This window comes from Perissodus microlepis, chromosome 13, assembly GCF_051167445.1.
Source record: "Perissodus microlepis isolate ML-2025 ecotype Zambia chromosome 13, ASM5116744v1, whole genome shotgun sequence".
Taxonomy (NCBI): domain Eukaryota; kingdom Metazoa; phylum Chordata; class Actinopteri; order Cichliformes; family Cichlidae; genus Perissodus; species Perissodus microlepis.
In genome coordinates, this window is record NC_140473.1 from 26,239,346 (window position 1) to 26,383,524 (window position 144,179).

A 144,179-nucleotide genomic window follows, 5' to 3' on the forward strand; every position below is an offset into this window, starting at 1 on the left:
CACGTCACTTCCGTTGATTCTCTCCCGACCTCATCTTCCCCTACCGCCACAAAAAAAAAAAAAAAAAAAAAAAAAAAAAAAAAAATCATCGGTCCTTCGCTTATCCTCCAACACAGACAAATATTCACACCTTTAATGTTTGAAGTTTTTTATTATTATTATTTTCTCATCTATTTTTATCAAAACATTTCCACATATAAAATTATTACAGGAATACACTTTTTTTTCAAAAGTAACGAAAAAATAACGGCGAAGATGCTTGCTATAAAGAAGGAATAAAATATGCTTCTAATTAGTACAAATTAAACATAAGTACTGGCGTAGACTATGATAGATATCGATAGCATATTAAACTGGAATCAAAGAGAGAACATACCTATTTATATGCAACATCATGGTATTTCACAGAGGGCTAGTTTAATCCTCTCGGTGCGAAATCAAACATTTTTTTTTCAGAAAAAAAAAAGATATCTTTGTAAAACCCTGTAACCCTGAGAAAAGAAGTTGGATTTACAGTCAGGTGTGTGCGTTAAAAAATTGTGCCATCATTTTGGCTCTTTTTTTTAAAAAAAAATTTATAAATGTTGGAAATAAAATCCAAGAAAAAAAATATGGCTAATTTCCTTCCAAATATGAATTCTTTTTGGATGCTTCTCTGCACAAAATCAAAAGCTAAAACATAATTTGTGCAGTCACTCAACACGCAATTTGGTGTTTTTGCTCTTCTACCTACCCTCTAAGAGCCAGTTTATGTAACATTTTGGTAACGTGCATATTCATAAATTAGTATTTTTCTGCTTTTAGGTAGCTGTTCTATAACCCTGTATTGTGTTTACCCTGTGGAGAAAAGAAAACCCTGATTCATCCTGGTTCCACGCAGTCACGAGTATTTTGGCACCGCAACAAACGAGCACTATGTTTTTGCGTCTTCATCGGATGTCTAAATATGAAGCAATTCCCTGTCTGCACCAGAGAGATGTCGGGGCCTCCGTGAACTTAAAATATATTCATTCATTCATTAATTATGAGATTCAATATGGATGGAACCTCAAAAAAGGAAAAAAATTAAAATGCTCCAAAGTTGAAGTTAAAAACAAGGCAAAAATCATGGAATTTATAAACTTGTGTTCGTCAAAGCCGTAACTTTAAAGCAGGTGAGAATTGTTTGAGGACTGCAGTCACTCTGGATAAATTAAGCAACATCAGCTTTGGAGAATGAAGGTGCTACCATGGCTGCTTCGACTGCCACACTCTGCGCTCCTGTGTGTTTAGACAGTTATCGCCGTCTTCATGCTGTCGCTGCTGCTGCTGCTGTTGTTGTTGTTGTTGTTGTTGTCGGTCGCTTTCTTGTTTTTGCTCTTTCCTTTGGTGTTGGGCAGCTTGTTGTCTTTCTTCCAGCGCATGCGCCGGTTCTGGAACCACACCTTCACCTGCCGTTCGGACAAGCAGAGCGCGTGGGCCACCTCGACTCGGCGGCGGCGCGTAAGATAGCGGCTGAAGTGAAACTCCTTCTCGAGCTCCAGGACCTGCTGTCGCGTGTAGGCCGTCCGCAACCTCTTTGGCTCCGGGCCCACATGATTTGGATTAACTGTAAAAACAAAGAACAGAGGTTTACAGACCGCTTTAAATTTATTTTATTTATTTTACAGCTTTTATTTTGTTTTGTGTTCCGTAATGATGAGGATGGGCCTGGGTGAAGCCCCATATTAAGAATATGTTTAAAATAAAAATGAGTTGATCTTTTAAAATTCTCATTCCAGATATAATCACGTAGCATTTTCTGTCGTAATCTTCATTCGTGGTGGTCTGGGAAGATTCCCAAGAAACGATTTTGACTTTTATCTTTAAAGGTTTGTTCCGCCGCAAGCGTTACACATCAGATACACACACACACACATACACACAAACAAGCTGTAGCAGGGCAGGGTCATAAAACTTTATAGGGGCTGTAATTCTCGCTGACTCTCACTAAGATCGTAAATAACTCGACAACAAAAAGCGATGCTCACAAATGGACAAAACACTATACAAAGAAAGAAAGAAAGAAAGAAAGAAAGAAAGGCCAGACAGATAAAAACATTAACATGAGTAATACACCAATGTTGTGGAGAAATGAAATGGGGAGTGAAGATCAACTGATTAAAACGTTCAGGCTACCCTACCATGAGCGATGTGCACTTTCTTCATCCACGGGTAGACAACAATGGGCGGCTTGTCTTTGCCCTGGCAGGCCGTTTTCCTCTGCACCTGAGCGGGCTTTGCGCAGGTCATCCAGGCCTGGCACTGCAGGTCACCCACGGGAAACCTCTCCTTCACGGGCCCGTCCGTTTCTCTGTAGACCGGGTAGGTTGCATCTTGATGCTGCGAGGGGTCCTCTCCATCTTGCCGGCGATGCCCCTGCAAAGAGTGTTGATAACCGGTTTGTTGTTGTGTATAGGGAGGCGGAGGGGGCTGCATGGACATATAGCCCCCTCCATAACTGCCACTGTCCTCGGGGTTGTTGTAATACCCCCCTTGTTCATTAAAATTACTGTAATCTTCTTCACATGGCGGGAACTGCGGCTCAGCATATTTACAGCTCACCACGTAGGACTCCATGATTGATTTATAGTGAGGCTGGTAGGAGAATACTAATTTTTCTTTCTCTCCCCTCTCTCTGTCTCTTTTCCCCCCTCTGGCATGAAGCCATCCTGCGGCTGTCAAATAGACGGACGGCCGCTCGGGCCACGTGACCCTGCGGCCAGCCAATGAGAGGCGACACTTTTGGTTGTTTATGTCAGACGTAATGGGATAATTTGGAGGAAAAAAATGTTCATTATAGAACTAATGAAGATTTGCTGGCCGGGTAAGTTGCTACGGTTTGATGTTTGTGGACACTGAAAAATAATCCTGACAATTTAAAGTGTTAATATGAGTAATATCTATCTATCTATCTATCTATCTATCTATCTATCTATCACCCTCTGCCACACAGCCCCTATTGAAGACGCACTGACTGTAGATTTATGACTTTTAGCTGACTGACTTTTACCCCCACAGATGGCCGAAGCTGAAAAATTAATCTGGCCCATATTGAGGGACGGCGGGGCCATATTTGGCCTTGTGGCCAGTCAAAGGACGGACAACAAAACGTGGCCGGTCAGAAAGGCCTCAAATAAAAGAATGGGATAAAAGGTTCCCAGACAGTGACTAGTAGTTGGCTTTGTTCGGCCGAGGTCAGGCCGAGGTGTCCCGCTCACCAGCACGGCTTTTAAAGGAGGGGGAGAAAAATGCATTGCTTTAAAAAATGATGCTAAATCAAGCCGAACGAGAGAAAAATGCGACGGCTTAAAAAATGAAGCTTAATGCAAAATTAGTGGAAAAAAGGGTGAAAGAGATAAGTGGGAATATGCTAAATGTGTGCCCTCACACGAAGAAAGAGAGACATAATGAGCGTCATTGCGCAAGGAATTTTGCTCTTTTGCTAAAGTGATCCCTTTAAAAATGGTAAATCGCAAATGTCAAGGTCTTAATAGATCATCTTTACACCCAGCAATCGACCATTAATCCGTATGAAATCCTTCAAGATTTCACGAGGATTTCTTTGGCTGCAGCTGCTCTCCGAGGATTTGGCAAGACTGATGCGCAGCTAAAACCCCAGTTTTACTACATGAACTACTTTTACTCCTTCCTATAATACTCCTGTAAAAAGCATTAAAGAGTTCATATGGAGGATGTAATGCGTTTGAAGTCTTTGCCATGGCTGACAAAATACAACTGGACTTATGCATCTTTGGGCTTAATGGCTCTGATCTAATGAGCCATTTAGACAAAGCAGCCCTTAAAGAGTGACTGATAAGCAACCAAATAGGTAATAGAGTGTCAGAATATTTTTTTTTCTGTGTCACGGTCTAGTGCCATTTAAATAGGCAGCTCTTCCATTGTTGTTACAATGGATATTTTTCAGCTGAAGCGTTTGTAGCTTCAGTTTCTATCAGACAGTTTTTGTTCCAGCTGAGATAAAGGGAAGGTGTGAACAGATTTTCACTGAAGAGTTACAGATTTACTACATTTGTGAATGGTCTGCAGAGGTGGTGTACTCAGGGCAGCAAACAGAGTTGCATTTTTTTTTTCATAAGCCAGGGCTTTATCAGCTCTACACCCCAGAACAAGATACTGTGCTGTGGTTCTTGTTGAGATGCTGCACTTAATATTGATTTTATGATTTGTCACTGAGCAAACCTTTACGCTACCATGCAGGAAATTAGATCCAGCGGCATGATCACAATTCATGCCGTGAAACTCAGTATGAGCAAACCATCCTGCCCGATTTGCCAATCCATTTGTATGCAGCAAAGCACAGCATCACTTCACGGACACTTTTCTGTGCTTGACACCACACAAATGTCAAACAATCCTTCTAATCTATGAAAGTGTGGAACTGTAGGGCTGAAGAAGGACACGTTCCTTTAGCAAAGCTAGAGCACAGTAAAGAGTCATCCCTTTTTCCTCCCCTGTCGTGGATTTTGATGGATGGTTAGTCATCGCCCATAGACTCCCCAAGAACCCAATCTGTGACTGAAGCAGCTCCACACACATTCGGTTCTACAGGGTATATATAGGCGAAGGTTCACTTCATGGCTGGCTGCTGATGACTTCTTTTTGTTGTTGACAGAGATTTACACTCCTGTGCCCTCATTCTGACTTTTTTCATAGAGGCCATTGTGTTGACTAATGCTCTGCGTAAGAGTAATTACAATGCCCAAAATCACTATTCAGCCAGTCCCTTCTTTGTAAAGATGTGCGTGTACCTGTTGTTAAGTGTCATTGTATAATTTATTGAAACCATTAATGGTGCTTCAGCATGTACCTTCTGACATCAATAATTCGTTATAAGGCATACCACATTAATTCTGATACATGTGTGCAATTACTGTAAACTGGTGAGGCCATCATCCAGAAGACTATAGCTCAACAAGAACATCCTGAGACTTCAGACTTCTCCTCGGGTTAAATAATCATAATGCTCTCCACATAAGCACGAATTGATTCCCTGGATCCACAAGGTTATCTAGAGCTGGATTAGTTTATGATATTTTCTTGAAAACTGCAAGGCAGTGTCTTCTAATTATTCGTATATCATTTTAATGTGTACATTTTAAAGATATGCTGCAAAATGTTTCATTTTGTCCTACCTAATATTGGTAAATGTCCTTGAAGTTAATTACTTCTAAATTGGCTCTACAGTTTAACATAAAACCATAAATTCTAGGCAGGTCAGCAATAATTGGCACAAGGTGAATTTCAGGTTTATGAAATTGGTCTTGCTGCATGAAAGAGGGCAAACAGTTGCCCATGAGGTAACTGCAGCAGAGTATAGTTAATGTGAAATTGAGATGGTCACCTTGTCCTAGCCACATTCTCATTTGTTAATTATTATACAAAGTGTCAGAGTTACTCTGATATCAATTTTATTGTTTGAACACAATTCACTGAAGTTCTGCAAGTGTGACTGTGAGTCTGACCCTGCTTTCTCTTCCATGTCTTTACTGAGGCATACTATTTTGGCTTTCTGAGGTAAAAGCTAGCTTATCAGAAAGACTTTGTTACAGTAGAGAAGTTTGTTACCGATGACCTCACTTTGTTAAACAAGTATGCAGCATTTCTTTACTTTAAACATTAGAAATCAACGAGGAGGCGATCTGTTCTGTTGCCCACCAGCAGTTAAAAGTTGCATGTCTTTCATAGTTTAGCTGGCCAAGCTTTGATTGTAGTGTAACTGCCAAATTGCAGTTGGTCTCCTGCCAAGTTTGCTGGTAAACAAACTACCAGCTGCAGTGAAACTAATCCACATTAAAATAGTGGCTGGGGGTAATTTCCAAACTTGGCCTCGACCTCAGATTTATTGGACTGAACTGAAAATTGCAGCGCTTCAGAGAACTTGGCCCTGAAACTGAATCTAAATTTCTCATTAGTTCCTGCTGAAATACATTTATGGTGGTCCACAGCGCCTCTAAATGTTTACAGCTGAACATCTGCCGTCAGCTGCCAGTGAACGCACCACAGTTTATACCCAACTATATTTGAATTCAAGTTGTGCACTTGCAATTGACAGCATCAGTCATCATGTTGACTCTTTTTGCTTGTATATTAAATTTTTGGGTAAGATGTATGTGTTACATATGTATTGATTTGCCTCACGTGTCAATGCTCATGCTCCACTGAAGGCAACATTATCCACGCCTTTTTTTTTCCATTCCCACACACTTCACCTCTTTATACAGTAATGTATCATTATGAATATTGCTGACGTCTGCATTGTTTTTCGACTTGTATTGCAAATTTGGTCAAGATGCCACATAGAGTTTCTGTTTCCATTTCTTCCCCTAGGCGATTTTCTGTGCTCTGTCAGACGCTCATTCCTTGTGTTTACATGTTCTAAATTCCCATGGCTGGTTGAATGAGTGCTTGATGACAACTCCGGTCAGAACCATTTGTTGCGAAAGCAAAAAGCTCGCGTTGCATGGAGTGAGAAGAACAGCAAAACTTTATGTAGAGCATGATTGCTTTCACGTTAAACAGTGGGAAAGCTAAACAAAAAAAGAGCGAAACAAACACTGATCCATAACAATTCTGATTGATTTTGGGTGAAAAATGAAACTGCAGAGTTTAGGGCACCTTTCTGCTGATGTGGAAAATACAAATGGTCAAAAAAAGAGAGTTCATTCACGTTGAACTATTAATCCCGAGTTTTTTGTTTTGTTTTTTGACTTTCATTTTTCACAATTATTCTTGCCCTCGGACACTGGCGTCATTAGCTTACACCTTTGAATGGTGTTCCCTAGCTCTGAACTTTGGTGGATTTCTTTTACAGACAACAACAACGGAGCGATGCTTCGGTTTCTCAAAGAGCATTCTTCTTTAAGAATGTAGCCTAGCTGCCGTCAGGTCGCCAGAGGGTCAATCAGAATCGTTGACCGCTGGTTCACCGTTTCATTAGTCCCCACGCTGGACAGGCCAACGCAGGGGCTCGAGGTGGGGACCACGCAGAGTTCACGCGGCCTGCGGGAGTCGCGAGCCTATTGTTCCGTGGGTTTCTCCCTCCCTCTCTCTCTCTCTCTCGCTCGCTCGCTCGCTCGTTGGATAGTCTCCTCCGATATTAGGGGTTAAAGTGGGAGGATGCGTGCGTGACCGTTATTTGAATATGATCCACTGATCTAAAAAGGGATTCTCTACCACATGTATGACTTATTGCTACTTTGGCAGCGGTTTAATCAACCTTCTCGTATCGTTTTTCCATTATAGGTTGATTATTGATTAACGCTGTAAATCTGGTAGTATAATTAGACGTCTTTAATGTCCCTCTTCACTCCGGTTGTAGATTTAATTCAGTCCAAGATGATCGCCTTGGATACTCTCGCTGCAGACTTTGTGTTCATGTGATACTCCGAGTACGTAATTTTTCACCAGGCTGTCTTTGCAGATCTGAATCCAACACTCGGGTCTGCAGATGATATAACCACAAGCAGCAGTAACATAAGCACTTATCCGTATAAACAGCCTATTGCCTTTTAGAAGATCGCATAAATAAATTTTCCTCTCATCCCGAGTTTGACATGAAGCCATTCAGTTGTGGCTTTTCTTTCTGGGGTCGTTTCACTTTTTCATCTTAGACAGGCTGACCGCGGGCTCACCCCTCCACCCCCGGCCCTGTGCCGGGTCAAAGCCGAGCTGAGAGCTGCTTTAACCCGGTTTAGACATTAACTGCGAACTCCAGCCCCGCATGGGAACCCGGGCACCGTCTCGAACTGACCAGTGCGATCGAGCAAAACCCGGAAAATCTGGCTGTAAATTAGTAAAACTAACTGTAAAATTAAATGCTGAGGGCAGTTTAAATGAGCAAGCACTTATGGCAAGACTGCAAAAAAAAATTTTGGAATTAATTTATTATCTATAACGATCGTTTTACATTTAACAAGATACACTTTATTAACTGTGAGACTAAAATGATTTACTTTAAAATTGTTTCAAATATGGTCATTTTTCACTAAGAGGGAATAAATCAACTTTCAGTACAAAAACAACAATATTGACCTCATAATTCTAATAAAAAAAATTATAAGCTTCTTCTGTAATTGATTTTTTAAGTTTGTAGTTTCCATAAACGCATGCGTAAAACTACAATTATATCAAACTACATCAAAATAAGACACCCCTAGTTTTAAATCCTCAAAAATCACACGGGTTCCCGCAACAAATGAAAATAGCTCCCATAAATATCTGTGAACTGAAAAGTTCTCGATGTAAAGACGCTGCACTAGTTCGAAATGGTTGCCGGTATCTAAACAATTAAATTCTTTAATTTTACGGAAAAAATAAAATGACATATTAAAAAATATATACAGTTAAGCCAAAATAAGAATAAGTAACACACACACACACACACACACACACACACACACACACACACACACACAAACACACTGCTTTTGTTTCCAACTATCCGTCTTCAGAAGACTGAACTCACTTTTAAGTTAAAATATGAAAAAGATGCCTCAATTGCAAAATTTGTTGTTGCAGCTTAGTGAGGCTCCCCTCTCCGCAGTCGTAACCATTATTTAGTTATTTAAAAGATTAATGTCCCTGCTGCCATGTATTTTTTAAATTGTCATGCCTCTCTGGAACGGAGTGCCCAGCTGTGAGTATAATCAAAATTTTCCCCTTGCCATAAACCGCTGGGTTAGAGTTCTCTTCTGGCTTCTGTTTATAGCCTATAGGGAGCGGGGCTTGGCGTTAGAGAGATAGCTGTAAAATTTAACATCTCAACAAAGACGCCATAACTCCTGTTATCTGATTGCGTTTACATATCCATACAAACATGAGCCGAGCAACGACAATAGTAAAGTCATTTTGAATGCGCCAAACAGAAGTGTAGTTCCCAAGCAAGCGACTGGTTAGTTTTGCATTATTGCACTTCTCCAGCCTGATTAAATTATTCCACAGGATATTCATATTAATATTATTATGATTTGTTTTATTGTTGATAATAATAATCTAAATGGGAGGTTATATTTTCGAAATGTACACAAGCAAGATAATCCTCAACATATGGAATAAAGCCACCTCAGAAAGGATGCAGGCTACTGTTTTCCGATTTAGGAACACACACATATGCCACATGGAAATCGTAAACCCACACACACACACACGCGAGCACGGATATAGAGTTTCAAATTCTGACTACTGTTATCTTTCTTCCAGAATCAGAGGAACAGCTTTTCGGCATCAATCATTTTTCCGCAATGAGCTGAATGCAGACAGCAACATTAAACCTGTGATCCTAAACAGTCCCCCACTGAAAGAGGATTTTTTCTCCTTGAAAGAGGTGTAAGTGGATCATTTTATTTTTGAAAAAAATAATAATAATAAATAAATATATATATATATATATATATATATATATATATATATATATATATATATATATATATATATATATATATATATATATATATATATATATATATAATATATGCAACTACCGATATATACTGTGTACTGGAGTATATACCGGCAGTTTCAATATTAGATCTGAGACACTCAATATAAAGCAAACAAATATTTCTTCAGATTTCTTTCTACTAAAACACGCCTTAAATCGAACTAAATGGGAAAGTCAACATTTTTCTCACAAATTCGATGTAAGTTTACTTTCAGTCCAAACGTATTTATTGCTTCAGTTAATTCGATTATATATTGGACTACAGGTGGCTCTCTGATCCGCTCTCTCACTCTACCAAGGGCCCTCGGGGGTCTCCCGACCACCGCTTTCATTCGGAGATCACTTCCCCCACCCATGTTCTTCCTGCCCCCCTTGCCCCATAGTCATAACTTCATATCTGCGCCAAATATGAAAAACGAAACACACTTACTTGCTCTGTCCTGCTCTCGCGTTAAAACGCGATCGTTCGTTAGTGTAGTGTAAAATCCCGTTAGAGCGGATCGAAGCTGAGTGTAGAGACCGTCTCCGTTGTTTCTCTCAGCAATACAAAGCGCATTCTGTTGATTTCGGACAAATATCGGCTACCAATCCCATCTGGCCGCCTGTCGGCTATTCCCTCTGAGTTATATTTTGGGGCTTGTCAAAGCTCCGGCAATAAAACACACTTTATTACCGTCACGTGCTCAGCTTTTTTTTCTTGCAACTCCCACAAGGGTTCATAAATTATTAGGCCCTGCACCAGAACCACTTTATTCGATAATGGCGCCAAAGGAAAAAAAGGGGAGCTTTAATCTCTGGGGGTTGTGCTGTTGGAGATTTAAAAATTAACCGTTTTGTGGTCTTTTTTTAAAATAAAAAAAAAAAAAAAATATATATATATATATATATATATATATATATATATATAATTTTTTTTTTTTATTTATATATAGGCATTTCTATGCATTTTTATATATATATATATATATATATATATATATATATATATATATATATATATATATATATATATATATATAAAAATGCATAGAAATGCCTTCTCACTTAAATGTTCTTTGAATACAGGTTTCTCAATTTATTGAAGCTTCAAATCCCTTTTATCTTTCATTTCTAAAATATATTGATTTTTTTCGCCCATTTTCAATCTAACTCCTTTTTTTACCATTAAAATTTTCTTTTAACAGATACATTTTCGTGCATAAAATACTTTGTGTGCGTAAAATGGGGAGTCTGCATGCTGTCACTCCCATGAGACTCATGTGGTTTGCACTGCAGTGCTTTCCTCTAAAACAAGCAGAGACTGAACGCCTTTTGCATTTTCCGGATGTGTCTGGAATGCTGTTTGGAGCATTTGTTTCCTGCTTTGATTTCCGTAAATGGGGAGCAATAAAACCATAAAAGTTGCTCTGTGAAAACAGACTGGACACCGGTATGCTTGCTTTAGCAGCTTTGCGGCTGCTGGGCACAAACAAGACATTTAACCAAATGTTACACAAGAATCTCTCTAATGAAGTAGCAATACTTCAAAAACTTAATAACCGAACTTACTGCTACTAATAATAAGAAGGAAAAATATGAATAACAAAAACAATGGTAACACATAATTGAGCCTAATTCAACCACACAGGCTACTGGTGCGTACAAGCCAATAACACTTCAATAAAACGCATTTCATCGGTTCTTTTAAACATATCGTTATTCATTGTATGGCAGATTTTATTGATTTTAGTTTTGGCTTATTCCTCCATTGAAAAGATGATGCACAATACACTCAAATATTCAACATTTGGCTAATTAATAATTATGAATCATATTAAGCCAAACTTTCACTGATTAACGGCGTTCGTACGCGTTTTGTATAAATCTTTCCATCACTGAAGCTTTAGTGGCGCTTTTAAAACCACAAGCCACTTGACTCCCTGATTTATAGCACCTTGGCTTGGCGTCTTGCCTAATGACTCCCCCTAGCAGCTGTAACATAAAATCCCATCCAGACCAAACAAAATGATCCCGGGACACTAAGCGGGAGAAAATCCCCCTGCTCCAGGTGCATTCAATGTAAGTGGGAGAAAAGAACGTCATAACGGGGCTGGACCGTGAGGAGGATGAAGATAGTGTTGCTACCCCAGTCTGAACAGCGACTGTTAAAAATCCATAGAGCTTCAATTTGTGCAGCTAGCTGAGGCCATTGTTTAAAAATGTCATCCTTGGGTCTCTAGCGCCATCTAGAGGTCAAACGACACCGAATAGCGCCAGCTCACATGTATTGGAAGTCTGAAAAGGATACAGCCTTTTCTTATGTTAGTAGTTATATATATATATATATATATATATTTTAATGTGCTACAAATTTGATAATGCTCTTGGGCTTTGTGTTACTGGCTTTTAAAAGCCGTTCTCTTTTCTGTCTTGAATGAAGTGGGATTAAACTGTCTCCTCTATGTGTGTGTGTTAGCACAGTGATAAAAGTCCATAAAGGTGGATGGATATTTTGCAGTATCTGCAGTGTGCGCTGCAGTGTGCATTGCCGATTTCCTGGCAAATAGCACCCCCTGCTGGTTAATAACATTAGCACTCCAGGCCTAGCAGTTCCCCCAAATTGGTCTATGTTTTTGTATCATCAGTTTTTGTCTAAGTTAAGAAAGTTAGATGACAGGATCAATAAGGCAATCACTGCTTGTAAATAAGTATTTGCCTTCAGTGATAATGGCCAATTTAGCCGAGCTGTGTGAGTGCTGGGAAATAAGGACATTTTATAAAGAAACACATTGTTATTTAAATGCTCAAGCATCAGCTGAATTTGTAGAACTGTGCCAAACACAAAAGACGAGCCATGACAGAAGGACTATTGAAACAGAAATAAACACCAGCCTGCATGATCAAGCCTGAAATCTGATAGTGTTTAAACAACTTAAACCTCGACGTCTGCCGAGGAAAACTGTGAAATGAAGCCCTCTGGACAAACCTGCAGTCTGTTTTTGTCTTCAAAAACATCCAGTTGAAACTTGGGTTTTTGCACCGCACTGCAAAGAGAGAGAAACGGGCATGTTTTATACCTCACACACACAAACTCATCTCACACATCTTTGTCATTCTTTCTCAGGCTTTCTTTCTGTCTGTCACAGGCTTTAATTTAATGTCTGCCTCGTTCTCTGCGTCACTATCTTCCCTATCTCCTTTTGTCTCTTTGTTTCTGTCTTATACGCATTGACACACACACACACACACACACACACACACACACACACACACACACACACAGAGTCTTTGCCGCATTGCAGTAGGTTGTAAATACTCAGTGCCAGCTGAGCTTGAGTGAGCAGCACCAGTGAAATACTGTCTTTGTTTCTCTGTATCTCTCACACCCCGCCTGCTGCCCTTGTGGGGAAAAAAAATGTAAAATTCAAAAAAGGGAGAAAACACTGTCTTTCTGTCTCTTTGTCTCTCTGACACTTGCCCTCATAAAAAGGGACATCAGCGAAAACAAAAACATGGGGGAAAGCATTCCTTCTGTCTGATTCTGCCCATCTGATTAAGTACACTTACAGGGGAAAGAAGGAGAAATTGAATTTCTGACATAAAGACCTTGAAAGGTATCAGCACTGAGACAGATAGCAGAACAAGCACTAAAGATAACGTGCAAGAAGATGATATTTTGTGATAATACTGCCAGATAATCCCCTGAGAATGAAAAAAAAAATTTTCTTTCTGGGGCTATTTTTGCAGTTTGCCTCAAAAGAGCCACCAGGTGTCCTGTTAGCGTTGCACCCCAATGGTTCATGGAGCCATTTACAGATAAACATTGCATTGATGGCTGAAACAGACAAATATGTATGAACATTGGGCTAGCATATTTATATGCATGTGCACATTGTCATGTGATCTTAAAGAGGTATGTTAAAGACTCAGAGGATCAGGCCTTATATCACCGTCATGTACATCATGTATATTTACAATTATATTATTGTTTTACAATATAAATTTTAAATGTATAGTATTTATATAGATTCAAATGATGCATTTTTCATATTTGATTTAAGGGAATTAACCCAATTCAGTTATATGCAAATATGAAGGATGCTGCTTCTCTCTTTTTCCCTTATTTTTTATTTTTTTATTTTTTTTTACAATAGTATTAATATTTGGTTTCATCATTTGGATAAAAAGAGTTGAAGAGGAGTTTGTTTCAGTCTGTTTCTTGTGTGTACAGACAGACCCTGAAGCATAAATACCATCATTACAAATTCAGTTATTTAGTAAGGGTGCACGGTTTTGCACACAGTGCACAAAGTTAAAAATTTCTGCAGCATAACATGAGCGCTTATTGAACCTTGGATATTAGTCGGCCGAAAAACATAACTACTGTGAGGACTCAATTACATTGCTGAATTACATTCTGGATAGTTCTAGATAGTAAAGAATTAGTTAGAAGTAGTACCTGACATGATCAGTCTACTGGACTCCATTTTCTTCCGCAGCATTCTGAAATAAGCAGGAAAAGAAAAAGGAGAAAAAGAAAGGATGATTAAATCAGTCAGAAATCAGCGCAAATAGCACGAGGCTTGTAATAGGCCTACACACAATGAAAAGAGTCTAAAAATACGTCTCATTTTCAGCACTGCTTTCTTGACAGCCTGTTGGTTAGAAACTTGTCTTATATGTGTAAACAAGTAAACCGTATATATGACGTCTTAACGTTCAAACGAAAAATGTAACGAGTTATTTAAAAAATAAGACCTTAGGGTGAGAACAGTAGAGAGACAAAAATAAAAAGTGAGAAATTGTTTACCGTCCATGGAGGCGCGCGGATGCCGAGAAACACTTCTGTGGTGTCGAGAGCGCGCGAGGCAAAGTCTGCACACTGCACGCGCACACATGACAGTGAGCGGCCAATGGCGAACAGGGTCAGGTCGTAAAACGCTTTTACGACCTGTGAGTTGTGCAAAGAGAAAATTGGAATTTGTGGCAGCTGGGTGCAAAAGAGAGCCGCATTTCCAAACAAACAAACACGCGCAGGCAGGGCTCCAGAGAAATCTAAGAAGCAGTTTTAAGAAGGTTTAATCATTATTTATTTAGACCACCGTCATCCGATGACCACCTCTGATACTAGCTGTTATTTAACCCTTAAAAATATAAATGTTGTAAGAAAAAACGAGTCAGCTCCTTTAGGCTACATTACACTTACAGAACAAAACGGAAGGCCCCAGAACCTTCAAATATAGGTATCTTGTAACTAGAATTTTAGCTATGACGACAACAACCTGTCTGGATACACAGTTTATAGTTATGTATTGATGTCGGGTTCGCCGCAACAGGAATATCAGTGTATTTTATTGGAAGATTGGAGTAATTAATAACTACCACAATTTCGGCCCACATGTTAAACTAATGCAGCCCAAACGTCGTAATATTAATAATAATAATTTTGCCTTAATTAAATTTGTTGATTAAATCATTCGTGAAGCGTTTTAAACTGGAATTTTTTTTTTACCCTTCTTCGAAGACGACTACACAAGTGTCTATATATTAGTATTACTGCCCTTCAAAATACTTTGAACTCTGGCTGGACTTCAACCTAATAAATAAAAATAGTTTTAATAGCAACTATAAACTTTTTTGGCGTCAGTTTAGACGTGTGAAGACAGCTTAACTTCTCTACTGAAATATTCATATTCCTGGCTGATATTAAATAGCCCCAAAATATGAGTGGTGCACTAACTTTAAGTAATTGTAATAACAGAGCTGCTGAAAGCATCACGTGTACTTTTGTATTTTTATTTTTTTGTTAAACAACACTAATTTTATTTTTTTAACAAGACAAAACAAACAAAAGTAAAACACTAATTACATTCATGGGAGATCTCCAGACCTCCTTGTGTTGCTGAAAAGTACAATATTAATAGTGTAACATTAATAGTTTAGGCTAATATTGATAGTATAATAGTAATATTATAGCCTACAACGCTTTGTTGCAGAACAGCTCTCATATTTACCCTGATTTTCTGGTTATTTCCTGAAATAAAATAAAGTACATTTTATTAAAAAGTTTATATTGGTATCTATAGCAAATTTAGGCTGGCCTTATGCTATGGATGGATACATTTTATATTTGGTTAATGTGATAAATACTGAATTATTACAGCCTAATTATTCATAAAGTTCAGCGACATCCTCTGTCTGTCCACAGAGAGCTTATAGCAAGGGATAGAAAACATCCAGTCACATTAATCTAGTCATAACGCTCTAGTACATTCATTTTTGGTATGAAATAGTTAGTATTTTACAGAGTGAAGAAACATAGCTTGTACAGTGCGTTTTATTTCTATTTTATTACACTGGAAGTCATCATGGCTAGCACCTGTATATTTGGTGTTTGTGTGTGTGTGTGTGCGCGCGCACCCCCCCCCCCCCACACACACACACACACACTAATAAACTTAATAAATTCTGATTTTAGATTCCACAATTTCTCCTTTTTTTATCTTAAACCTCACACATTCATCTCTTGATTCAGAATTCTGTACATGCGCCTTTATTTCAAATTTTATGTCTAAAACTGGTTGTAATGGTTTTAGACATAAGGTGGACAAAGCTGAACACTGCCTGTTGTTAAGCAGTAATGTCGATATTTCTTTTCTAAATGTGTATTTTGTAGGCATTTTGTTTTCCCTCTCATTTTCTTTCTCATGCTTTAAAATAAATAGCGTCAGATCATTTGGAGCACGTTTCAGCAAAGATAACCCGTTTTTTATTCTATGGACTTTAAGGCTGTGATCATAAACTGCAGGTCGAAATGACTACAGAGGCTTCAATTATTGCGTCACCTTTTATTTTGAAGAGGAAACAGAGCGGAAGTAGCGTTACTATCCCCTTTGACTATTAAATAAGAAACATAACAGGATTAGAAGAGGATTAATTTATTTAATAGGGTGGATGAAATTGATTAGAAACTCGGATCACGGAGAAGCTGTTTGAATATTACTGAGCTGCTTTTTCCTTCATTGTCTTCCTCCCAAATGAAATGTTCCATTACTATTATTATTATTATTATAAATTCTTTCACAGGTCGAGAAAAGGTTATTGCCTGAACAGTTACAGCTTTTAACATGTCACCAGTTGAATACTACAGGTTGGATGTTTACAGCTAGTTTCCCAGACATGGATTAAGTTGTCTCAGACTAAAAGGAAATTTCAGTGACGATGTCCTCTGAAAAAAAGGTTCTTTGTCTAAGACTTAACTCATGTCAGGGAAACTACACGTTAATGTAGTAAAATACTGTGGGGCAAGCATCTGAATGAGATTTTGCCTGTGAAGAAAGCTGACGTCAGAATCTGAGATTTGGACTCAGGTCCACAGTAATAAATATCACACCATAGAATTGCTGCTCGAGTGCAAATAGCTCATGAAAGACAACACCTCCGCCCAGTGGACATAATGAGTAATTACACATGAAGAAGCAGCCCTGTTTTTTGATTTTTTTTGTGTTTATGAGGAATTTAAATCAGCTCGTGTCTTGAAGTTACCTAATTCAGAAATGTTACTTTAACTTATCGAGACCACCTTGATTAATAAAACTTATTTTTTTAATTTATCTATGTTAGTATAAAACAGAATATTCATGTCAGGCCGCAGTAGGCTTACGTGCTTTACCGTCTATATTTTTTTCTTCGTAACATAATAAATGCAAGCACACATCACTTTTCTACATCAATCGTTTGCATGCAGCTCAGCTGGTGAGGCCCTGGACTCTGTTAATGGATCATTTTGAATCTATTTTTACCATACTGAAGAAATGTGATGGGGAGCATGCAGCACTTAGACAGTTGTAATGATTTTAACGTTTCTACGTGCAATCCTATCATCCTAATACATCCGAATTTCTGCAGCACTTTAAATATTATTCTTTTGGAGGCTAATTACATGTAAATGCAGATGGAAGAGTTTCGTTTGTGATAGTTTTATTAAAAGTGCACATTAAATCAGAACTTTGGAGGCATTTACTTAAAAATGTTTTCAGGTTATTAGTATTATTATTATCTTTTTTATATATGTTATCTACATTCAGTGCTGTTTTCGGCTACAGTAATTCTGATGCATTTGTCCGTGTGCTCTGAGTGAAGTTTTGAGATTTAAATGGTTATAATACTTTTTATTCTTGTCCATCAGCTATTAAAATGGATGCATATATTCTTTCTTTTGTCACTCGTCTGTGCTCCAATGCAGGACCAAATTATTTTAATACTAGTCCATAGAAACCAATACCTGTGCCCAGTCAGCACAAAAGGCCTGAATGGTGTTTGCAACTCAGACGGCCATTTCTCAACTTTAAAAATAAGAAGAAGGTTCTGCTCTAGCTGAATAAAATTAAACTACTGCTGATGTTAAAGCTTCCTGTTTTTACCAGTACCGCTACACCGAAGTTGTAGATAACCTAGCCTAAATTAAACGATTACTTCTGAAACAGGAAAAATACACCTCATCAAGACTCACATGCTTTTTGGCAAATCCGTTTTAATTCCCTCCATAATGAAATTTCCCGTGTTTTGTGCTCTCGCTGTCTGTAAAAGACGTGACTGGAGCTGTCTAGTCTCATCTGCAGACAATGACTTTAACATTTAGAAGGACAGTTGAGGCTCTAAGGCAGGAAAGGGTGTCCAATAAAACCATATAGTCACGATGACTGTCTGGGCGAAATTACTTTATGGCACCTCTCTCTGCGTGTCTCTCTGTCTTGAGTTGGGGCGGAAAGTCACGTTTATTCTCCAAATGCATGCTGTTGGTTTATGACCCTGCAGTAGGATGAGCCCTGAGAAGATTATATAGCCGCAATAAATGAAGGAAGCTACGAGGCGCTGCACTGACTTTGACAAAACAAGGAGGCAGAAATGTCTCTCCGTGGGCTGAAACTCCGAACACATACCTGAGAGCAGTGAAACACCTTGACGGTGGAATATAATCATAATGACAAACATAATAAATCGAGTTATTGGCCTATAATCCTGTTTAATGTCAACCATGAATTACTGCCTTTGTTTCCCCCCCTGTAGAATCAGCCGCAGGATAATAATATAGGATAATGCTGTATGTAAGCCTTTTTATTGGGTTGTATTGCGCTATTTAATAAACGACAGCGCAATTTTAACCTTTATGAGTTTTGGGCTACATTGATCAGGGGCTACAAAATATTTTTGCAGTAGTTCTATAGCAGGATATTTTTTAAGTCTACAATGTTGCCATGTGATGCTATAAATATTATTAATATGCCTTTAATATCAAGTTAAAAACAAACAAAAAGAAAAAAAACTGATTTGTGCGGACTAATCCGTGCGTAAAATTACCAAGTCGGCAAAAAGAAGGCGCAAATGAACACCGACGCTGTAATCCATCTTTTATTTTATTTAGAAAAATCACCATGAGCAGCATATTGAACCTATAACCTAAATGACAGGATGAAGGCCTTATTTGATCACACTTCGTCTCACAGTACAGCACAGGCCTGTCGCTGTAGGCTAACATAGCCTGTTGTTCTTCCTCTTCTCTCAAGGAGAATGTGGACAAAAACGGAAAGCACCAAAATACCTTTAAAATCCACACAATGTTCCCGTTGCCGCGGATGTTATACCAGCTTACATTGGAAAATGGAAATCGATTGTGCGTTGTTGTAAAACGTCTTAAGAGGACAGTAGCTGTTTACTGGGAGGAAACAGCGAAACAGAAAATCTAACAATCAAACTGCAGTCACACCATAGCTTAGCCATGACTGGTGTGTGTGTGTGTGTGTGTGTGTGTGTGTGTGTGTGTGTGTGTGTGTGTGTGTGTGTGTGTGTGTGTGTAGGCATGACCATATCTGCATTTCAAACCCACAGTAACAACAAATATACACAGCAACAATGACAACAACAGCAAGGACAACAATACCAACAAATATGCCCCTATAAGGCTACATGCAGAGTTTATAAAAACAAAACAAAGAAGCTTTATTCTGTCTTCAGGAGCAAATTCCTTAAAAGCTCCTTTCTGATTAATAAGGGAGACCAGGATTGGTTGTAACACAGAGAACTTCTCCACTAAGAGCAAAGTGAAACACGTTTCTGTACAGACCTGTCAGGCACCTGAAATACAGCGAGAAGAAGAAGTGGTGTTTTTCTTCCTTTTTTATGTTGCTTATTGTAAATATATAAAATCTCGTAAATTTAGCAAATGCACTGTGGTTACAAGTGTATGACATGTAAAAGGTTGTGATTATACAAAACCTACATCAGTATTTTTAACTATTATGACCCACGCATTTGTGCAGAAACTTCAATGGAGGACCAGGAAAAGACAAGAGCGCCTTTTAAACCCAAACAAGAGGTGGTCCTATTTAAAATGCAGTAGACTCATTTTATTTACAGCCAATAAACCAAAGCCTCAAGTCACAGATAATGTGTTAGACAGAAAATATTCATCTTTAGTCGCTTATTAGCCAGTTAGACAAAGTACAGCTGACCCCGGTCTGAAAAAGCCACTGAAGTGGGACAGATGTGAAAGTATCACATTTAAAACACATTATTACTTTAGCATGATCAATTCACCTTTTAAGTACTTGCGATTTTTAGATTATTCACATGTGTTATCTTGGTGTTTTCAAAGATACATTTGGTTTTGGTTTGTTTTCTAAGGGTAATTGCATTGTTAAAAGAGCATAAAGAGAATAACTCCAGCCTTAGCGAATGTGTCTTTTATCTTTTGGTAATGCCAACCCAACAGTATTAACATGTTTCACGTAAATATGTTAATACTTACATGCATCAGATACAGTCCATTAGCCCGAATCCTGTTTGCTCCCAAAAATATTTCATTTTAATCCCATACAAATATTCTGCAGCTATTTTTCAGGCTATAACAAGCAGGTATTCAGCCATGAGATTACTCATGGCCTTTATCTTTGATAGTTTTCCCTTGTACTTTAGTGCGAGCTTGCACATTAAACATAGTTTTCATGAGGACGATAGTTTTAGCCTTAAATCATAAAACACCATTCCCATTTTTTGTTGAGAGCACAGACAGTTTAAGTATTACGTCTGGAATGTTTCAAGCATTGCCATTTCTGAACATGAGAGATGTGCATCCATATTAAAAACAGATGTGTTTTAAAATGAGTAGTCTTTGATATGAGCTGGTATGTTTGTGATCGGGTTTATTGACCTCCCTGTAAATGTTAACACATCATTATTTACAACTACCCCGGGTTTCAGATGAGCTGTTTTCTTTTTAAAACATGCAAATGGAAGAATTATGCGCCAAAGTACAGATTACCTAACTTTTTTTTTTAAGACATTAATGTGTGTGTTACAGCACATCCCGGTCTCCCCTGCAGAGTTTATCACTGCAGTTTTCAAAAGCAGCCATGTTAGCTCTACAATCCTTTGCTTAGTCACAGCTGATCTTGCCAGTTCATGTTAGAGATGTTGGCCATCTCTGAGCACTGTGTTTCTTTTATCACCACCACCTCTTCACCTATCACAGGAAGAAAACAAAAGCCCCAGCCTCTAAATCCATCATTCATTCATACTCCTCCTCTCCCGAATCATCAGCTTCTTCATCTTCATCCGTCTGTTTTGGAACCAGATTTTGACCTGTCTCTCTGTCAGATTTAAGAGTCCTGCCACCTCCAGGCGCCGATCTCTGGTCAGATACATGTTGTAGAGGAATTCCTTCTCCAGCTCCAGGGTCTGGTGTTTGGTGTAAGGACATCTCTTTTTCCGGGTCGATTTGGCATGGATCCAGCTAGCTGATGGATTTTCTGCAGGAAAAGAGATGAGAGTTGCATAGGTTTTTACTCACACCAAACACCATGTATATTTACTTTCCTCTGGTTTTAAGCATGTCTTTCTGTGTGTGTTGTGAGGAGTTCAAAGGCTGGCATAAGATTCAAAGAAAACATTTTGTGGAGCAAATTTTATGAGCCCACAGTTTTTGGCTCATTAGAAAAAGAAACACTTCTACACCTTTTTTCACATACTCCTCCTGTAATTTACGACAAACCCGTAATTTAACATAATGTGACATAATTTAAAATGTGGCCACATTTGAGGTTTCTGTCCTTTTCGATTTGGAAGGACAGTGAGCTGCTATAAATACAGCAAAGTATACCCAATAAAGATGAGCCAAAACCTCAGTATGAGAGGAGACAGGGCTGAAAAACAACCACAGCCACATTCATGCTCATTTTTTCTGTTTTTTTAAACAGCTGAGTAAGGATATTTTTTAAACATTTAATAGTTTGATAGTCATGCTCTCATAATGCTATTTTGCATTAAAAAAAATTAAAGCACTTAGGATTCTTACATCATTAAATTAACTTTAGATTAGCTAAAATCTCTCATTTTACAAAAAGTAGATCTTTTAATGAAACCCAGATAATTGTTTTGTTTATCCCAAGATAAAATATATTAATGTATCTCTACTACTAATAATAATAATAATAATAAAGCTATGAGTCTGCACTCTGGAGTAAGGGTCCAATAATGTGTTTTAAATGGGATGGCATGCTTTTAGAGCATAGCATGACTATACTGACTATTTTAGGCAAAACTAGCTTGGAGTAGTATTTGCAAAAACGGGCTCGCTAACTCTCCTACTATCAGAAAAACCTTCATGTGCAAGTCAACCTGGGTTTTCATATAGCTATTGACAAATTGTTAAATAACAATATCACCTTAATTATTTTAATGGACAATAAGGTTTTATATTTTACAGTTTACAAGACATTTATAGGCCCATAAAAGTCACACACTCACTTCCACAGTCCTCCCCTCTCTAACACACTCACACTCACACACACACACACACACACACACACACACACCTGTGTATCGCCACTTCTTAAAGCTAATAAACATTCCTGAGTTTAGTGTATCTGTGTTTACCCGGGTCAAGCTGCTGCTGCTGCTGTGGTTTTCTGTCGTCGTCCTCTTTCTTTGGCTCAGGCTTCCTCCCCAGCTCCTCTACAGTCCCAAGCCGCTCCAGGACCACCTCCGCCGGACTGGCGAAGCTGGAATCTTCAGGACTGTCGTGTGACGGGGGTGAACTCTCGGGCTTAATTGTCTCATACCTCGGGCTCGGATTGGAGAGGTCACTCTGTGCTGGGAGACACGCGGGGAAAGTGGCCGAAACCTGCGACAGAGCGGTCTCCGAGGTGGGGCTCGCCCCTTCCCAGCAGCGTACAAACCTGCTGTCCGACGCGGATGCAAGGTGTTCGGCGTGTGTCTGAGTCTGCGGGCCGTAGTAGGGGTGGTGGCTCAGAAGGTGATGTGGATGAAAAAGGCCGGGGATGGACGCACCGGGGGCGGATTGCCGCTGCGGAGAAGAAGACGTAGAAGAAGTGGAAGTGTTTGTCCAAGGAGAAAAGCCATTTAAACTCGACTGTTTGTTGGAAAAATGAGAGAAATCCGGGATGTGTGAGCCGGGGGTCCCCTCCTCCTCCTCTGCTCCCCGGCCTGGCTTTGCGCAGCCAGCCGTCGAACCCTGCAAGCCTCCCGGGATGAAATGTGCACCGTAAGGCTCCTCGGTCTGGAGACCCATCATGGAATAATAATTCGTTAGCGACATGTTTATTTTATTATTTCAATAAAAAGACACTTAAATGCGACTGTAAAACGTTAGATGGGCTGGTATAGTGGCTTACATCCTCCCCTAAAATGGTAGTAATTTTTTCCTGCCCTTACTTTCTCCTCGGCTGCCCATTGGTTACTCTGCGGATCACATGGTTAGACTGTATTTAGCCAGTATAGAAGATAAATCAATTCATTCTTTTGTTTTCAGAAATGTGATAGCACGCCTACTGCAGATGGACCTGAATGTAACAAATATATTTAAAAAACAAAAAACAAAAAAAACTTGGACTCTTTTTAGAGGCTGAATAAAAAGTAGTATTGGGCCGTTCGTATGCCCGTTTGAAGAGAGTGTAGGTGCTTCTGCCTTTTGCACTTATTTAATGCAAAATATGACTTACACTTTATTAGTAATTATGTCATCACAGCCTCAGATTGTAACAGGACTGATTAAAACGGGAGGGGATGGGCTTCGGCTTTCCTTTGTGTGAATCGTGACTCATTTCGAGCTTAGAGTGATTCTCCCTTGAAGTTCATGTTGAATTGCGTGCAGCTTTATTTTGCTGGAACTATTACCCAAGATCAGAAATGGATTTGTATCAGTTCACAAGTTCTGTGCTCAAATTAGTTACTTTTTTCTAATTTTAAAGTGTCGAGTGTTTTATTGTTGCTGTGCTTTTGTTGTTCTCTTACTAAATAAACCAAATCTAAGAAGACCATTTGATTTATCCGTCATTTTAAGCAGTGGAAGGAAAACAGTGTCATAATCTATATATATAGCAGTTCTTGTGCATAAAAGTGAAATTCCAAGTGCCTTTCTTTGTGGCTCTTATATGCTAGGTTAGGCCAGGAACGTTAAACAGTAAGGATTCATTTTGGCCCACTGACGTTTGAGTTCGGAAAAAGTGTGAAAAGCGTGAAAACTGCAAGAACATTTTTTAATATATTGCACTGCTATTTCCAGGGTAATAGTGGTGGCGTTACACAGGAGTGAAAATAGATGGTAATGTAAAATTATCTCTAGATTTAGTCAAGTTGTTGGAATAATAAATAATAATAGTAAATAATACTGTTGGTTAAATACAAAAACTGTACATGTAAAGGTTTGTGTCTTTATAAATCCACAGTGATCAGCAAATGTTATTGTGCATCTAATGACTGCAGGCTCAAGGAATATAAGTAAAAGTTCCTGTTGTCTGGCAGATTTTGTGGGGGAGGGGTTGTGGTATCTTAATTGTTTCAGCTTTTCAAAAATCATAAGGGCCACGTTTTCATCGTGATATTTTAGTTTTATTCATTAATTTTTAAATAAAGGCTGTTTTGTAAAGGTTTTACTTTCTCGCCCTACTTCAGATCTAACTGGTCTTTATGTGGCCCATTCACTAAAATGAGTTTGACACCCTTGGGCTACACCTTGATCGTGCACAGCTAGCGCCATCTTCTGGCTGAATGAGCCAAATCTGATTGAAAGCACTGCAAGGACTCCAAACTTTGCAATTAAAGAAGGTCCAAAGGCTTTCACTAAATTCATTAATTACTACAGCTAATAATATTCAGATAAAATGAGGTTATATGCTTGGAATATAACGTCTTGAAAATAAATAGACACTTTGAGAGTCACTTCCAGCAGGATGAAGAGAGGTATGTGAGAAAAACAGTCCTCCATGTTATACAAAATATCCCAGCAATCATTTATAAATCACTGCAGAAGTGATTTTAAGACCTGAAAATCTTGTTTCTTAAGTGGTTTTATGAAAATACTGACATGGAGAAACACATGAATCAGAATTTATGATTTAATGACTTCAAACCTCATTCGGACCAGAGAGACTTCTCAATGCCTGAATGAAATTCAGGGTATCTTACTCTAGGTGGCAGTGTAATAACGGCTCCTCTGCTAATGGGCGGGGGTAGGGGGGGGGGGTCTGAGGATGCTGTAAAACAATGGAGAGTGTTTGCTGTGTAAAAATTAAAAGTCACTCAAGCTGCTCTTTAAATTTATATGACAGATTGTAAGATGTGATGGGACAATGTTGGCACCGTTTCCCACGATGCATTTCCCTAAACTGATGCCAAGACGTTTTAGAGATGAGTATTAAGAAAAACAATTAGTGAAGTGTTGTTATTACTATCAGGCCATATTTTACATGATTACTGCCCTGGTTTGTCATTCATCATCTTTTTATTTACTTGTGTTCCCCATATTGGTAACACTTTGCTTGTGCTTCTGCAAACAACTATATGTTGTGTCTTATAAACATTATAATGGACACTAAATGCAAAATACCTCATTCAAGTGTCTCTGTTAGTAGATTCGGAGTAATTGCTAATATATTTCTACACACACTCTTTGTATTATCATGGTTTTAATTCTTTGAATAAAGCAGAATTGTACATTTTAGTCAGTGTTAGAATATTACTATATTAAAAATAATTTGACACAGGACAACTAACTAAAAGATGAGCCTGGTACCAAAATGTATCTTCATATGATCTTTCATATGCTATAACTTGTTTCACCAGCCATATATCTCAAATGCATCTTTTCAAGTTTCCTCCATCAGATAAAACATCCTAGGCACCAATACCTATTTCTATATCTTGCTCATAGACATTAAATTTTTTATTTTTCCTGTTGGAGCTATGATATAGTCTATGATAATGATGCTCAAAATTGCTTAAAAATAGAAAAAAATGAAATTTTGGCTTTTGATTCGGACACTTGGTGAGTAGGTTAAACTGACTTCATTGTACTTAGGGACAGAGTTTAAATGTTTTTCTTTATCTTTTTCTGTTAATCTATGAAAAATTCCTGTATTGAAATTTTGAAGGCTCCAAAATGTTGGAAAAATAAGACAAAAAAAAGTGCCAAATTTCAACCATATGTACTTTGAGGTCCTGTGGAAAATCTTCCTTATTTAAAGGTAATATACTGCATGGGTTGATTAAATACGCACCAACTTCATTCCACATTTAAAAAAAAATTGAAATGTTGATTTTGAAGGTTTCCAGTAGGAACTTTTTTCAGAATTGTTTGATTTTTTCTTTAATGAAATGACTGACTATTAAAGCCCCTGCAAGTCTACTTCTGCACTCCTTTCATTTTCAATATTATGTAACTAAAAGTTTGCAACAACTACTAGTACGACAGCATCAAGTTCTTGCAAAGGTAAAACACCCCCAAAAATAGTTTTATTGGGGGTAGCTAGCTTTAATGTCTTTATTTCCAGCCAGAAACGCAATCTCTCCTTTGTCTTTCTTTAGACATCACTCACAAATACACACCCGTTTGCAGTCCCACTCACACACAGATGAGGTGAATGTTTGAGACAAACAAAGCGAGAGGCAGCAGACTGTCTGTATTGCCCCAATAAAAGTCACGAGTTGAGGAAATGGTGGTTTGTGGCTGTGTGGTTTGTTGGGATTTGTTTGCGGTTCAAGGTTCATTAGCAGCCTTGGACTCACTGGGTGTTTCTGCTGTCTGGTCCCATGTTGTTCAGACTCAGCACGCCAAGGTGTAACAGAACAAAGAACAGAAGTCTGAGAAGTTCTTCTTTGCAGATTTTCTTTAATGCAGTACTTCTTCTCTTTGCTGTCGAATGTTAAATTTTATAGTATTTTAGACTGCCTTACATTTCAGTTACAACAGGCGTTTTTAAAATTCAATTAAATCCATTGTCCAGTATGGTTGTTGAGCTCCTTTTTCTGAGTACAGGGTTTTTTCAGAGCTTGATAGAACATCATCCTCTTCTATTACTCCTTAGCCATAGAATAACCTTCAGGAAATACTAACACTAAATAATTTTGGTTTCTCTGGAGTTCAAATCTCAAACTTCTGTGACTGAACAATGACATTTGCATTCCTAAGTTAGATGTTGTGTTACTTGCCTTGATGTTATTTATTTCTGTTCACTGCTTTTGTTATACACTGAAAAATTCAATTTTTAATGAAGTAATTTTCTGTAATATTTTTAACCAGTGATTCTTTTAATTTGAACATTTACAGAATATTTAAATATACTTAACACTGTTTTACACATTTTGTGACCTTGTAATATTGTTCATCCTTGGCCAGGTCTCCCATAAACAACAGATGTTGGAAACTTTAAAGCTATAAAATTAAGTCATTAAACTGTCACAAATCAACATCTAGGTTGTCACAACTCCCACTAAACCCATTTCAAAAGAAACAAGTCTGTGTTACTGTAAACAGTCCTGTCACAAGGGTATTTAATAATATTTCATTACATTTTACATTTAAGAATATATACGCGACATTAAACGAGGAATTAGACATTAGACAATGTGTCAGTGGTAATGATATTCTTTTTAATGTTTAATCAACAACAGTTTCCTCATAGTCCTCATATTCATCATCCTTAAACGAGTACATAAAGGAAAACCGGGAATATAACTGCACTTCTGTTGATTTTGCTGATTAGAGGAGAAATAGCAAAGAGGCAAACATCAAACGTTATGCAAAGATGATTGTTTAGACTCATATTCATTTGGTTTTATATTCAGCTTCAGTATACTGAGGTACTGACTACCATTTTGCCTAAACTGAAGTTATCAGCATTAAGCAGGACATTTTTTATGAATGCATACACATTAACATCATGATAAACACCAACTTAAAGAAAATAACATCAAAATCCAATATACATATTTTTAAAAAGATATTAACAGAAAACTCAAAACATATATTTTGTTTTGTTTTGCTTGTTTCAAATGAAAATGGATAAAACTTCATGCTTGCTCACATGGCCTCGTGTTCAAAGGACATGGCCTGAGGCAGAGAGAGCATTAATGGCTTTGCAGTGAAACCACATGAGTTGAAGCTGGAGTTAAGAGAAGCATTCCAAAAGGTTTTCTCAATGGCAAACATAATAAAATCTGTGTTGGTACAAGAGAAACCCACCATGAACTCTGGGTCTTCCTTTAGCTGCTTATAGGTGTCCAAAGGTTGCAGATGATTGTCTTTTAGTTCTTCTTCCTCACCAGTTCAGAACAGGTAGCCACAGTCTCCTGATTCTTCTCTTCATTCTGCTGTTCTTTAACCAGATGTTCACCTGAAAACAAAAAGATAGCACACTGTTTCGTTGTTTTAAAATGATGTTTTCTTCGCAATGTACTGAAATAGAATTAATTTAAAAACATGAGCATACTGAGACATATTTCAATATGTCACCATTCTACACACACACACATCTAACAAAGGTTCCCTATTTTATCTGCACTATTTTCATTGCTTTTGTCCTTTTAATTCCTGGAATATCAATACATGTCAAATATATATATTGATTTGGCTAATTTCAACTCTGGATATATTGGTTATCATTAGTTTCTCATTGTGAAGGCTACAAAATATTCCCTGCAGCTGAACATTTAATAGTAACAGGACAGCCCATTATTGGTAATCATGAAGTCACACAGCTTTTTGCACTTTGCAAAGTTGGTAATTACAAGATCAACAATTAGAATAGGTGTCTTTTTGTTTTCATTTAGTACATTAACTGATTAATCATCATATTGGATAATATTCCATTGTATTTGACATATACTGATATGAGTCTTAATAACATCCAGATCGTATGGTTAATAAAGGTCAGTCTTTTTGCAGGTACTCCGCAGATTTAAAATCTATCTTTAAAAGATAAAAACAGTAATAAAAAATATTATAAGTTTATAGTGATAATTGAATCTGTAGCGCTTTACTCGTGCGCGTCACGTATAGTTGTGTTTTGTTTGTATCTAACAGAATCCTGAACACAAAATAAAAGTAAAAAATTCCAGGTTGAATTTCACAAGTTGAACAAAACCTCATGGGTGGAGAGCATTCATCATCACGCCACTCTTAACACAAATCTTTGCCAAGATGTGTGTTAATTACATGCAGCTGCACAGCACATACGAGTCCTTCAGCCAGAACAGTGTCCAGAAAAGACTTCACAATAACGAAGCAATACACATCATATAGTAGCTACTCGAATTTCACTTAAACGTAAGTTGCAGTCCAGTAAGCTGCTGACAAAGATGGCATATTTGCGCCTAAAGTCATTCTTGGAATTTTTTTTAATTTTGCAGTGAAAATTGGGAAAAGTGAAGAGTAGAAATGCTATTAAATTGCATTGAAATAAACTATCAAATCCAGTCATGTGACCGTTAATCTAGAAACCCTTGTCTGATGTGGAGATCGTTTTATACATTCTCTTACTATAATTACGCCATGACTTCAACTTCCTCTTACAGTGACTGCCGTTTACACTGTGGCCTTCTCTCCGGTGCAGTCTCCCGGCCCTCTGATATGGCTCTGACCCCGCCCTCCTCTCGTATCTCCCATGCAGTGACAACTCCTGCACTCGGGCTGTTTCATTTCTTTCTCGTGTTGGTTCCCAGGTGTAAATTTAGTTCTAGGAATCAGTCATCGATGTGCCTACATCCGTCTGATCGAAACCATCTTCTGTTGGATTAGCGAGGAAAAATTTCGGAACATCATGTGTCCTTTGGAGAAATCCTTGGATCTAACGTCTTTGCTTAAAAATGGGTTTGACGCGGGCACTGTAAACCAAGATACTCGTGATAAGCAGCTTCCCCGGCAGCTTGAAGAGAGGATGGGAACAGATCCTCCTCCAGCCCAATTTGATGTAGAGTGAGCTGGATCAGTAAATGCTTAATACTGTACTGGAGACAATACACTTGTTTTGCACTAAAAAGTTGAACAAAGAGGTCCAAAGAAAGACATTCCATACCGCACTCCCTTGAAAAAATCATGTCACGGAGCACGTTTTTGTAAGCAAAAACAATATTATTTTACCTCTTTATCAGCAAAAATATAGAAATAGAAGGCATAATTTTGGAAATTCACCTATTAGGCCAAAATGGACAAATGGCGCCTGCTCCCAGTGTTTGACACCTTTGCAGTTGTTTCTTACACAGGAGTTACAATTAAAATGAACTTGTAGTTTGAGTCTCTCTACACTGAAAAAAATGCAATAGGGTGGTTGTTGAATTTGCATAGAATTACTTCATATATCCAGCATGACTAATTTAAATTTCACATCTAAACATATTTTTGTCTTTTAATTTTCACATATTCTTTAAGAATATTCATTCTTTTAGAACAAATCATGTTGAAAAGAAACAAGTTAGTCGTGTTTTATCCTCAAGCTCCGCCCCCTGGAAAGGAAAAATCGGCTGCACTGTCCGCCATTTTTGTCTCTCGCTTTGGGAAATCTACTACCATCTGGAGTTTTACACTTGAAGGTAAATAAGATTTTAAAGCTAACACACCAGTGAGAAAGAGTGTAGACCCTTTATATATGTGGACTTTTACTGGGGTGTTGTTATTTTACAGGTATGTGGGCTGTTTATCGAAAACCATGAAAGGCTAATGTTAGGCTCCAGTTAGCTAATGGTAACCGAAATTATGCAATAAGCAAATTAGTAATTAACATATATAATGTGAGTTAATATTGTTTGTATATTCTTTCAGTCTAAATTATCAGACTATTACAAACTTGCATCGGTGTCTGTAGTAAGTGGTGGTACCTGCAGTGTCTTAACCATTAAACAAGCTAATGTAGGGCCGGGATATGACTAGTTTGTTGAAACATGTCTGCTGCCAATGTGACTGCTCACACACGGTAACATTACCAGCACATAGCCACAGCCGCTATAAACATGCTGAAAGGTCAATCTAGCTTCTGTAGTCAGCAGCTGGAAGACTCAACACAGACCCAAGATTCAGTGTAACGGTTATCTAAATGTTGTGTGTCCTGTTTGTAAGCCCAGAAAAAGAAATTAAATAAAATGACGACCTTGAGCTTCAAGCTAATGTAAGCGTAATGCTATAGCATAAAGCGACTAATGCAATGATGAGGTTGTTAAATTAGTAAAAATACAGTAAATATATCCAACATGAATCATTTATATTTTTGGTCTAAACATAATTAAGTCTCACGCCTTTCACTTGTTTTAGAAGGATGTTCAGTCTTTTAAAACCAGTCATATCAAAATAGCAGAAAATAGTTATGTTTTCTGTTGAAACTCCACCCCCCAGGGTGTGTTCTGCGAGGGAAAATTCACTGTGGCGGTCCGCCATTTTTTGTCTTCGCTTAGTTTACGTTTGGTGCTGAGCTTTACTTTGTCGAGGTAAACTGAAAACTACATGTTTGAGAGGAAACGAAGAGAACATCCATTAGATGGGGAAGTTTTTCTCATGAATTGCTGTTGAGCAACATAATGGAAAAAACAAGTCATTCCTTAAATTAACTAACGATAATGCTAGCTTAAGCTGCGGGACAATATTATGTGCATTAGCTTTTTTTCAGTGTGTGCCCAGTCACATTCGCTTGTTTTTTCTCAGTGAATACAGACTAACAAACTTGTGTCCATTTAGTTAACTGGTTGTACCTAAAATGTTTTAGTTAAACAGTTAAATAAGCTAGTTTGCCATGGGGTGGGCTCTGTGTGTGTGTGTTCGGGGGGAGGGGGGGTGTCTTCACTAAAGTCGGTTTATTTAGGGCATGACACCTATGCAGTACTCATTAGGAGAGGAAGTGCATGACGTGGGGCTTTATTTCATGTTCTGGGGCAGTGAATGTAATGTACTGATAACATGTTAAAGACACACAAAAACCCAACAAATTATTTTAACTGATTTATAGAGAGACTGAGAGGAGGGCTTAAAGAGATAAAAATAATGACGATAGAAATATGTTAAATTTATTTTTTCTGTATCGATATATGGTGCTTATCCCTGCTGAAGGGCAGATTGGTGTTGCTTCAGAACAATTCTCTAGCGCTGTTACGTAGAGGTGTTACAGTTAAGGTTTTAATAACATTATTTTATTTACTAGTGAAGATTTGCATATGTTATCTCACATTCTGTAAGGTAAATTTTCTGGAAAGGTCAAATTAACTAATTTAACTAAGTATTAATGAAAGACCTTGATGTGTATATGACAATAATAGATGTAGTTTCTGGGTCATTTGGCAGAACTGCAAAATGGCCAGAAGGAGGCAACTGCTGTGGTTGCAAACAGGCTTTGGGTGGTATGGAAGTAAGGGCAACTATGGAACTGCTCAGCAACATGGGACCCATAGCTAATAAATAGTAATATGACAAAAAATAACAACTTTGTGTGGATGTAACCTTGTGAGATTTGAGATTTTGACAGCATTTTTATGTGACAACTTCTCTTTTTAGATAAATGCAGAGTTTAAGCGCATTACCACCATGCCACTGCAGTCCAGATTACTCTCGCAGATAGATGTGCTATCTGACAAACTAATAAAGGTCTTCAAAAGGCGAGGAGGACAAATAGGAAGAAGACTTCAGAACATTCTGGAGCCCACGGCCCAGGTAAGAAAAAAATTAACTTGTGTATACACTTTAGGGAAAATAATAATTTTAACAAAATGCTGCTTGTCACTCTATGCCAGGAGTATGTTGAAAATCACCTGGGATTTTCACAATTTACCATGGGTGCGTTTTTTTTTTTCTTCTTTTACCTGCATTAGAACTATGTGTGGAGTTCATAGTTGAACACCTCTCTATGCTCTGACAGTATTCTGCTTCTTTGCGTGGAGATTTCACTTCAGAAATGCATTACATTTTTGAGCATTCTGAGGACTCAAATCACATGCTGTAATGAATCCATTTTTGTTCACCTAATGTGTTAATGTTAACATTTTTTGGAATAGTGACACAGATTAAAATAAGATTTGGTATAATGTTCTTTGACCAGTGTTCTGTTTAATTAAATTTTGGAATTCTGCATTTTCTAGGCCACAGATGAAGCCATTATCCAACGATCTAATAAGGAAACAACCATGGGAATTTACATCATAAAGTCAAGAGATGCCAATGGCAGCCCTGAGGACATCGGGATAGTCCTTGAAGGCCAGAGAGTATGGCAGGATTTGGATAACTATACCCTAGCAGCTGCAATGCTGTTTGGACTAATGTACACTTTGAACCTCACCTACCCACTGGAAAAGTATACCTTCGAGGTATTATAGAAACTGGTTATGGAGCTCAAAAGGAACAGCCTTTCAAAGAAGGCCCAGGTTTTCAGGACCAGACTGTACGATTGAACAGTTTTCCAGTTATGATGTGGGAACAACATGTTTACCTCTTCGAATATGTACCATCCTTTCTTTTAAGCCAGCACTGGTAAAGTTGCAGTACATAGTGAAACTTATTTTTCTGGCACTTTTCAACTTGGGGCCTTTATTACTGCAGTTTTCACTTTTCAAGCCATGGCTCTTTTAAAAAAAATTCAAACTTTGAATGTCCATTTTTCTCAATGGAAATGGTGCCTTGCACCCATTTCACCAGTTTGCAATTTTTTTCCCAAGGTGCACCACTACAAACAGATTGCATCGTCTAGTATTAGTGATTGTGATGTTTAGTGATAGAAGCAAGCCAATACTAATCAGTTTAGGTCTCTTGGTTTTGTGCCTGTGGGTTATAATGTTATTTTAAGTCTCTTCTTTGTGTCATTTTAATAATTACACCCCTGTTGCCATATTACCTTATGGCTCTTACATTTAAAAAACTATTTTTTACATAAGCGCGATGTCATAAGGCCCCACAATGTTGAATTCAGCTTACAGAAGATAACTTTGAGGAATGTTGTGGAATGTTTTTCAAGAGATGCATTGTACAAATATGACTCATGTATATTTTGGAAGCCTGAATTGAAAGTCCATTGTTACAACTGTGTAGTATTTTCAAAAATACAGGTCATTGTTCAAAAATGTTTTGCTTATTTCTTTGATTGAAGAGAAAGTGTACAGTACATACAGTAAGATCAGCATTAATTTAGTTTTATTTATTGAACACTCAATTATATATTAGATTATATATTATATATTAGAAATTTGTTATAAAATAAAATAAGCTTACCATAAAATAATCTTGTCAATATAACACATAGTAGTCCAATACAATTAACACAAAGTTCATGTCTGATAAACGTGGTTTCTATAAATATTTGACCGGAATGAAAAACATAACGACAACATAACAAAGTCATGTTCATGTTACCAGAAAAATGTGTGCAGGTATAACATAAAAAAACTAAGGTTAACCAAACATAACTTAATTTCGTGCAACCGATTACAATAATTTTTTTACGTTTATCCCACTGATTATTTTTTTCAGTGTAGGATGTTAAAACACCTTCAAAGATAAAACTATGAAATAAAACAGAATAAAAACATTGTATTTGCATGTGCTCATTACCCTCAAGACCACAGTCAATGGCCCTCAGAAAGGAAAAGCTAGCGTTTGACCTTGAGTCTCTTTAAACTTGGTCTTCTGAGTATAATTAAGTAATCCTACAGGATGGGCTGGATGTTTTTACACTGAAGCCACATCAAATAAGGCCTAATAAACACCATGTAAGTGAATGTCATAAGAAAAATAAGGAATTCTAAACTTTTAATTCCACACCTGATGTCCAAAACAAATTTGAATTTTCCGTGGAAAAGAACTAAATAACAAATCTTACTAACACAGATGAGAATATATAGTGGAAAAAACACCTGACTGTAGGTCTTTGATCTACCTGCAATAAGTTCCAGCCCTCTTTTGGACCCTAAAAGAACAATCAAGAATGGTTTATTAGATTGTTTTTAATGGATGAAAAATTATCAATTACCAATAATCAGTAGTAGTAATAATATTAGCAGTAGGAGCAGTCTCACAGTATAGTCACACAGTGGAAGTAGCAACTTATGAAATATGCTTTTTTTTTTCCAACTGATGGATGTCTTTTTAAATAGTGAGGAGTAAGTTCAACCCATTCTGCCTATTGTAAAAACAGTATGAGGTGACAAGTTATTGCCTAATAAATATACAGAATGTGTCTAATCACTTTCATTGAGCATTCACTTATTATGAGAACATCTCACTATGTGCCTTCAGTGAAAACATGACCAGATTTTTCTTTTTAATGGTCTCACTGTAGTAACTGCTTAAAATGTATATAATTTTGACATTTAGATTAGCTGACGGGCATTGATTAGAAAAGCCTTGTTTATGGAAAGTGACAATAATACATGGTTCACATCTTCAAAATACTTTACATTGTGAGCATTTGTGTTGCTTCCACATGATAAAAGTATAGCAAATATCCCTTATATTTCCTGAATACTTTCCTAACTAAAGCATACACTGTCAAAAAATGTAGATCTGTAAGTCATTTTGCAAAAGCATACATATTCATATCAAAATAAGCAACTTATGATGCCTCCACTTCATTGCCTCAAACAATATTGAAATTCACAAGGACAAAAGCTGGTCCTTCTGTAGAAGCATGGAAAAATCCCTGGACTAAACAACTGCCAAATCATGAAAGTATCGCACAAACAAATCCACCACCACTCTCTTGTTTCTAACCTTGGCCTGCTGCCTTAATCAGCTGAGGTTCAATACATCTGCAGCTGTTGTAGGAGAAGACAGAAGGCATTATAGACAGCAAGTGAGGAAACTGCACCAGAGGTGTTGTTTACTGATTGGCTGATCTTTTTGTGAAGGCTGCTCTTCAAAAGGCCTCTTATATGAGGCATAAATTGTGACTAGCTTTGCAATGCAATAGTACAGTCCGGAGAAATAGCTATATTATAAATATAAGATGTGTAAATGTAGTTACTATTATGTTGACAGGCCTGCTTTGAAAAAACTTTTCTGATCAGTTTTGGATGGTTTGTGATTATGATGTGTACAGATCAGTTACTTTGCTGGTGAATTGACCGGGTTCAGTGGTAACCAAACTAAATTAGCATGAAGTACTTTTGTGCAAAACAAATGTAGAGCAAGCTGATGCAAGTCTTTAAATGAGGCAAAAACATCCTTGATGACACAAACCACAAAGGACTGGTGCATTTTAATTTAATTTATCAAATAAATATATCCAGTGAAAATGATGCCCACTGCTCACCATTTAACCATATGGAACACAATATGCTTTGACATTTTTCACTTTGTACAATGTGCGTATATTAAACGGTAGTTACTGTAGCCCCTGTGGACGTCTAGGACACACGTGATAATGTCTGGCATGCAGAATAGGCTTCTTTAACACCTTCTCATCGCAGAGTGCCAAATACCAATGTTGGTTCTAAATGGCAGCTTACAGTGGTCATGGTCGTTACCTTTGGTAGTGCGTATGTTTTAGTAAAATTAATATAAGGCTGTGTATTTTTAGTAATCTTGTTCGAAAAATGTAGTTACTCTAAACTGCGGTAAGAGAGAAAAAAATAGAAAAAAATTATGTTAGGGTGTGAAACGGCAGTTGTAAAAACAAACAAACAAAAACACCACAGAGAATGAATGAAACTTATAGTTCACTAAAAACATGTGTTGTTTGTCCTCCATCGATTAACTAACCAGATTTTCATGTAGAATCCACCCACGCCAGGAAAATAATATCTTGTAAATTCTGTATCTCCTAAATATCCGTAAATGTATTATTATTAGTAGTAGCAGTAGTATTGTGAAATATCGCGCAATTAATATGTTGTAATATGTGTATATGTGTTTAGGACAGTGTGTTTAGGACAGTGTATTTAATATTTTGTGTTTTGATATATTGCGACATAAAGCACGGAACATTTTGGCCTCGCACTTCATTCAGCGAAACAGATGCCCAAAGCTAAAGCAATACATAAATAAACATAGGCTATATTAAAATAAAATAAAAATGATGCGGGTAGATACATTATTAAGGCAGTTTAGTGAGGGTCAAACAGTCGAAACACTAAATGTAAATAAAACCAGAAAAAGTATAAGAGACGAAATTAATCAACATGTTGCCTAATGCCCTAATCAGTAAAGTATGAAATCCTACAGTTAGAAAGGTAGGCGGAGTGGCGTCATCCAGAACAAATATACGGGCTCTGCGTTGGACATTGTCCGTAAAGCAGGTCTTTATGTTTTTTAGTTACACACACTGACTACCGAGTCCAAAAAACGATCTATCCCCACCACACTCGCTTCGAAATATTCGCCTTCTTCTTGTCACGTTTCGCTAATTGAGGGGAAAACAAACGTGCAGGGGGCCCCTCATCCTACCTGACGTGCACCCGAATCAACGTCGCCTGTTCAAAGTCGATTGTAGCGCAGCTTTTAATGCAAATAAGGACTTTAAATGAATGAAGTTGGAGAGGAAAGATCTGATAATAACATTTAAAAAATTTCTCGTTTTCGTAAATTGTTTTTGTCGAGTTTTACTTTTTTGTTACATTGTTTTTGTATTTTTAGATGCATACGCAGAATCTGACGTTATCAACAATTACCCAGGCGATGAAATAACTGTTAAAAAAGCTGTTTCACACATTTTTTTCTAATTCTCTTTAACATAAAAACATCTCTTCTCTACCTTCATCTAAATAGAGGACAGAAAGATTAGTCTAATTAAAAACTCAATTAAATGCGCGTTTTATTGTACTTTGTCTAAAATTGTCAAACACGAGTGATTATTGTTTGGTGACATCCAGCTGTCCCGCGTAAATTAGCGTGTGTGTACTCTATGCAAGTAGGGCACTGGAGAGTTGGAAAAGTCCCTGTTGCTCATTTTCATTCAGTGTTTAATTTATTACAGGTTAATGAAACGGAAATAATATCAGCATCAGGATTACTCATCAGCTATAATATATACAGCACAGGCCTATCTTTGTGTGTGTGTGTGTGTGTGTGTGTGTGTAGGAGTGATTGTGTGTGTGTGTGTGTAGGAGTGATTGTGTGTGTGTGTGTAGGAGTGATTGTGTGTGAGAGAGAAAAGAGGCAGAATTTTATTAGGCCCATAACTCTTAAGACTCCAGAGGAAGCTGGAAGCATAAAAGATGAAGGCCAAATCTCTGCACACTGCAGCCAAATCTGAAACAGCTCGGCTGAAAGCTGAGAAATAAATATTGGTGAGATATCACAACTTCACATTTCCTGCGATGGGATAACAGTGAGACACCACGGGAACTTGTGATTAAGATGCTGAGCTGGAACCCAAATGGTTTCTTCTTTTTTCTTTCTTTCTTTCAAGCCACTTTCATTTACTAAAGGTTTATATTAAAAAGAAGGGAAAAAAACATAATTTAGACCTATAATGGAGGCTAAATGTACACATATGCGATTTGTTCAGTTGTTTAGTTTAACACCTAGGCGTATACATATTCTCAGTCCTACTGGTGGGTTTAAAGTCCACATCATACAGTAAAACTGCGACATCTAATGGCAAGAGTTGGAATTACAATTTAAAGTTAGCCTGCAGCTTTGTCGGCCTTCAAGGTACAGATGCTGACAACAAACTGGGGAACTACAAGAAAAAGGCTTGACTGGCACTGAGTTGAATGTTTTACACCTGTAGTGTTGTTATGGAAGAAAGTAATGTCTTATTACACAGCTGAAATAACTGTTCAGTTTTATGCTTTTGGAAACATGGCATGATGCAAGAATTTCAAAAGAAAATACTCTCCAGTGCTTTAGTATTATTATTTTTTAGCTTAGATGGTTCTCCTAACTTGACAAAGACGAGAGAAAAGGCTATTAGAGCTGAAGCTGTTATTTAAAAATGGAGACAAAGCACCAAATACAACTCCAGTTTTTTTCTGACGTTCTTGGTTACACTACTAAATTGACCTCCAAGTTACAGCAGTAAAGATGCCCCAAGGGGCCCATGTATATGTCATCCTCTCATAAGCAGCCAGCTGAGCCACTGTTTTAGCCCATTCATCCTATTTCTCCAGCGAGTAGTATCCGTAAAAGCCCAAACAATCCATCTTCTTTCAAAGAAGAAATCAAAGTCCAAAAGAAAAAAAAGAGCGAGCTTTGTAGAAATCTGAAACCTCTTTTTGAAGACTCCAAACATAATCTTTCAGGTACCATTAGACCAACATCTGAGTGTGTACAATACATTCCCCTGGTTCTGGTTCCCATTATAAAATTGTGTAGTCCATCTCCTTATATTATGATTATTACCTCTCAAAATAATTTACACATATGCATATATTTGTATCGTACTATATGTTGATGATACCCACATAAAGGCAACCTGCAGATATTTGTGCTGGTCCTATAAGTCCTCTGGTTTTTCCGCTGAGTTATCAGTTAGTTAACAGAGCAGACTTCTAAAGCGAGAATGGCTCCTTTGATTCACATTGATTTATTTATTTATTCACCTATTCATTCATTTGTTTTGCAGTAGCATCAAATTAATTGATAGATATGTATGTTTTTCTCTGACAAACCACATTATATGTTAACCTTGAAATGCACAAGTGGGTCAGAAAAAACCCCGCAGCCTTACCATAGTTGCATATGTCAGAAAGAAAGCTGCTGTACATCTGAGCGCAATGTATCACAACAAAATGGTGGATGAAAATACCAGAAAGGTGAAAAAACACAATTAATCACATTCTACAACAAGACCAAAGGAGGTGTAGATACTATGGACCAGATGGCTGGAAGCTACACCTGCAGGTATGGAAATGGTCTGGAAGGAAAGCCAGTGTTAAGTGAAAAGCAATAGATGCTACTTTGAAACACTAGCAGCTCAGAAAACTATCAAGAAAGTGTTCACATCCATGACTTCATGAAAGTACACCAGCATATCCTATACAAGCCATATACATGTTAAACTTGTGTTTTTAATGTAATTTTCAATTATTGTGGACCAATCTGCCTTTCTTGTTTTCATTAGTCCTGTTTTTTTTTTAAAAAAAATTTAAAAGATTGTTTAATAACGTTAGATAAAAAATAAATTTCACAAAATGAAACGAAAAAGACTACACCGCACAGGACTCTGGGAAATGGGTCAGCCCAGCCACGTCACATACGTTCCGTTACGTCTCAACACCGCGCCAAACTCTCTTTCTGGTTGGCAGTTGAAATGTCAGTTTAGGTAGCATTAGCAGACAAGATGTGCTTGTTTCTGCGTGAACTTTACTGAATGGTCAGTGAACAGAAACACCCAGACATCGAGTAAATGTAAGTTTCCTCTGCGAATACGTATTAATTTGAAAAGACCACGTAAAGATGAATATTATTATCACAGCGTGCCTGCTGCTGATGTCGGCACCAGTATGTTGTTATTATAGAAGCTAGCTTAGTACATCAGTTTACGTACTTTCTTGATCAGAGTTCTGTATATGCCCCAAAAACTAGAGGTCATGCTAAAGCTTAGTTTTCTAAGGCTCTTCTTTCTTCTGAGTATTTAGGTTACCGTGGCTGATTTGCAGCAGTGAAAATGAGCAGCTAATACTAGCCATAACTACCTTACGTTAGCAGGAATACAGCAAGTTATATCATTGTTTGCTGCTGCTGTTAATAGGAAATATCTTCTTTAAATAGCTAGGAAATACCAGTTATAAATCTCTGCAGCATCATTAGCGGTTATGTCTTGTGACCGCCCAGGGACTTGACTCCCAACTCTTAAAGCTAGGTCAGCTAGCAAGCTAGGTACTCAGCGGAAATACAGCACAGTTGGAGCTTTATGCATGTTGCTGCGCATTTTTGGAAACTACAAACTGTTTCCAGTTTCAGAAATATTTGTAGCTGGAATAACAGCGGTGACATTAGCCGTGGCTAGACTCATCTCATGATAGGGTCTGGCCATTTTAAAGTGAAGAGGATGGAACTTTAATCAACTGCTATGCATTACATTTAACCAGTGAAATTCTGAAAATTGAAATAAGAAAGTGAAAAGTGATATATTTAGCCACCTTGTTGCATGTATAAGGAGCCATAGGGAGAGATTATGTTCGTAGATCCATTGCAACAAGAGTTGCCATTGTGTGTGATTTTGTAGGCAGCTTCCTAAATCCTGTTATGATGTAAGTGCATAAATGTCTAGGTCAGGCTCAAACGTGGAGTTTAACATCAAAAGTTGTGTAACTGTTGCAGCAAAGACCGTGTGCTTTGTTTACCTGTAACGTGTTGTTTGTGTGTTTCTTAGTGAACCAAAGAAATCAAAGCAAAGACTTGTGTAGTTTCAAAAACATGGGGGCCCTAATATCTCGATGGAAGGTAAGTGAGTGATAGAAAACATGTTTGAATACAAGAAAATGAAACAGAGAAAAACTCAAAACCAGATTTTGAATAAAAATATGATGAGAAATTTTCTTGGTTATGATAAATCATAGAGTGACTGGTATTTAAAAAGTTGATTGTATTGGATTGAATCCAAGTGATTATTTTGAAGCTAAGTTCACTGAAATGAACCACATGCACTGAATTTCCAGGCAAATGCCTAACCTCAATCCATAAAACCCCCAAAAATCACTAGTCATACTCCAACTATGCATGCACAGCGTTTTAAGTGACTTGTTGTCAACCTTACATTCAAAATAACTTAACTGACTCATTTCTAAATACATATATATATATATATATATATATATATATATATATATATATATATATATATATATATATGTGTATGTATTTTAATATTTGCCAATCTCGTTATTTTTACTTCACAAGCCTTGAATAATTAAATAAAATGCTAATTCTGGATGCTGATTCTCAGTAAAGTTTTGCCTTGTGTGACTCTACTGTGAGACAGTTTGATAACTATGAACAGATTGAGCTTAGCACCCAAGCTAGGTGAATTCATACACTATATTTAGACATACTAACCAAGTCAAAGGGAAAGAAAGAGGAGCAGGCAGGCAGCATGAGAGACTTGGCAACAGTGAAGGTATTGATTGTTGTTCTCACTCAGAAAATCAAACATCCCATTTGCTTTAAGTTTCCTTTGACTAAAATATTTAGTTAATCAGAAGGGTATACTATGAAGGAAGTTTAGCAAAGCCAGGATTTCTTTGCTGGCTTGACAAAACCTAAAACCACAGTCAAAGGTAAGGGATATCACAATGGGACTTATCAACTTTTTAAGTGGGCTTTCTGGGTTCTGCTTTACATATAAACCATATTACCCAAGCAGAAAATCTACATTGCTCTTAAAACATGTTGTTCTAGTCATAACCTATAACCTGGCTCCAGTCAGGTTATGTGTTAAGCATAAGTTACTACAGTGATTTAGCGAAACAAGAGACACTTTTGTGAGACAGAAAACTCAAAGCTCAAAATAGCATGATAAAACCATTAATCTCGCTTTTTTTCAGACCCCTCTGGAGATGAACTCTTGATAAATCAAAATCGAGTCTTTATTGGCAAATCAGTTGATTACGCTAATGGTGATTTTCTGACTTTTATCCGCAATCCAGGTAAAGCTAACAACAGTTGAGCAGCTGGAGAACCTGGACAAGGTACTGACTGTGTATATTTTTTACCTGATTTTATGGATTTGCACAATGTTTCAATTCCATTTTAGGTTTACTAAAAATATGATGTAGTATGCCACCTGGAAACACCAACCTACAACAAATACAACTACAAACCTGAGTACATTCCATGGTAGTAGTTTTTTCTTTTAGTGTATACATAACCTTTACCATGTTTCTCTTGTAGGAGATTAAAGAGCTGGAAGAGTTTAAAACTAAAAACCAGCGTCTGCAAAAGGTAATGTCAGCAAAACATTAAAGACCTATAGTTGTATTCTTGAGCTGTCCTTTCTTTTTCTCGTTGATATATTTGTATGTATCTGTCTGCAGCTATGGGTTGGCCGTTTGCTACTTTACTCATCTGCCCTTTACCTGTTGACCTCCCTGATCGTCTACTGTCTTTACCTCCCCGAGCATTGGTTGCAGAGAATAGCCATGGCCCTGCCTTTCTTCATATACCCTGTGCTGTGAGTGCCAGTGTTGCTTTTCACAATAATTCACAGCTTTGTCTTTGTTTTTATCTGGTACAGATAACTTTCAATGTGTCAAAGTAAAAAATACATTTCATATTAGGTCTTATTATTTTCCATAAGTTGTGAGGAGAGAAAAGGGTTTCTGAATGTGACGAAGATGATGAAGACAATTTTCTTCTCTCTGCATTTCTTTCTGGCTCTTCAACAGGGTGTGGTTCATCAGAAAGTTATTGATTTTTCTCTTCTCCAAACGCACTGAGAGAAACAGTAAGTGATCTATCAGTCTTCCTTTGCTTGTCTGTCCATTAAACTCAAAAGCACATATATTATTTTCAGGCTTCTGTTAAGCTAGAAGTTGTCTCTCATAAGATGCAATTGGGTTGGATCAAATCTGTCTACCTACTGCTCGCGCTGTGCCTCCTTCTATAATTAATTAGGTCATACTCGTAGTTGAGCACAGGGAGGCTCAGGCAAAATGGCCTGCTGAGCAGTGGCCTATTGAAAAATGGCTTGAGGAGTAATGGTTGTTGACTATATGATTTGAAGCATTTCATTTTGATTGTCCTTGCTTACAAATGTGCTTTCTTACAACCTCCTAACTTTGCGACTTGAGTCACACTCTTATTGTTGACAGTACATACTGCTTAGGCTACAAAGACAAAGTAGCATAATTTGATCCTGAGATATGTTAAGATACTAGCAGAATCACAAATTGAGCATATAAGAATTTAAACTGTGTTTTATTTCCAGAGCACAGGTTGATGGAAAAAGGAGCTTATTGGAAATGATGCCAGTTGACTAAAGTTATTCATTCTTCTTTTTAGGTGAAAAACTCGAAGATTTAAAGGCTGCCAAAAAAAAGATTGTAAGTATTCAGTCTTTCACTGTAAAGGCCATTACACACTGAATGCACTGCAAAATAACAGTTTGAAATTACAAACTTTTCACATCTGAACTTGTCGTGTAACACATATGAATGCATTGCGTTTTTGCTGGAAATTCGTCCTCAAAATATGCACTGTGAAAAAAATACAGTCAGTATTAAGCGATGAGGTTACATTCGATGAGCTGGTCCTGATGCTTCTAAAGAAGAAAAGGAAGAAACAGATTTTGGGTTCAACTCTCAATTCTCATGAGAAGGCAGCAGCAGAGGGAATTTCATTTTTTAATCCAGGAGTTGAAGCTGTATCACAGTCGCTTTCGCGGCCTGTTTTTGTTGATGGCAGAGTTAGGACTGAAGAGGCAGAGAGATAATTTGAGAGAGCCGATGGACCTGAAGCAGCTTTTAGCTGTGTGTCTTAGATAAAATAGTTATTTTATAATTTGTATATTCATTACAGGTGTGTATTTTGAGCTACAGTCTGGTTATTGCCAAATACAGTGGTCTGATTGGTCAGATCTGTTTATTTGGATCTGAAAAATTGGGTGTTACACGTCCAGTTTTATTATTTTATTTAACTGTGATTGAAAAATTGTAAGGTTTCCCCCAGTTTTGTCTGTTTGTTTTTTTAGTTATTTTTTTATTTCTCTTCAGGATTGCAGTGGTATGTCAGATTAACATTTCCACTCAATCTCCGAACCCTCTGTGGTATCAGAGCTGGGTCTGTTCTTTTATTTTGTATGTTATTTAGTTTCACGCCTTGAGAAGCAGAAAGCATCTTCAAGAAGAAAATCATTCTGGCCTTTTTGTTTTACCCCTAAGGCTTAATATGTGTATCTGCTAAAATCTCAGATGAATTTGAATCTCAGTGACCTCAGCCTCATGCTCAAGTTTTCTGAAAATCTTGTGAATGCAATAACTCGAGAACAAAGCAACATAGTGTTTTGAAATTGATACCATAAGTGTATTTACTAGGAGGCCGAGGAGTATCACTGGCCCCATCAGTATTTTTTTTTATTCCTCAAGCTACTTCAACATTTCTTATCCTGTTGAGCCTGGATGTTATAGCTTAGATTTCCCTTTTTTTGTCTTTCCAGCTTGAGGAGGTGATGGAGACAGAAACGTACAAAAATGCCAAGCTCATCCTGGAACGTTTTGATCCTGAGGCTAAGAAGAAAGCTGTGAGAGCTTTTCACTTGATGTTTATTTTATCTGTTTATTTTTGTATTGTATTTTTATTTTGTTTCACATTGCTCCGCTTTGTTTTGCTGCAGGAACTTGAGTCAACTCCAGTGCGTTCTCCAATGACTCCCAGGCCAGGACAAGGTACCCCATAATTCTGTACAGAGTGTTACTTAATTTTACTTGGAAAGTTTCTGATCAGAAGAATGGAGCTCTTCAAAAGAGAGAGAGAGATTTCTGTGATGGCATAAACAAATCCTATGTTTGGAAAGGACCAAATGCTTCAATGAATTTCTTCCCCCTGGGCAGAGATTCGGCAGAGAGGGGTGGTAATGAGACCGATGCCAATGGGCACCCCGCATGCAATGGTCATGACTCCTCCACCGGGAACACGTCCCTTGCTGGGACCAGCAGGCACACCTGTGGGTAAGCAGACAAAATGAGACACATTAAGTATAATAAACGATCCTAATATTTCTTAAATCTCATGCCATGCCCATTTGTGATGCATGTAAAAAGAATATTCAGCATCAAAATCTATATGAAGTTTGAGGTCAAAGGCACAGAACTAAGTCAAAGGCAGCTGTAGTAAACAGCAATGCCAGCTGCCTTTGACTTAGTTCTCTTAGATGCCAGTTTGTGTCCATCTCTTGTGTCGCTCTTCCAACAGAACGTGTTCCTCTCTCAGCTCCAGGAGGTCCACCAGACAGATCTGCTCTGTCTGCTTCGGTCCTACAGGGCGCAGTACCGAGGACTCCCTCCTCCCCAATGCTAGGTAATGTCTCTAAGAGCATCTTAGCTTGAAATCATGCATCTATGCATGGCAAACAAGAACTTCTGCAGTGCCTGATTTCTCCTAGCATTTCAAGGTAGTAATTTGGACATCACCACTCGTGTTTATACCGTTTATACTGTTTTGAGGCTGGCAAAAAGCCCACAATCTTTTTTTTTTTTTTTTTTTTTTTTTTTTTTTTTAAAAACCCAATCTGTTTTTTTAAACTTAGTGTATTTGTAATGTGAGTCTGTATTAATTTCCAAGTGTGGACTTATTTACAGGTATGCACCCTCCAGGTCCTCCGTTAGCTAGACCCATCTTGCCCAAAGACAGGGGAGCTCTGGACAGAGTCATTGAGTATCTGGTAGGGGATGGACCACAGAACAGGTGAGGATCCTTTTTTGAATTTACAGCCCTTTGTAGAATTGTCTTATTTCAAACTGATGGATTAGGCTCTACAGGAAGTTTTGGGCAGTCAATGTCAGCCCAACACTGCCATGTATTGAACTGTACTATAATATAGAATCAAAATAAATGCATTCACTCATGGTAAAGGCAACATTACTTTATTCCTTGAGCTCTGCAGCTTGTACCTGAATGATCTGCATGGAAATGAACACCATAGCAAAAAATTACACAAGGGTGAAAAGCTAGGCTGCTCATTTTATCTATTATTTGTATGGTAAATGTGTTTAAAAAATCTAGTTACAACATAAACTGTAAAACACAAATAAAACCAGGTGGTGCATGCCAGGTTAGCTGCTTCTCCAGATAGATTGCTGTGGGAAGTTATCCCGCCTGAAATAGTTTATAATGAACTCACACGTGTTTGCTCTTCGACTGCACTTATAGTATTCACTATGTTTGTCTGTTGGAGTTATACCATTTGGAGAAAAAACATCATGGGAAATCATGAACTGAAAAAGATGAGGCAGGTTTTTGAGGTGTATGTTTTTTTTATTGAATAGCTCTTGGAATGCAGCGATCGTTATTCTCTTTGCCTCTATATTTTTCTCTGTCCTGTCTTGTTTCTTATAGATACGCGCTGATCTGCCAGCAGTGTTTTTCTCATAATGGCATGGCTCTGAAAGAAGAGTTTGAATATCTAGGTAAGTTCAGAAATGCACTACTGCATTTTTGAAGATGTTTTTCAGGTAAGACAGAAGTGATTGGAAGGTTAGAGATATAAAAAAATAAAACTGTCTTGACTTCTCAACAGCTCACTGAAAGCTCAGATTCCTGGATAAAGTGTTTCCATGATGAATAGATTTTCATGGTTCTGAAACCATCTTTATATGTTCAACACGTAAATGGTACAGTCCACAAATTGATGAAAACCTGGACATTCACGGATATGTGTACAGAACTTAAGCAATCTAATCGCCAATTCTTTTTTGTGTGTTTTGCTCTCTGTCCTCCTCCCTGCAGCATTTCGTTGCGCGTATTGCTACTTTATGAATCCAGCCAGGAAGACTCGTCCTCAGGCCCCCCGACTTCCAGAGTTCAACTTTGAAAAGAGGCTGCGGGCTGAGTCACGTTCACCTGGGCCATCACCACGTTCTGGGACAGATACAGAGGAGAGCGCGCCACCTTCTGGAGGTAGCGGAACACTCATCACACAAATGACACAGTTGTGTCACTCTCACCTAACATGCTAAACTCTAACCAAGCAAGAACTAAATGTTATGACCAGTGCCAAGACTGTTCTAGTTCACTTATCAGAACAGAAATCATTGTTTGTTTGTTTTTAATGAATACCTAAGTTTAAAAAAAGAAAAGAAAATTAAGTCTGAATGTAACCAAAGATAATATGTTGGTTTGTATTTAAATCTAAGAGAATGGGCACACAGTTATGAGGTTCCATTTATGCCAAAAGTGTGTTTAGCTGTGAATGTTGTTGAACTGTAGTTGGTGACAACATGATTTTGACAACCACACATTTGTGTTATAGTTTGGATTTGTTGCATTTTCTTTGAAAATTGACACTGAATTGTAATTTGTGATCCTGACCTCAAATTTCAATGAGGCTTTTTTTTTCTAGAGCATTGAACAAAGTCAGTGGCAGATTTTTAACCATTTAAAATTTTAATACAAGGCCACAGTCCAACTGAACAAGACTTAATCGAACTTTTTAGCAAAAGTATAGATAGGAGATGTTCCACCTTTGCTGGTGGGGCAATGAATGACATGAGAGAGAGAACACACACTCCTAACCACATAGTGTCAATAATTTTGGTACAAATGGCACCCCGTATGCAGTCTTACACTTAGACTCTCCTGTACATCTTGGCTATTTCTTCCATGTCCTAACACCTGTTTTAAATGCTTCGCTGCAATGTGCCGGTTGACCTTCTTTATTTATTTATCTTTGATTTTTTTCAACGTTAATCCTTTTTAAAGCCTTTTAGTGAGCAACAAGTCAGATGAGGCAGCACACGGGCACACTTCGATTGTCACCACTTTTTATTTAAGGGGAATACACTGTGATTGTAAAATCAAGAAATATAATTCCAATGAGCAAGATGGAATGAGTTTCCTGTAACCGCTTTCTTGCTCAGTGCTCATGAAACTGCACAGTCGAACTAATTGAACAGAATTTCTAGGCTACATGTTTTGCAGTTTCTGTTCATGAGGTAGTTGGGCAAGAAACTTCTCTGCACCAAGTAGAAGCAGAAGCAGTTCAGCATGTATTTCAGTCAACAGTTGATCAAAAGCTGCATTCGTGCAAGTTTCACAGTACATTTCCTGTGACCGGTGGGTTTAATGGTATGATTTTGCTTCTAGCAAAAGCTCCAGCTCCGTGGAATTTGGTCCACAGTTTCCAGATCCAACAGAGACCAGAGACTCGACCTCTGCGGAGTCCAGGTTTCCCTGCCCCTTCTCTCCCTGCGCTGTGCGAGCTGGCATAATTTGAGCTGATTTGATTATCGCCAGATGGATCCATCTTTCTTTGCTGTAGAATTCATAACACTGTAGAATGCAGCCAATCCCAAACTGCTACCAGTAATCAGACTAAAGCAATGATGAGTGTTAGCTGGTGATGGATGTCACCAGACCTGGGTCCGATAAGAGTCATAAATGGATTTTATCCTGCCTTAAAGAAATTTTAAAGCCAGACTGCAAAACAAAATAAATAGATAAATAAAAAATATAATTTGACATTTTTATGCTTCTGCTGATCCACTGATCCTGTATTTCTTGAGCTGAAATTATCCTTATAGGTTATACATTTAAACAACATGACTTTGATCGGACTTATTTGACCCAGGTTTGGTGTGTAAAATATTTAGACCTTCTTCTTAACTAAGTAATTTTTGCTTTGGAGTCCATGTAGAAACGTGAAAATGATAAAAAAAACCATGCCATTGTTCCTGATTTAATTCCCATTCAGCTCAAATAACATTAATATACATTTTTTGGTTCAATTTTAAATTGATTAAATATCCAAGGACTGGTAGGTGTTTTCAGTCACCCCATTGGAAAATTTGACCTAAATTTATTTACTCTACACTAGAGCAGGGCGATATGACCAAAAATATTTATCACGACATACATTTGAAAATTTGCGATAACGATATAACTGACGATATAATTGACACTAGACAAAATATTTTACAACTCCACAACTTTATTAGTGCAAAAAACCCCATCAATGTATTTTCACTTAAACAAGCAGCTGTTTTTTATGTGCATTAAAGTTATATAAAAATGTAACAGTGCAAATTCCTCGCTAACAGTTTAACCAAAAGGCATTTCCAGTGGAAATTGGCCGACATATCCTCAGCATAACCATGTATAATATCCACAAAACTTAAAAAGAGGTTATACACACACAATACGGTGTAATAGCCGTAATGCTCTGACAATCCATCAAGCGGTGCGGGTTCATAGCTTAACAAAGTCGTACTAAAACATTTGACAGATTTTCGAGCACCGTGTACCACATAAAATCGTTTCGAGGTCAGTAAACACAACCAGAGTTCATACATACGGCACACGGGATTATAAGGGGCACTGTCGATTTTCAGAAAAATCAAAGGATTGATTTTAAGTGTGCCGTATAATAACGGTAATAACGACGGCCCGCTAGCATGCTCTACCAAAAATAGTGCTTTGTTGTGTATCTGACGGTCGAAAGCTAAACCAGTTCCACACCACTGAAGCTGCAGCATTTTTACAAACCAATTCTGGTTCATCCGTTTCATTCAACGATCCACTTTCGCCCTTCTCATTCTGCGTCGCCGCCATGTGCGTATGTAAACAAAGGCACTGCGCATGCGCGTTTTACCCATATTCTATTGCGATATTTCATTTTCCTATCGTTGCCCAAAATTACACCGGTATTACCGTGAACGGTATGATATAGCCCAGCCCTACTCTGCACTTATGTCAGGAGATGTGCTGTGTCATGTAATCATTGCCAATCTCCACCTGAACTATAAATCCTCCACAAACAGGAATCAAATCTTCCTTTTGCCACAGTCTAGTTCTACAATACATTTCTGTGTAATTGACAGAATTTACACCATCAGATTTCTTTCTTCTTCTTCTTTTTTTCTAGAACTTAAGTGGGTTTGCCCATCACTAAATGAATCATTATACATCACAGCGTTTTTCATTTTCATTCCTAAAATGTAATAACATGTACTTGAGATGTAGATTCGTATGCCATAGCCTCTGATGTTGATCTTCCTGGCCCTTTAATTGATGGAAGAGGAGAGGTTTCTGGGTGTGTTAGTAAAGCTCCTTACATTGCTTGCTCCTTCCAAAATCTGTTTGTAGAACTCTTGTAAACTCTTGTAAGCTTACAGAATGTTAACCTTAAGAACAGGAATGCTGCTAATTTCCTTTACCACTTGATCCAAGAATCATTTGTTGTACTGCAAACTCTTCACGTTACCCCAAAGCTTGCTCTTTCTCACGCCTCCCTTCTGTTACCTTTTTGCTTCGTGGTTATATACCTTTCTTCCTTGCATGTTTTCTCCTCAGATGAGAAGGAGATGGGAGATTGCGAAGGAATCACTAAAGAAGTAGACAGCGAGCGCCCATTAGAGGAGCAGGATCAGCTGCAGCAGAAGGAGGAAGAGAAAGAAGAAGAAGAAGAAGAAGAAATTGTTCAGGAAGAGGTGGCCGAGGATGAACCAGAGCAGAGTCGCAGCAGCCCCTGTGAGACAGGAGCTCAGCCATCGTAGTTTCTAAGAGGCCAGAAAAGGTCCACAAGGATGTGATTGTTCTGTCCAGGCAGAAGGTGATGGTAATGGCCAGGATAGTTATTGATATTTAAAAGCAGCATTGATGGACAAGGATTACCATCATCATTATTTATATTTATTAGTGAAATTGTCCAACAGTATTGCCAAAAATGATGCCAACATATCTTGGTCATGAGTTTGATCCGATGACTGGGAAGGAGTCAGATTGAGGGTTGTAGTTTGAATTTTAAGGCTATTTCTCTGTTGTGTAGTTGGTTGATTGGTGATATTGCTCTGTAGGTGCACTGACTAACTTAAAGTAACGATTTACACTCTAAGGTCCTTTTAGGGTTAATGTAGTTGGATGCTGTATGGTTTTGATAAGAAAAAGCGTTTTAGATAGAACTGCTGGTTCACACATTGTTTTTCCTCAGATGAAATGACGTTAAAAAGAGGATTACTGCTGAATAAAATGACTTCCTGAAGTGGGTGAGAATGTCAGATAGTTGTAGCAAAAGGTCAACACAAACACTCCTTATCCATTGTGGGAAACACTGGAGTTTCCTACACTATCCAAACACTGACATGCATAACACATGAAGTCCATCTCAGGATAAACCTGTTGTGAATCAGGACAGCTTCTGTTGTGTTTACAGTATGTACTGTTAGGTTTCAGGCTGCTGCTGTGGCTTTTTCATCTTCCATTTTAAGTCCCATATCCGATATTTTAGGCTAACAATAAAAAACATTTATCTCTTTGGATACCGTCTGTTATAGTGATGTTTAGCCAATGCTGATGCATGTATGCTTTTATTCCCATACATTTTAATGCTTTTTGTTTCTCTTTTGTTTTCATTATATTACTGGATCTTTGTCCCAGACTGCCAATGATGAGATATGAGCAGTTAGTTGCATTTAAATCTATTGGAAGCAAAAGTACTGAAACTGAATGCTGAATGAGGGGAGTAAACCAGAGTGTGGCTAATATTGCATCAAGGAAAGGAAGGATGCTTATTACAGAAACAATTAGCTGTAGTCTGTTCACTGAAAGAGGGGGAAAAAGACTCATTCTCACTTTTTTTTTTTTTTTTTTTTTCCCCAGAGGCTGAGAGAATGAATTTAAATAATGTTTAACTTCAACTGTTACGCTAAAGAATCTGTGTGTGTGTGTGTGTGTGTGTGTGTGTGTGTGTGTGTGTGTGTGTGTGTGTGTGTGTGTTCTCTCTCATTTTGTGGCTGGATTTAAACAAACTGGCCATCAAATCTGGAAAATTAGATTTATCAGAGGAAACATGTTGACTCTATTTTTCCTTGCCATCTTTGAGCAGAATACATTTAAACTAAGCTCTTACTTTTAATCAATGTCTGCAAGATATTGCCTGTCAAAAAATGTTATTAGCTTAGTTATAACAGTAGTATTTATTAGCTGGTAACAATGAAAAAATTGCTGAATAAACTTCTGTATAGCAAGCAGAAGAAACAAACGACTTTGAGCTTAAGCTGCCAGTTTATCTGTATGTTTTCATTGCCAATGGTTTTACTCAGTTATGATTATAATTTGCCAAATCCATTGCTTTTATTCGTCTGTACTTCACGTCGTCATTTGCACTGAGTTATATTTTTATTTTATTTATTTGGCTATACAGTGTTTTAATTAGTAAATCAGACATTTTTTAAAATGTACTCATTTAACCTTTTATTGCCATTGTGTTCACAGCTATTTAAGTGTATTCCTTGATTCTGTTTCGGTAAACATTAGATCATAAAATATTGAAAGAGTTTACGTCTCGGTGTTTACGTTCATTCTAAATGTTCACAGTAGGTACCTGGTGCCATTATTCTAAGTCCTAGCTGTAGCTTAAGGGATGGGAATTAATTCTTCTTTTGGATTGTTGTGTTATTAGGTAGAACCAGGAGAAATGGTGAGTGTCTATGCAAATGTAAATGTCCTGTATCACCTGTGTTGCACAGGTTGGGTCCCAGAGACACACCCTGATGACGTGGGGAAAATAGTTTTGCCAAAAGTTGGCTGGTAGGATTGGGACAGCCCAAAGAATCCAGAGGCAAGAATATTTTTGGATAAACTTGGTCAAATGTTAAGGAGAGAACACTTTGTGCATTTCAAGTCTCCTGTCATGACACGTAGAGTATCACTTGAATTTTTAATTTTTTTCTTAATCCTGTTATTTCCCTTCATCTGATTGTTTTACAAAGTTGGGGAAAAAACTGGTACCTGCAGCATCTTACTAGTGGTTAACTTAATGCTTCCAATATCAACAAGCCGTTTTTGGTATTTTTACATGCTGGTGAAATATGTGTATAATTTCAAAATATGAGGCTGCCTGTTAAATATTTAAAGAATGTCCCAGATCCTCAACATGGTGTCTCGCATCCTGATGTGTAATACTTGTTTCTTTTCCATTTGTAGTTTTGTTTTTGCCTTCCTAAATTTATCAAATGGATTTCTACCCATGCTTTTTGTCATTAAATTTGCACTTGGAACGCCCAATAAAGAGTTTTTCAACAACAAAGGACGGCAGTGGTTGTGTTTTGTTAATTGTTTTGATTCCTAAATATTACGATCCTTCTCTTAGATTACCGTAAATCACTTTTCAGTTCACTGTCAGACACCATTTGTGATTTTTAGTGGACATATTAATTATTCAGTCACAGGTTGTGTACTCTAAATGGGTTTTGTGAACAACCAAATTTACTTTGACCATCTTTCACTCACTGCCAGGCACACCTGTTCAAGTGCGTGTTAATGCATGTAATTAACACGTGTAATCAGCCAGTCACATGGCAGCAACTGAACATTATTTTTCCATTTAATCAGGTGCACACTGCAATGATGAACTGCAGAAGTTCAAACCAACCACCAGACTGGGGAAGGCAGGTGATTTAAGTGACTTTGAAGGTGGTGTAATTGTTGGTGCTGTTGTAAATGCTGATCTATCGGGATTATCCTCCACAATCATTTTCGGGGATTACAGAGAATAGTCTGAAAATGAGAAAATATCTAGTCAAATAATGAGTCATTACAACTAACGAATGTAGAAGAGCATCTTTGAATGCAAAACACATGGAACCTTGAACCAGATGGGCTACAGCAGCAAACCCACCAGGTGCCACTCCTGCCAGCTCAGAACAGGAAACTGGGGCTACAGTTCACACGTGCTCATCAAAATCAGACAGTGGATGACTGGAAAAATATTGGGTGGTCAAATAAGTCTCACTTTCTCCTGCAAATTAAGACAGTATGGTCAGAATTTGACAAAAACAACATCCTGCCTTAAATCAGCAGTTCAGGTAATATCTGGTGGTGGTGTAATGACACACTGACTATTGTTGACCCTGGCTGTCCTTTTATGACCACCATATACCTTTCTTCCAAGTAAGAAAACAACACAAAAACAAATTAAACTGGATTCTTGAACATGACAAGAAATGAAAACATCCAGTGATTTGTCAGTGTAGTCTGAACTTCATAACACTAAAACAAAATGTTATTTTTCACTTTATTCCACATCTAGAAAACTACAAATTAAAACAAAAAAACAAAAACAAATGATTAACACAGACAGCAGGACGGAACCATATCATTATACTAAAATAAATGGTCTGTCGCAGCTGCATACATACATCAAGCTGTCTTTAGCTTGTTAAAGCACATTGGCCAATACTGCAGCTGTGGTATTTCCATTGTTTTTCACTTAATGGAATCAAAGCTGCCTAACCAATCTTAATTATTTGAACCACTTTTACTTGCTATAGGGTAACTAAAGATCTGCTTGACTTTAACATATTTTGGAAAAATTTGCTTGATAAAACCTTGCTATTATCTTGTGAGTATAGTAGAAAAAAAACCCTTAAGATATTGTCAAACTGAATGTCTGGCAAAACCAATCAATAAAAGTTCCAAGGGGAAAATAATCCAAGACAACATCTGACAATAACATTTAAGAGAACCAATCACACAAACCTTAAATCAAGCTGCCAAATATGACAACGTAACAACTACTGTTCGTGATTTTACATAAATGTAAAATAACAGTGTGCGCAATTGTGAGGCCAGCAATCACCAACTGTAGAAATACAAGAGAAACAATAGAAAAATGCTGGATTGTTAATAACAAGAACAGCTTTGTGTGACCCAGTATAACCCATCAAGATATTTGTGTATCATCATACCTGTGAGATGCCTGGAGTTTTTACTGCAGACTCCTCAATAAAAGTAAAAAATATCTCTGCACATTCAAAGTCAACACGAGTAAAGGCCCTGAACAGAATTTTGAAATTAGCTAGACCTTTGACTGCCTATCTGTGCGTGAGGGACAGTGGGATAAATGCATTCTCCTCCATCATGAAGGCATCTACAGTGTGTTGAGCTCAATGAGTCTCCCAGCAAAGACAGCAAGAGTCCCGATGATGCACACAGCCATGAACACACAGAGCAGGATGTGATCCAAAACCATGGCAACGAACTTCCACTCCTCTGCTGCCTGCAATAAGACGGTATGGAAGAAACTTTAACTTTGAGCATTCACATATTTGGAATTTACTGATCAGTTGCTAGGACACAAAAAGAGATAAGCTTTTCAATTGAATCAATAACATTGCTAAAAGATGTGGAAAATCAGATTGCCTAATGTTGCCTTGTTATCTGTCAGATATGATTTTGTGGACTACATTTATTGGCAGAAGATAAGAAAGACTCCTGTCATTCTCATCGGTGTAGAAATGATTAATCTAGAATGTAGAAGCCAGTAAGCTTAGCTTAGCTTATACATTCAAAACATTATATTAGTTTTATTAATATGAAATAACAAGTAGTTGTTTTTTGGAGAACTGTGGATTAGACGGAGTTTCCCCAGATGGGGTGACTTCCTGGGGCCACACTGTTTGGCACACTTACTGTCATTCTAACCTTCCATTTAATTCATTAAAATCAAACCATTAAACCATTGTCTCTTTGGTCATTTCATTTAGATCCAGATTCAGAGGAGAAATGTAAAAAGTTTTGATTACTGTGCCTAGTCAAAGGAGCTTGCAAAGAAAAGCGTCTGGACTTCTTTAAGTTACTTGAAGACGTTTCACCTCTCATCCGAGAAGCTTCTTCAGTTCTAAGGTCAAATGGTGGAGAGTCCCAGATATAAACCTAGTGGGAGTATCCCCCCACAGAGGGACAAAAGGACCCCCTGATGATCCTCTAATCGCCTGAGCCAAGGTGTGAAAGCGGGTGTGGGTCCCAATCAGCCAGAGTTTCGGGTGTGTTCATTGTGAAACCTGGCCCCACCTTATCATGCGAATTCATGAGGTCAGATGGCCCAGGATGTGAGTGGGCGTTAAGGCGTCTGGGAAGGGATCTCAAAACTGGATTATAGATGGCAGAGAGTTGGTGTCGTAAACCCCCGCCTCTGTTCAAAGATGGTCGCTCACAGTGGACATAGATGGCTTCTTTCACTCCTCTTTCAAACCATCTGTCCTCTCTGTCCAAAATGTGAACATTGGCATCCTCGAAAGAGTGTCCTTTATCCTTAAGATGCAGATGGACTGCTGAGTCTTGTCCTGTGGAGGTGGCTCTTCTGTGTTGTGCCATGCGCTTGTGAAGTGGCTGTTTGGTCTCTCCAATGTAGAGGTCTGGGCATTTCTCGCTGCACTGTACAGCATACACCACATTGTTAAGTCTGTGTTTTGGCGTTTTGTCTTTCGGGTGAACCAGTTTTTGTCTGAGCGTGTTGCTGGGTCTGAAATGCACCGGGATGTCATGCTTGGAGAAAACTCTCCTAAGTTTTTCTGATACACCGGCTACATAGGGGATGACAATGTTGTTGCGTCTGTCCTTCTTATCCTCCCTCGCTGGTGTCTGGTCTTCTTTTCTGTGCCTCTTTGCTGACTTTAAGAACGCCCATTTAGGATAGCCGCACGTTTTGAGTGCTTCCTTTACATGTGTGTGTTCCTTCTTTTTTCCTTCAGGCTTAGAGGGAACATGTTCTGCCCGGTGGTGTAGGGTCCTAATTACTCCAAGTTTGTGTTCCAAAGGGTGATGGGAGTCAAACAGAGGCGGGGGTTTACGACACCAACTCTCTGCCATCTATAATCCAGTTTTGAGATCCCTTCCCAGATGCCTTAACGCCCACTCACATCCTGGGCCATCTGACCTCAGGAATTCGCATGATAAGGTGGGGCCAGGTTTCACAATGAACACACCCGAAACTCTGGCTGATTGGGACCCACACCCGCTTTCACACCTTGGCTCAGGCGATTAGAGGATCATCAGGGGGTCCTTTTGTCCCTCTGTGGGGGGATACTCCCACTAGGTTTATATCTGGGACTCTCCACCATTTGACCTTAGAACTGAAGAAGCTTCTCGGATGAGAGGTGAAACGTCTTCAAGTAACTTAAAGAAGTCCAGACGCTTTTCTTTGCAAGCTCCTTTGACTACGATGACCTGGATGACTGAGAACCTTCACAGACATTACTGTGCCTACACTTGTAGATTCTTTTAAGTTTTAGAGAAGCACAAGAATGGCTGGGGAGTTGAATACAAGACTCTGAACTTCTAAGAACTTTTATGGATTGATACACTATCAATAATTCATGCAGATTTTCTCTTACATTGTTAAATTCTTCATCTGACTTCATAGTCTCTGCGATGTACTTCACCCCCTCGATTGCACTACGAACATCAGGGTTTTTAACTATGGGGGACTGATAGGTGACAGCCGTCGGGGTAGGATTACCTACAGAGGAGAGAGGAAGGTCAACAATTTTAGGACAGACTTAAACTAAAACTGTTCACTAGCATACAGTAATGGGAATGGGAATGGGAGTTGCAGTTTAGCCTCGCCTGAGATGTCGGAAATGTCCATGTCAGTAGGGAATAGCCTCTTCTGCCGAATCTCCTGACTGGGGCGCTTCATTGTTGAGAAGAACATCATGTTGGGAATGGTTTCAATGAAGACCTGAGATGCAGGGAGATAAAATTATAATATTACTAGTCTTATAAAACAGCAACAATATTTCCCATTTATTACAAATGGAGAGAGAAAAAATACCCCCATACAAACCTTACGGATCCACCCCGGCATGGTGTGCGTACTTGGTGAGCGATGATGTGTGTTGATGACGATAACAGTGATGATGATGGAGGCGATGACCATTACCATTGTGAAGAGCATGTATTTCCCTATGAGGGGAACAGCACTCGAAGTGGAGGGGATCAGCTCCACAATAACCAGCAAGAAGACAGTCAGAGACAGCAGGACAGAGATGGAGAGAGTCATCTTTTCACCTGCAGAGAAAGTGACCCACCTCTAAGTTCAAAATAATGTGAAAAAAATAATCACTGACAATTGTTTTCTGTTACCTATCAAGCTTGCAGAATGAACGTACCAGAGTCAGTAGGCAGGTAGAAGACCAATCCCGTGAGAAAAGAGAACAGCATGCAGGGAATTATGACGTTAACGATAAAATAGAGAGGCAGTCGCAGCATCAGGAAATGGTAGGTAATGTCCAGGTATGGTGTGTCAGGACAGCAAGTGTAGTACACCCAGTGCTTCCACCCTCTGTAGTCCTTTAACACCCATTCACCTGACTCCATGAAGTTACTGAGGTCAGGTCGATCACTCTCCTAAAAGACAGTGGTTCACAAACATTTTAGCGTCCCCATGTTCAGCTGTTTGCACACAGTCTAAATTCCCAGATTAAAAAAAGCATTTACGCTCACCGGGTTGATTACGACCAGCAGGCCATCATATGTCCAGGTTCCCAATTTCATAGTACAGTTCTGTAGGTCAAATGGGAAGTGGAGGACAACAATCTCGCAGTAACTCTTAAAGATGGCTGGAGGGTTCCATATTATCTTGCCAGTGTACTCTAGCAGGACTTTAGTTTCATGGATGATGGCAAAATCACCATCAGCACTGCAGATGTAAAGGAGGGTAGAGGACAGAGGCAAAGGAAAACCAAGCATGTAAGTGGAGCAGCAAGTCATTAACCCCCCCCCCCCCCCCCCCCCCTTCCCCAAATATAGGTTTGTTTGCTTTTTTTAACACAAAGAGAAATGAAAATTACTTGTTGTATAACACAAGGTCAGGTTTCCATATGTCAGATGAAGGAACTCTGATCTTTCTGATTCCTCCATAGTCTTCAGGATTCCACCGTAAGTTAACGTCTACCCATTGCTGTAAAGTGAGTAAAAATTTTAGATCATTATTTCACTTCTAAGGTTGTATTTAGCTATGTGATGCCGATTAGAGGATTAAATGGGATGACCAGATCCCAGTAAAGTAACTGTGGGACAAACGCAGTGCTTGTGTGGGACAAAGTGGAATGCTGGGAGGAAATCAGTTACATATTTTAATTTATTTTTTATGACTTATTTTCTTCAGTGCCTTGCATCATATTCATCAAAATCTGCGAAGCTTGTGATTTTCTGGTAACTTGTAACTTTCACTGATGTCCATAGCATTAGGCCAACCTTCAAATGGTGTGCAGTCCCACTTAAAGTTATAATGCATGGCCAGTTGTAGTCACACAGACTTACCTGTCGGAGACGAACATTACTGGTCACAATTTGGTTAACTTCATCCTGGGAAAAGACAAAAGGGTCAAGAACAGGTGAAAACATTTTTATGACAATTTATTTTGTGATGTCTACCCCACATGTCATGCCCCACGATGTCATAAGTCACTGGACACTGTGAACATCCACGGTCACCACTTCATGCATAATGGACCTTCCATGTGTATGGACATGTGCAGGTATATATGTCTGTATATGTATACATATGTATATTTAGTGTGTACATGTGTGTGTGTACATGTCTATAAATAGGAATAGTAGTGGTACAATAGCTATATCAAGCTATATAGTTTATGTCTTCCATACTTCCAACTATATCCATAATCACATACTGTATATGTTACCATTGTATATAGTGTATTATCTTACTTTTTTTCATTGATTGTACTTATTTGTATTTTTGTATTTCCTTCTGATATCTGTACCTGAGCTGAGGTGACGCAAAAATTTCCCCGTTGTGGGATCAATAAAGTCTTATCCTATCTTATCTTATCTTACATACATGTTTACATGACCTGTATTAAAAAGTAAAAAGTAAAAACAAAACAAAATGATGGTAACATCTTTTTTTTTAAATTTCTTGCTGGCATCACCCCATATTTTAGTTATCTATCACAATAAATTTAACATCTTGAACCCCAAAGGTCATGACATGCCCAAAATGAATAGAGTATTTCTCTGCAACTACAAACTCTGTGTAAACAATCAAAATAAACCTAATACTAATGAGACTTCATCATAGGTGTAAATATTACAGCAGATGCTACTGCGTCATAGTAACTGAGGATGGAACACAGGTAAGAAGATTGTTTTCCTGCTTAATTTTTTTGTGAATGTTACAGCATATAACCCCTTTGATATTATCCTGTGGTAGACAATAAATTCCAGAAAACCACAAATCAACATATAGACATTATTTGTGCAAAGGCTGATGCTGCTGACCAAAGTTACAGATGGTTCTGCAATTTGGCACATTTTGGCTCATCTTGGCAGAATCTGTGACAGTTGAAATTTCTTAGGAATTAAACTGCAAAAATGATCTAAGTTTATTTCATGCCTAAAAATGCTTAGTGTTTTTTTCTATATATATTTTGAAGGATTACCCACGCACATGTATAATGGGCCTTGTTTTTGCACTGCGAAAATAGTCTTTGAGACTTTAAATTCTGTGGAGCAGTCACTTCGGATTCTATTGGCCGATTTGCATGATTGACCCCGCCATTTAAGCCAATAGGATCACGGATAATGTCACCACGTTTACGTCACTCCCAACAAAACGCAAATTGCAAGGCCAAAAACATACGCGCAGCAAACGCATGACACTTGCCATTGTCCAATAAAATCGCTGTCATCGGGCTAACTTTGGCGATTTTTTTGACAGAAAATGGCTCTGAGGCATTATGGGAGATGCAGTTATTCAGTTAATGTAGCTGGCAGCGGTGGAAACCTGTTTTGGATGTAAGAAAGACAGCACAGGTAAGACATAATTCACTGTTTTCTAAAAATGAATCATAGTTTTGGTCTTCTTTTGCTGCTGGTTCAGTGAATTTTGGTCGCAGTGTGACGAAACTTGCTGTTTTGGAATCTGCGAGATGTCGGCTTTGAGTCTAGGTGTTAATTGTCCGTGTACCTGCCATCAGGTGAATCGAACATTCGTGCTTTGTGTTTACAACATTTTGCGGAATGTGCTGTAATGCGCTTTTAATTGTTTGTCGTCTTAGTGGTCGTAGCAATGTTTTGTATGCTGTTTCTGTGAATACCACAGGAGGAGCGTTTCTCAATTATTCTAGTAGACTTTGTAAGTTCACACAGGAGTCCGAGAACGCAGCGCGATCATTCTACAATTGGAACGGTAGTGTACTTTATGACATCTCCATTCCGGAGTTTTTACTGCCATCCCCTCTTAATTTAACTGTGATTCAGCTTTGCAATGGAAATTACACATGACATGAAAAAAATTACACATGTTGTAGTAGATTTTTTTTTTTTTTTTTTCTTTTTAAGAATTTTTTTTTTTATCTTAAGCACTTTTGCAAAATTCGCTTTTAAGTGTCATCTGTTTCATGATGTCTAATAAGCTTCATACAGTTAAGCACAATCACTACATGACAGAAACACAAGCTTTTCTCTCTATTAATAAAAATATGATAGGTGTGTGAATAATAACAAACAGGTGAGATGTTAGAACGGTTTTATTTTCATTTTAGTAGAAACTTACAAGCTGCTGAGGTTTAGAAAAGAATTAAGCAAATATTTAAAATATAATCTGATCATTTTTGGAGCAGGCTTCAGGATCTCCATGTATTAACATGCTGTTTTTGCTCCCAGTGAAAATGTTTCCTCCTGAATTTAAATATTTTTAATGTTAGATTTAATTTCCTGTCAGCTTTTTAAATAAGAACAGAACATTTTACTCCAGGTGGTGTGACTGGTGAAATTTAAAATACACTGACAGCTCTCCAAGTAAGACTTAAGTATTAAATAAAACAGTACAGTTATGAAGCTTAACTTTAATCTCAGCCAAACTGATTCACCCAGGAACAAATAAAACACCAAATCAAACCTTAACTTTTAGAAGCTAAGTGACTTATATATCATGTTTAACCTGAGGTGCAAAAGACCACTGGGGGGTTAAAAACGATGTACGGGGAGTCCGCTGTTTTCGCCGGTTCCAGTGAGCCTTGACCACCCTGTCAGCTATTGCAGCGGTCCCCAACCTTTTTTGCGCCACGGCCCGGTAATAATATTTTCACAGACCGGCCTTTAAGGTGTCACTGTAAATACAACAAAATAAAACCAGTACCGGTACCAAAAACAGGAAAATTTAGTCATAACACACGGGAAAAGACCCAGGGAAACCGAGTTAAAGATAAAAACCATAGAAAAATAACAATAGAAAAACAATAAAATCCCTGAAAACCATAAATTTCACACCCAAGCCTCAACTCTCGTGGCCCGGTACCAAACAACTCACGGACCGGTACCGGTCTGTGGCGCTGGGTTTGGGGATCGCTGAGGTATTGAGCTGGTGGGGTAACAGATGTCTCCGAAAACGTCAGAGCAATTTTGCAAATATGCGATGTCTTTATAAATCGAGCAGATATTTGAAGTTTACACAGGTACATTCTCACCTGGAAATATCTTAAAAGTTTAGCTCCCCTCCTCCACCATTGCCACGTTTGAGTTTTGGACAAAATGCATTCTGGGATATTTGGCTGTACCAAGTTCACACAAGTCACCACCGATGCTTGATAAAATGGAAGGGGCGAGAACACATCCAGGAATTCTGAGCATACTTGATGCGTACTTTGATTTGGAACCATATTTGGTCTGCGACTGATGACATATCACAAGTCCACGTGAACGCAGGTACACACAAGTACGTATATTGAGAAACAGCCCTAGCAACACGGTCCATGAAACCAGATGTTCCCCCTCTTGCCCCCGGCTTTGGGGGCGTTGGGGTTTAACAGGTTGGGAATTCGCATTGCTCATGTCTTGAAATTTTTTTTCTACTTGGTTTTGTGGTTAACAGGGAAATTAGCCAACTGTGAACTAGCATTCATGTTTGAGGCTAAAATGGATTTAAATTAACTAAAAATTTAACAAACACTTTCTCATGTTTTTGTATTTCGCATTTTTTGGTAATATGAACACACTTGGGTTAACACGAGACACAAACATTTTTATGATTATTTTATTTTGGTTTGGCATACAAAGCAGTACCCTCTTGACGTTATTAACTTTTCATCTTTTTTGTCAGCACTGGTAATACTAATTTATTGTCCACTATAAACTGCTTGGGGTAAAACTGAAGTGACAAGAGGAAACAAGAAGACCTTTTCCATCTCTTAAGAGGAATAAAATGGATGAAGGGACTGTCCCAGAGACTGTCAAACCTAGTCATCTTCATGGACTTAATAAGCATAGAAGGAGAGCTACACAAAATGAGAGTTGCTCATTTTGTTTTATTTATACCTGTATCGCTTCTTTGAGGCTGCTGTGCCATCCTATATGTTTGTTGTTATCCTGGTTCTTGTGTCTTGAATTCAGCCATAGCTGGAATAGTCAAGTACCAGTTTGGTGTTATGCTGGGGTGTAACCCTTAGATGGCAGCTTGTCACGTTTTTGCATTGTATTCTCATTAACCTCTTAAGCCCCAACACCCCTGATACGGGGGCAAAAGGCAGGAGATCAGTTAGGCTTGGGGCTTAAAAGATTAACAGGATGTCTGTGGAACATGTCTGAGTTCAAGTCTTGGTCTTAACAGGGTGTCTACACCCCCAAAACACCTTGGTTGTTTGGTTTGCTTGTCATCTTCTGGTATAAATGAAATTTGGGTATGTATGTGGCAGATTAAGTAACTGCTTGTGGCGTTATATCTCTTATCATATGTGTTATTTGACTCTCTTGGTTTCTTGGTTTCTTCATGTGTTATCTAGGTTTTCAGAACTGATTTGGTGTGTTCAGTACCAACCAAAGTGATATTGCTGCATGACTTGATATGAATTATTCTAATTTTATATAATGGAAAATGTCCACTCTTTGGAGTTCCAGTTTTATACAGGGCACTACAAAAACAAAACTGGTCCTCCAAATCAGCACATGGCAGTCCTCATCTTTTAAAGACTTCATTACGTATGTTCTTTTGTTTGTCTTATCCAGTTTATAACATTTGGTATAATAATTTCTTTCCAGAATAATGGTATTATCTCTGTGGCACTGACTGAGATTTAATTATGTATGGTCCTTTTTATTATTTTGCTTTCCTGTTGAATACAGTCAAAAAAGAAAAGCCTAGGATCATATTGACACATGACTTTAATGTCCTCTCTAAATACTTTATTTTTCAGTCAAAGACAGTGTTCCTTTAACCTCTGTCAATTTTGTGCACCTATTTGGCAGGAGTTACATATGTTTGCATTAATTACTTTTCGGGGCCACATGAGAAGCCGAGAAAGTTGTGGGGCAATGCAGCAATAAGCTCAACTCAGTTCTGCTCAATATTATTTTGATCTTTTTATAAATGTTACTGTTAAGTGTAGATCCCATGAAAATGTAAAACAGGGATAATAAAGGCACTTACAGTTTATCATTATTGATTCAACATTACCCAAAAACAAATTTAAAGACCTAACTCTGTGCTAATGCTATTTTACTTTCAGTTTTATGATCTAATCTGCAGTTTTAAGTTTTTTTTTTTCCCTGTTCATTGCGAGAAATCTGGTCTGTTTGGGCTTGAACATGTGCACTGAAGTCAAGTCCAACGTTTGAGGTTGTAATATGAAGGACAGCAGGCAGGTGATCATGACCGCGAGAGGATCTGGATTAGCTTGAACTTCATCACAGAGAATGTTTGTTCATATATGAAGGCAGATCCAAAGAGAACCAATATCGTCTAAGCATATTTCCTTTTCCGTGTGTAAAGTTCTTCTCTTTGAGAAAATAAATAATAAATAATTTTTTTTTCTTTTTTTCCCCTAAGTGGTCTAACCATAGTGAATCAAAAGTGCAACAATGTCTGTGATTCAGTGCCTTTGCCCAGTTTTTAGTCCTAACATCAACAACAAGTAATTTCTGGGTTCATTTCAGTTACTGTGTCTTGCAACATTTTTCCCTGTCTGATTTAGACAGTCATCATCTGTAACACTTTCCAGTTTGTCCAATTTCAGACTAAGACTATGAAGGTCATTTACCTTTGTGAACAAATCATTCCCTGTCACCATAGTCCTTTTCATTGAACACCTTAAGGCCAGCTCCTCCATAATCAAAAATCTTTGGTTATTGTAATTTCATTATATTGGTTAGTATTTGAAATTTAAGCCAACAATTGTTGATTGAGTTTGTCCTTTTAGAGAAACTGCAATTACAGTCAAAAGGTCAAAGTCAAGAAACAACACAGTGGCGACAGCTGGTCATATCTTTCTTCATGTAAAATGCAGACAAAGAGTTACAGACTTACCACACTTATAAGCTGTATTAACTGTAGTCCCACAGTAACCACTACAGCTTCACTGAAGTGGTTAACAGGACGAACCACTTTGTTGTAACCAGTGAACAGTCGTTTCACCAGCGTCGTCTCATCGTTTGAGCAACATTCTACATTTAGAACAAACAAAAATAAAGTTTGGGCAGTCAGGAGGATTGAAACCGACAGCATAATGGTGTCAGACTTTAGCAGACTGATCGATAGGAAGTTGAAGACAGTCTGGGTTGTCGAATTATTAATTTAAAAAGTGTCAGATTTATTGGAAGGAATTTTACTTATGAGGTATTGATTTTTGCACACTAACTCTTCACCACACAGCCATTACTAATTATATTTTGAAGTCACTTTGACAGCATTACATGATAAGTAGAACATGTTGCCACCCAAGTATCCCTAAATGTATTTTCTCTGAAGTGACAGGGAAGGCAGTAAATTACATTTTCTGTGATTTACACTCCATTTTCCTGTTGTAGGGACCAAAATGTGTATTTTTGAGTATTGCGGATGTAGTTCCTTTGGATTATTGCTTTGTCTCACATTTGTTACCATGGTGATATTAATTTCTGGTAAATGTTTCAATGGGTGTGGTTTCCCCTTACTTACCTGGTCTCTTCTCAAGTGGCAGACGAAGTGAGAGGGTGAGAAGGACTCAGATATTTTCTGTTGACTGTCTCATCTGCTCCTGTTCTTATCACTTATACATCACTGGCTGATTGCAATGTAATATTTCAATGTTTCAAAAATCAGCATCCGTAAAAGGCAAGTGGTTTTCAGAATGGACTTTGTTGAAGTGTACAATGACAATAAAGGGCTATTCTATTATATTCTAGTCTCTATTCTAATTTAGCCTCTCAATATTGTTTTCAAAGGTATTTGTTGCTACACCTGACTTACCACATGTAATCTGAAACATTGCGTTTATCTCAGAAATCTAGAGTGCATATGGAAGAGAGAAGGACAGAGGCAGGGATGGACAGATGCAAAAAGATCAACAGTAACAGCAACAAATGGTGGTCATTTTATACTGGTGAAAAGCCTCTGCACTGAATGTCCTATGAACACTGTAATCAAATCTGTTTCTATAAGTCTGCAAGTCCTATAAGTCCTTGGTGAACTTTTGGGGTCTTAGGATGTTTGGGAATACCAACCCTGGCTAATCCATTTGACATTAAGTTTAGATCGGCTTGGGTTCCAAACACTAAACCTGCTTTTAACCCTTCTGAATATATAGTACTTTAACGCATGCTATAATGATGCATGTCAGTCTAGACTCTAGACAATATATATTTAATAAATGGCTAGAAGCAAAAAAGAAATGACAAACCATGGAGAGCACCATGCCCTGCAATTTTTTTTGGTCTTTTTTGCCCATGCTTTTCCTCTCCACTAGGTCTGATGAAATTCAGCCTGGTAGTTTTTTGTCTGATAAATAAACCAAGACGGCAAACAACCATCAAGCCAACGACAGGAGTTATAATAGTCTAGCATTTTCCATTAGCTTCACATTTTTGTCCTAAATTTAGTTTTCTTTCAGTTCTGTTTACAGAGTGGGTCTACTCATTTCTAATGGTACTGGGAGTTTTAACTTTTAATATATTATTGGCATTTGTCAATTTGTAAGATATAAAGTACATGAATACTTCGGTCACATATAAACTGCTTAAAAATATGTACCAATGCACCATTACTTTACTAAAGAAACTATTTACTTTAGTTACTTTAGTTACAAGGCCCTAAAAATGAATAAATAAATAATAAAAACAAAGTAAATAAATATTTTATTTACTTGTATTTATTATAAGGACCCAAAAAGCAAAAGAGGCAGTGTATTGGTAATCTTACTGAGTATTATAGCAAAAGACAATAACAAAAGTCTTATAGCAAAGACATCATGTAATTTTGTCTTGTGACCAAGCAAACAGCCCTGTGAGCAGGTGACAGCTTTTGCATATTATTTTGGGAATCTGTTGGCTGGCTACATTGAGCTGCGTGAGCTCGGATCTGGTTTCATTTAGCCACCATGAGCAAATTCTCTCTCTCTCAGAGGAGCACTCTGTCTGGGCCGCTGATTCACCCAGGCACTCTGGTCCATAAGGAGGCTCTTAGGCTGCGGTTAATACTGATCTACTTTGTGTTTTTATTTGGAAAATTTAGTTTTTGAATCTTACCAATGTCATATGCCCTTAATTTTTTTTGAGGTCATTTAACATCTAATTGCATCCTCCAACAATTGTAATTAATTTACATATTAAAAATAAATTACTTTAGATGACAGCTGATGAGATGAGAGCTGGCTAACTAAACAGAAAACATTTATACCAGCTCATGTTGGGCTTTCATAAAAAATAATTATTTTTTCCTGCTGATAAATAGTTTGATTACATTCTCATTTTGTATGAGTTTATTCACTAAGCATTAGATGGATGCAAAGTTGCATCCACTTTAAAGAAATTTTCCCTAATGCCATGAACACTCCCTTTTAAAGGATAACGATAGCTGACAGTGGCAAAAATGACATGTCAAAAATGAATGGGGTATTTCTCTGCAATTACAAAGTCTGTGCAAACAATATTGGTATCAAAATAAAGCTAACGCTTGTGACATTTCATCAGAGGTGTAAAAATTTCAGCAGATGTTACTGTGTCAAAGTTACTGAGGCTGGAACACAGATAAAATAAGTAGAAATTTTCCTCACCTATTTTTTATTTTTATTTTTTTCTTTTTGTTTTAGCATATAACCCTTTTAAAAATATGCTTTAGTTCAGATTTTACCTCCTTTGGGCCCTTGCACTAATGGCATGGGGGGCTGTAGGATATCCTGTCTTTGTGGAACATCAGAATGAACATTTGAGGTGTAGGGAAGATCCAAGCTGGTCTTGCTCAACAAATGTTGTTTCACATGCTCTGCAGACACACACAGACCCATAAGGTCAAAACGGGAGAGACGCACACAGACATACAACAAAATAAATAAACAAACAAAATAAAGAAAAACATAAGCAGACCATTTGCTACATTGTTTCTGCTAGTTGCCTTTTCCTTAATCAGATTTTTCTGTACAGAGAAAAGCTTAAATTAACAAAACAAAAACGATGCTCATAGCTTTTCACCCCAACCGGTCGCGGCAGATGGCTGCTCCTCCCTGATCCTGGTTCTGCTGGAGGTTTCTTCCTGTTAAAAGGGAGTTTTTCCTTCCCATTGTTGCCAAAGTGCTTGCTCATAGGGGGTCATATGATTATTGTCTCTGTATGTATTATCATAGTCTACCTTACAAAATAAAGCGCCTTGACTGTTGTTGTGGTATGCTGCTGCATTTAAAAAAAAAAAAAAAAGAAAAAAAAAAGAAAAAGATTTTTACACTCTAAAAGGTGATAATGGAAAGGACAAATTCAACATTTAAAATACATAAAAATGTTAATTATTCCTACAGGGATGGGCTTTTTTTGCATAGAAGATTCAAGACAAGCTAGATGCATATAAAATCTAGAAAATCTCCTCATCACTGACCAGGGAGTCTGTTCAATATGGTTTTGAACTCCTCCAAATCTACGTCTGATTCCATGTCCAAGTTCAGTTCTTTGAGGAGCTGCGGGTTGTCCTTGACGAAGTTTAACATCACCTGGATAGTATTCAGGGAGAGTTTTTCTCCTGCAGAGAAAGTGAAGAGGAGCGGACAATGGTATTACATGTTTTTCACAATGTTCGTTAACTCTGAGCAACACACAAACAACAAAATAATAAATCCACTTGATGATTCTCTTAATCAGATGTAACAATACATTGGATCTCTTTTTCATTAACAAATTAGTGAGTTAAATGTACCATGTTGCACTTGGGTAGAAATTAATAAAGACTGTACTATTATTGGCTGCTTTATGGTTTTCAGGCTGCAGTATACATTTGTCTGATAAACGTAGTGAAGACATTAACAGATGTGCATCGAAATTCTAAACCTAGTGACTGATCAAATGGGAAATATGGGCACATCCAACCATCAACATCCATGGCAAGAAAAAAAGGAAACGGTGAAGTGTCAAACCCTGCAGTTCCTCCAATGTCCACTTGAGATTGGCTTCAAAAGTAGGTCAATCTCCCAACCCCACAGTGAAGCCAATCTTTCAGCTTTTAGGTATGAACTATAAACACTTGATGATTTTATGTTATTGGATATTTTTTTTTCAAAATTACCATGTGAATTCTTGAGTTATACAGAAACATGTTTGCTAAATTTAAAAAAAGAAAGGAAAAACCCATTAATAAACTTGCATCTGAGTGTTATTTATTTATTTTACTGTATTTGTACTTTTATAGGATGTTTTTCAACATTCTGTGTCTAACATGAAGCTACAGTTTCACTGAAGTCTTATGCAAATACAGGATACCAGGACAGAAAGTCAGATTACTACAGATTATTAATGGGAGCATGCCACTAAACATGTCCTTTGTGTTTGCATGTTCTCTCTGTGCTGAGTTACAGACAAGAAAGCTCAGATGGTGATTACTGTGAAGGTGGACAGAGAATTTATTTATTTTTTTGGCTTTTTTTGTCAACAGGACAAAAACTGCATTTAAATGTGGAAATACAAAGCAAAATCCTTTATCTAATGCAAATAACATCTGGCCATCCATCATTCCTCACTGAGTCAATGTTAAATGGAGGTAATGCCTTTGAGTTCATACGCAGACGTTCTCATTCACTTTGTTCAGCCCTCCAGCTGTAATGGCAGGCAGGTTTGTTTACTTACTTTTGCTGAGAGAGACAGCAAAAGTAAAATGGCTTCATGGCTTTGGTAGTTGGAGACACTTAATCAGTTTATCTGCAGTTTGTGTGAATTCAGTTCAGTTTCATAGTCATTTTAATGTCAAAGTATCACCAAAAAGGAAAATCTCAAAAACAGTCAGTGCGTCAAACTTGATAAGTTTTTATCAAACATTTCTGGATGGACACCAACCGAGCTGTGTTGAAGTTTGTGTGTTAGCTGAACTTTAAAAGCCGGAGAATAAAAACATTCAGAAAGTGTTTCATTTTGCTGTAATTATTGTTGTAAACCCTCATTAATGAGAACAATGGTCACATCTCTTTGGCTCACTCCTGACTGATGAGTTTTTAATGATGCTGCTGCCCAGTTATCTCTCCTAATAAAATCATCTCCTTTCTGCAGCAGTTAGTTTGTTAAATAGTGACATGTGTTTCTGATGAGGGTTTTGATCCACGAGTAGTAAAGTAAAATCCACAGTTTAGCATTTTTGGGAAATTGGCTACTTTTTTTTTTTTTTTTTTTCCCGGCAACCATTACTACAAGAAAAGACAATCAATCTGTATGGAGGCACAAAATATATTTTACTGCAAAAGTAAACAAAGAGTCCCATTGTAAAGCATATGATTACATTTGATTATGATGTAAAATGTATATATAAAAAAAAGGGTCAGAGAAAGAATAGATGCTTCATTTAAAGTTTAGTGTCCTAGAGTGCTTTATACATCTGTATTCTACAAACTCTGATGCTGTCATGTAGTTTGAAGAACTGAGGCACACATTTAATCTGAATAGAAAACCAAGCCACCTGGTACATGTGAAGGGGCATAATATATTTAATGGGAGAATTTACCAAACTGACACACTAATGTCAAACTTAAAGCTTCAACATAGTCTTTTGCTGCTAGTCCACCAGGGTAACATCCCTCAGACACATTATACTCCCCACCACCAGATTATCAAAACGAATAGATACAGGTTTTGAAAAAGTGAGTGTTATCTTACAATTGAGTGTTATTCTATATTTAAACTGCTTCTCTACAGCTGAAATTTCTCCAAGGACTAGCAGCCTTGGGAGTGAGTACCACTTTTAGTCTTTATTAAGTTTTTGAGAACTTAATTTAACCCCTTTGTTGGAGAGGAGGCATTTCTGAAAGTAAGCAAAAAACAAACAAACACTTAGTTGTTGTGAACTCTGACTTGGAGGGGTACTCTACTTTAAAATAACTACCAGCTACAGGTACATGGAGCAGTTTATTTTTGTCAAATCACTGCCACTTTCCTAAAGAGTTTATGGTCTCACTTATTGAACACAATATGAGGTTTATGATCCCATTAGTGTAACCAAAAAAAGGGCAATCATTTTAGCTCACTGGTTGAGCAGGTGCCCATATGCTGAAATGCAGCAGCCCAGGTTTAATGTTAACCGTCAGCTCTTTGCCCTTCCCCTGCTCTCTCCATCTCCTTCATGTCTATTTTTCACTGCTCAACTGTTAAAAAAGGCAAAAAGCCACAAAATTGATCTTTAAAAAAATATGTAAGATAAATTTGGATAAAAGCAATAACACAGGGTGTGCTTCAGGACAGGCAACCTATGCAATTTACAAGTTGTAGTCATATAAGTAAGTAGACTCTCAGATTTACAGACACGCTATATCTAAGCATGTTATGTTTGTGTGTACAATCTGAGCAATAAGTCTGAGCAGGACTTTATGTTTTGGTTCAGGTTTACAACTTTTGCTATTTCCCTGGTAAGACTCAACCACCTGATAACACATCAGGATTTTGCTTGTTTTAGGCATTATTGACATGTTGTGGTGGGCACCAACAAGGTTTTAGACTCCAGACTGAGAGTGTCTTCTTGAGTTATAACATGCGAAAGAAAACAAAGTTGGATTCACAACACATAATACATGATGTCTGTGATGTTGCTACTGAATGTTAATACTGAAACTGGTTCCTGACATATGTGTTACAAGAACATGCACAGTGCCCAGCCCAGAGCTAGCTGAATGTAAATAAACATCATTAATACACAGTAATACTACAAGACACACAATTTATGGTGCACAAAGCAGAACTTGGAGAGCAGTCAGATTGAGTTAAGATGCCAAAGTGTGTGTATGTATGTATGTATAATAGTATAAGCCACTACCATGTACACACACATGCACACAAAAGCATGTTTTGGTTTCCTTTCAAAGTTTCATTTGGGATCTTTATCGAAGATCTGTATAATGAGTGTGGTGTTGTTGTCTGCAGTGTTGATATTCATTTCCTTGGCTGTCTGCCATTAGCCGTGCCTGTTGCTGTGTGCATGTCATCTGTCTGTTGCACTGAGAAGCTTTGATCTGACCACATACAAAAATAGAGAAGAGGCGGGACATGGAAGCCACTTGGAGCTGTCAGTCATTGCCCACACTCTGCATTTTCACATGATGCCGCTGCAAAATAAAAATCTTTTTGTCTAATGCAGTTTCATATGGGCTCTTGAAACGTTTGAACAGAGATCACTAGTTTGAGTGACAGCACACAGAAGGTGCAGACAAACGCTTCGGGGGAAAATAATTTGTTGTTACTGTGACTGTATTTGAGCAAGTTTTTTAAGATATTCAAGTAACCAGTTACGCTTTAAACTAGCTCATCTGTCTGCCTGGCTTTGCTTTGAATTTTTTGCCTTCCATATAGTGGACTTTAATTGGAGCATCCTGTTAAATATGGTTGAACTGGTACGTTTGTGTCTATGATAACAGTTACGTGTGTCCATAACAGGAACTGGGATCCACTTTCTCTTCTCTTCATGTGTCCTACTGGAATGGGCCAAATTTATTGGGGTAGTTGAGTTGGGGTGTGGATGACACACCAATACTTTATTAACTTAATTATTCAAAAAACTCTCTAAAAGGTTATTTTCTGCAAATATTTTAACTACATTGTAACAAATGGGAAAAAAATTTGTAGTATGTTTCATTTCCTCTCCAAAAATTCCTTCTCCTATGGACATAATCCAACACACAAACTCTACCATCACAGATTCAGTTAGCTGTGGACCAGCAGGACCATACGCAGCTGGTGTCTAAGATCACAGATTTTCCATTTGATATTTGTAAATTTTTTTGCAGTCATGATCAGTGTTGGTCAAGTTACTTGAAAAAAGTAATCAGTAACTAATTACTGATTACTTCCCCAAAAAAGTAATGCCGTTACTTTACTGATTACTTATTTTCGAAAGAAATTAATTACTTAGTTACTTAGTTACTTTTTAAAAACACGATTTACAACCTGAATAGGTGATGAAGCGATAGATCTGTCAACCCAATTCTACTCTTTCTGCATAATCCATCATACAAAATGTAATCAAATGGAAAAGTCTCTTTTTTTTTAAACTTGTTTTATCCGTTTTAATCTTTTAACTTTATGCATCAAGCAAAAATTAAATTATATGCACCATTCTCTGACTTGAAGAAATTAGTTTAACATTTAAACCTATTTTCTGCACATTCCAGCACATAAAATAAAATATTTTTTGTGTTTACACTCAGTCTTTCAAATAGATGCAAGTAAAACACAGCAGAAAGTAAATAAAATCAAAGACTGGCAGTCCTGTTGCTCTATTTTCACCTGTAAAGCAGGAGTGGGTAGGTGGAGGTGTGCTCTGGTGCCGGTGTGGCGCAGCGGTCAGTGGAAGAATCCGCGAGTTTCTCTGTGAATTTCCCATTACGTCGTTGCGCACTCGGAGCTTGTTTAGGGTTTTTTTTTCGCTGTAAAAAGAAGTTTTCTTCCCACCACAACGGACGCTAATGTTTTTGTCACTTTTTATGGAATCAAACTCAAAGTAAGGTCAGTACTTCCAAGCTTTAAACGCTGCACGCTCATACTCTCTCCCGCACTCCATATATTATCCATTGTTGATCTGCAGACAGCTGTTGTCACGAACGTCGCACTCGCTTACGTCACTGTCATGAGACATTCTCGCAAAAAAATCACGGTTTTAGTAACGCAGTAACGCAGCGTTCCTACGGGAAAGTAAGGGTAATCTAATTACCGTTTTTGCAATAGTAATCCCTTACTTTACTCGTTACTTGAAAAAAGTAATCAGATTACAGTAACGCGTTACAAGTAACGCGTTACTGCCCATCTCTGGTCATGATATTCTGTTTTTATTTACAATTTACAGATTGTTAGAACTTTTTGGCAAACAAGAGCCTTTTTAAAAAAAAAAAAAAAAAAAAACATATTTCAACTTATCTCTGGTACTTTGTGAATTCTTAAGCCCAATCTAAAAAGATGTTTTTTGCTCAAAGGGTTAGGGTTATATATTAAAACATGATATGCCATTGTAGAATATAGTTTTTTATCTGAATATCTAATTCTTACTATATTTAAGTAGAGTTTTGACATGCTGAAATGTCGATATAAGACCCTGGTAAATGTGTTTCGAGGAACACTCATAACATCTTGAAATAAAAACCTTTTCAAATTCTTTATGAGCATCCATTTTTGTTTCACGTCTGCAGTGATGCAGATAATATCCAACTGGTGGCTTACATGCTACACCCATTCATCCTGACATACCACCTCCATCTTACATCAATTTATCATCAATGTGTTTCATGAAATCTATCAGTATGAGTCACTGAATTGAAATAGAAAAATATGTTATTCCTGGATGAAGCTATTAGTGGTGGACACCAACAGTGTGGACAAGTAACAAACTACTGACTGCCAGTGGTTGTGTGTTTTCAGCACTTTAATTTATTTATATTATATTAATTATAATTATATTTAATTATATATAATATATAATATAATATTTCTGGCAATATTGAAAAAGCAAAACAAAAAAGTACAATTTGATTGATGCTTGCAAGTAAATGAAAGGCATTTTCCATTCTTTTCTAGTGAGCTACTGTCATTGATGACACGCTACCTAATTTGAAGTAGGAATGTATTGAAACAAGGTGCCAGCAGTAGCAGCAGTGCAATAGTCGCGATTTGGCAATATGTGTTTGGAACCTGTGCAATATTGTCACATAATAAACTGAAAAGTTTGGATATTTGGATAGTGGATATTGTGTCCCAGATGCTTAAAGCCCTACTTTTCCTCCATATAACCACATCAGTAATTTCCATCCACCATTTGCTTTTCCTGTTTTCCAAGTTTCTTCCATATTTTGCAAAGTACAGTGCTTTGTTGGAGGTTGTTGAAGTAGCTTTTTTTTTTTTTTTTTTTTTTTAATCTAATAAATTGTCCTAGCTGTTGCCCTCTCATATCTGGGCTTGTCCCCTGTTTGTACACACCAAGGAACATAAAAACATGGCATTTCTCTAGCAATGATATTGCAATACAACACCTTTACATAGTGTAGAAATTACTATTAGTGATATCGTGGACAATCTTGCACAGCCCTATTTTCAAGAGATTGAAAGAAACTTCAGAATAAATAAATTTTATTTATTCCAGTTGCACATACACTAGCCTTATGTTCTAATCTTGGATACATTTGTACATATTATCTGCTAAATATTATATCCTTAGGTTTTTTTTTTTGTTTTTTTTTTTTAAAAACAAACTCTGAAGTGCTATTTTTATGTATCATCAATACAAAGGACATGTTTGTGTTTGTTCTCTTTGACTGATTTCATGTACAGTTAATCTTATTATAGGTTCTTTGGGATAAAAGTGCATTGCTTCAAGGCAGCGGCTGATACTAAATAGAACCAGAGTCCTTTAAAAAAAAAAAAAAAAAAAAAAAAATCCTTTCACCCTTTACAAGATAAGCCAGTCACTTTATGTTGCATCTTTCATCTTCCTTTCAAAACAGTATATGACATGAGTAAATGATATGTGTACCGTGCATTCATTTGTATGGGATGAGGTGATGAAAAGTACCATACTCCATGGGAAAAATAGTTGCATAAACCTCATGAACCTTGCAGGAATTTATTCGAAAATGCAGAGAATATAAGACTCTGAGGTTTTTGGTATTCTGGTACTGAAGTTGTGGTTATTTAACTATCTAGTACTTGAAAGGTCACCGTTTTAAGTACACCAAGAAACAGTGTGTTGATTAACAACTATGTGTCACATTAAATGTCCTTGGGCAAAGGCACTAAATGCATACCTGCTCAAAGATAAATACACAGTATTGAATGCAAAAGGAATGTTAACAATGCTGGAGAGACTTTTTTTGTGGGTATGGGATATTTCAAGGACAGATGAAACCACAGCGTCATTTTAAAAATGATTTACAAGTAAAACAAAAGACTGAATACCATCACAGTGAAAACATGATACAGCAGCTGTAAACTCTAAAGAGATGGTCTTCACATATACATAAAAAGCACAATTACCACAGACTTTTTTCTTTCTTTTTAGACAATGCTCCTTTGTAAAGGGTTTTTCAGAAGTAGCAAACGCCTATCTCTCGTTGTGCCAGTTGTTTCCAAGGGGATTCAATCTTGTGATTATGATTATGATGCTTCGAGATTTTTATTTGGATTTATTTTTATGCTTTTCATCGATGTGATGAAGCCCTTTGATTTCAGTATAATGGATTTGCCAAAATCAGCTGCTCCTCTGTGGTTGTTTAAAATGTTATTAACGTTGCTTAACGTGTTTATTTTTGGTCAGAAAGTGATGTCCTGTTTCCTGAGACTGGTCCTATAGAACATAATTTACAGAAGACTAAAATTTCACAGCATGGAAAGTACTTTGTAATTAACCATTTCTAATGTCGGATTTTCTAAATAATATATTTCTTTTTCTTTCTTCTTTATCTGTTTCGAACCAGCACTGTTACAGCAAGCTGAAACATAACTGATAAGATTGAAATATCAACACACACTGAGGACTACTTACCAGAACATACACAGAGGATGCATGTCAGTAAGAGGTGGACCTTTGGAACATTCATATTTCCACCAGATGTTTAAAGAAACAGCTTAGAAATCCACGGCATCCGTTTGGTAATGTGTTGTTGACTCGTTATCAGGTCAGAACCAAATCTAACCTGAATGCTAACTTTACATAGACACAGAAACATGCACTAAAGCTGTAGCAGTCACCTTAAAGCTGAAGTGAGTAGTGGGAAGGGGATCATCCAGTATGTGAGCTCATGTTTCTTATGGTCAACTCTACTTCCCCCACCCAACAACATCCCGACCTCTCAGCGCGTGTCATGCAGAGGAGACAGCTGGGACTGTGTGTGTGTGTGTGTGTGTCTGTGAATTGAATATACACAAATCAGCACAATCATCATTTTCTCTCACTGAACCCAACGCAGGCTCTGTCAATGAAACAGAGTAGCAAAGAACAGTCAGAGATAAAGAAAGCTTGGCTTAAATCAGTGAAGACAAACATGCTAACACTTTAGGAGACCGAGACGGGAAGGCCAACAGGAGGACAGCTGATAGCTGTCACTGGTGGAATGAGAAGCATGTCCACACATGCTGCTAAGCGGTAATACACACTCTAGCAGACAGACACACACTATACCTACTACACTGCTAGCTTGCATGAAGCAGTGCGCTTCCGATTGACCAGTATTAAACGTTTAAAAAAAAGTTTTCCTCCTTCTTAAGGTGAATTTTATTTTGTTAAAAATGACTCAGAGCAGTTTTATTTTATGACAGAACCACTGACTTTTGACGAGGCAATTTATTTAATTTTTGTGAAGTGATTTTCATTACTGCTTTTTTCCTTTGAAAAACTTTTTAAGTATACATGTGAGTATGCACTTAGAATTTTCAAAATCACACATCAAGTTTTTTGTTACTTTGGGCTTTTCATTGTATTGATTTGCGTATTGGAAGAGCAGTCTAGACAGATTAATCGTGATTTTCAGTTGGTCCTTTTCTAGCAGGACTTGTTAAAATTCAACAAAAAGTATGATTAATTTAACAAAAAGTGGAAATTGCATATTGTTTTTTTTTTTATAACTGGAGACAATATTACAAACCCCTGAACATTATTTTAGTTTGTTCTTCAATTTATTTTCTTTAAGTGTGCTACATTTCCAAGTAAGTGTCTGTAAAATGTGAAGTAACTTAAAAAAAATAAAAGTATAAGGGTGGAAAAATAAATTAAATTTAAAAAGGCCCAACTTTAGGGAATGGTATTTTTACAGGTTGGTAAAAAATATGCTTTTGGCCACTATAGTTTCCCCCTTTATTAAAATTCAACAAGGGATGATTTTTATAATTATTTATTTATTTATTTTCATTAATTATCCATTTGGTTACTTGGAATTGGGGGCTTGGCTACTTTGACTGACAGGTCCCCTGACACAGGCAGCTGAAGCTCATCATTGCCTGCTAGGCCTCACTTCTGCGCACTGAACTGGACCTCTCCACTGTGCCTGCATTCTGAAATATTCTTAATAGAACCCTTTAACACTTGCTGTGTAGTATAGGCCATCTAGTAAATTTGTGCTTTAGTTTTAGTTAATGAAATTCTAGTGTTTTATCAAACATTTAACAATAATATGTTTGACCCACTGTACAGTTTATGAATGCAGTTGCTGTTAGCTGATCATGCCAGCCTCTCTTCTAAATATAGCAACTTCTGGTTACAAATCAAGCCAAAAACAAAGCAAAAATAGAAAACACGGTAGTGGCCAAAATGCTAATGTTCAGGCCTCAAAATGCAGAATCTAAAAAGCAATGGGTGACCACATGGTAGTTACATTCAGCTGCTAAAGTATCTGCTATTTCAAAAAGATAGAAGATAAGCTAGTTAAATAAAATAGTGATCCAAGAAGAAAAGCAAGAAAAAAATACAATTTTAAAGTGGAGTAAACCACCACGATCATGGAGCTCAAACATTTTAAAAATAAAGCAATTCTGACACTGGGGCACTGCTCTTCCTGATCTTAACCCCTTCTTAAACTAACTGCTAATCATCTTCAAAGGAGGATGGCACCAAAGTCCTGGAGCGCGAGAACAAAGCATACTATTGTAGCAAAAACATCTTTTAAGGCTGTGATACTGCTCATAACACTAGTACGAAGAATACAATTTACCAAGACCAGCAACATACTGTTATCTAGGCTGTGGTCATGCTGCTGTTCATCCACTAGATGGCAGGATTTGGTTTAGAGCAGAAGCTTAGCGCATCAAACCAGAGACAAAATGTGAGAATACGAGCCTGAATGTGAGTCACGTCTTTAACTGGGAGCAGCAGAATATACTGTTGTAACAAAAATCTGCTCAGAAACTTTGCCACAAAATCTGGGCTGCAGTGACAAAAAGCTGGATTATTTATCTCCCAACATGATATTACTTTGTATGTGATGAAACTGCTCAGATCAGAAGCCTTGTCACAAATCAGTAGGTTTTATGATTAGACTGGGCAGCCATTAGCAGCTGTGAGAATAAAAATTTAATGTAGCTCAACCTCTAAACTCGAATGGACCACAGGGTAAAATATGACACCATTACCATTATATTAATTTATTTTGAAGAAGCAAGTGAACAAAATTTTATGATGATAATCAAAACAACCCAGTGCTACTTCACATTAAAAGTGTACCAAAGACACATGAAGTTTCACTCCTAGCACACACAACTTTTACTTCCTCAACAGATAATCCCAGTGATGAACAGTAACATATTACGGGTCTTAAATAGACTGTATACACTGTATTCTCAGTGCGTTCAAATCAAAACTAAAATCGGACTTTATCAAAAGCAAATGTAATGCCTTGTTTTTTTTTTTTCTTTATAAACCTCTGACACTAAATGTGCATCAGAAAAACATTTTATCTAGAAGTCAATGTCATTATACAGGTAATCATAGTCAAGAGTTTTGTATCTCCAACTAATGTGTAACTTGTTCATTATTAGAGGTGGACTTAAAGGTGGTGGTGTTTAAAGAATCACAGAATTGCATTACACTGACGTTATAGCACGCGATTAGTGTGTAGCAAGTCACTTAGTTAATAAATATTCACTGAAATAACTCATGAACCTGAATGAACTGACTGCTGTCCACAGTAGATGGCAGTACAAGACTAAACAACAGGGTTTGATGGCACTGTGGCCTACCCTGGGTGTGTGTCTGTGTGTGTTTGCCTCTATTGCCCTGTCTAAAACTCTGTGCTTCTCTCTGCCACTCTGTACATTTCCTCTAGGCTTTCTCTCTGTCTAGCACACTAGTTTCACATGTCTTTATGTGTTTTGCTTCTTGTCTCAGGTTCTGTTCAGGGCACACGAGCCCACACACCAAACTCTAGTTTTCAGTCTCTCCTCTTTCTTGTAAAAGCTGATACTGGTCTTTGAAGGGAATATGAAAGAATACTTTGAGATAAGTGGTGATAGCCACCTGCCACTATCTCAAAGAAATCACAGGATCAAATGTCATGGCGAATTTACATTATTTTCAGTTATAGAAAACCATTTCTGCACTACAATTATTACCCCAAATTTGACTGTTTTACTGGTTGCACAGTTGACAAGGTACTGCCAATCAAGACTTTACATCTGCACACTTACCATCTCTTTGAAGTGTCAGATCTCATGTTATAAAACTACATTTCTGAAAAGATTGTCATTATTAAAAGGACTTTTTTTTTTTTTTTTTGTCTTCTTCTGGTAACTCCCAACAAACCAGTAACAACTGTTTTCCCAGAGGGATAAGTGACACATTACATGCACTACGTTGTCTGTGTTCATCTTAGGCTGCTAATTTTATCTGCAAATGAGCAACCATGATTTAATATGACTCAAGGCTTACTGAAGGTTATTTAGTAGACACACAGGCGTGATGCTCTAATTGGGAAAGACACGATTTTAAGCTAGTGAGGAAACAAGCTGTGAAAGAAATTTGGTATTAGTGCATCATGAGAGGTTAATTTAGTTGCAGTGTGAGGGAGTTGCCTAGCTGTTAAAAGGACACTCTTTCCTTTGAAAAAATAACCAGCCTGCTGGACTGAACCAGGTTACAATAGTTTACTTGAGCCAACCTAGTGAATTATTATTGCGTACACTTTTTTTTTTTTAATGAAGTCATAATAAATGTGCATTTAATCTTATTTATTTATTTTTGACCTAAATATAGCTTCCTGTAATCTTGCTGTCAAACAGACTAAGTTAATGGCTTTGATCAGAGATGCCATTAAGCAAACTGAAATCTTTTGAAAAAGCCGATTTGTTTAAACCAAATATTCTTTGCATGTTGCCATGACTTTTTGCGTGTTTCTTTTTTTGTTCTGTGTCTGCTATTTATTTATAAAAGGGTGGGGGTGGTGGTGGTATTAATATTTGAATCTACTTTGGGTTTGAGTTTTCTGTTTTTTCTCTATTTACATATTACTTTGTAATTTACTTTACTTTAGATGGTAGTTAAGGAGCCTCCACACTGGAAGTGAGGATCACTAGAAGTGACGTGGCAATGATAACCTACAAAGTCAGCAAGGTGCACAGATTTTTTTTCTATGTTCAGCTCTTGTGTTTGGAGGTTCTGTGAGGCTGGATTATGAAAAATATTAACTACATTGAGCAAAAGGCTGGATGACAGAACCAAATGTTTTAAGCCAGGAATTTACAAAAATGGGTCCAGACAACTATTTTCCAAATGCATTCATTTGATCAGATCATAGAGTTGCTAACTAAACGTCAGTGAAGTCTGTAATACTGAGTCCTGTTAGATAGTTTTTATAACAAGCAAAACATGCAGTGCAAAAATACATTCATGGAAATAATTTTACTTCCACTTATTGCTGAAGAGTCAACCCTCAGTGACCCTGTCATCCCAGCTACTTTCTCATCCAGACTTATTTGGCCTCTGCTTTTGTTAGTATTGCTAATGTTACAGTTATAGTTGTTGAACCACAGCCTTAATTTTTCTTAACATCTCCATTCCCACAAGATCACGTGAAGTGGTAAATTGCTTCCTCTGCCAAAACAGTTTTAATATCCTGTAGTGTCTATTTTTGCATTATTTTCAAGTTTTTTTCTTTCTATGCTTAAATTTTGAGAAAACCGAATTTATGCGCATGATGCAAACAGTTTCTAACAGGTTAACAGACATTATTAGTCAGTTTGAGGCTTCTCTAACTGCTGTGCAACCTCTCTGCTTGACATCATGGTGAAATCAAAAGAAAGATGTCACACAAGTCTAGTTCATGCTTTGAAGTCATTTTGAAATGTTTGAAGGTATCTTATTCATCTGCACACACAATAATATGCAAACATAAACACAACTCAATCATACGACCATTACGTAAGTCAGGAAGGAGACATAATCTGTCTCTACAGATGAAAGTAAATTCCAGAATCACACCGAAGAAACTCATGAAGATGTTGGAAGAAATGGGCACCAAAAAAACCAAAAATGTGTATTCACAGTAAAATACAGGCTACTCAGTAAGGACGAAGCCACTTATGTTCTGACATAGAAAGGCCAGACTTAGGTTAAAGATGACCTACTTTTAGATATATACACTACATATAGAGAAAATCTCAGTATGCTTTGAGTTCTTCAGATGAGCTGACAGTTTATCTATAGTAAGGAAAATGGAGGATAGATTATTTTTTCCTTTAATTGTTGCTCACTAGTTTCCAAAACATGAATGTGCACTGAAAAAGTGTTAAAAGCAGACTTTCTTATGTGTATTGGATGTAAATTCAACCGCAGCAAGCAAAGTACAATATGACACCATCAGTGTTTGCTAGGCTTAACTGGCACTGATCTTTCATAAATACAGCTAACTGTCAAAACAAGAACATCCCAAATGATTAAATTTAAGCTGCACAGTTTCTTGTTTGAAAGACGAAATTGGATGACAAGTAAATATGTAATGCTTTAACATGACTACGTGTGTAAAGATACAGGATTTGGTTCATACATACATGTTTGGGCCACCTAGTTAGAGTGGACAGGCCTGTTCACTTTAAAACATGACTGGATCTGGAACAAAAAACAAACTTCTATATTCAAACGTATTTCTAGCGTGCTCCACACATTTTTATTTACTCAGCTATTATTCTGACCAACTGAAGCACTGGAAAGACTCCAAATGCAAAACAGCTTCATTTTAATTTGTTGTTTGGGATAACATATTGCAGATACAGATACTGTGTGTTTATTCAATATACTCTTTTCTCAAGCTGGGGTGTTGATGGTTACCACAGCTGTTGAATGAAACTGGACTGGAACATATGAGAGGAGGTGGGAGTAATATTTCATCCATGCAATATGCTGGAAGTTAAAGTCTGAATACTTTGAGATTAGAAAGAGCAGATTTCTCCAGCTGGCTAAACGATGTCTGGTGAAGAGCTTACATTCCAGTGGTTAGAGTCTAAAAAGACCAGACAGAAATATGTTTAACATATGTTGAATGAAAATGCTTGCAATTTGAGGTGCTTGATGAAAATTTGAAGTGCTGTGTGAGGGGATATTGGTCTGTTTACTCATTCTGTCTGGCATCATTCAGTCATTTTAAATATTTTGCAATGTAAAAACATCTGATTATCACATGAATACAACAGACCACATAAAGGGAGGGAGAGACATAAAGATAGACATACTGAAGAAACAAGGATAGGCATTCCAGCCAAGGAGAGATTTTAAAAAATGAAATCTTTTTTACAGGGTTTTGAGAAAGGCCTTTGTCGTGAGACACCATCAAGAGAATTGAAAGTGTCCTTACGAGGCACAAAAAATCAATTTCATCCTGCCATGGTCTCTGTAAATGTGGCTTTGTGTAATAAATGATGGTGTGCAATACAAATACTGCCCTAAGAGGATGGTTATTTGTAAGGATAGGAAAATATGTGGATGTCTTCTAGACTATTGGGTAGTAGTATAGTAGAATAGAGAGCACAAAAGATGGAAGTTGTGTAACTTTTTTCCACCCATCACCAAAAATGAAATGTATTACATCACATATCTCAGCTCTTCAGGGAAGTGTAGTTGCGTAGTCTGCTACAAAGTATCTATGGTTCTCAGGAGAAATCAAAGGCAAATTGCTGAAGGTAATTTGACCAGAGTAAACTGGGGTCACTGGTAACAACAAACGGCATTGCGTAAAATGCAGAGAAAGAGATTACTGATTAAGAGGAGACAGATGTCAAAAAGCTGCCAGTCTCCTTGCTGTCATATAGTCAAGGAAAAGAAATAGGCCTCTGATTTTGTGGATGTATTAGACCCTGTCTTTGCAAAGTTTATTTTTTTATTTTTTTATTTTTTTTATCAGGAACCCAGTATCCTGAATGAGAACAGAAATGATCTATTCTGGACAGCTGTGTAGCTCACATCCTTTTTGTGTTATTCTTTGCATATAATGTTTTTCTACAAAGAGAGAAACGTTTTCAAAAGTTTTGATGCATTACATAAGTGAGTATCATGTGAGAGACATTATATGTTGAGAAGAGTTTCAACGTCAAACAATCCTGCATTGAAGTCCATGGAAGCTTAATGAAACACTGTGGATGTTCTCCCCAATAGAGCGAGTCAAGATCTAAAAAAAGGGAAAAATACAGTTTAATTTTCAGTGGGAGTATATTCAGTTCTTAGGAGACTCCACCCCAACTTACTCTTAAATGACACTCCCAGACTTGTGACATGCTATCTTCAACTGGTGCTGTAGGTGTTGGACCACGTTTTTGCTCATTATTTAAAGGAATTCCACACAAGACTTTTTGATGGTTTTAGGTTTGGCTCAGCATGTTTTTTTTGCTTTAGTAAAGCAGCATGCAATTACGCTACACCATGAACACTGGACGGGACTGCAGGACTTCATTCACCTGATGGTTCAAAAACAAAGAAGCTATACATTTTAAGATAAAAACAGTCACATCAACCTTTCTTTTTTGCTTATTATTTTCAAACATTTGAAAATAACGATCTTGTCAAATCTGAAATGGGGGGGAAAACAATTAGTTATGTTGTTGATCCTTTTTTACATCTTTATAAAATCAAGACTGGATTCTCAAATCTTCTGTGTATTGAGCTCACACTTTGCTTAATGTATTCACTCATTGTTATTTGTCGAGATATCAGAATATTTGTGCAATCATGCACTGAATAGTGTTTCTTGGAATGTTGTCCAAAGGGCACTAAATGGTTAAAAGAACAAAAATAATCACCCAGCCACATGATATTAATCCAAATACAACAGTGTCAAGGGCCTCTATCGTTACAAAATCGAGACTGTGCTTTTTATTGTTGTGTGCTTATATACCGGGACAGTGAACAAAATTGACTTTGTTAGAAAACATGTTCAGTAACTCACCTCTCTGACTCCACAGCATGGGTATTGACTATAGCACAGTATGAAAGTAGTAGGCAAAAGACAGAAGAGATGGACAGGAAGCGAGATTTCATTTGTTTCTTTTTTGAGGGCATGCGCCTATCTTTCTTCTCTGCTGCTTTGAGTTCTGTGCTCATGATTCTTTGAAGTAGGAAAAATTCTCGCTTGCTCGTTTGTTTCAAAGAAACTCTATTAGAGAAGGAAAGTCAAAATCCAATGTCCCCTTGAACAGGCCCCAGGTGAGAGATGATCACTTAAGTCCCTAAATGCCAAGAGTCCTAGTATATTTTAATTAGCCTCGATTCTTGGTAGAGATACTATATTTACTTACATTTTGTCCTTGTAAGATGAGAGCACTGATGTGTTTTTAATTTACCTACATCTACTACGTTTGGTCCCTGGTGGACATGAGGTAATATGACCATCTTGATGTACACAACAAGAAGTTTATTTAGTTTGTTAAAGTGTCTAGTTAGAAAGATGGAAATCCATGTCCCACTGATATTGTTTTTCAGTCTCTGTATCAGTTTAACAGTAAAAGCCCTACATGTCACATCTACAGTTCGTAAGTGTATATATCATTTTCTGGTTCTACTTCAACCCAAATGACCCCCAATAACTACCGTACAAAAAAATCAATTCTCCCTGTGACCCTAAAGCATGTCAGAGGAGGATTCACAGTACTGATTAATTTAGAAAAAACCCATAGCTAGCTAGACCAGACTAAATAGCAAAAATTCTGCCTGTAAAAGAAAAAAAAATACTTGTAAACACTATAATAACAATAAGCATTATCTATATTCCTAATCTAACAAAAACGCGCTTAAGTGACTTTACATAAAATAGCATGACCTCCACTTTTTGTGTCTCAACTCCATCCTTCTTTTCCACAGTCATGAATAATCAAAATGTAGTGTCAAAATTTTCATGCAGGATCCAAGCTCCAGTCCTACAAAGGAAAAGAAAACTTTGAAGCTTTCAGGGCTAACCCTGTGAGCATGCTCTAGCTCAGTGGTTCCCAAACTTTTTTTGCTAGGCCCCCCTTTGTTTTACAAGAAAAATGTTCGCACCCCCCACCCCCTGCGCGTGCACGCAAACACATCCTCCAACCACACACCCATATTTTGCTCCATTGCGGTTTATTTCACACCTCAAACATTTAGTAAACAATTAAGCAAATACAAGTAATCTGCAATAAATTACAGGTAGTAATAAAATAAACTACTAACTCTTTTATGCTACGTCCACACCTACACGGGTATTTTTGAAAACGCAGCTGTTTTGTCCACACACAAACGGCGTTTGGAATCACCGAAAACAGAGATTTTTTTTTTTTTGTTTGTTTATTACTCGTCCACACGTAAAAGCAAAAAAGGAACTCGTTTTTTGCTTTTACGTGTGGACGAGTAATAAAGAGTTCGTCATGCAACGTCAAAGGTATGTGCCTTTTTTCACGTCAGCTGTGCGCCACGTTATTGTTTACATGAGATGAATTGCAGAATGGCAGACAGAGACAAAATACTGTTAATCTGACTATCTGCAGGTTTTACACGCAGTTACTGTCCCTCCATTTACAAAGGCAGAGGCGTCACGGTGTGATTATTTTACGTGTAGTTGTTTTTTGTTTTGTTTTTTTCCTGTGTAATAATATTCAACATTGCCATCAATACATTTTTTTTTTTTTTTTTTTTTTTTGTGTCCCGTTTGGATCTTTAGCCATCAGAATTGTTGTCTTAAGGCCAAGAAAGATGCCAAGCGGATTTATTTTACCAAGTGGATCATCATGGCCTTGCCATATTGGTCCATTTGATTGACCTTTATTATAATTATGTATTTATTTTATTTTCGGTTGCTACAAACGGGACAGACGTGACTGGGGGATAGGACAGGGAGAAAGAATGAAAGAAAGAGAGGGAGAGAAAGAAAACCAAAGGGGAGAAGAGATGGTGAGAAGGGGGGGAAGAAAGGAAAAAACAAACAAAAACAAACAAAACGCCTGGATCACCTGTATGGAGAAAAAAAACAGAAGAGAAAGCAAACAACAAAGAGCAACATAATAAAAACAGCACCATCACAATAAACTAGCTAGCAGTAGATAACAGTAGATACTAAATGATAAACGATATTGTGCAGCACGTCAATACATTTTTCAAAAAATGCCTCTCTGTGCAAAATGAGTTCAAAAACATAAACAGCTGTGGAATACTGTTTGTCCGTGATTTGAACCGGGGGAACAAATCGTGGCAGGATCAGCCTGATATTATTTTTATCCCACTGTAACTTTACTGTATAAAGAGCTAACATCTCCAAAATGTCAGGAGTAGTTAGTTATTATAACAAGTGTTTGTGAACTAAAAATCAAGAACGCGGGATACTGTTTGTCCGTGATTTAAAGAGCCCAGCACGTGCTCCCAGCGAAGGGAAAACCAATTCTGCAGGGGAGACCTACCTCGGCACTTGTGCAGGTGAAACCAAAGGGAAGATATGCTTCACCATATTTTCTAGTCTTTGGCTTAGAATGAAGTTGGTTTGGAAACATATTCAGCTATGCTTCCTTTCCTGCTTTGCGTTTCTGTGGGCGCCCCGTGCTAGCAGTGTCCAAGCGTTTTGTTTTTTTCCTTTTCATACCGCGCCCCCCCTGCTATGGCCCCACACTTTGGGAAGGTCTGCTCTAGCTGATGGACAACAACTGGTGCATTGCCAAAATATTCTGGGTGGAGTTCTTAGAGTTCAAGTGCACTTAAATCCTTTGAAGGAACTCAATATGATTTAATGAAGTACAGAGTTTGCGTTAAAAAAAAAAAAAAGATTTGTCAATTATCCAGAGAATGATGAAGCAGCGTAAAGTCCAACACTGGTAGGAAGTAGAACATGACCCCCAGATTCTAGACACAGGCAGTGACAGAGATGATTGTATCACAGAGCATACTAAGGGCTTCTAGAACAAAGAAGAAGCTTGGCAGCCATGTTGAAATGATTCTATTTGATTATTTTGTAGCCACATTCTTAATGAATGTGACAGAGCTGTTACAACACTTGGTCCAGATGTCAACATGAACCACGTTTTTGTTTGTCACATGAAAGCACTTAACAAATGCTAGGCTAATTTGTGTTATAGACACAGTACATAAAGAAAAGCTTAAAAGGTACACTTAGCTATATATTATCCAAGTTATATAACTGTTTATAATAAGCACAGAAGTATGTTGGCCATCACACAGCTGAAATTTTATTATTATTATTATTATTATTATTATTATTTTAAATCCGCTCCCATCCATCAATGCATTATGATTAGCTAATGTGTTTCACAGTTTGACTGTTGATTGGCTCTTTGGGGCCAGTGAGGTCATCTTTAGCATTTCAGAATTCTCCAGTATATTCTCTCCTCCTTATATAAAGGATTGTGGGCATACCTGAGGGCCGTTTATATTGAACTGAACATAAATTAGTTAAAATGGTCAAATCTTAGCTGATATTACATTTTCTCTTATATATATCTTTGTCATGATTCACTCGAATACACGTACAGTCATGCACACACGATGTATGTAGTCCATAAAGTACACAACCAGACCACAACCGGACTTTCAATCCCATAAACTCCCACACTAGGGGTCAACGTGTGCGACCTGCGAATAATGGGGTTATGGCCCCTGCAGCCACTGTGGAGAACTCATCACATGGGCTCTGAACTAAGTGCAACTGACAATGCTGGTATTTTCTCTCTATTTTTCTCTCTGCTCCCTCTACCTTTGTCTCTCAGTCACACACAGACACCATTTTCACACATTTGCAGCACAAAAACAGACTCTCACATACACATTAGTATGCACATTACACATATGGGCTCACACCAGGCATTTACACAAAGATGTTAAAATTGTGAATGCATAATTACTTGAGTGCATACATAGAGGCGCGCTATGCAATTTAGGGTGTGATCCATATACCTGCAGTCTGTTGGGGATGATGTGTCCTGCGTGTGCTTGACTGTCATTATGAGTGCAGCCTCATGCGTATTATTGGCTTGAGAAGGGCAAATCAATCTTTACCCTCTATGAACAGATTATACAACTCAAAATAAACAAAGTTTTATAGCAGATCTCGCTGCTAGAAAACACAAGCTGCTTATAAAAAGGCCATTCACAAGTGATGCTTCACAGTATGAATAGGTAAGCATTAAAAACAATGTGTTAATTGGCCTTAGTAAGCACACTGAAACATCATTATTTTCTTATCACTTTGACATACCATTTAATAGTGTAATATTTAGAGAACATTTTTACAGTAAAAATGAAAAATTGTGTTCAGTAACATTTTAAAAGCAAAAAAAAAAGATGCTCAAAAAGCTTTAATTCAATTTCACTAAAATTTCGCTAAACTGTTCACAAAGAAAACCAAAAATCCTGTCTGTTCATTTTTGAGTGAGGTAAATATTTTTGGCCAAATTTAAAAAGAAAAAATATTTCAAGGTGTCAAGGACAGACAACCTGAAAACATAAAGCTTCCAGCAAGAGCTAACAATGCTGGGATAAATAAAATGCTTGTTGTTCATTTATTTATTTAGTTAGTTAGTTCATATAAGACTGAAAACTGGACACTACAGCATGCATTTTGCAGAATATTTATTTCATTTATTACATCCTCATCTGTCAGCAGTGTGCAAACAACAAAACACGAAAAACAATGCAAAGCTAAAAATATACAAATCAAAAATGATGCATTTGTTCTTAGCTTCTGTGTTGCTGATGCCCATGCTAAGTACATTGAGTAACATTAGATCTACTTGGCTAGGCTTGCTATAGTGACATTTAATATTTTAAAGTGATTAGATCCATGAGGGAAGTCATGTACTGAATTACAGAGAAATGGGAAGCAACATTTTTTTATGAAACTGTTTCATAATTTATAGCTAAGTTAAACCGTAATGGACAGGCTTAAAATTATCAAATTATTTTGTCACTGTTAATCAGTCAAGTCAAATAAGCTGCATTGCTCAGGAGACACTGGGTGGTATACAGGAAGTAGCAGTTTTAAACAGTAAATGGTATCCAGTTACATAATGTTTTTCTACTTTGGGGTTACTTAAAGCACTTCTCAGTATGCACGCAAACACCAATGAAAATCCACTTCACTGCCTCAGCGGTTTATATTTTTTTAAAATGCTAGATTGTGTAATTTTGGTTATAAAGTTTCAGTGAAACAACACTTTATCTTTAGAATACACTGTAGAGAAAAAAAAAGTTGGTTTTCGTCTTCTACCTGACAGATGTGGCAAGAAACCATAGCAGACAGGGTGGGGCTGCAGAAAGATCTGCAAAAGAGTGGAAGAGAGAGAGTAAAATGACAGAAGAAGGAAGAGAGCTGCTGTGGAAATCCTCTTCATGTCTGATATGGAAGTGTTGTGATGTTCCACATTGTAAAACCTCACCTAGACGCAACATCTCCCCAGGGCTTCATGTGTCTGCTCTTTTCTGACAGTCTGATCTATTTCTGTGCTTCCACCTGTCTTCTTTTTCTCTCTCGCTCTGTTGTGTCTAGATGGTTAGACTTACAAATAGGGATGGGTACCGGTATCCGGTGCCATGATGGCACCGGTTCTGACATAAACGGTAGTAACCAGACCGAAAAGCAGCGCACATTTCGGTGCTTTATTTCGGTGCTTTTTTTTCCTGAGATGTCATACACTTTGAATTCTAGCCAATCATTTTACGTTTCCGAGGATAGTAGGCGGGTCCAGGTACGTACGTTCTTTTAGAGCAGAGCTACAGATTAAAAATGCCCAAGGCGAAGCGGTCAAAGGTCTGGCTGTACTTCACAGCAAAATATGCAAACTCAGCAGCCTGCAACAAGTGCTTTAAGGTGATACTGTGATACTGTCAAAGGAGGTAACACCTCAAATTCGATGAAACACCTGGCGACGCATAGCGTTTTTTTTAAAAGTCGAAAAATGCGCCGTATTTGATATCTTGCTGCGAGACCTCACACCGAGCGTATCTACTGCGGGTGTGGTGCCTGTTATCGGACCCGGAGTTAGCAACAGCCCCCAAAAACCCGAAGAGGAGAGTCCTGGCCCCTAGTTCTGCCAGTGTAGCAGAAATGATGATGATGATGATGCAGCAGCAGCCGTTCTTCTCTGCATGAGTAGCGTAATGTTGTTCGTGTATAATTTACGTTGAGTAGGCTAACCACATTATTAAATTAATGCATGTAAGGTGAACTAGCAAACACCGTCGTAGTTACATGCAGCTGTCTTCTTGTTTGATGGCAGATACTCCCTTCACCCTGGCCAAAAAGGCTAAAATGACCAAAGAAAAAATCGAAAACAGTTAAACATGAGAGGGTTTTGGACAAAGTTTGTGTTTTTTCCATTGTTTAAGCACTGCTTCCAGCCAAGAGTGATACAATATATGCCCTATAGCTGCAGAAAAGGCTAACATTGTTATCTTTTTACAAAAAAAAAAACCAGCTGAACATGAGAGGTTTTTGGACCAATTTTGTGTTCTCCATTCTTTAAGCACCGGTTTGAGCACCGTTTAAGCACCGGCACCGTTTCAAAAGTACCAGTTTGGCACCGGTATCGGATAAAACCTAAACGATACCCATCCCTACTTACAAAGTCAGAATTATGCTTGGAAATAAAGATTTAGCAAGAAAATTAAGATTCATTAAGATAAACAGTAATTGTTATTTTCTGTCACAAAGCAGAATGTATGTAATACTAAGCTCCATGTCAATTTAGGCTCTATTACTGATTTATTAACTTGCATGGCTGAGAGTTTCAGATGGTCTGCTAGTTTGTTTTTCATTTTGCCTGACATGAAACATTTCAGATTGTTTTTTTTTATAGTACATAAAAGTAACAATTGGCATGTCTCTCTTTAAATATGTAAATTGCAGCTTGTTATAAAACCAGGCTATACAGAGTTGAAACCCTAAGCATTGTCAGGCCTAAACTAGAGACATAACACTGAGATAATGTCTAGTATGTGTGTTTACTGTTCAAAATAAAACTCTTTTGATGTTTGTGGTACTGAAGCTTGGCTAGCTGAGTGCATTCCAGCAAACGTTTATCTTACCTCAGACGAGTTGATGTCAACAACCAGTGTTGTTGTTCCACTTCACTCAGGCATGGCAAACTGTAGGACACAAATCTTGATGCGTTCTCAATAATCCAGGTAAGGAAGTCCCAGAAAATTGATTCCATTCATCTGGATGCAGGATTTTTAGCACGAGAAACTTTTCATGGCAACGACCCATATTCAGTGGCCAAGAGTACCATTCACAGAGATCTCTATGTACTCACTCAAGCCCTCTGAATAGTATTCATGGCCATTGATCAATGATTCATGACAGTTTGCACATTTATGATCATGAAAGCTTGTGGCTCATTGTTATGGTAACTAATGCTAATACTAGTTTTGGTTGTTATGCATCTGTACTGTTTATAAGGTTGGGGAAGCCTGCAGTCAGCTGGACTGAAGAAGTAACTTGGATGAATGATGATGTTTCTCCCACTAAAAACACTCTGTCCAAATGAACAGAATTAAATGTGTATATCAGTTTGAAATAACATACAGTGGCATGAAAAAGCCGTGATGCCGGGAGACACTGCAATGCATAGACTTAGTTCTTGTGCACATAGCATACACGTATAGTGGTCTTCTTCCACACTTATTCTCTGTCTGTACCTCTCCCTAATTAGCTCCTCCTCCTTTTTCCTTCTCTCAGCACCCCTTGCCAGTATCACAGTTCTGCTTCTGAATGAGCGTACAAACAATTAAGTAGAGCTCAAAGAGCTTTTCTTGGGAATTGCACTTTTGTGTCTACTTAGAATAGAAATACACACTAAGATGATACTACTACTACTACTACTACTACTACTACTACTACTACTACTACTACTACTACTACTACTACTACTACTGCTGATGATGATGATAATAATGCAGGTATAACAGAAATATTCCCCATACATTTCCTTCTTTGTTCGTGAGGCAGGCTCTCTAATGGTGATGGCAACATGGCTCTGTCATTTAGATCCAGGTCATACTGTAAATTCAGTGTGATTGTGAGTTGCTGCTATATCTAACCCCTGGATTTGCCTCTGTTTCATCTTACTGAATGCCTCAACACCTTTAAAGGTAAGTGCAATATTTTCATCCTAAATTAACTAAACATAAAATGGCAATTTTCATAAACTTGAGCATCCGTCTTCCTCTATCATGCCTGTTCCATTCATTTTGGAGGTACTTTATCCATCGGTAGCTAATGGATAAAGTTCCTGGAACAATAGCTGCCTCAGTAAATTTCATTTCATTTTAATTCAGTTTCATTTCTATAGCGCCAAATCACAGCAGCAGTTGCCTCAAGGTGCTTTATATTGTAAGGTAAAGACCCTACAATAATACACAGAAAATGGAGAAAAACATTGTTCCAATGATACCTGAAACTTGATATACAAAAAAACTAAAAATAGGATTACATTTCAGGAATTTTAGGTATTGAAAGGTATTGGATGTGATGTAATCCCTAACTGGCATGTTGTGGGCCCACTTATTCACTGCAAATCGATACAAAGTTCACCTGAGGGATCTTTGTTTTTTCTTGGGGGAAACCTTTCTATCCTATTAGGTATAAAAAAGGTCTTGGCAATTTGTCAGAATTCAAACCTAGCTACAATTTTTGTTCCCAGTCATTGCAAAAACAAAATAGTATGTCAAAATTTTTACTTTTTTGATTGTGTATTTGCTACAGAGATTTCTGTGTTATAAGTTTCTCTTTTCCTGTACAACAATGCACTTCAAATCAAATTTACTTGCTGTTTAGAGCAGTTTGAACCAACAGAGCCTGAAGTCTACAATAACTATCTAGAAGTAAAACTGTCAGGATTTTGTAAATTGAAGTAGTATTGGTGTGGAGTATTGCTTGAAGCTGAGTAGCTTGGAAGTCGCTTTTCTTTCCAAGCTCCTTAGATTACCATGACCTGGATGACTGAGAACCTTCACAGACAAGTGGAAAAGTGCTTTAAAATAGCCTTTCAGGATAACTCCATTATTTTTGACAGCGGGACGAGCAGACTACATCTACATGTGGCAACCTGACAGTGACAGCTAGCTTAATTAATGTTCACTCTGTGGCTGCACTTTCTTAAAACAGATGGTGTAAAAGTGGAGTGTAAACTTTGTGGCAGTTTGTGTGTTACAATCTAATCTACCAAGAATTTATATTGTAGTGAGACTTACTGTAATGCGTGTTTTCCTGTGCTGACTTTTCTAAATTAGAAAATGTTAAAAATGGCAGAAGAGCAGCTTTTTAATGTCTGTTTATAATTCAGGCTAAAAAAGCTAGCAGGCAGAGTGCACCTCTACACTGTAGCAGATTAAGTTCATCAAGAGAAAAATCCCCCAAGCACGCATGCACGCCACTGGTCAAGGCTTTCTTTGGTTGAAAACAGCCCTAGGCGTATTAGGCTGGATTCTCTGACACCATCAGCAAATGAGGGATTATCTTTAGGAAGAATTGAGTTCGATCTCTCCAGTAAGGCTTCATGGACCTGTAGAATCAACACCAAAACACTATGAAGTAGTTTTATGTGCACATGGTGACCTAACAACATAAGGCTCTTCATGTTGGCTTTTCCTTTAATTTATCACACATCTGTGCTTCATCTTCTGTAAACAGCTGGAAGCTTTGGGGCTAAATACTGCGTAACCTTGAGGAGTTTGATGCCAGTGTATGTCTTCACCCCTGCAGTGAGAATAATTTAACTGATTCCCCCGGAGCACATTAGCAATGCGTGGTGGGTCAGTTCGTTTGACCCAAGCTGTCAGACTAGCAGCATGTGGCAAAGAACCAGAGGAAAAACTCTCAGAGCGAAAACGACAAACAGCAGACAAGAGTGATCTTTTCATCTTGGCACAGAAAACCGAAAGAGCAAAGGAGAGACCGCAGATTGAGAGAACAGAGATGGCGCGAAAAAACAATCTGACTGAAGAGCACAGCAAGAAAAAAAAGTCATCCTCATCTTTTTATGAAGGGGAGAATAGAGGAAAAGAGAGACAGATGAGTACTGGCATCATAACAGTATGGCCCATGAAAGGCACCAATCGGACTGCAAACAGACAGATTTCATCGAAGCTTCAAAAGCCCAACAAGAGTGGAGAGAAAACAGAAGAGGGAAACGAAAGGAGTGTCAGAAAAAGAGAAACTGCAGTAAACAGAAACGGTAAAAATCTCTTCTGTGATTCACTTTCCTATTTCCTGTAAAGGAAGTGACGGGAAAGACGAGTTGAAGGAAGAAAAGATGACGAAAGCAAAAGATACAGGAAGAGGGGCGAACATATGGAGCAAAGGGAATTTAGATGATCGAAATACTTAGGATGGGGGGAGGATTATTCTTTGCTTACTTGTTACACTGGCTTTGTGAAGGCTCTTAAATTGGCAAAACAAATCCAGCTTACTGAGAGGATGATGGTCATTCTAAGCATTATCATGTCTGAATCTCAGTTCCTGAAAACCAACCTTTTGTACATGGAAGATTTCATCTGAAAGCAACCGTCATTTCCTTTGTTGTTGGAAAGAAAGCAATCAAGCCGCAATCATGGTTACAACACCCCTACTCAAGTCAACCCTTGTAGTGAGACTTACTGTAATGCGTGTTCCATCTGCTGCTGTCTAAATGATGTCCCAGCAGTAATGGTGTTCACCGTCTGAAGCTCACTGAACCAATCCCGAGAAAATCCCCTTTTTGTCATCGAGTGTTTTGGAAAATACCTCCTAGGAGCAATGAGCATCATGAGGACTGGAATCAAAATCAGTCAACGTCAAAGACCCAGTTACATGAGTGAAGTGCTACCATGCTTTTACTGAGAGACTTCCATTAACCAAATCAAGGAGAGATTGTGAGTGAATTGTACTATATGGTTGTAATTGTGATGCTGAAGATCTAAAAAAAATTAAAAAATGTTTAGTTCAAAAGGATGTGTAGAAACCACAGCCATGGCTTTTTAAAGACAGTTCACAAAACGTGAAGAAGTTTAACTCAACATGAAAATCACACTATCAAGTGTGGACGGTAAGTATTTATACATTTTTGAATGGCCACTCATTTATTTAAAAGAGCAATGCATTATTAAAAATTTTTAAAAAATTGCCATAGAACCCATCAGCTTATGTGGTGGTAAGGCATCCATCTGTCCCTCCATGGTTCAAAAGAATTACTACTCGTCAGATCAGATTTTAGTGAAACTTGCACACAGCGATAACCGAATGGGTTTTAGATAAAAGGTCAGAGCCTTTGACATTTTATGGGTGCATTTCCACTTTCACATGAAATATGACTTCTTGAGTACTAGTCTAGTTGCAAAACGGCAAACAAATGAAAACGTCCTTTCTTTACTTCACATATTACAGTAATCTGTGATGTCTGAGGAATTGTGATTATTTGTGAAAAAAAATTGTTCAACAGTGAATATCGACCAGTGTTTTTCCTTTAAACACTCATCTGAATCCTCATTTATCATTAGCAAGTACAAACTTGTGCTTGTGGGGCAGGAGCCTACATGCAGTTATTTTACAAAGGGGGAAAAAAAACAGTACAGGCATATGATGCAGAGTTGCTAAATCAAGCAAAATAGTCTTTAAGTTGACAACAACACAGTGAAAATTTCAAGAGTCTGTGTTGTAATTGATAAAGATATTATCTGCCCAAGCCAAGATAGTAGTCTTAACTAAAAAGGAAAAGATAAAAACCCTAAAAAAACAAAAAACAAATCAATGTTTCAAAATTGAAAACTGAATACATCCGATGAGAATATCCCAATGTCTGGGTTTAGCTCTGATCTCTTCCTTACAAAAATATCCTTTGTTCTGGCACAGAAACAGCTGCCTCTCCACATCAAAATGTTGCTTTTTAAATTATTGCATTTCTGTTTCCTGACCATAGAAGTTAGTAAATATAGTCTGGACTGACTGAAGCTGCAGATACAAGCTGTTGTTTAATTTATCAATACTATTGCTATTCAGCGTCAGGGTTTGCCTTATCATATTTCCATGCAAACAGCTTTATGCTGTCAAATGACGAGTATTCCTAGCCGACACCATCTAATGCAAGTCAGTAGCTTTCAACACTTTCAGTGATTTAAAGTATCTGGAGTTAATGTGTCTAGGATGACTTCTAAGTAAAGAAAGGTAGCGGTTGTTAGAGGAGGCTTTAAAACAATCACTGTTTTTTAAATAACTTTCTGCACTACGTCTCCTGTAAAATTAATTTCCAGCTCTGTGACTGGCATTGTAATGATGATCGTTTCTTTCATTTCACATTGCCCAAGGTTAATAATACAATATGTTAATAAATAGCATTTTAAGCCCCTTAAGTGGAAAAAATGTAACATGAGTGGAAAGTCGATCTTGTTTTGTTTCAAGAAATTGTTCTAAAGTTCATCTCTTGGATGAGGCGCCACTGTATTGCTTGTATCGCTGCTTTTGTTCCAGAGCTGTTCTGTGTATTCTGTTATCTCTTTTTAATCCTTCCTTTTGTAACTTATCTCCTTTTCATCCTCTCACATTATTTGTGTGCATACTCCTGTCTTGCTCTCTGTCTGCGCTTTAATCTACCTGTCAATCATTTTGTCATGGTGCTTCCAAAGTCTCATTTCACAGATAGAAATCCATTAGCAGAGGGCTGCTCTCCCATTACCTGTGGAATTGCCAGGCTGTCCCTGACAATTAGCTGAAAGATGGGGGACACCAATCTGTAGTGGACATAGCCCTCCTGACAACTGGCATGCAGCCAGACACTTGTACACAAGGCTCAGAAAAGCAGGGTTTTTTTTTTTTTTCCATCAAAGGATATCCCCCAAAACTATTAGGAACAGCTTTTTTTTTTTTTTTTTTGTGTATTTCCAAACAAAACAAAAAAACAACCAAAGAAAGAAATCTTGTGTCAACTGAGTGATTGCTAATGTGTTCATCTGCACTTGTGCCTACTATGGGCAGCTTCCCCTGTCATACCAGGGTGATTTTAATAACTCATCCATGTGGATTCTGGAGTTAGGGGTGTGGATGCACAGTTTTACTGTCTTTACAAAAGACTGTCAACACAAGCAAATTTTATTCCTTCTCCTTTGCAATAAAGGGATTGGTGATAGTTTGTACAGATAACCCAGAAATTTACCTTTTTTTTTGTTTCTCAGGCTTTTTAACATCACTAAATCAATCTGTCTTAAAGCAGGTTTGTCACTGCATTTGAAATTAGGTTATTTTAATCCTGTTACATCTGTTGCTTCCCAACTTTTGGTGTCTATGCTATCCCAGTCTTGTTCTGCCAGCATAACCTTTGATATCAATTTTCTCAGAGCTATGTGTTGATTGCTTGTTTTTTCTGATGTGAGGTGTTGTGTTTTTATGAGATCTTGAGGTCGTATTTTACAGCAGCACAATTTAGTTTTTCATCTTGTTCTGCTTTTCCCTTATTGGTTTCATTATACATCTTTTCATTTTCATTCTAGTGTACATCAACAGAGGAAAACAAACAATATGGGGAATTTTGTATACCATTCCTTTACTAAGCATGGTGCTGGGGAGGGGGTAGTGAAATACTGATCTTTAAATAGATTCTTAATGACTAATTTATAGTGTTACCCTCGTCACTAACAACATATGTCAGAGGTTAAACACAACAGCAACTTACTAGATAAAGTTGATACAGTTTAATCATCAAGCGAGTTCACAACCAGAGGTGTGTGCTATTTCTTTTCATGGACAATGGCTGAAACCCCACTGGTGCCTCAATTTAGAGAATAAGAGCTGGAGAAAATGAGCTGTAGCTCCTTACATGTGATGAGGAATCACACTAAGATCTACACTGAATTGACATCCATTTTATGAAATGTTTATCTAACTAGCTGCAGTCCACCCTTTGAACCTGTGTCATAGGTTGAGAATTGGGGTACCCCGTGATTGCTAGTTCATCACAGGGCTAACAGAGTGAGACATTACTGTACACTCTGCCCATACACCTATGGGCAGTTCAGAATCATCAATTCCCATAACCAAAGAGGAAAACCAGAGTACTTGCAGGAGATCCATGCAGGCAGCAATGAAAACAATACCAAGGCCCCAGCTGATGAGCAGAAAGGTTCTGGGTTTGAACAAATGATTTACAGAGGATGCAGGTACACTGATAGTCCAATATTTGTTTCCAAAACTAACCAAATCCATTTCCTATGTTTACCTTAATCAGCACGAACTGGGCGTAACAATATAAGTATGACATAATTAGCCATTTCCAGGTCCAAATGCTCCTTAAATTCCCCCAAACAAACAACCACAGGGCTAAAAACTGATCCAGATTCTTTCAGCTTTAATAAAATATACAATATGTCTGTTCCTCCAGGTCTTACTGAAAACTGTATTGCCAAGTCCTCCATGAAAAAAAAATTGGATTTCCTAAACAAAATGAATCCACAGTCCTGACACACCTCTGAATATACACAAAAAGAAAAATCACTATACTTGTGATGTTTGGAGGGTTAGTGAAGTTGGGCTAGATGACATGTAAAACTTTGAATATGCTCCAGACACAGTGTCTGAGGTATAGTCTGGATCCAGAAACGAGGTTGATTGATCGTCACTTAATAAGCAGATACTGTACTCGTGTTTCTACAATGATACTTGGTCTGCATTGTAACTTTAAGAGCCAGAAGGGCAGGTTTGCACTGACAAAAAGTTGTTTCCTAGTTTATCTGTTTTACATTCTAACCCAGCCTTATTCTGTCAACATGTGACTGTCTGAAGCTGGATCAGACAAAGAGAGCAGCCTGGACATCAGACCTTTGATCTAACTGCCTTCTGTGTGTTTGACTATTTCTGTGTGGAAGTTAAAGTGAGTGTGTGTATTTTTGTGCTGTGGTTATTCTACATTAAAGAGACACACTTGAGAGGAAAAAGGACAGGTAGATCCTGGCCTTTTGATCCTAACCTTGGATGAAGAGAAAAAGAAAGTATGTGTCAGTGTATATATTCTACCGTCAGAAGACATCATTGAAACCAGAGTCTCAAGTCTTTTTAAGTGGCTGAAGTGCAAATGCGGGGAAAAAATAGTTTAATGATACTTTCTGAGTAAAAAAAAGCTGACATATGTGACAAAACCTTGAGAAAAGGATTCGAAAGATGAGAAGCTAGGAGTGTAAAGGGATAATCTGAGGAAAAAAGATATAAACACACACTTTGAAAAAATATAATACAGTCTGCTGGGAATTATGAAATGTTTAGGATCAGTCATTAAAGAATAGTAACTCAAGAATTTGCAATATATTTTTCAGTTCAATACATTTGTATATGTATATGTACATAAATTAACCTGTGGGTTTAAGCAGGGCCCACAGGTTCTCAATAGGGTTTAGATCATGTGAGGAAGGGGGCCATGCCATTATTTTTTATTTTTTTTTCATCCTTTAGGCCTTTACTGGCTAGCCATGCAGTGGAGTACTTCGATGCATGGGCATTGCATAAAAAAAAAATCATGGTCTTCTTGAAAGATGCAGACTTTTTCCTGTACCACTGCTTGAAGAAATGTCTTTTAAAAACTGGCAGTTGGATTTGATTTTGAGACCATCTTCAACCCGAAAAGGTCCAACTAGCTCATCTTAAATAATACCAGTCCATACCAGTACCTCACCTTCACCTTGCTGGCATCTGAGTCAAAGTGGAGCCCTGTGTCCTTTACTGATCCAGCCACGGGCCCATCCGTCTGGTCCATCAAGAGTCACTCTCATCTCATCATTGCATAAAACCTTTGAAAAATCTGTCTTCAGATTTTTCTTGGCCCAGTCTTGATGTTTCAACTTGCGTGTTTTGTTCAGTGGTGGTCAGGTTTCAGCCGTCTTTACCTTAATGATGTCTCTAAGTACTGAACACCTTGTACTTCTGGACACTCTGGGTAGGTCGCAGTTCTGGAATATGACAGCACTGGAGGATAATGGGTTCCTGGTAGCTTCACTTCTGATTCATCTCAAATCTTTGGCAGCTAACTTGCGTCTTTTTTTTTCTCAATATGTTTCTCGTATTGAGACACCGTCACTCATTACGCAAATACACATCACCTGATATGCTTAAATCCAATAAGCAAGTTTCTACAGCTTGAAGTTGGAAAATATGCATAAAAATTATGATATGGCCAAAATATTCACTAATAACAATAATTGTGCACACTTTATTAAAACATGTTTTTAACCTAAATGTCCAGTTGAGAAAAAATGATTGTTCATTCAGTATTCAAACCTGAAACCAGCTTATTCTTAATAAGAGATTTAAGGCCCTAATGAAGTGGAAATCTCCTTTAGTGCTTTGAATATCCTAAAAAAAGACACCATACAAAATGGTTCTAAGAGAGCTGCAGTGGAGGTCATTTTCATTGAGCCATATCCAATTGGCATTCTCAGTCAGTTGGAATCCATTCCTGTAGCATCAGTTTGAGCATACATCAACGTGCAGCGTGTACACACATGCTAACACTATTTCTAATGGAAACATTGTCGGGCTGTGTGTATGTGAATGATTTTGTGTTGGGGATACCATTTGTACTGGTTTTGTTGTCAGCTAGGGAAATAAGCATTTTCATCTTGTTGTCCCATTACGTTTTAAAATGATATCAGGACGTCATTAAGAGCCGACCCATTCTATTCTGTTCTATTGCATTCAATCCCCCGACACTGGAGATTGATGGTACAAACATTCCATCACATCTCTCCCAAATCCAAATTACACTTCAGGTAAAGCAAAGGCAATGGGGTCAGCTTGTAATCTGCTAAAGCACAATCACTCTCATGCATAATAGAATGGTCTTACGGTGTAATCATAATGCAGACATGGAGATAGCTAGTTGCTCAGGCAATCAGTTATTTGCAGTAGACAGTTCCATTTGACGTTTCAGCCATCTAACTGATGTTTCTATACAGACATACTTACAGTAAGGACACGGGCTAAAGAAAAATAAATTGCGCATTACTTGTACTGCTCTGTTAAAAACTTTCTCCACATGGGAGGCATTTTAATAATATTGGAGGGTGTAGTGTTTGGGGAAAAATGCTTCTAGTCCCTATACACAGGGGAGCAAGGTGAAATAAAGGAATCCCATTGTTCCTTACAACTGTTACAACCAATTTTAATTTTGCCAATATTGGTGCAAGAAGCAATTGCTTACAACAGATTAAACAATTGGTACTGCCAGAGGAGAATTCCTAAAGAACTTTAGAAATGACTCTGATTTGATGTCTTTGACTGGCTAAACAAGTACTTGTAAATAAGAAATTTGACCTAGCAGATTTATTTTAGCTCCAAAAACTTAAAAAGAACATAGAACATTCAATTACATTTAAGTATTTTAAGTAATAATTAACCGTGTTATACACTCAAACCTCCAGTCCTTAAAAGAAGATTAAAAAATGTTAGCCATAAAAAATGAGCTCAGTCTCAACTAAATTTTCCTTTTCTAACCACAAAGACAATCTTTTAAAGTGCAAGGTTGGTACACAAAATTTGCTGAAAAACATCATGCCCTCCTCATGCAATGAGGGCTTTATCATTGCACAGATAAAGCCATCTGCCACACTTTTACAACCATTGAATACCTCTTTCCCTCCATTATGATCAACACACAAGCAGGGGTGTAATCTTCTTGCATGGACAGCCCTTCATTACATGATCTTCCTGTCCAATCTCTCTCTCTCTCTCTCTCTCTCTCTCTCTCTCTCTCTCTCTCTCTCTCTCTCTCTCTCTCTCTCTCTCTCTCTCTCTCTAAAAATATAGTTTCACATATTATACATATTCTAGGAGTTACCTGTATTTTAGATTAGGTTTAAGCAAGTGCATCAAGTCTTGTGCAATATATGGTGAAAATCATGCAAATACAGTCACTGTCCTTGGTGTGTCTAAATAAAGTTGTAAGGAGCATTTGCATAAATGTGACCTGATTATGGATGACAAAATGCTGTTTTTTTAATAGCTTGATTAAGTAGGCACAGTAATGTATCGTCTGCAGATTTTTTTTTTTCCTGGCTGAAAATAATTACATGTAATTGTTCTGCATTAAATGAATATATAAATTGTATGTTTTCTTCCTGTCAACTAACATATTTGTCATGACTCAGGAAATATTCTGACGTGTCTGCAGGAGAACCATCATTACTAAGAGACCTACAGTTTAAGCACACTTTTTTGCATAATATCCCGTTTGTTTCTCTTTGCTCGACCTTTCTGTCTACCCTGTGTGTAAATGGCAAGGAATATGTGTTGTTTAAACTCTATTTTTATGTATTTGTGTGAGCATCTGCCTGTGCATGTATGTGCCACTTTATTCAATAGCCACCTATGTCAGATAATTGCAACCCTCAGACTGATTTCTACTTGTCTGATTTCAATATATCTGCTCTTTGACATCAAGGCTGTCCATATGAGTATGTGGAGAAAGAGGGTTGGTGAAGGGTAAGAGGAGTTTAGACATAAACGAAAGAGCAAATCATCTTGATTGCATGTCTGTTCTCTTTCAGTCATCTTCTGTATTGTTAGAATAAACAAGTTAAAGCTTGCAACGCAGTGCACACAATACTTGTTACTTTGAGGTTATATTGGAAAACCTCTAATATAATCAAGGACTCCGTCTCTTTGAACTTTGTGTTTTTAAGATACACCGGTGAGGAAGTCCACGAATGAATATAGCTGTTGCCATAAAACAGAAATTTTGCAGTCTAATTATTTTTCCTCTGGAAATTTTCATCATATTTTTTGATAGATAAAACACAATCAAGCGTGATGAATGATTAATATTAGATAAGTATTAAAGACTTTATAATATCCACAGTTTAGATTGCATGAAGTGAGCAAGAGTGGAGATCCAACAGTTGCTTGTGGTTTAACTATTGGTCAGACATGGGTTCAATCAAAAAACATTTAAAATCCTAATAAATCAGCTCGCATTAGCAGAAAGCTTCCACTTTATCAGGTGAAATGGCTTCCTTGTGAGACTAATAAAATAAACAAAAGGTCTTCCTTTTCTAATTTGGATGTATTATCAATACTGCATTTGTGAAAACTAAAACTAAATAATTGCTTTTGTGTAGAAGTAGGTGTAAATGACAGTTTCTACTACTGATTGACGACTAGTTCTAAAGTGCTCCCTACCACAGTAGGCAGCGTTGACACTGTGTTTGTAAGCTGAGCACAGTGCAATTAATAAGACATACAATGATTAATCTAAGAGACACATTCAACAAGGTGGCTAAAGTCAACCATAAGTTTTTATTTTTGCTTGGTTTTAAGCTGCTTGTGGTAAATGAAGGACTTGATATTTTTAAAAATTTAATGGAGTATTTTCTGTTGAGTCAGTTTGATATACAGAGAAGATTCAAATTTTTTGCACAGTGCACAGCAAGTGTGATTTTTAGTAGTTTAAGTTACTAACTAGTTACGGACACTGTTATAGTGTTTAAAAGCTTTAATTTTATTGATGGACTTCATGGTTTAAAAGGCTCTCTACTGCATAGTACAGAATTCAATGAGTTAGTTTTCCCTGCTCAAACCCAATCATTTGGACAGCATGTTGCCTTAGTAGTCAGACACCCTGCTTTGTAATTAATTTCTGTTTTCTTTTCTAAGTCTTATAGTCTAATTGCTAAATCTATTTCTATCAGATTTCTCTTTCCCTCCACCTGATTGGCTAATTATCTGCCAGCTCTCCAAATTTCAAATCTTCCCATCCCTTGGATTTTAAAATCCTGTCTTTTGTTTGAATTTCATTTCAAGTCTTTTTTTTTTTTTTTTTTTTTTCCCTCAATGCAATTCTAATTTCTTTTTGTGGGAGATACAATAAAGTAGTGGTACTCTGTGATGTAATCTGACTGTAAAGAAAGTATAAAGCCTTTTTAAAGGCCATGGTCATAATTGGTCAAAAAACCACTAAATAAACAAACAAAAAAAAAAAAATTCAGACTGGCCAGAGTTCTAATTATTGCTCCAGACCACATGGTCCCAGAAATCAGGCAGCATATCAGCTTCTTAGACCCTTATGTAAAATCGAACCTTAGAAACCTTGGTGTCATATTTGACAGCTCGATGTCTCTCGAGCAGAATTCTAAGCTGCTGGTCCGAAACGGTTTTTATCATTTACGGAATATTTCTAAACTCAGACTAATGGTATCAAGGCTTGAATTTGAGATGATTATTCATGCTTTTATTTCCTTTCGTTTAGACTACTGTAACGGTCTGTTTGTTTTAACAAATCAGCCTTAAATCGTCTTCAGACTGTGCAGAATGCTGCAGCACGACTCTTAACAGGCACCAAGAGAAGATCTCATATCACTCCAGTTTTGGCCTCCCTTCACTGGTTGCCTGTAAATTTTAGGTTTCATTTTAAAATTTTTAGGGCCCTACATGGTCAAGCTCCTCAATATTTATCTGACCTGCTGAAACCACATTCATCTTCTCGGGCTTTAAGGTCATTAGATCAGAGACTGCTGGTGGTACCGCGCACTCGTTTTAAAACTCGTGGTGATCGGGCCTTTCAGACTGCGGCACCACGGTTGTGGAATTCTCTTCCACTGTCTCTTCGCTGCACGGACTCCATTCATTCTTTTAAAAAACAGCTGAAGACATTTTTATTTAGAAATGCATTTGATTAATTTCCTCTTATGCTGTTTTTATAGTTTTATTGTTTTGCATTGTTTTATTTGCTGTTTTATTTACTGTTATATTGTTTTATATTTCCATTTCCTGTGTTGTAAAGCACTTTGATTTTTTTTTTTTTATCTGTGAAAAGCGCTATATAAATAAATTTTACTTACTTACTTACTTACTTGGTTACAAAAACTAGTTTTGTGATACAAATATCACATTCAGAAATTTCCTGTTAAAGAACAGACTATGAACTGCTTTTCCTTCTTGTTTTTCTCTGCTGTTTCTCTTCGTGTGGGTGTTGGAGAAAATCAGAGCTGAGTGCTCTACTCCCTACACAGTGATCAGTGTTTTCATGGAGACCCTCTTTGATGCCGTAATGAGACCAGTGTGCTAGGTTATTATTATCCAGAGAGACCGCAAGTGGAGAAAAGACGGATGGACAGACAGAGGAAGAGAGGGGGTGGAAGTGAAAACAAGTCAGTGGGTGGCACATTTGGAAGTGTCTGAACTTCTGAGCACTTTGACTCATTTGAGATGATCATCAAAATGCAGTTTTAATGGGTAATTATGGCACAGAGACGTGATGAAAGTCGGTCTTCTTTCAGTGAGATTGCATAATAAAAATAACATTTAATACAAAGTTTGTCTGAAATGGACACTGCTGGTTTTGATTAGGTGAATTTGATTAAATTGGTGATGCTGATTCTTGGTAATCAAGGAGATAAAAACAAAGATGCTTACATAATTGTTTTTTCAGTATATATTTGCGATAACAAAACTAAATATGGAGAGTCAGAATCCAGGGTTTTTTGTAGTGTTTGTTGACTGAAAACAATTAAAACATTTATTGTGTACTATTGCTATGTGTTTTGTTACCTATATTTGTAGTTCTCCGTTCCTTGTTTGATGTTAGTTTTGTTTTCCAGTTGTCCTGGTCTCTGTGTTTGGTCCCTAACATTTTCTGTGTGATGTCAGTCATATCTCTGCGGGTTTTCCTTGTTTGTATTTTTGGTCTTGTCTTAATTTGCCAGTGCCCTTGTCTTGTGTGCTTTGTGTTTAGTTTTGCTTCCCCTTGTCTCATTCGTTAGATCCTGTTCACCTGCATCTCGTATTTCCCAGATGTGTCCTCTCTCCCCAATTACCTCACATGAGTATTTAAACCCTCTGTATTCTTCAGTTCTATGTCCCATTCGCCCTTCATGCTGTGTGCTCTCCTGCTTCCTTCCTTCCTTCCTTCCTTTTAGTATCAACAATAAAGCTGCCTCTTTGAGTTTATCCTCTGTCTCTAGAGTCCTGCATGTATGTCCACAACGCTGCATTCCATACAGCAATATATGACACTGGTTTGTGATGTATTATGTTTGACTAATACTAAAATAATTGATAGTTTGACATCTTCAATTTAAAGACTAATAGAAAAATAAAGATAATTGTTAATGTTGTGTTTGTATGTTTTATTTCTCAATGTTTTTTCAACATATCATTATTGATAAATATTGTTAGACTATTTTTTCTGGGCTTATGCATTTTTATGTTTTATAAAAGCCATCAACCTGCCAGGAGTTATAGCAGAAAAACACTTTATATGTCTACATCTCATCCTTTATGTAAACAGCTTTAGCAATAGAACACATCTTGTGCAACCAATGAGAGCTCTGTGAGACATTAATGTGCTCAATGGAGTGGTGATTTGATTCAAAACTGTTTTAAAAAATAATACTGATAATATCGATAAAAATGTTGAATGTCTGCCCAATAATCTGTAGTTTGAATGATTAGTAAATGTGCCCTAAGTTTTACTGTTTGTAATATGATCCCAGCTAGATTAAAGTGTATTGCTTTGGACTTTAAATTTTTTGTCCTGTGTCTTTTAGTTCTTTTAAAAAAATGGAACCTGTTTTTTCACTCTTTACAACCCCTTATTGTACATATGGGGGAAAAAAAGAAATTATAGGGCTGAAAATCTTTTAGCTCCAGTGGAATGTGACAGTCCCTGTCACCATAAAGCAGATATGTACTGGACTGAAAAGTGGGAAATGGAAAGAGCAAGGAAGACGCAGAAATGGTGATCTAGAAAGAAAAAGAGGGAGGAAAACCTGAGACTACAACAAATGTGCCCCCTGAGCAGTCCCATCAGCTCTGAAGAAACCATGCACAGTTCATTTTAAGTGCAGAGCTACTTATCACAGTGTCCATACAGGAGTAGCAGAATGACTGCTGTTTCCATTAATGCTAAATTACCTTTAATTTTCACAGACTAGAAAAAGAAATCCAGATCACAGGAGTCCTCAGTATTTTTAATGCAAATTATGATTTCATCAATGTCCTGGGGTCTTTCTCAAAGATTTGTTAGACCTGCAGTTTTTTTTGAGAACAGCAAAGAAAAACGTGGAAATATGATAACGTGAAGTCTAAGACACAACATGACATCAGCATTATTATTAGATTTGATAAGACCTTTTACCAAAACTCTCATTATGACACCAGCCCAGTAAAGTATTTACTTGTCTTATCATTGAATCCTTTTTTAAAATTTATTCATTACAAAATCCATTCATTATAAAATTATTGTGCACATTTGTGGCCCACCTGCAGTAGTTTAAGCTCCCATTAAGATCTGCAGGTCACACTTTGAGATTCACTGTCCGTATCAATTTGCCAGTGGCGGCAGATGTCTATGGAGGGCCCTGCCTGCTGGAGGTTTCTAACTGTTAAAAGGAAGTTTTTCAAACCCAATATCCCAAAGTGCTTGCTCATAGCAGATCATCTGATTGTTGAGATCTTTTTAACCTTGCAGGGTCTTCACTTCACTCACAATATAAAGTGCCATGAAGTGACAGCTGTTGTGAATTGGCACTATTTATAAAAAACTGAATTGAATATAAACGAATATGCTTTAACATCAGTTAAAGATAAAAAGAGTAAAACTTCCTTAAAAAGATGTATATCCAACATTTCAACAGACAGGGTAAAGAAAGCAGTACTTCTGAGGACGTCCTGCAAATACCCAGATTGGGGAATATGAGGGATTAAAAATTGTAGGGAACAACAGCATACCCTTCTTTCTGTAGACTAATACATCAATGCATTACAAGAAAATAAGGATGCAGATTCATGTTGTAAGTCAAGAGCTACTTAGTGCAAAAGTAGTCACAGTAAGTAGTTTGCCCTTTTTCTCAGACTGCAAGGTTGCAGTAATTAGGGGTGTTTTTCACCAAAAAGCAAGCAGAGTTTTTATTCCAATTGGAGCTGAAAAATCACCCAGTAGCACTCTGCAATGTTATGCAGAGTAGGAAGACGACAGGGAGTAAAAGAGAGGCTTATCTGAATAAAAAGCTCTTATCATGTTGTTTCTGCCTCTCTAAGCCATCGCCATATCCCCCAAGGTCAACAGCTAAATAAATGTCTTTATGGGGGGATATTTGCCAGTTTTCTGCAGAAATCTCGTTCAATTATGCACGTTCTATCTCTTTCGAGTGACATGCTACCCTTTTTCCCTCCTTTAATGGATACACACTCAAACGTTTGTTAGTGCCTCTAACGCTGGAGCAAATGTATCCGCGTGTGTAACACGTTTTGCAAATAATCCTTAAAAAATTTATTACAGAGAAAAGTGTCATTAGACAACAAGGTCAGCAGTTTATAGTATCATTTACATTTTTTTTTTTTTTTTTCAGTTCTAACATTCTGCCCTGTTTTAGGGTGTTGTCATATGGAGTTATGGAGGCCCTTGTGAGCACAGCTGGCTTTTGGGCTTCACTAACATAAGTGAACAGGAAACTCCGTTTAATCACTTTCATCAGTCACTTTATCTCGGACAGTATTGTCTTCTGAGGAAATAAAAAGTTGCCATAAGTTGTCGTTTCAAACCCCTTGTTTGGAAATAAATTTGGATATCTTTTGCATCCATTAAGTACGGGAAGTCAGTGTGGATCCCAATGAGTAGATGAGCAATAATTTGAAAATCATTTTATTGCCATCATAAAATAAAAGCATACAGCCAAAACGATAAATAAAATACACACTGTTAATGAAAATTGTCAGTAAGCAAATAGAAAGTCAGCCCTTGACTGAGGCTGCCTGCCACCTTTTATTGAATACATGACAGATTGTTTGCATTAATAGATGACCTCTCTTACTCGGCTTAAACCCAGAATCTTTCCCCAGTGAAGCTGTAGAACGTGGCTTTGAAACCACGTCCTCTGTGAGTTGTTCTTCCCAGGTTTCTGGCTTAAATTCTGAAGTCCTTGTAAAACTTGCTTTTAGCCTTGAGTAACATGATTGCTGCTGCCTAAGCCCTGCCCACACTGAAACTCAGACACACAGAGCAGATGAGTGAACAGAAGCAGCATGACTAGAAAGTATAACCCCCTCCAAAAACACATGGCTTCTCTGATAGGCAAAAGTTCCCGTATTCCCTCTCTAGCCTGTTTTCATACTCTCACAGTTTTCTCTTTGTTTCGTTGTTGTTGGATGTGCTGTACACTGTAATTCCAAATGCTTAAAATAATATTTTGTAAAATGTATATGTTAATTCAGAATTAAAATATATACACATCTTAAGTGTTTTGAGTTTGTTCTCTGATATTCTTTCTTTTTGAGTTTCTTAATCTGTTTTCTGCATGAAATACGCATCACTAGAAAGTATAGTTTCACTATACTCATTGCTGTTGTTTTTTTTCATGAGTGTACGACTACATAATTCAAACAGCCTTGAGAGTATTATGTATGCATTTTTAGTTTTTATGCAGTAAAGGGAAAAAAAGACAGGTTGGAAAGGTGTATAAGGCCCAGCAATACCAGTTTAGTTTCAACTTGAACATTATTTTTGCACAATTTATGAGCTGGCATGTCCACATATGTTTGCTAAAATAATATGCGTGCAGTCTCATACAAAGCAGTTTTGATGTTTGTTAAATAGTTTATGGGTAAGTTGTTCAGGGTTCGTGTCATATACCTTCATATGGGATTAGAAAAACTGAGACCCACCATGAAGGAAGGGAGTAGTTAGGATGATGTCTGTCACCATATAGCACAGATGTACGTAAATATCTGTGTAGTTATGAGTGTCACAAGTTGACCATGGACCTTCACAGTAGGAAACAAATTCAGTTGCTTGGCTGAAAAGAAGAAGTAGAGAGAAGACGATAGGTAAAATTATCAGACTCCAATTACTTGTGTTATGTTTTAACTCGTTTTACTGTAACTATTCATTGGGCCACAAAAAAGAAGAATATTGCAGCTGTTTTTTCCCTTCATCCAATGTCTGCTGATGATGTATCCTTACAGACAGTTAGCTATGAATTACAAATTTTTATTGTTCTGAAGTTATAACCATGAACAATAAGGGTATGCTGTTAACAGCTCTTCACAGTGAACAGTATAATATTTTTTGGTTTCCACTAAGTAGCTACTGTAAATACCCCTGTAACACTTTGGCAGCAGTATAGGAAATTAAAGCTGGTATGTTAGATGAACCTTTTATATCATCTATCCATCCTCTTCTGCTTATCGTTGTCAGGGTCGTGGGGGGCTCGAGCATATCCCAGCTATCATAGGGCACCTTGAACAGGTCACCAATGTGACGGCTAACACAGTCTGAGTGTCAGCCTGAGCCTGAGTCAAACTCAGGACCTTCTTGCTGTGAGGCAATGGTACTAACCACTGCGTTACCATGCTGCCCCAGTACTAATTATGGAATGAAAATAGGCATTTCTGCAGAAAAACAGGTATGGGAAAGTACCTGGAAATCAGTTGTTGGCGGCTGGAAACAAATGATGGTACAGAGGTGACTCTTAATGTGTTATAAAAAATACCTTATGTAAACTTTTTGTGAATATTGTAAACTGCTGACTTTAACTTCTGCGTTTCCTCTTTCTCCCCAGGAGTTGTTTCTCCACAGTCTTCATCAGTCTATCCCTTACTTCTCTCTTATAATACAGATGTCTTTATAAAACAATAGCGCATACAAACATGGATGCGCGCGCACACACACACACACACGCCAAATAGCCTTTAAAGCTTAGTTGAATCCTTCTCCCATTCCCTCAACAGAAACACTCACAAACACACCGAAATCCTCAGCTGTCTGTGGATTAACATAAGTACACACACACACACAACCTCTCCTCCTCCTGGTAATCTCTCCTTTTAGTGTCTCCTCTGTCCTATTATGTGGGGATTTTCCTTCTGATGGGAATTCTAGCAGCAGCCACACCGAGAGGCCATCTAATTAGCCATAGATGGATGACTCCCAATATAAGTAAATGAATAAAGATCTGCCAGTGGACAAACCATTTGAACCCTGATACAAGAAAGAGGCCATATAGCAGTGCTAATCATCATCGTTGGAAACAAATCCTTACATTAAAGAAAACACATCTGCTATAAAGCCACATTGGGGAGAGAATAATGTGTTTTGCCCCTGCTTTTGCAGTTCTAATCAGGTCTTACCATGGTTAAGAGCACCTGGGAACATTTTCTTTTCTTTTTATTGCCACTTGTCACTGCAGGTCATCAAGATCACCTTTAGAATTTAACAAGCACACACATGACTTTAGAAACATAGTAAAACAGGCATTTGTTGCAATATTTCAAAGGCCTCACTCCCGGCAAACAGCGGGTTAGAAAAGCTGATCGTATTTAGGAACTGATCACAGATAGTTACCACCACAGCTACAACAAGCAGCAACCTCTATGGCTCAAAAATAAAGCAAATGTGGAAGTTCAGCAAAAACATCAGTTCATCTAAATGGGCACTTAGCTCAAAAGCTAGTAATTCCCTACAGACTCCTATGTTAAAAAGTTTAGAGCATTAAAAGTTTGCAGCCTGGTATAAAAGTGTTTCTGCATTGATGGCTTTCCCCTCCATAACAGTTGCATGGTATGGGGTGATTCTTTTTCTTTTCATTTAATCCTTTTTTTTTTTTTTTTTTTTTTAATATAATATACTTCATAGCCTTGTAGTGGATGTTGTATGTGTTATCATGGCACACAACAGCATCCTATAGAAACCAAACTAAACCAAACACTGGGTCCGGCCACCAGCCTGTATTACTATATGGTCACTCATGCTTTCATAGAGAAAATCCTTCTAGAAAAGTTAAATTAAAGTAGAATTAGCAGACTGCAACCATCGGATTGATCCTTTAAGAGAACCGAAAGCTGTTAGTGGTCCTTTGGCCCCTATCCACTTCACTAAAGCACTGTTTAATACCCCCTTTCTCTACCAATATCCATCCATCTTTCACTTTATCCCTCTTTCTCTCTTACTGCCTTTGCAGTGCTCTTTCTTTATGACTCTTTCCCTTTCCTCAGCCATTACTTTATCCTCCATTCATCCACCCTTTGACTTCTGTTCATCCTGCTGTCCATGCATCCATAATGGAGTACACAAAGCCTTGCATTCTAGGGATTACCTCTACCTCTAGGAGATTTCCTCTCCTCTCAGCTACTCTGTCCCTTTATGTCTTCTTTATACTCTGTAGCTCTTTTTAAAAATTTTCACCATGCCATTTGCAGCTTCTCTTCTTCTATTGACATCTCATTTTGTTCCTCTCCTCCTCTCTGTCTACCCCACTCACTATCCACTGTGAGTTATCTCTTGTTTGAGGTAGTATTTCTGGGCTGACATATAGAGCTTTTGTAGACTCTTAGTAAGGTAATCTATGCTGTGATGTGGGCAATTTCTTTGGGTAAAACAATTGGACACAAGTCTTAATGAGTCAGAGACAGAGCATGACACACAAGGAAAAAAAAAACAAAGACAATTTTGTGTAATACAGTGAACATACAACACTCATTTAAACTATTGCTCAATCATGTTGGGTGGAAATTCAAAGTTTTTATTGAAAACATTAAGGCATCACTCTTCACAGTGAAACTAGCAAATGTAAAAAGAGACCTTGTTAAGTCACATAAAGCATTTATAAAAATAGGATGTATGATTCGTACAAAAGCAAACAATCCCATTGATTATCACCTCCATGATTGTGCTGAACACAGGTGTTTAAAAAAAATGTGAGTCCCTGTCAACGAGATGTGCTTTTGATTTGCTCTGTGCTTTGGTGTTGAATTGATTAAAAGTAGAGAGAAAAACAATAAACTCTCTCAGGACACAATATGAATTAAAAAGACAAACCGATCAACAAGACAAGCAGTCAGATGTTGCAAGAAAGTCCTTGTTGGGTGTTTGTCCATTTACACTCCAAACTCAAAATTGACAGACTCATTCTGCATGTCTTTCCAGCTCTCCTGACATGAATAGGTTTTGTGTTGTGTAAATCTGTTCGATTGTAACGTCTTTGGTAATTTCCCAGAGCTTTGATAGATGTAAACCGAAGGTTGGCTGCGCAACTGCACATTCATCTCACATTTATTCAGAAACTGATTTTTGGAAGGAAATTGATTTTATACTGGACTTTGAGAGTAACACACAAAGACCAAGGAGAACCTGGCATGCAGTTTAGTTTTCATTCAGTCAAATATGATTATGGTGTCAGAGTAAAGGGCAGAACTGTCAATCAGCTGTGGCTAGACTGATGTGTGTCTAAGAGCTGATTCATATATTCACTGTTATTGGTTTACATTGGATTTTAATTTTGAACTGAATGTAGTTTAGTTTTGTTTGTATAACAGCTTTTCGCAACATCAATCATCTCAATGTGACTTATATTTCACGATAGAGACCCTACAATATTAGAGTGGGAACACCAATCGTCAGGCAATCCCCTGACCAAGCAATTTACAGTTGTGGGGAGAAAGAACTCCCTTTTAACAGGAACAGCTGACTGTGTGGTGAGAAGGGAAAAAGAAGAGAGAAAAGAGGAACACAGATAAACAACACACAGGACAAAACACAAACTATGGGAGAGAGGTCACTAGTGGCATATAAATCCAGTGGGAGTAAAAAGGAGGGAGTAAAGCAAGTGCATTATGGGAAATTTTGCAGCAGCCTGAGTTTATCCAGTTGTTAAATGATGATACAACTACCCTGTTTCCTGATCCAACATCAAACAAATAACTGAAAGTCCTGTATTTTTTAGTATTCTGGTATATGGGCTGATCAGCCCAGAGAAGTGAGTCTGGGAAGGTAAGCTGACCCTGAACCACTGAAATGGCATGGCATTTATGCTGGTACACCAAAGGACAAGGGCAGCAATCAGCAGAGGGTATGATTTAAGGTGTTAAACTAGAAGACAAAAGTGAGGTGATAAGAGGTGGCGGTGGTGGCGGCACTGAAGCAAAAGACTCGGAGGATAGTTGTGGTGTGTTCCGGAATAAGTTGGAAGTCAGAATTTCTGGGTTTCCGGTCTGAAGTTTTGTTTGCTTTTTCTGGAGTGCTTCCTCCAGTCAGATTTGCCACTCAGAATGTCAGAGCGAGCACCCGGTACCCCAAGTTAACAATTCAAGATGAACAAATCAACACAAATCACATTTTTCCTTTTTTCTTTCCTGCTTTTCTGACTTTACAACTGGAACTTGAGGGTGACGTCACTCCAAAGTTCTTTTCTTTTTCTCACCCTACAGTTGTTTATTACTCTAACACTGGTCACTTGTGTTGTGTCTTTAAGCTCAGCTTTAAATAAATAAAAATCACTGTGTAGACCAGATCGCATTAGCTTACTGTGTCTTAGACAAAAATATTTTGACACTTTTGAATAGAATTCATTCACAGTGAGCAAAACTGTCCTTTTTTACAGTGAATAAATCAACCTTCACGGCAACATCTCAATGACTAACCTCGTTTTGTGCGAAAGCTGATATTCAGATGTCCTATATCTATATATCTTAAGGTAGATCCTACAATAATACATACAGAGAAAAACCCAACCACCAGATGACCTCCTATGAGCAAGCACTTGACAGTGACAGTGGGAAGGGAAAAACTCCCTTTTAACGGGAAGAAACCTCCAGCAGAACCAGGCTCAGGGAGGGATGGCCGTCTGCCGGTTGGGGAGAGAGAAGAAAGACAGGATAAAAGACATGCTATGGAATAGAGCCAGAAATTAATAAAAAGTATGGTTCAGTGCAGGTCTATTAACACACAGTGAGTGAGAAAGGTGGCTGAAGAAGAAATACTCAGTGCATCATTGGAATCCCCCAGCAACCTATTGCAGCATTACTAAGGGAGGATTCAGGTCACCTGATCCAGCCCTAACTATATGCTTTTGCAAAAAGGGAAGTTTTAAGCTGACTTTATTGGAGTTGAAAGAATTTGGACTGTTTTTAATTCAGAATTATGCCTCAATGCTTCTTTGCTTTTGGGAACTAAAGGAGCATGTAGCCCTTGAAATGGGTAATGACAACAGACTTAATAAGCACATAGCAGAATAACTGAGAGACAGTTGAGGGTCAGCTGATCCAGCCCCAACTATAATCTCTATCAGAAGCAAAAGTTTAAAGCCTAATGTTAAGTATCTCCTGACCATTAACTTTGAGCTGGTTTCACAGGAGAGGAGCCTCCTGTTCTGCTTTTAGAAGTCTAACAACCTTAGATAAGTTTACATTCGGAGGGCAAAGTCCTCTATTTCATTAATGGTTAAATACAATAAATAATAAACTGTTAATTGTTAATTGTAGCTTTTCTCTTACCTTCTCTGCACAGTCCCAAGCAAAAGAGAACACCCACTCTCCATCGCTCTCTCTCTCTCTTACACACACATGCACACACACACACACACACACACACACACACACACACACACACACTAATTTCTGCTGTTAATTTTGCATATGTTGGCTGTGATCGATGGATTTGTAGGCTAATGGTTATAAATGCATTAGCACCAAGACCTAATCACCGACACACATGCACAAGAACCCACATTTGTGCACTTAGTTGTCAAACTACACACACACACACACAGCTCCTTGTGCTTTGCTCTCTCTAATCGTTATCTAGTTCAGAGTGTGGTGAGCTCTGCAGTCCTTCCGATTCAATTTCCTGTTGAGTTTTATTTCATTACTAAATCATGAACCGCCATGTTTACAGACCCCCACATGCCAGAATTCCATCGCACATGGAATGAAGAGTGGAATAATTTGACAAAAAATATGAGCAGATTCTGCACTCATTAAAGTTTGGTTTAAAATGTAATTAATCAACACAGAGTAATGCTGGCAATGAATACTTTTACATGACTTCAGGAGCCTGTACTGCAAAGCAAGTTGCACAGAGCCAGAATACCTTCTTCCCTTCTGGCTCCAGTTACTCTAAAATCAGCAATCAAGTGAAGTGTTCACACGAAGGTGGTTATCAACTCGATAAGTCCACACAGGGTTTCCCACTTTAGCTATAAGCGCAATCACAGAAAATTATACGTTTCATATGAGGTCAGCTATTACAAGGCTTAGATGCTCTGTTTTAGGATTATATCAGTATCTACTTGTTAAATCTGACGTCAGTACAAGCCATTTCTGGGTCCAAATGCTCTTCTTGTTCAAAAAAAGGTAAACATGCAATGAAACATCATTGTGAGTTAAAGAGTTTAAATGCTTTCAAGTCAAATAAAATGATCAGTGTAGATCTTGTCCCATTGCTTTTCTGGAAAACACTAAAACTGTCTTTGCTACAAAGCACAGGTCAGGCCCTAAAGTTACATTGCTAAGCACCAAATCCTTCTGCATCACGGGCCTTCAATGTCTAATTCGTCCCAGAAATACAGTAGCCATAACTGTAACTTATAATCATTACTCAGTGGGATGGTAGGTAAACCTGCCTGATTGTAAGCATTAAAATATTATATGTTGTGATGGACAAACATGTAACATTCACATATGTTCAGGCACAAAAAGTATGGCTTTATGGGCATGTACAAGATTTTACAGGTCTGCATATCTAGGAATTCCTTTTTAAGCTGATTTTATTCATTTCTAACACTTAAACTGCACAATATCAGCTCTTTCTATTCAAGACACCAGGACCAAAAAAACAAAAACAAGCCAAAAAATGAATGTACCACAATATCTCCTCATGAATCAAAACACATAAAACATAAGTATTTAATTTATTCCCACATTCAAATCTAGTATTTTCAAATGAGAATCAACTGTGCATTGCACAAAATAAATACAGTGTTTTTTTTTTCTCTATCCCTTCTGTGGCAAAGCTGGATTTTTAATATCAGGGTTTTGTTTGCATATGTAATGCCATCTAAGCTCATTGTGGAAACTTCAGATTAATTTCTGAGGCTAAGATGAGGCTTGAATTATAACAGAGAGCAGAGGGAAGCAGAGGGAGATAAAGGGGAAGAGAAACAAGGCAGTCGCAAACAAAAAGACAGACAGGCCATGGGACACAGACAGGCATTATCAGAGGAGTATTACTGTACCTCATAGGCTTACAGGCATAGAGCTCTGACAGCTCTTATTATTGACAGAACAACAAATGGAGCTCTGTGCCAAAAAGAAAAGGTCACATTATACAACTTATGGTTTAGGAGGCGACAGTGTCACCTCAAAAAGCGTACTGAAAATGTCAGTATGTATTTCGCACTTTATAGGTGGTGATCTTTATGGAGCAACAGTGTCCACAGCAGTTCGTATACTGGGAGAGTGGACCTGAGAATTGTGAAAACATGGCAACGCAATTATTATACAACTGATGTTAATAATGGACAAATAACATGTTCTGGAGAATGAGGGATTTTTCTGAGAAGAGGGAAATGCAAAGCTATAATTGTTACTTACTTTAAAGTAAACAAGTCGGTTGGCTAATGGAACACATTCTAAACAGACTTCATTTCTGGCCAGCTGCACTCCAAAGATTAGCTTAGTCAACCATGCAAGTACTGTTGTATTGAACCAGCAGAACTGATCAGGCCAAAAATAGAAAGACAGAATGCAGGAAAAGGGGGGGAAAGGAAGAATGGAAGATCTTAGGATAATTATGAGTTGTTATTTTACCTTTTTAAAACAAAAGGACAGAAAGTTGTTTTAAATGGGACTGTATGCAAAAAACAGAAAAAGCAGTATGCAGCATGCGACAGTAAATGAATGTGCACGTGTTTGTGCAAAACATACATGTGCTATGTTTGTGCTGTATCCATGAGCGATTGCAGTCCTCCTATGTTACCGGTACAGAGATTGAATCCTGTGCCTCAGACATTAATCATGTTTATTGTAAGTTATTAAACATTAATCATGTTTAGAATTACTCGAACATGGAATCAGATTCTCAGGATGCTATTAGTAAAGTTAATTAAAGTTCCTGGAATCATAAACAAACAAATGGAATGTCACCATGAGAGGTTAGACTGTAGGGGACCAAGGCTGAACCTGACTATAAGTTGAACCTTGTTTAGAATTGCTGCCCCCTATTTTCTGACTTTAGGTTTTTTTTATCCAAATTATTCTGAGATATGTTTATACTGTAGTACGTTGGCAAAGTTATGTATCATATGACTTTTATGATAAGCTGTTGGAGGTAGAGCACGGGCAAAGGATGAGCCTTTACTTTTTTTTTAAATTACACTCTGCAAAATGTAACTAAAACTTTCACAATGAGGGAGCAGTGTCTTTTATCAGTGGGCGTGTTCAAATATGTGTAAGCTGTTGTTTGCTTCTCTGTATTAGAGTGTACCAGGCTCTAATACACGCCCTTTGAGGCCTGAGATACTCTCCCAGAGTGACCCTGAGTTGGATAAGTGGAATATTATTTCCCATGCTGTTATTGTAAATTAGAAAGTGTAGAGGTGGGGTTGTTTTTTTTTTTCTTTTGTTTTTTCTTTACACTGATAAATGAAAGTACAGCCCAGCCTTGGACATAAAGTTGCTAGTTTTTTGTTTTGTTTTGTTTTAAATTTGGACGTATTTTCAGCTGCTCGATCATTTCCCATTGGGTCACTACATCAAATCTATTTTATTTTGGGTGCCCAATGAACAGAGATTTTATGCTAATGCCATTTCTGAGGCAACTATCCAATTATCCAGGCTTGGGTCTGGCACTAGGAGTACAATGGAGTACAACGCAAACATACACATCAATCAGCTTATCAGCAGCTTATATTACAAACTGACCAAATTGATGAAGAACAAAACTAAACACTTTTCCTCCATATCCAAGTTTTTAATTGTAACTTTACTAGATAAATACCAGCTAAAAGCAACATTTTAAATGTTTGGTGCAAATAAAATATTCTAATGCCCATCCTGCCAATAAGGGAAAAACCATAAAGTGTATGGTTCCAAGAAAACCTCAATATGGTCGTCTCTGTACCATATTTACACTAACAAGCAGCTCAGCAAATAAGTTTATTTGTGAGTCTTTTCCTTGTAAATGCCCAGAAATAAGCAGAGCAAAGGAAGATGGATTGCTCACTCAAAATGTACAAATATTCTGGTGTCTCTGGATACTTCAGTTATATAGAATAACACATACAAAGCTTTTCAGGTTAGTTAAATTGAGTAAGTTTAGAAGTTCCAATCTAACTGCAGAGCTTTTCATTGCACTGAGACAGCTCTCCCTAAAGTGATGAATGACTCCACTGTTTTAGCTATAGATCTTAATACAGCTGTTGACAGTGTTGATCATTCTCTCCCAGTCATCTCAAGCAAGCATCAAAGTCAAAAATCTGACTTGGCATCTCAGATAATCCTCTCGAGTGGATGTAAACCTCAGCACCCAACTTTCACTCATCATCTTAGTTGATTAAATGCTGTAACACAAAGTGTAAGACAGGGTAGGACAGGCATGCAAATTATAAACAATTTCATGTAGCACTGGCAAAATGAAGGGTCACGTATTGATCACATAAATTTGTGCATACCATGATGAATATGTTCCTACATTAATAACTTAATGTCTGACAAATCATTTAACACCAAACCTAATAAACTGGGTGAAAGAACCATATAGGCGTCATTTCTTTAATTTGTGTTCATAGATAACTAAACATGAATAAATAAAATAAATGTAACACTTACTGGACAGGAAAATATATATTAGAAAGTATATAACCTCACTCAGTCTCAGAAATGGAGTATGCATTTAGCTTTTTTTAAGTATTATATTGCACTGAAATACCCAAATTCTGTGTTTACACTTTCTTGAGTTACTGGTTTGATTATGTTATAAAACATCAATTTTTATTTATTTATTTATTTAAATTCCCATTCTGTCTAGGGTCTCATCTTGCAGAGCATTTCTGTAACTAAACGGCCTCCAGCCTGTCTCAAACCCAGTGTTTCTTCACATTAAACAATGATCCTGTCCCGTGTAACACGACAACAATCCCCTCCAAGTTGATTTCACACATAGCTGATTTCTATACTCTACGTATTTTTTTTTTTTTGAAAAAACAATCAGTGTTACTTTTACATAAAACCTTAATCTTAGAACATTAATCTGTCTCATACACTGTAAAATCTAATTAGTTCCCAGAACTCAAAAAAATTGAGGAAACTCGTTGCCTCAAAAAAATTGAGTAAAGCTTAGCTAAAAATGACTAAATTAGGACAACTTATTTATTTTGAGTACTCTGTACAAGCTCATTTGTTCCCAGAACTCAAAAAAAATGGATCAAGTTTACGTAAGATGACCACGTTAGGGCAACTTACTCATTTTGAGTACACTGCACAACCTTGTTAGTTCCCAGAACTCAAAAAAATTAAGGAAACTCGTTGCCTCAGAAAAACTAAGTAAAGCTTACTTAAGATGACTGTTAGGACAACAGCCATCATTGCAAGTCTGCAGTATTAAGAATAACTTGATATTTCTGACTGTACAATACTAATTGTTTACCTACTGACAAACATTTCAAGTTCAACTAAATGAAAAAACAATTTGTGGTAACCTGAATATGTTTAAAAATAATTAACAACACCTTTTTGTAATGATGTTAAAATCAGCCCAACTTTTATTTTCAAACACAACAAAGTATAACAGCCAACATACTGGACACTGTTCTGCTGAACAACAAACAATTATATTGCCATCACTGTTATAATCTTACAATGAAACAAAGTCTCAGATGTAATTATTCTGAAAATAAGTTTAGGCCTACCACAAGTTTGTTTTGTACTTACATTACTTATATAATCAAAATAAAATATTTGTTGTTCTGTCACAAGTGCAGTCTCTGATTTAAACAACACATTTGTTTTGCATTCCAACACAGGAGCTGGAATGTTGTATTATTTTAAGGATGGCTTGTTTCCAGTCCAGGCATTACTGCCTGAATGACTGTCATGGATCGAGGTGATCCAAATGTAGGTGCAGAAGAAAGTCTTTAAGTTCCCATAAGTACAGTGGCAGTGGATGTGGGTTGGAGATGCAATGAGCTTTAACCTGCAGGCGACCATCTTCACTGACCACACCATCTGTGACGGAGGACTGATCTCTCCTGTTGTCCTGCAAGCAAACAATGATATTTTTTGGAACATGAACTTAATTGCTTTCTTAAAACATTTTTTTCTGCATTTGGTATAAAATAGACTCCAATTTGGACAATCTCAGGCTCCCTCCCCACCGGAGAGGTGACATTCAATGTCCCAATTGTCAGTCTGGATAGCCGTGACCACCACCCAACATACAATAATGTCATGAAAGCATCATTTTAAAAAGGGCTATGCAAACATGGCCAATAACTTTCATTCTAATGATGTGCAAAATGATTTGGGCACAAAACAAAAGAAAACTTGCAGACTTCACTATTTACAGTGTAGACCCACTAAACTAAGTTTGGGGGATGTGATCTTTCAAGAAATGCAGACCAAACTGTTGTTGTTTGTTTACTTACACAGCATGTCTTGTAGAATTAACTGGAGTCACCAGCAACAGCATAGTGCAGTCATATCTCAAGTCTAATAACAGAAGACAGGAAAAGATCAGTACAGAAACAACTTCCCCAAACCAAAGCACAAATAAAACAATAAGTAAAACAGGTTGATCTAAAGTATGATTAAAGTCCAGCCTGATTAATATAAATGTCACTGACAGTTGCTAATATATTGGAAAACCAAAATACTTACCACTGAGTTGATGTCTTTCTGTCCAACAACAGGAGTGCTGGTCCGGGGCCTCAAAGACAGTAAGAAGCAAGCAGAGGGAGAAAAAACAGAACATTTTTCAGAAACCGATTTGATCCTTAATGTATGGAAGCCCGTTTCCGCCACTAAAAAAAAAAAAAAAAAAAAAAGGATCCATAACTCAAAATTTCGAGTTATTTTCTCAAAATTCCGAGTTATTTTCTCGAAATTTCGAGTTACTTTCTCGAAATTTCGACATATCAACTTGAAATTTCGATTTATTAACTCAAAATTTTACTCGCGAAAGCGCCAATTTGTTGGGATCCGTTTTTGAGAGTGCGTTCCTCTGCGCCATATGCTTCCGGGTAACAAGAAAGCGACCTCATTCACGTATATTTTTGATTGGCAGAGCTAACTCGAAATTTTGAGTTATATTTCTTGAAATTTTGAGTTATATTTCTCGAAATTTCGAGTTACTTTTCTCGAAATTTCGAGTTATGGATACTAGCTTTTTTGTTTTTATTTAGTGGCGGAAACGGGCTTCCATATTAATGGCTGTGCAATCATTGTAACATATAGAGTTTGCTTATGTTGTTAAATAAAGGCTAGATTTGACACGTCTCTGAAAACTTCGCCGCATTTTTGCAAATATGTGATGTCTTGATAAATCGAGCAGATATTTGAACTTTACACACCTACATTCTCGCCTGAAAATATCTTAAAAGTTTATTTTGTGACCCAGAAAAAGTAATACGTTTTTTAGCAGCGCTCCTCCGCCATTGCCGCTCTTACAAGTATGCACAGGCTCCGACAACCTTGGCCGACAAATGCGATCCTCCTTTTCCCCAGACTACCCTTTCTGGGTCACAAAATAACCTTTTAGGATACTTTCAGCCGAGAATGTAGCTGTGTAATGCTCAAATATCTACTTAATTTATCAAAAATATCACATATTTGCAAAAGTGCTTCCATGTTTTCGGAGAGCTCTGTTATCCACCAGCACGATAGCTGACCGGGAGGTCAAGGCTTGATAGAGTCCGCGAGCACAGCTAACTCCTGGCTTATTGTTTTCAACCCCCTGCGGTCTTTTGCTACTCAGGTTAAACATGATATATATAATTAGTTAGTTAGTTATGGCTATGGATTGAAAATACCCCCCACACCACACCCCTAACGGCTGCACCTCCCGAAGAATTTTGTCTGGGCTCTTATCTCACTTTTTTATTTCAAACAATCAACAGAAAATTTCACAGACATATTTTTATATAAGGTTTTTAAGGCTGTGGTGTTAATTTTTAAGTAACATGAGCCCAGCCGCAGCAACAACGCTAGGCTAACACTAACTAGCTAGCAAGATTATAAACCTGGTGCTAAACTAAGAGAAGCCACAAAATCAGTTTGAATAAGAGTAAACATTTACTCACCAAGTCAGTGTATCAGATAAAGATTCACAGCAATGAAAACAATAATATCTTGAGCTGACGCTTTTCCAGGTTTGCTCAACATATTCCATAACCAGTGTTGGGTAAGTTACTTTAAATTAGTAACTTAGTTACATTACTAGTTACTTCTATCAAAAGTAACTCAGTTACTTCAAGTTACTCGTTACTTTCAGAGTAACTAGTTACTAGGGAAAGTAACTTTGGTTTTACTCAGAATTCTCTTGTTAATCTGTTGCTTCCGTAACTGGATACCCAGCCAGACTGCCAGTCTTCTAGCTTGCTTACTTGCCACAAGTGCACTGTGCCACCTACCAATAGAAAGGAAAAAAATAATGTGCACACTTCCACGAGAGAAATCCCACGCCTGGACCGTCGTTGACCGCCGCCATGATTCTAGCCTGCTTTTTACATCCAACACAAAAACTGCAGTCGTGGTGCTTTCGATTGTACTCAGAACTTGGAAATTCTGCCTTCTGAATAGGAAGATGTAGGGAACACCAGACTGCAGATGAGCTGCTTACAGGGCTGGACTGGGACAAAAAAAAAAAAAAAATCGTCCCGGGGAATTTGACTAGAGACCGGCCCACCATTATAGGAAAAATCATAAAGCCCTTGAATGAAAACAAACGCTGTTGTGACAGTGATGTACACTGTTCTGATGGTATATATGCATTAATCTATCAATCGTTTGTTGTAAGACTCAGATAATTGTTTTTTTAAAAGCGAGACATTTTAAATGAGAATAAGAAAGAAAAGTATTTCCTTGTGCCCACCTCTCCCTGTTAATGCCCTACCTGCCCCCCTGGCAACACTTTGCTAGACCCGCCCCTGCACAGTTACCAGCTGTTAGCTAAGTTAAAAAAAGGATCCTGGTGTTATTTATCTCTCAGAAACAGTTCATAACTTCCCTTCAACTCATTCATGTCACCTAAAAGGTAACCCTTTTTCTCCATCACCTGTTCAGCTCTGATGATTCAGTAAGGACATCTCCTGGTTTCATCTTCATGTTTCCCTCTCACCACATATCCAAACCGACATCATGACCAGCAGCTTTACAGCTGTGGCTCCAGCAAACATCAGCTGATAGTAGAAAGTAATATTAAATAAATTCTAACAACAGCTGATCAAGCTTAAACGTGCACGACACCCGCTGGTTTCCTCTTTCTGGCGCAAAGTAGGCGATAAATAAACAAGAGAGAAAAGCCGACCAGCTGATCATTGATCAGTTTCATGATTGAAGTAGAAACAGGAGAGGGAGGGGGAGAGAATGAGAGGAGAAGAGGCAGCTGTGCAGCGTAAACACAGAATAAATCCAGCGTTGTGTCTTTTTCATTGTAGCTGAAGTCCGGGACAAAATGTTCCTTTTCACCTCAATACGAAACCCGTAATATTTTCTCTGAATACCAGACGATTCTGTTTTTTACGGGACAGTTGGCAACTCTAATAATTAACCTATGAACAAAATAAAGTTCAACATCAGTAACATAGCACCCACCCAGCTGTATAGAAACTCCGTCATGCTAGCTAGTACGCAGTACGAAAAAGTCAGCATAACGAAAATAAACTCCACCTAAACTTGATTTATATGTGACTCAGATACACTGCAGGTCATAACTTCTTACCTGAAGTTCAGTTCACCTGATACTCGGACCGGCGGCTGCTTCGGGTCTCTCCTCTTGGCCCCCTTTTCCTTCATCCACCTGCTGGCTTCCACCACTTGCTAATGTTATTGAATCTGTGGAAGCTCCGCGATAGCCACCACACGAAGTAACGAATAACGAGCCTATTTGAATCCCAGTAACGAGTAACGCGTTCCTGGTTTTGGCATAATAACTAGTTACCGTGCTCGTTACCACAATAATAACGTAGTTACTGTAACGCGTTACTTAATAACGCGTTAGTCCCAACACTGTCCATAACAAATGCTGGCACCATGAACATGCGGACTGATCCGAGAGGGAGGAGGACGGTAGTGACGGGGCATTTTCAAAACACATCTTTCATCCTTCCACCCTGAGAAGCAAAACTTCCAGCTTACTTAGTTTTTCTAAGTTAAGACAACTCAAATAAATTGAGTTTATCAGCGTTTTTGCATAAAATGTACTGGTAACTTATTTAAATCGAGTTCTAATAACAAAGTGATAAAAACTGAGTTCAGCCTATTTAATATTTTTAATTAAACACAATATTACATTTTACAGTGTAGTCAGTCATGCAATGCACTTATGGCTCCCCTTTCACGACTGATTGTGTAGAGCACCTACAGTCGTTTATGTTTACTGGATCTCACTTTTTGTGTTGAGATTTGCAGTTAATTTCATGCTTTGTCAGAATATTTCATGATAGGATATGGCCACATGTATCCATGAGATGCCTTTTTACAGTCACATAGTTTTCCACACTATATGATTCAGTGAATTCTCCTCAGCAGTAAACAGAAGGATAAAGGTGACAAACTAAAGCATTTTTCCAACTAATGACTCTGACTGACAATCACTAATTTCATCTTCTTTGTGAACTAAACTAAAACGTACAAGTGAAAATGACTGATTGCCTGTAGCTTTTCTTTTGACCATTATTCCAAAACCCATCTAATTGGAAAAAGATGTTTACCTTTCTATCTAGTTTCATCACCGTGCAATCAGTTTCCCAGATTAGTTTGCTATAGCCTATCCTTGGAAATATCACTGTTTCCCACAGATTTAGATTCTGTTTGTGGCAGAGTAATGGCATCTTCACATGCATATGCAAGTGCTCGTGTGTCATGTTGCACAACCTTCTTAAATAGGAGTTTCATTAAATAATAGCATCAATACATGTTTTTCTTTGCATTCTTTATTTACCAAGTACTTAAATAAATAACTGAACTGTATAATCAGCTGCTTCCTTTTGACTCTTTAATCCTGTCAATGAACTCCAACTCCACCGTCTTGGACTGCAGCTGTAAATTGTAGTCCATGTTCTGCTCTGTAGTCTTTAACCTTGCATACCAACGCTCCACCTGCTGCATGTTTCAGTTAGAGTGGTCCTCATATGTAGTGTAAAACAGTGGAGTTGGAGAAAGTCGTTGGGAAAGCAGCTAACTGATATTTGCGACTGCACTTGGTCACCGAGCCAGCCTGTAGTTAAACACAGGTCAGGAAGGGCCAGCAATACTTAGTTAGCAGCAACTGAACTTTTAATATAAGAGCAAGATAATTTGTGTTAGTAAATCAGTCAGGGATGGTGTCCGTCTCCCAGATGTACTTGCTGCCATTTTAATACACTCGGGCGCCCCACCCAGGTATCGTTTATGGGAAATGCCAGCTATATTCCAAGATCTTTCTATAAAAGTCATGACTTCTCCCAGGATCTTACGCCACTAGCATTGCAGTGTTGATTGACTACCTTGGGCAGTAGTCCAGCATCTTCTTTTTTAGTAGTTTAGATAAAATCTTAAATGTCTCAGTTGTTGGCCATCTGCAACACTGAGCTTTTTACATGGCCTACTTATTGACCAGATGTAAAAAGTCAAACTAGGTTAGCGTAAAAAAAAGTTTGTTTTGTACTTGTAATTTTTTTTATTATTATTATTAATAAGAATATTATTATTTTATTTAATGAGATGTAGTCTAATGTGCTGACAGTGAGCATTTATGCTTTCCTGTTAGTAGTTTGACCACAAATATAGCATATGAGGCAACACTGCAAATGGCATTGTTTTGGCATCTTTCCTGCATTTGTATTCTGTGCAGGGGAATAAACAGCAGGGTAATATTGGTGAAATATATCAAATGTTTTTCACAAAATGTCCCCCATTTTAGATTGTCAAAGCTGGCAGCCATTATTATTAAAACAAGTGCAAATTATAGACTTCAATATGAAGGATTGGTGGAACATGGGTATATAGATTTCTGTTGCCAGCAGTCTGGCACACTGAGCAACCTTCCTTCCTGAGGAAACTGTAACTCCAGCTGTGACCCGGCATAGATTTCACCCTATGCTCTGAACAACATGGATTTTTATCATCCTCAACATGTACATTGCTTGACACATGCAGTCATTCTCTCCCAGCAAGCCTCCAACAGATGACAGCTAGCAGGAGGTGGCAAAGTCAGAATCAACACAGTCAACAAGCAGAGGGCTTTCATGCTGATATTGTGACAGAAATAATTATAAATTTCACTCTTTTGTATTTATATATATGTTTTTCAGTAATGTCAGGTAATAAATGCCTTTATAAACACTGGTAGAAATGAAGTTTGATCAAGTTGAAAAAAAAAAGTTTACACCTTCACTTAAAAGCTTAGATGGATCCATGATGCATACCAAGATGGGGACTTTGGCTTTGGTTTGTTCCTATTTGATTGCTGAAACTATGAATGTGATAATGCTATAAATCTAGGAAAGTGTACCACTGCCAAATATTCATGACTCAAACTGATAAAGAATACCTCCTGTATAAACAGTGAGCTCAGCACACACACTCAACTTAATAATTTAATAGTAATGAGGGTGAACTATTGTTTAAAGTTTGATACAAATAAATTATATTATTATCATATCAATATATTGCTCATACTCCTTATATATACTTATATATGCTTATTAATACTTTAATAATAATATCTTCAGACAGGTCTTGTGATCCTAAAATAGGTCAATGAGGGGAAAAAAAGTATCAATCACTATAATTAAATTAAGTATTTAAGAAAATTAAATGCTCTGCTACTTGAAACTGAAAAAGAATTATGGGACAACCCCTTTACCTAGCACATTTTACGGGTTAAATGACAAAACAAATGTCAGTTACTTTTATCATTCCCCCATATGATTATTAACTTTTATATTTTATGTATTAACTTAACCAGATAACAGGACATTGACTCTGTTCTTTTTTCACTTGTTTCCATGATTTTCCACTTAATTGCCTTTATTCTTTGCTCATACTGAGGCTGCTGAGTTGTGGCTGGCTTTGCGCTCTGGATAGCTTTAACTTTTGTCACTTTGGTTTTTGTTAGTTTCTTTAAAATTTTCATGCACAGCTGGGTGAAAGTGATTCAAGTGTCTGAATAGCTTTAGTATTACAAACATTTTTATGGTGGCCCCACCACAATTTGCATGATTTTGTACCTAAGCTAAGAAAAGAAAGGTGAGGGGGCAGATGGAGAAAAAAGGTTTGAGGAGGAGGAGAAAGGAGAACAAAATGTGCATGTCTTTATTTTAGCAACCTACAGTGTGTGAGAAGAGGATGAAATTGGTTTGTTTCCAATTAAAGCCCTCAGTGGTCTAGTTAAAACCCATATCTGCTGGACTTGAGACAGTAGGCAGTCCAACTGAAGAGAAATAAAGCAACAAATCCACTGAGTTTTCATTTGCTAAAGAAGTTCTGTCTTGCACTGAACAGTCCAGTGTAGATTACAATTTAGTTGTTGCTGTTTAACATATTTCTTTTTTCCTTTTTCGTTTTTTCCTCTGCCTTAGTATGTGTTGGTGGTTAGAATTATACTAGCAAAATGTCTGGGTGTGGGGTTTTTTTTTTCAATTCATCAGAGTTGAGATAGAACTTTTTAAGCTTGTGAAAGAGTTTACTTTATTTGTTTGCAGCTATAACTCAAAATATCTCATCTTTTCTAAGAAAACAAGTGCTTTTCCACAAAACAGATTATTTTTATATTTCAAGCGTTCTTCCTGAAATCATTACAATCCTCAGACACCCCTGCTAACTACTTTGTCATGGATTGTTGTATCTCTTGGTTTTGCTGTGCCCTTTTGACATTTTAGAAAATATCTTCTATGTTCTTCATATTTTCTATTGAAAAATCTTTCACTTGATACCCATTTAGTTTTTTCCTTTTCTCTTCCTGAGAAAAAACTCGAATCCAGTATTAACATGTTCACGTCATGTGTTCAGTGCCAAATTTGACTTCACAGAGTAATAGTCATAATACACGGCAATAAATCATCAATGCATCAGGACTGACAACACACACGCACGCACGCACACACACGCGCGCACTAAGATGTCAGCATGATGAGGCCAGATGTAACTATCTGTTTGATGTTTCATGGTTTGTCCAGATGGGACAGTGCTGGAAATGATCAAGTAAATGATCAAGAGATGAGACAAGATGAGAAATGGAGGAAATGTGGTGGAGGGGAAAAAAACGTGTCAGTACATTTTGTCTGTGGTTGTGAAGGGAAGAAATAAATTGGTCGGGGAGGAGGTTTAAAAAAAAAAAAAGAAAAAATGTATAATCATCAGTCTGTGTTTTGATACACATGTGAACTGCATCTCTTTCTGTGTGTGTCGATGAGTAAAATACAGTGAGAGTGAGTGCTAGTTTCTTATGAGTTTATAGAATGTTTCCCCCCTTTGTTCTACATGGTTGTCAGCAGAGATGCCATAAACTTTATAGGAGACAGAGGGAGTGGAGCTAATAACAAAAGGATGGGTTTGTGCAGCAAAAAACACAAACTTCTGATGTCTGAGGAAGAGACCGGTTCACAAAACATTTCACACTAAATAAAATCCTTATACAGGAGCTGCTATGTTTGTGGATTCATCTAGTTTTTAATCTCCTATATGTATTTTTTTTCTGTTCCAGTACACTCATTCTTATAATAGTGATATGGCTGGTGTTATTTTTTATTTCTTTGTGCAGTTAAAAGTGCCTTTACATGTAAAATACATAAGTAGCAGATGCTTTACCTGAAGTTTATTTTAAACAGCCTGCACTTAATTCTCTGCTCCAAAATCCTTACATGGCAAAGAGTAAGGTAAGTAGGTTCCCTCAAAAGATGTCAGTTTAAACAGAAAAAAAATGCTTTGGCACATCAGTTTCATTTAATGCAATGTTAGTCACTAGAGTTTCCAACTATAGCTCATGTAATACTTTTGAAGATCAATAATATTTCTATGATCCTAGCCTTCCTGTGGTGACCATGTGCTTTTTAAAATGGTGTTTAATGTTTGCCATACAGGTATTTTCAGTATTGCTTGCTGACATATTTCTGTTATAACTGCATATTGCATACAGTACCACACACGGCTGAAAGAAAATGTATTCCCGCTGGTAGAAGAGTTATTACTTTAAACATTGAATGACTTGAAGTGGTTTGATTTTATTAAACTTTTATTAAACAATATAAAGCAGAGGCTTTACAATGCACATTTTTTCCCGTCATTTCCTAACTGTGCTGCTTGTGAGGCGAGTTCTGTGGGGATGGTGAGATCTGATTTAAAATATACGGTGCTTTGCTCTACCAACACAACCTACGAATCCAATCTGTCACACAAACTCAATGCAAGAGCTAGTTATTTGAATCTGTCCACCACAGCTTTCATACATTGTCAGTACTTTGCAGAGATTATATATGGTACAGCTTCTCCTGTGCAATACATATAGTAGGTATACAACACATTGCTCTGACAAACAAGGATGATGATAAACAAGTTTCTTTCACATTGCGGAGATGTGTTTGTTGCAGATTCTCAGATACTTTAGCCATGTTTAGAATGAATCTGTTGTTGCATCTGTTCTTCTTTTCATCTCCATCTGTCAAGATCTTTTTGCTGTTCTGAGGAAACCATACCACCATACAACATATGGAATGCATATTATCATAGTGTTAATGATATAAAATCGTTAAGTTTTAGCAAGTTGTCTACTATTTACTAGAGATGGACCTATCCGATATTACGTATCGGTATCGGTCCGATACTGACCCAAATTACTGGATCGGATATCGGAGAGAAATAAAAAATGTAATCGATCCATTAAATATCAAAAAAGCACCTCACAAAACTTGCTACACAGCGTAACTCGGCTCATAACCTAGCACGTTGCAGCAGTATGCATCACCTGATAGAGCAGCTGTGTGTATTTGTAGCTTCCCTACCAAACCAGTGTCATCTCCGAGGAAGTTATCCCAGAGAGAAGTAAAGCAAGTGTGTAAGTTCATCTCTGAATGTTTGTAAAGCATTTTAGCGTTAAGCTTAACAACCGATATATGGAGGGACTGCCTCTCTCTCTCTCTTTCTCTCTCCTGCTGCTACTTCAATCGTGAAACTGCTTAATGATCAGCTGATCGGCTTTTCTGTCGCGAGTCCGTCTCTCTTCTTTGTTTTTGGCCCACTTCTCACCAGAAAGAGGAAACCAGCGGTTGAACAACAGCAGCACTATTAAGCTTGATAAGCTGTTGTTAGAATTTATTTAATATTACTTTCTACACCAGGATCTTTTTCTACGTAGCTGGTAACTGTGCAGGGGCGGATCTAGCAAAGTTTAGCCAGGGGGGCCGATAGGGCAGGAACAGGGAAAGGAGGGCACAAAGACATACTTTTCTTTCTTATTCTCGTTTAAAATGTCTAGCTTTTAATAAATAATTATCTGAATCTTACACCCAAAGTTTTAATCTGATGTAAAATATATAGTAGTCCATTACTGTATATAGTAACTGTTAAGTCTAATATACCCTAGTAAGCTATACTACTTTTTCCTTTGGGAAGATACCATCTGTGCAGTCTGCAATTCTGTTGAAGAAAGATGTTGAATCTATTTAATTATTCTTGAAAAATAATTTATTTCTGTGCATTTTTCCCCCTGCATCAAATTAAATTTGATTACATCGATTAAGCATCATGAGGTGGAGGGTGGTTCCCTATTTTTTTTTTGCTGGGAGTTTGCAACCCTATTAGTTAGGTTGCTTAATATTTCTGCTAAGTACTCTTTAAAATACCAGAATAGGGAGGATGGAGTAGGTTTAAGTTTATTAGATTGATTGGTTTTGCTGAACTATGAAATATTTTGGGCACAGTGTATTTTTTTTACATACAGGTATAACAGAATAGCTTTAGTGTTGTTATTTATTTAAACTTGAGTATAAACTTATACAAAATGCAGCAAGATATTAAAAAAACGTTTTATTGATTAAAAAATACACTATATCGGATTCATATCGGTATCGGCAGATATCCAAATTTATGATATCGGTATCGGTATCGGACATAAAAAAGTGGTATCGTGCCATCTCTACTATTTACATGGATTATATGGATAGGTTTGACGAGATTCTTCACAGTTAGGGTTGTTCCTGGTGACTAAGTTGATGATGACAGTTGAAGTGGGGTGTTGGCGCTCTAGGGCCAACTGGTGGTAGTTGTGTTCACACCAGACATGAAGCAATGTTTACCTTTGCATTACTTCCAGAAAAACGTTCTCTATGACTGATAGTTTAAGCCATACAGCTCTGGCTACCCTCAAATCAAATGGGAACAGCAAGCTTCTTTTCAGTTTCTTTCTGAATGCAGGTGGTGTCAGTAAAATCAGTATATGGGAGAATCACAGCTGAAATGCTTTTGTGATGCACCATCACACATATTTGTCTTTAAGCTGAGATATTTTCAGCAGTCGATAATTTGTATGAATTCTTTTCATGGACTATTTATGTAGTTGCACTGTGGGAAAGCGTAAGTGCATATAAATATATAGTTACCATGCCATTACACCCAACTTAATAGTACTTCTGGTGCCAAGGTAGCAACATTTAGCACACATTCCTAATTACAGATGTTACAAGCAAGAAACAAGTATTTCAAAGCAATTTTAACAGCTAAGTAATGACAGCTGGTTGTCCTTGAACTGTGCCTATCTATAACAGTAAGGGCCTAGTTTTTTATTAATCTTGTTACCAGTGGTAGCAGTTTAAACAGGATGTAAGATGTGCTTTTGAAGAGGCACTAGCTTATGCTAATGGGGCTCATTAGCGAGGGTGACCTTTATGGAAGGTATATTATTGCCTCAAAATGAAACCCACATAACTTGAATTTTGACCTTTTTTAAAAGTTATCTTATTAATTGAATCCATCATTAACCTGACTATTGATGACAGTGTGATAGATTCAAAAACTGGATTAAATCACATTTTTCTTTTGCATAAACAGTAACATTTATAATATGAAGGCATACATTCCTGTGCATTTAATGGGACGTTAGTATGTTTCATTTAACCCAGTTAAAGGGTAGAGTTCATGCCTTAAAGAGACACAGCTCCCATTAAAAAGTTCTGATGCTATGGGGAATCTCGACTTGGAGAAGAGGCAATGACTCTTTCAGAGGTGAACTCATCTGGCTTGGGACACATAATACATTAAGGCACAAACCTCTTCCCATCTGCACAACCATAGCTCCAGTTTAATGAAGTGGGTTCCCTCTGGTATCTTTGGATCTTATGGTATGCATCATATACCTGCAATACAAAATGAATATTTGATTTAATCAGCGCTTACTTCAAATGATTTTTAAATGAGCATTCATGCCGACTTCATCAACGTCTTGATATTGTTAAAGATATGTTCACTGAACTCTTTGCGCAGCAGGACTGGAGCTTAAATTACTCAAATAACTGGTACACTGTGATGAACGTCTGAGATCATCAAGAGGAAAATGTGAGCTTAATTTTTTATATATTTGATCAATTCCAGCTCAGATTTTGCAATTTTTGTAGTTATATTCTTTGTCATGAGGCTGTTTTGAAAATTTACTGTAATATCTACAATCTATCTTCCATCAACATGCTTTTGATGGAAAAAATATTTTGAAACAAAACAAAGACAGTTGTGCTGGTAAAGAAGTCGAACGGGGAAAAGAACAAATGATATGTATGCAGAGAAAACAAAGTGAAGAAAAGGTTAATGAACACAATTCTTGGAGAATACTTTTGGATTCCCTGTGGAAATATATAATAGCTCATTTGTAGCAATGTTATTCAAATCAAATAGTTTTATAGGCAGTCTTAAGAAATAACAACTACTCCATAGAGGTGTTTTCTAAATATAGTCATCCAAATTACTTGTGTAAACAGACAGCAGAGCTGTATGTTGTTACTGAGATGGACGAAAAACAATAAATGTGAAATGAGATCCATTTGAGAGATCCAATGTTTCAAGGTGTTCAAAAAATTATTTTTATGTGTTTGTAAAATGTGAAAAACAATAGAAGCTACAAATGTTGGATACAGCCTGCCCTGCAAGGAAACATAACATTTTAGCAAATACAATGAGTGCACCGTTTTGTTTTTCGTTTGTATTTAGAGAGGTGGAAAAAGAACAAGACCTGCAATTTGATTGTCTAAAAAATAGAGATAAAGTGTTTTTTTCGGTAATAACTTTGGTGTAAGCGAACACAGAAATAGATGATGATGACAATGAACAGTAATAAACAGAGAGCATGTTTGGAATCATCTCTGGTAGCCAAGAATTGCAATTTGGGGAAGCAGTGGGCTCAGACTCATCAAAACTAGAAAGCTGGAGAGTGGTGAAAATATTTCCATATCTAATTTATCACAGTGTCTGCAGAGACACGTTCAGAATTAAGGTAAAATGACACCAATCGATGAACCTGACCTGCTTTATATCACCAGCACAGGCTGGTGATGGTGTAATAGTGTAGAGATTATTTAGTTGGCACAATTTGGGCCTCTTATACCTTTTTAATTGTTGCTTAAATGTTGTTATGAGTTGCTGAATGTCCAAAGGTTGTCTCAAGCTACTCTCATGGACACTGTGATGAGTTTGTTATCAGCAGATTTTCTATCTAGTATACCTTTGCAATACTGTAAACCCATAGACTCACAGCATGTAAATATATAAGTGACAAATCTGAGGTGACTACTCATGTTATCAGGCCATCGTGGATAACCAAGTATGCAGTATTGGGATGATTTAATGGAATAATACCGAACAGCCTTTTCCAGGTCTTTTTATATCCATCTATTCATTACTGCTGTGACGCTGAAGTCCTTGTGTCTGGATCCTCAAGAACAACCATGTTGGTATGCACAAACTCAGTTTTCTCAGTAAGTTTTAGTTCACTTCAAGACATGAAAGCCTTTTTTAACCAATGCTCCAGAGGTAGGACAAACGAACATTCCTTTTAGGGCCTGTGGTAAAAAGCACTTTAACACTTGGCCATTCGCATTCCATGTCCTAAATGGCAAGGTGGTATTTTCAGTAGCTGGGTAAGTTTTTATGGACACTGGGTCACTCACAACAATCCACCACACTTGCCTTGGCCTGCAGCATCAGGTGAAATTCAATCCCCTTACCTCGCTACTGCAGTCTGGCAACCAAACCAGGCAGGAGCACCCTCTTCCCATTATAGAAAAAAAAATGCATGGAAGCCAAACATGTCGGAAAATTAGACACCTTGAAAATGTATTTTTTTCCCCTCTTCAATTCTGTGTAAAACTCATGTCTGCCCTCCTTGAACCTTAACAGATCTGCTTTGTTAAAAAAACGCCTCTTATATTAACAAAATTAAACATATTGTGTGTAGGGGAAGTCTAAGGAGTAAAATCCATGTACTTATTTTGCAAAGACAAATTTGGGATTAAATGAGTTATTAGGTACCACAACGAAGTATTTGGACTTTCTTACTTCCCACCTCTGTCACAAAGTCAGTTATTCTTCATGCATATCAGTCTGTCCAATTAGGAAGCGTAAACCATTTTAGGTCAATTTTACATTCTTTGGTGCAAATAAAAGTGGCAACAGGTGCAACAAGATGATCCCCAAAAAACAAATGCTTTTGCAGGAAGTGACCACAGAACGTTGTTCTCTCCTTATCCTTCCTGACAGATTGTGCTTTAGTTTTGTTTCTTGCTTGTGTCCTTGTCACTGCTGGTACCACAGAAGCCCATTTAAGTTGCACAGGTAATGCAGCTTCTCCTCAATGGCACATCCATATGTGCTGTCACATAAAGGTTTGCTGTGTCTCTCAGCACAGTCTCAAGAGTGTGGAAGACATACCAGGAGTCATGTGCATAATTCTGACTAAACTGTCAGAATTGGACACAATAAAGGTGGCATGATAACCCTAAATTATTTAGTGGGACATATGCTCACAGCCCAGCATCCATGCAGATCCATTTTTATTCTTGGGCTTTTAAATGAGTCTGACTTCTGATTACTTTGTATGTGGTTAAAACAAAAGTTAAAAGCAATCTGATAGGATGTAATGCAGCTCTACCAGCAGAAGTGTCATGAACGGCTGTGTGTCAGGCAAGGCAGGACCCAAACACAGGACTCAGAGACAAGGGAATTCACTTAAGGAGGAACTTTAAAGTAAATACATAAAAAAAACTACAAAGAAACTCTAATAAGGAAGAAACTATGAACTGGGAACTAGAAAAATATGAAAACCACAGAGTACAGGGAAACACAGCAAATGGGCCACGACGTGACAACGAGCAGAGGGAGACTGAAGACTAAAATACACAAGAGGAAGGGCAACAGATGGGAATACAGCTGGAACTAATACAGACTAACAGGACAGGGGAAAGAAAAAAACTAAACACTCTGTACACAGGACAAAAAACTGTCAAAATAAACCTGAAAGTACGTTAAACACAGAGACAAAGACTAAGCCACACAAGCTTGACACTGGGACCGGAGAGAAACAGACATGGAAACATTACTGACTTAGGAGACAGAAAGGGAACACCAAACATGGAGACGAGAGAAAAACAAACACGAAGACAAGACTGACTAAACATGGAAGCTGCAACATAGGGGAGGCATGGTAACAGAAACCTAAAGACTAGATGACAAAACTAAGAAGCCCTATGACTACCTTTTATAAACAGAAGGAACTATAATAACCAAAACAGGAACAGAATCTTAACCTCAGAATATTAAATAAACCAGAAACAAAAGACCAAACACATAAACGCTGGGTCTCAGACCCAGAACGTGGACACAAAGTTACCAGTAACTATTTGACAGCTGCCATTAATCAACAAAAAAAGAAAAGTTGCTAACAACTAGTTGCCAGAGTGGTAAAGAAGTGATTATAATGTCAGTTATATTGGTTGGTCAAAAGTTATTTGCCACTAAGCATGCAATGCATTTTAGCTTCAGCTTGTTCCATCTCTTTTCAAAACACATGGAAGAAAACGCTCTGCACCCAGTTTGAGCTTAGGAAGTTAGACAATCTGATGCTACTGTGTGGAGACAAGGATCTTAGCATACGAGATGACTAAAGTGAATAAATGTATATGCAGTCTGCCAGTGCTAAGAAAAACCTAGAAGAACTGGATATGGATGAACCTTCATAAGAGAGATTCATAACTTCCAAGGGCATTAGAGCTTCTGAATAAACATGGTTTCTCTATTTTCCATAAGGATAGTAGTGATATTAGAATGAATGGCTGTGATTTGCAGCCTATGATTAGCTGATGAATGGGAAGCACAGTCGCAGAACTAAAAGCCCTCCAGCCAACTGGAATAGTCAAGATAATCGCATATGCTCAGCTATTTAATATCAATACTGTGGATATGAATTTCCTTATCCTGAAAAACAAACAGAAATGATTCATCGAGTGCAGAAATACCATTAGAGGCACTACATGTACGAATGAGCTAAATAATTAAAGGTGTCTGCTCTTGGGGGAAACCCCAGTAACTCCATGATTGAAGCAGTCATACAATATTAGGCACATTTCCGGCTGTTCTATTGTGAACATACATTACGTTTGAACATTTATAAAATTAGAAGGCTCTAATGTCTAAATGTAAAACCTAATACTGATTGTCTTTTAAAATATCTTTTTTTGATAGGTAGAGTATTAACATTACAGAGGAACAAGGAGATCGTTTAAAATTAGCAGAGTGCCAGATGTTTGATTTCGGCGTTCTGTGCCCAAAAGTGAAATGAAAGGGAACTTGAAATCCAATTTTGTATTCTAGCACAAAATGTAAGAGAGGTGGCACAAAATTTCAAGTCAAAGTGGCTACAATATATAAATTTCACTTGTTTACTTTACTCATATCACAGTACAAATGAATGCTTCAGCACAGAGCCTTCACAAACTGTGCACACAAGGTTACTTCACGAGGGTGATCGGGTGTAGTTTTCAGCGGATTCCAAATGACTATAGACACTTTAAAGAGAAGTAAATTAAAGTTTTACATTTTTTAATTTCAAGAAAAAATTTAGGAGAGATGTTCTGTTTAGCAAGCAATAGAGCTTTTGCAGACACGTGACCGCTTACCACATGGTATTAATCCTGACACGTCGAGTGAGTGAAAAACCTTCTAAACAAGGGTGTAAGAAGTAAAACACTTTAAAGTCAAGTATCTTGCTCGTTGTGAGGAGAACTTGGGCAAGGTGGGCGCTGAAGATGGATGTCTACTCCCTCCGAGTGTGTTTACTGATACTGTGAAGTGCAACTCTGACTTCACCCCACACGATTTATATCATTAAGTGATCAACAATCCTTCAAGGACGAGATCTAAAGGCCTAAAAAAGTTTGGATGTTTATTGGTATTTTGTGTCAAGATCAGTAACAAACCTCAGTCACTGGAACTGAAGCCACTGATTCACGTGGACCACAGGCACTGGTCACTGCTAAGGTATTTACATGATTTATTTTTATTGCATTTTGATATTGACACGTGTCTGCCTGTTACCTCTCACATTGTCAACAAGTCAGCGTAACTAATTTGTGATGGGAGTGATACTGAGGTGAATCGTTGAGGATGTCTGTAATTTTCCATCATTAATTGCTGCTCTTTTCATCTCTGTTAGCTGCTGTTAGCTTCTGTTCTCCACTATTTGCTGCTGTTACTTAAACCTTTTTTTAAGTGGGAAAACTCACACGTAGAAAATAAACTCTCATGTGATGTGAGAAAATAATCAAACTGTTTATCAGAAGAAAAAGTAGTTAGAGTTTTAGAATACTAAAGTTGGCTTGAAACATTGTTCTTGATTAGTCGGCTCTTGTCAGCTGTCCAGCAATGAGAGGGTTGCATGTCTGATCTGCTGAGAATAACTAATTGCGACAGTATTGAGAATAACTAAATATGTTCCTGTTGGATTTCTTATGTTAGAACCGTAACTTCAGTTCAAGAGTGAGGCTGCAAGTGAGGAGGAAGAGGATGTGATGATGAGCAGGAGTGTAGGGGTGGAGGAGGCAGATGAAGAAGAGGAGAAAGGGGGGAAAAAAAAGAGAAAATGAAAATAGTAAATGTAAAGCTGTTACTTGTCGACAAATATTACTTGAAAACACACACTGGTCATTTTAAAATTCAAGTAACTTATAACTGATTTTAATATTTATCTGCTGTATCAGATAAATTGTGTTTTTGGTCTTCTTCTATCCAAATGATAAAAAATATTCTCTTTCTGTTGTTGCTGTCCTGATGATTGCTAAACCCAACAGCACAGCAGAATATAGGAAAAAAAAGCAGAGATATTTCTATGAAACTTTAGGATCAGGACACTACCGGTTCTATTATGGTAGACAGTTTTTTAAGCAATGTGTGCATGATGTCGAATGCAACACCTGTATAAAATAAAAGACTGATCCACTACTTAGTAGTCTAGCTTTTTTGTTAAGTATTACTCATATCTTAATATTTATAGGATTTGTTTTTACTTTGTACAAAACCTTGTACATAGTACAAAGTTTTGTGTTTGGAAAATCAAAATCAAAAGTAGTGTATTTCAGATTATACCTTCATAATAAATACAAGACACAATTGTTCTTATTGTTTAATTATGAAGAATTATCATACAAGAAAGTCAGTAACTACATTTTAAAATATTCAATAAACATTCAAAAACAATGTGACTGATTGAAAATAATAATAAAGCTGTAGTTGTGTTTTTATGTTTTAAAGCCTACAGTTGTTATTTTAGTGCAAGTATGCTGCATATTTTAATCATACCTATGTAATCCCGTTTAAATGCTCTACAATTTGAATGAGATACTGTAGTTTTAAGGATGCAGTGATTTTCCGTCTTTTAAACATAGACACAAAAGCCTAAACACAGACGTAAGTCACTTTCCAAAATTCAGCAACAGTGCTACACGTTATTACATTTTCTCCCTCTGTACCTGGATAGTGCCTGCAGCACCAAAGGACTCCGTGAGCCCTGGCAGCATCTGTCCCTCTCCTTCTCCTTCAGTTTGCCTCATCATAAACTCATCATCATAATTTGTTTACGATTCACTTTGGCTTGTGTTTGACAAGGTTTATGTCCTTGCCAGATGTGTCACAAATCGCGTCTTAACTGAAATGGGTCCACACATGACTCAGTTTACGATCATCAACTGTGAGTGAGCAAACACATGTGAGCCGTAATGCATTTATACAGCCGTATTTCACATATCACTATGACAGGCAGAAGAACTAGGAGTTCCTACCAATCATTGAGATGATCCCAATAATTTCGTTACTTTCCACTGTGCTCCTGATAATCATAAACTACAATTTTACTCCAAATTACCAAAATGTGGATATTTTAATATGAAAATTGATTCAAGAACAAAAATATCTGGTATCAGAAGAATTGATATTTCCGTATCGATCCATGCACCACTAATGCACTGTGTATGCAATACTTCCCCCCTTCATAACATAGATGGTGTGGTTAACAATCCTAACAGCACTTATCCTGCTGCATAAGAGAGAAAAACCTCTGGATAGTTTTCCCCACTTCCAGGAAAGAGCGAACGTGCAGGATCAGCAGGGGTGTCTTGTTTACATACACTGATGAATGATTTAAGTTGTATTTTAAACTTATACTTTTATATTTTCTGTATCTCATTCAGTCTGTTTTTATGTGTTAAATGGCTCACCTGTTTCTCCTCCACTTTTATCCGTGTCATCCTCACACAAAGAGGTGTCTTTCACACGAAACCAGAGGTTGAACCTACAAACTTCTGTCTTCTCATATTTTGAGATGATGCAAATTCATTTCAAGACAGCAGCGACATGAGCATGAACTTACTGACACATCTGTGTCTCAAGTGTCACCTTTATGCAGGGATTCTGAAATATAGCAAAAGTAAGGCGAACACATTAAATGGGAATCTAACAATGATATTCTTGATTGAATTCATTAGTGGGAAAAAAACAAGTTGATGGGAAGATCATTAACCACCAGCACAGCGTTCTATAACATTTTTTTAATGTTTATTTGCAGAAAATGAACAATTAGTTTTATTGAGGTTTAAGAGAAATTATAATTACACGGCTTGGCATTAGCTTGTCGGAGTAACTTGCTTTGTCTGTGAGTTTGTAAGTTAAAGTTTAAATGAAAAGGACAAAAATCCACATCATTACATCACCTTCACCCATCTGTACTCTTTGTTTGTTGCCACATTATTTTAAAATCTTTGTGGTGATTTGCATTACTTTACAAAATGTCTCCAGTTCATTAAGATAGCTGATTAGTTTCAAGCTTTTATACCTAAAACCTTACGGAAAAGAATGAACCAAGACTCCCAAAATACATTTTGGCAAGAAACATCCAATCACCAAGCTTCAGCTATGTCCATCACTATGAAGTAGCGTAGATCAGTTCACTTTTATATCCAATTTTACTTTTAATTTTACTTTTGTCAGCAGCCGCAACATGTTCATTGCACAAATTTGGCCCCATGGATTTCACTGAATAAAGTTCACACAGAATGCATATCTTAAAACACCTGCACCAAGTCAGTGACAGAAGATACTGCTTTTTAACTTCTTTTAGTTTGATTGTCTGTTACTGGGAAAGACTCAAAGCGTTACGTCCTTCTGCCTTTGGTTCAGCCTTTGCGCTACACAGATATTTTTTTAACGTTCAGACACAGATTATAAGATACAGACGTCCCTATTCCATAAGAACACCCACATATAAAGAACAGAGGTGTATATTTTAATTAGCCAGCAATGATGACTGAAGGTAATATAATCTAATTAGGCAGCAACCAACACAGAAAACATTTTATGATTAAGTTAGCTATTTTTGACGATTGAAGGTGCTATATGTTTTAATTAGCCAGCCATGAAAGACTGAGGATATATGTTTTAATTAGTGTCGTCTCCTGTGGCCTTGAGGCCTAAGGGTTTAAACATTAGGTACACTGTTAATCAAACCTGCAGAAATGAGACTAATTGTTTTCATACTGCAGTTCTCATGTGGCGTGACAGAAATAATCCTTTCACATGGCACATCTTTTTTTTAACCTTCTACATTTCAGTAGTGAGAGTTAGGTACAACTAGCGCTGCTTGCCCTACTTTTATCTGCTCCCAAGTGACCTGTGGGTTTCAGCAGGTATATATACAACTCTATTCCTTAGAACTGCAAAACTGTTGCATCCTGTTTTGATATTCACAGGAACAACAACAACAAAAAAACATTGTGTATGTAACAGCCTGGGGCAATTTCCAAATTGACTTCCACTATATTATAATGATCCCCAATCCCTAAGTATAGCTACATATTTACAAAGTTTTTACTAGGTTGCAAATTAAACCTCTCATGTATTTAAAAAACAAAAAGGAATCTTGTAGTTAGCCAGTCAATTGTAAGTTGACATTTTCAACTATGTAAAAACTATTAGCACTGAGGTAAGATATTTCGTGCACACTGTATGGTTTTGTGATCTCCAAAAAATACTTTTGCAAAGATGTCCCAAAAAAAAAAACTATGTGGAGAATAAAACACTGGCACAAAAAGACTCTTAAACATTCAGGAATACTAATGCAGCCTGCGCTACTTCACATGATGTATTATGTTCCTTATGGTGCATTTAACAACTCTGTAAATGATACTACTGACTCATGCACATTTATTCATGAGGGTGTTGCTATCAACTCTCT

The 144,179-nt window shown here is 37.5% G+C and overlaps 5 protein-coding genes and 1 long non-coding RNA gene across 10 annotated transcripts in view; 3 read left to right on the top strand and 3 right to left on the bottom strand.

The window, feature by feature from the left end:
- Positions 1–7,136, top strand: part of LOC146375252 (uncharacterized) — an 11,374-nt gene extending 4,238 nt beyond the window's left edge. Inside the window, exon 3 of the long non-coding RNA XR_014802002.1 lies at positions 2,686–7,136. This is a non-coding gene — a long non-coding RNA (uncharacterized LOC146375252). The remainder of the gene's footprint in view (positions 1–2,685) is intronic.
- On the bottom strand, positions 254–2,690 carry LOC146375253 (homeobox protein Hox-D4b-like). The gene is made up of 2 exons (XM_084948940.1): positions 2,163–2,690; positions 254–1,588 (listed from the first exon to the last, which is right to left on the bottom strand). The coding sequence occupies exons 1-2, from the start codon at positions 2,596–2,598 to the stop codon at positions 1,269–1,271; spliced, it is 756 nt and encodes a 251-aa protein (XP_084805066.1). The 5' UTR covers positions 2,599–2,690; the 3' UTR covers positions 254–1,268.
- Positions 7,137–20,634: 13,498 nt separating the features above from the next.
- Positions 20,635–23,075, bottom strand: LOC146375254 (homeobox protein Hox-D9b-like). Its single transcript, XM_084948783.1, has 2 exons — positions 22,394–23,075; positions 20,635–21,267 (listed from the first exon to the last, which is right to left on the bottom strand). The coding sequence occupies exons 1-2, from the start codon at positions 23,073–23,075 to the stop codon at positions 21,023–21,025; spliced, it is 927 nt and encodes a 308-aa protein (XP_084804909.1). The 3' UTR covers positions 20,635–21,022.
- Positions 23,076–30,315: 7,240 nt separating this feature from the next.
- On the top strand, positions 30,316–34,002 carry LOC146375255 (uncharacterized). Of its 3 annotated transcripts, none has more exons than XM_084948780.1 (3): positions 30,316–30,343; positions 32,289–32,444; positions 32,870–34,002. In XM_084948780.1, the coding sequence occupies exons 2-3, from the start codon at positions 32,319–32,321 to the stop codon at positions 33,101–33,103; spliced, it is 360 nt and encodes a 119-aa protein (XP_084804906.1). In that variant the 5' UTR covers positions 30,316–30,343; positions 32,289–32,318; the 3' UTR covers positions 33,104–34,002. The 3 variants fall into 3 exon arrangements, with proteins under 3 accessions (XP_084804906.1, XP_084804907.1, XP_084804905.1); XM_084948781.1 differs by lacking the exon at positions 30,316–30,343 and adding an exon at positions 30,350–31,231; XM_084948779.1 differs by lacking the exon at positions 30,316–30,343 and adding an exon at positions 30,350–31,549 and having other exon boundaries at positions 31,590–32,444; positions 32,870–34,001.
- Positions 34,003–39,912: 5,910 nt separating this feature from the next.
- Positions 39,913–53,400, top strand: lnpk (lunapark, ER junction formation factor). 3 transcript variants are annotated; one of them, XM_084948390.1, is made up of 16 exons: positions 39,913–40,070; positions 41,038–41,108; positions 42,311–42,352; positions 42,555–42,605; positions 42,698–42,834; positions 43,049–43,107; positions 43,665–43,705; positions 44,818–44,901; positions 44,995–45,046; positions 45,212–45,328; positions 45,573–45,677; positions 45,959–46,064; positions 46,716–46,786; positions 47,106–47,276; positions 48,462–48,542; positions 50,667–53,400. In XM_084948390.1, exons 2-16 carry the CDS (start codon positions 41,082–41,084, stop codon positions 50,867–50,869), a joined length of 1,347 nt encoding a protein of 448 aa, XP_084804516.1. In that variant the 5' UTR covers positions 39,913–40,070; positions 41,038–41,081; the 3' UTR covers positions 50,870–53,400. The 3 variants fall into 3 exon arrangements, with proteins under 3 accessions (XP_084804516.1, XP_084804514.1, XP_084804515.1); XM_084948388.1 differs by lacking the exon at positions 48,462–48,542 and having other exon boundaries at positions 39,914–40,070; XM_084948389.1 differs by lacking the exon at positions 48,462–48,542 and having other exon boundaries at positions 39,914–40,070; positions 45,591–45,677.
- Positions 53,401–53,572: 172 nt separating this feature from the next.
- LOC146375257 (acetylcholine receptor subunit alpha-like) lies at positions 53,573–77,284 on the bottom strand. The gene is made up of 12 exons (XM_084948391.1): positions 77,065–77,284; positions 68,953–69,093; positions 68,218–68,349; positions 65,419–65,555; positions 59,418–59,462; positions 58,946–59,055; positions 58,599–58,794; positions 58,265–58,502; positions 57,940–58,163; positions 57,720–57,834; positions 57,488–57,612; positions 53,573–55,371 (listed from the first exon to the last, which is right to left on the bottom strand). The coding sequence occupies exons 1-12, from the start codon at positions 77,117–77,119 to the stop codon at positions 55,243–55,245; spliced, it is 1,647 nt and encodes a 548-aa protein (XP_084804517.1). The 5' UTR covers positions 77,120–77,284; the 3' UTR covers positions 53,573–55,242.
- Positions 77,285–144,179: the final 66,895 nt, after the last annotated feature.

Bases quoted from the DNA above. Each gene is read 5' to 3' on its own strand.
- LOC146375257 (XM_084948391.1), bottom strand. From the start codon at position 77,119: ATGAATGTTCCAAAGGTCCACCTCTTACTGACATGCATCCTCTGTGTA. The intron at 58,795-58,945 runs GTAATTTTCATT...TTACATCTGCAG, and splicing joins GACCTTGTGTTATACAACAA to TGCTGATGGTGATTTTGCCA. The intron at 57,835-57,939 runs GTTTGTATGGGG...CCTGCATCTCAG, and splicing joins TGCCGGGGTGGATCCGTAAG to GTCTTCATTGAAACCATTCC.
- LOC146375255 (XM_084948780.1), top strand. From the start codon at position 32,319: ATGCCACTGCAGTCCAGATTACTCTCGCAGATAGATGTGCTATCTGAC. The intron at 32,445-32,869 runs GTAAGAAAAAAA...TGCATTTTCTAG, and splicing joins TTCTGGAGCCCACGGCCCAG to GCCACAGATGAAGCCATTAT.
- LOC146375253 (XM_084948940.1), bottom strand. From the start codon at position 2,598: ATGGAGTCCTACGTGGTGAGCTGTAAATATGCTGAGCCGCAGTTCCCG. The intron at 1,589-2,162 runs GTAGGGTAGCCT...TTGTTTTTACAG, and splicing joins GAAAGTGCACATCGCTCATG to TTAATCCAAATCATGTGGGC.
- lnpk (XM_084948390.1), top strand. From the start codon at position 41,082: ATGGGGGCCCTAATATCTCGATGGAAG. The intron at 42,353-42,554 runs GTACTGACTGTG...TTTCTCTTGTAG, and splicing joins AGCTGGAGAACCTGGACAAG to GAGATTAAAGAGCTGGAAGA. The intron at 42,835-43,048 runs GTGAGTGCCAGT...GCTCTTCAACAG, and splicing joins TTCTTCATATACCCTGTGCT to GGTGTGGTTCATCAGAAAGT.
- LOC146375254 (XM_084948783.1), bottom strand. From the start codon at position 23,075: ATGTCGCTAACGAATTATTATTCCATGATGGGTCTCCAGACCGAGGAG. The intron at 21,268-22,393 runs GTAAACACAGAT...CTTTTCCTGCAG, and splicing joins GCAGCAGCAGCTTGACCCGG to AAAATCCATCAGCTAGCTGG.